We start from the raw sequence: 103113 nt of genomic DNA, 5'->3' as shown, positions 1-103113 counted from the left end.
ATGCTTACATACCTATAGATACACATACATACATAATATATATAAGTGTGTGTATCTATAGGTATGTAAGCATGTATACAAAGATTTCATTGAAAGATGTGAGATGAGATCTTCTTAGATTCAAATTCAAAATTGCATTGGAAGATGTGAGATTTGGCTCATCCTCAGGCTTGCAGGAGGAGTGGTTATTTTGAAATAGCCCCATCTCCTTTGCCCACGTGGAGGGAGGTGGGGTTGTCCTTAATCCTGTATAGATACACACACACACACACACACACACACACACACACACACCCACACACATCTCTCTCTTTATATATATATATATATATATATGTATATATATATATATATATATATATTCACACACACACACACACACACACATCTCTCTCTTTATATATATATATATATATATATATATATATATATATATATATATATAGTAATGAAAAAATCACCTTGCTCACAAGGCTTTTGACACAAATGCTAGTTCTCTTATTGCTAAGCTTGGGTGCGTGGGCACTTTGATACTAGCCTTGGGCGCCCGGGCACCTTGATACTGTTGTGTGAGCAAGCTATGAAAATTTATGAGCATGAGAGGGCCAACACAACAAGAACTGGCAGTTGGAAAAAGAGATGGAAGTTGTTGTGGCAGAGTCAGATACCTAGTAAATTTCATGTTTTTTGTGGAGAGTATGTATGTGGGCTTTACCCATTGGATCTAAACTGCTACACAAGAACTTCACTAGTGGATGTTGCCCTAGGTGTAAATCTGCATTGGAAGATGGCAAACATGCCTTTTGGGATTGCCCAACCATCAGAGATGCATGGGGGAAGATTGGAAAGTGGGTTAAGCAATGCTTAGGAATCTAGGACTACTAGGGTGATTGGATCCTTGGGAAATGGGCTTTCAATGATAAAGCTGCAGAAATATTGTTTAATATTATCAGAGCATGCTGCTTGTGGGAAATCTGGATCACTAGGAATGCTGTTATCTTTTAGAATGCATCTCTTGTTGGTGTTGATGTGACAAATGTAATGCATAACTGTGTGTGTATGTGCTGGTCTGTAATTAATGTGAATAAGATGAGAAAAGAGGGGATGGATTAGTTGATGCAGAAACTGCAGATGAGCATCACTTGATTTATGCATCCACTTGGAGAATTTGCAAGCATACTACGGTAACCTAATCCATGGCTCATATCTTTGTAGGTAAGCTTTGCTGAGGATTGGAAGACCAGGCTGCGCAAATTTGGACCCAAAACCAAAAAATGGTACCTTAAAGAGAAACAAGTGGATTATACCTTTGTTGCTTTCATAAAAAACCCAGTGGTGACCAGACCTATGGTAAAAATCTGGTCTAAAAAGGGGGACATATTGGAAAAACAAACCCCTAGGGAGTGTACCACTAAGGCTATGACGGAGGCTTGCATCATCTTGGGTTATCAAATCTCTTGGGAACAATCTAGCTTGTTCTCGGATGGACTCTCTTGTGTAACTTATTAAATAAGGTGAAATGTGAAAAGTAGTGGGTAAGTCTCATGCATAGTTGTGTACTCAGCTTTCAGTTAATATATATACTTATTATTGATTTAAAGAAAAAGAAAGGGGGCCAACACAACACCCTCTCGTTCGAGGTGCTCTATAACCAAGCAGGTTATTGGAAATGCTAGCCACGGCTCAGCAGCCCGTTTACCAATCCTCATCCAGGTTCGCCCTAGGTTTCTTCCTGTTGCAATGCTGTGTGTGTGTGTGTGTGTGTGTGTCCATCCTGACTCTGAAGCACGGGCCGACGCGAACTCTGACGCGCGGGCTGATGCTCTCTGACGCAAATTGAATTGCCCTGTTGCTATTTTTTAGGGCTTTTATCCTGCTGTTTTTCTGTTTTTTAAAGTTTTTTTCGCTGCTGTACAGCCTGTTTTCTTTCTTTGTGTGTGTGTGTGTGTGTGTGTGTGTCCCCTTCTGTACAGCTGAAAGCATTATGGAAACCTCTTCGAATCTTCAAGTTTAAACTCGTAAGGATGAGGAACACAGGAACAAGAGCAATGTGTTGAGAATTGCAAGTCTCCTCAGGATCTGACTCCTGAAGAGCGTTCTGTACATGATCTTCTAGCAGAGGACTTTGCAGCAGATAGTCAAAAGGAATGGCACCTGCCGCCTCCTCAGTTTAGCTTTGACATTCCTCTCCCATCGGTCATTTCCCCCTTGAAGAAATTTTCAGAAAATGCTGCTGTGGTTTTTTTCCCTGGTGGCAAGATGCCTCTTGCACAGTGGATTAGAGCAGAACTTCAGGTGATGTAGTTGAAGGGGTATATTGGCTTGCTGGCGGATTCTATGAGGATCTTTTTAAGGATCATACTCATCGTATGGACTTACTAGAAAAATCACCCTTGATGTTTGGCATGCAATTAGTACATGTATTGCCATGGTCAGCCAATAAAGATTATGAAAGTTTGCTTAAACGAAATTGTCATGTTTGGGTTACAGTAAAGCACTTCCGTGAACAACATTTGCCAGGGTTAACTGCCACTTTGGGGAAAGTAATTTGTCCTCCACGACCCATGGAAGATGGCAACCATTTTATGATTTTGTGGGATACCACCAAGCTGGGGGTTCCGTCTGGCAATTGGGATCAAATGTGCTGACAATAGGCAGCTTGGTATTGGCCACAGAAATTACGAGTTGGTATGGGGCACATTTGTTGGTGCTTGCTTTCAATGTAAACAATTTGGCCACATCTCTGCCAAATGTCCTACTATTATTCATAGGCCTCCAGCGGTGGCAGTGTCTCCTCCTCTTCTCCTTTGAAACCCAACTCTAATGTTGCTACTTCTACCTCTGTACCTTCTCCCTTGAATAAAGCCTCCACTAGTAAGCCTCCTTCCCCTTCTAATCAGCAAGTTTCTACTAGTAAAGCCTCTTCTAACAAAGAGGTTGCTAATAATAAACAGAAAGGGAACTAATGCAGTTTCTGAAAATTGGGTGCAAGTCTGTTTTCCAGGCACTCAGATTTATGATAAAAATGATAATATATGGAATGCTTTGTGGGATCAGATGGATCCCAGCGAATGGATGTGATCTAAACTCCTCCTCTTCCTCTTTGTACATATGATGCTACCAATACAGTGTGTCTCGTATAATGTACAGGGTATTTGTGCTCCACAGCAATGGAGACAGTTATGGGATTATGTATATACAATGAAACCAGACATCTTGTGTTTACAGGAACATAATCAACATGAGTTTGGTGGGGTTAGTCAGGGCACTTTGCTGGGTATGATATTTTTTATGCTGGAAGCACACAGTGTTCAGGAGTTTCTTTTCTCTGTCGACATGACTTGCAACCTTCTTTGGAACATAATGATGTATTGGGTAGATAGATGGTCATTCGATGTATTTTGCAAGGTGAGATATATCAATTCGCTGGACTGTATGCCCCTCAATCCTCTTGTGACGGGAAAAACATATGGAATGACTTGAGCTCTTACCCTTGGTTGTTGCTTTTATATGCGGAGAGTTCAATAACTCTCCCCGTCTTGAGATTCCTTTATTACGCAATCATATGCTTGTGATCTATGGTTGTCTATTATGCCTAATACACCTGGTTTTACGTATAAGCATAATGCTTTGGCCAATTATCGGGCGAGATTGGATAGATGGTATATGTTGCATACCAGGCAATTTGACTCGTTTCATTCTAAGCTCTGGATTGAATTTGCAGAGTCACTCTCTGATCACTCACCAATTTGGTTACTTTTGTATTTCCATGAGCCCGCATGGGAATCTCCTCTGCCTGATCAGAGGTTACTACATATTAATCATAGTTATCTCTCTCATGAGATCTTCAAGAATCTGGTGCGTGATGATATTGTTCCTCTTACCATGTAGTTATTTGCTAAAGTTTGATATTGCATGGTATAGATTTGTACAGCGTATGCAACATATAATTGCTGATTATGGTTGTTGGTATATTGGTAGTCTCGTCTTCGAGTTGAAAGGGCTAAAAAAGACATTCTATTCCTTACAACTCTTAGTCATACTCACCCTTTATCAATTGAGTAGTAACATATACTGCATGAAGCTCATTCTTGTGTTAATTTAAACCAATAGAGGAAGCTTCAGAAATGGCAAATTCGATCTCGATGCAAGCAGATTAGTGATAAAGGTTACTTGTCTAAACAGTTCTTCAAAAGCCTTCACTGTGATAGACAAAGACATAAGATAATGCGTACTAAAAGAAGTGATGGTTCTTGGACAACTTCAAGAGCAGAATTGGCACTTGAATGTGAAAATCATTTCACTAATCTATTTAGATGTGGCCATTGATGACCTTGATGCCCGTCATGCATTTTTGAGTTGTGTGCAGCCCATTGTTGATTGTCACTCTGTCGAGAGATTCGACTCCCCTCACTTTGGAAGAGCTGACATATGCACTACATCGCATGGGTCGTTGGAAATCCCCAAGACGGGATGGACTCACTATTGAGTTCCTTATCGCATTTTGGGATGATTTACAATGCTCTATTTTGGCCATGATTAATAAGGCATGGGACTTGGGATGTATGCCAACTTCTTGGAAAGAAGGGGTGCCTAAAAAGGAATTGGGTGAGACTCTCAATGATTAGCGTCCCATCACTTTGATGCCTGTTATTTATAAACTCACAACAACGAAGATGATTGTTAATCGAATTGGACATTTGTTATTTGATGGCTTACATCCTCATCAATATGGTTTTGTGCCACGAAGACAGATAATGGATAATATAGCTAATGTCTATGTGGCAATGGAATAAGCTCAGTATACCCAACAAGATGTTCTACTACTGCAAGTTGATGTGGCTAAGGCCTTTGACACAGTTAGATGGGATTACATTGTAGATGTCATGGTTGCTTTGGGATTTGGACCAAAATGCAACGAATCATCTACTGGCTATATCACGATAGCACTGCTCAATGCATTCTTGGTAGTGATCTTTCTTCTAAATGGCATTTGCAAAAATCGGTACGTCAAGGGTGTCCTCTTAGCGCACTCCTTTATGCTATAGCTACACATCCACTACTTATGTACTTGGATGTATTGACGAATCAAGGTCAGCTGCATGGTTTAGATTTGGCGATGGACGACATTTGGTGCACAAGCTTATGCCGATGATTCCATGTTTGTTCCCAAAAATGATCCAAATGATCTTAAATGTGTTATGAAAGTGTTGGAACTATTTGTTGGTAAAGCGACTGGACTTTTCATTGATTTTGCTAAGTCCAAATTGATATCTTTGAATTCTTGTGATTGGCATGCATATCTTGGGTTTTAAACAAGCTTCATGCTAAACTTGCATAGTGGAAGCTCTCCACTTGGCCTCTGCATGTAAGACTGCAAATTGTGCAATCCATCATTATGGCTTATGCACAATTCTATCTGCCTCTTATCTTATGGAGAAAGGTTGATATTGATGCTTTTATGTCTCGAGCATTGGAGCTTTTGTGGAAAACCAAGCATCATAACAAGGGCCTTCGCTGCCTCGAGCGTTCTGCTATTTGTACGCCCAAAATGCATGGTGGGCTTAATATTCTTGATTTGAAATATCATGTTCTTGCAAGGAAAACCACCATGCTTTTGGTCTTTTTGGATCAAAAACAGCCATGGGCTGTTATGTTGGTAGACCTGTGTCATAGTATTATCACTTGTGCTTATGGCAATTGGCATGTCTCTCATTGGGAGATTGTTATGGGCAGATTCACAGGTAAAATTCCAGGTTGCCCATATGCCATCTCCTTATTGCGAGATTAGAAAGAAGCTCTTTCTTCTCTTCAACGGAAAGGCCGTAACATGCCAGAAAACTACATGATGGGATCATGAGAACTGAATACATGTTGGATCGGGGCATGGCAAACACACTTGTCGATGTCTATGCCAAGTGTCAGAGTTTACATGATGCACAGAGGTTCTTTGATAGGTTGAATATACGAGATGTGGTTTCCTGGAGTGCGTTGATTGCGGGATATGCTACTCATGGACATGACCTCCTTGTCCTGGAGCTTTTTGAGAAAATGCAAGAAGAGGGGGTGAAGCCAAGTGAAATCATAGTGTCTTTGGTGTTGAAAGCCTGTGGGAGGATGAGAGCCCTTGAACATGGCAAGTCAATACACTGTAAGATAACTCAAAATGAGGTTGTGTCCGATAGAGTTGTACAGAATACCCTCATTGACATGTATGTGAAATGTGGGAATCTAAAGGAGGCACACAAAGCATTTAATGAAGTGCTTGCTAGAGATGTAGTATCATGGGGTGCTATTATATCAGGGAATGCTCAGCATGGGCATAGCTTTCATGCTCTTGAACTTTTTGAGAGAATGCAACAAGAAGGCATAAAGCCAAATAAGGTGTTGTTCTCTTCTATCTTGAAAGCTTGTGGGGACCTTGGGGCGACAAGGGCGGGCATGTTGATACACAATCAGGTTATTCAATATGGATGCGATTCTAATATGGTGGTCGGGAACACGTTGGTTGACATGTATGGCAAGTGTGCGAGCTTAGATGAAGCATGCAGAGTGTTTGATGACTTGCAGCTTAAAGATGTGGTCTCATGGGCAGCAATGATAGCGGGACATGTCCAGCATGGATATGGTTTTCATGCTCTGGGTGTGTATGCTAGAATGCAACAGCAGGGCATGGAGGCAAGCCGAGTCATCTTTATGCATGTATTGAAAGCATGTGGGATGGTAGGAGCTATAGAGCATAGCAGGTTTGTACACAGTCAGATAGTTGAAAGTGAATTTGAATTGGATGTTGCCATTGGGAACACCCTTATAGACATGTATGCCAAATGTGGGAGCATAGAGGAAGCTCAACAAGTGTTCAATAGAGTGTCTGGTCGAGATGCGGTGACATGGGCAGCCATGATCACAGGTTATGCAGCTTGTGGTAACTTTCTACTCGCTTGGCAATGCCTTGAGGACATGCGGAGACATGGCCTGGAGCCAGATGGGGTTATTTTTAGTAGTATTCTCTCTGCTTGCAGCTATTCTGGCCTACTAGACGAGGGTCGGGATTACTTCAAATCCATGAGAGAAGACTTTGGCATAACACCAAGTATTGAACATTACAGCTGCATTGTAGATCTTCTTTCCCATGCAGGAGACTTGGCTGAGGCGGGAGACTTGGTTAGTACATTGCCAGTGTCACCTGATCCTGTCATGTGGAGATCTTTGCTTGCCAACTGCAAAACGTATAGCAATCTAGAGCTAGCAAGGCATTCCTTTCACGGAGTTGTCGAACAAGGTCCCACAGATGCATCAGGATTTGTTCTCATGTCGAACCTCTACGCTGACGCTCAGTTGTGGGAAGATCTTGGTAGAACCCAAGAGCTCAAGCTTAATGCAGGTGTACAAAAAAAGGCTGGTAAAGCTTGGATTGAGGTTAACAATGGGGTTCATGAGTTCATGGTGGGAGGGAAAAGCCATCTAAACCATGGTTTTATCTTTTCCAAGTTTAAGAGATTAAGTTGGCACTTCAAGAATAGAGGGTATATGCCACAACTGGACATTATGGTGGAATCCATGTTAGACGAATGCAAAGGAGGTTTGTGTTGTGAACAAAAGCATGGAACATTTGACTCACAAAATACACAAAAAAGAGGTATGGGTCAACCCATTGAGGGCCTTCAAAGGCACAATGGATGCCATACTTCCACACAAGTTGTATTCTATACCAAAAGTCAAGATATCCTAATAAAGGATGCTTTTGAGGTAGCAGAAGTTGAAAGATGGTGTTTGTTCTTGTGATGGTCTGTTTTTGCAGGTACATGAATGGTGTCTTGGTCTTTTTTTCCAAAGGTCTTTTGTGTGTTATGACTTGATTGAGTAGCCATGTCATAGAAGTGCCCCTGCCATGTGTACAGATCCCAAGGCTACCTTATAGGGTTTCCACATGGACCCACAATGCCACTGGTAGGCAGAGGGCTACCTTGCACATGGGCCTATGGACTTGTCCTGTGCCATCCATGCATATGTTGAGGGCCGTAGGCTTGCACATGGGCCTATGGACTCGTCCTGTGCCATCCATGCATATGTTGAGGGCCGTAGGCTTGCACATGGGCCTATGGACTCGTCCTGTGCCATGCATATGTTAAGGGCCGTAGGCTACCTTTATACTGGGTTAGCACTTTGTTTTCTTGGATCAACTCAACTTAACTAGTCTCATTGCTAATATCTTAGCACACAAGTGGACTGCCCACTGGTGGAAGAGGAAAGGTTCTCTCCAGACTATGCTATGGTTGAAGCCAAAGGAAGTGCACCTAAGGTATCAATTTACAAGGTTGTCAATGGAGGAGCTCCAAATAAGAAACGAGGATGCACAAGGTAACCAAGAGGAGCACTCTCACGTTAAGAATGCACTCCAACATCTCCTTGGAGGATGTGAGGTAGATTTGCCTAAACAAGGAGAATGGGACACATAAGAGTTATGGGGAATACATCCGTGGAAAACTAGTTGGGCATCCCAAGTATCGGTATGTCTATTGGCATCTCTGCTTTTTTTTTAATTTTTTGGTAACATTTAAACCAAAAAGGGAGCCCAACAAATCCGGGCTTTACATTGCTCAAGACATTCATGTTCCATGAGGGACCAAGGCCACTTGTGTGAGCTATTGTGATTAAGAGTATTCTTGGGAGAATGACATTAGCTTGGAAGGTATGTGATCAGCATCAAACTCAAATGCAAGGTATGTGATCAGCATCAAGCTCAAATGCAGCATCACTTATGGAGAGACGGGAGGCAGGTGATACTATCAGCCAAAGTGACCAAACTCACATAGATGGCCAGCAGCATGACCGCATATGGCATAAACTCAAATGCAGCATCCATAGAAAGATAAGAAAGACAAATCCGCTTTATAAAACCAGTGTTAACAGTTATCACCATGTGCAATACTTGGTGGGATGGAGAAAAGTACGTTGTCAAGCAGTCAAATTCCATCCAGAGGAGATGGAATGACAACTTATCCCCCCGGACATCCACATCAAGATATTTCTACAAGAACCTGAATGTCTTAGACTGGGTCGCAGCAAGATCATACATAGGTTCAACATCATCTTGAGGAGGGTTGATCACATGTTTGAGAATAATACAACTCTAGAAAACACCATAGACACTTGGCTTTGTTCCAAAAAAAAATGCAGAACGTCATAGACCAGAGGATGAGTCAATGCACACAATGCCATTTCTGAAGTGTTTTGGGAGATTCAACAAGGGGATCAAAGGCATGGAGCTGCAATGCTATCATGGGGACTAGCTTTCTGTATTGCATTTGCAAGTTCTTAAATCACAATAGCACAATAGTGAGGACTAGAGAGAAGTTGTGCTGTTGCATATCCTTATATGCATACCTATCAATAACTCAAATGTGAAGGGTTGGAAGAACCACATCCTTACCCATAGAGATACTTCCAATTTTATAAGGTGGCTACCAGAAGTTCTTCTTGTGAACAAGCATCTGAACCTCGTTGAATGCTAGCAAACCTCATGCGTGCTTCAAAATTGCATTGTCCCATGCTTGCACATAATAAGGTTAATGATTAGAGAGCGGTCGGACACAACTCTTTTAGCAGTGTGAGCTAGTGATTGGGCTATATAGTTGGATTTGTGGCTCATTTGTGGGGAGTTAGTGTGTGGAACTCTACCTTGGGAGAGGGGCCTCCCAAGGGACCCAACTTGTGGCTAGCCCACTGGTCAGTCGTGTCAGTGACCTTGGGGGTCCTTGAGGGTGCGGGCTTGCCAAGGTTGTGTTGGTCTCTAGCTTGGGGGTGTCTTAACCCACTATGTGTGGTTTACGTGGTTGCAGTGGCTTGGACGTGCTTCTCGAGCATACAAGTGTGAGTAATCAATCGGTCTTGGGCGGACACACAGGACCCTTTTTTTTTTTCGAGAAAAGATCCTTTCATTAGTTATGTAAAAAACGCCCGAAGGGCTACAAAAGAGATCTCTCCTGCTCCTAACAGAGAGAAGAGCAGTGAATACATCATGGCAGCCCGGGAGACTCTCCCTAGGTGCTGCAAAATACAAGCATCAGTCTAAAGGACTGAGCGGCTAAATCATACAATGGGGGGGGGAAAGAGCCAAACAGGTGGCCTGTAGTGCCAACGGGGGGATCCCGTGTGTAGGGTGTAGAACGGGCCGCAGCGCCAAGTGGTATGGAAGGCCTGGCGCCGTAAAATCGCCTCATCCGAGTCTCCCCGGATGCGGTCGTACTGTCCTCGCAGGGTGTGGATCAACTCCTGCCAAATCCCCCGAACAGTCTCTGCTGGTGGCTCTAATCTCCCCTCAAAGGCCGTGAAGCACCGGGCCCTCCAGGTGAACCGGATGGTGAGGCTGCTGAGGAGCTCCCATCGTAAATCCCTCTCCTGCGTCCAGCTGGCGGACGAGAAATCCGGTGCCGGAACCAGGCGAGGCTGGCCCCTAATAAATCTGATGGCCTGACTGCCCTGCTCCATCTCATAGCCCATAGCAGGCCCTGACGAAGTCGACCAAGCAGCGGCACCCCACGTAAACATACCCTCTGGAGAGAGGGGGGCTAGAATATGCAGCATCCACAGCCAAATCTGCTGTGCCTGAGGGCAGTCCCAAAGGCAATGTCTCTGTGTCTCCATAGGGTGGCCGCATCGGACGCAGGCCGCCGGAAGACCGCTGTAAACAAGCCAAGTGCCAACTGCTGAGCCCCTGTGGGCGACCAGCCACTGAAAAGCCGAGATCCTGCGGGCCTGTCGACTAGCCCAGAGCCGAGCCCAGAAATCCTCCAGGAACTCCTGTGATAGTCCCTGCAATCGCCAATGCCCCGCTGCCGCTGGAGAAACCGTCCTCCTCGCCGTCAAAATATGCCGTCCCAACCGAACAGTATACTGGAAAAATGTGATCTCTGTGGCCTCAAGGGATGCATAAGGATCATGCCACTCGTACTCTCCGGGGTCCCACTGTAGCCGGGCCAAGGGGCGCGCTGCATATGCCCATATACGCCAATCCGGGAGCACGTCAGCAGGGTCGGGGTCAATATGCCACTTCCGAGAAGCGGCAGCCACTACCCGAATCCTCTGAAAGGTGCACTCTGCAACCAAAGGCGACTCCACCTCCACTCTCTGGAGTCGGCCCTCATCTTGAATCTCATAATAGAGGCATCTGCCATCCTCAGTGCTAGCTCTGACAGCAATCAGGATCTCCAACTGTGTAAAGGCTCCCATCCATCGTGGGGCCACTGGCTCGAGAGGTGTGAACCACTCCTCTGTAAGTGCCTCCTGAATATCATCCCTCATAATCAACCCCCCTCTGAAGTGACTCAGCCTCTCCACCTGGGTCTCCTCTGGTAGACTGCAGAAAGCCTGCCAGTCTCCAAAACTACGAGCTGGGCCTGCCGCTAAAGGTCCCCAGGCTAGACGAGGCCGAGAACCCAACATATGACCCTGCTCTGTACGAACCGCTGGGCTCCAGATGAGCGGCTGCCTGGCCCGCTCCTCAACACAAGACGGAGGCCGCTGAGAGAGCCCCGGTCTCAGCAGCTCCCAAGCTCTCAGGATACTCAAAGCAAATCTGTCCTCCCATCCTCTACTGAGGCCTGTCCTCCTCATCTCTATGAATATCCAGCGAATCTCTGGTGCCCAAGTACCCCCTGCAGGAGGCGCCCGGGCCTGCAGTCGCTGCAAGAGGAGCTCTTTCCAAGGCTCAGCGCCTGGAAGCAACCCCCGAACAATAAGCTTCCCCAATAAGGCTCTACTCTGATCGACTGGATCTATAATGCCCAAACCGCCCTGAGCCAGCGGAAGTGTAATAACTGCCCATGCAACCTTTGCCCGAGCTGGCTGACCGTCCCGCCCAGACCACAGAAAGTTCCTGATCAGCCTCTGTACCTGGCTGATGCAAGAGCTCGAGAAAATCCAGCAAGACGTAATGTACCACATAGTCGCTAACAGCACCTGATTTGCCACCACCACCCTCCCAGCCAAGGATAGTCGAGCTGTACTCCAATACAATAGCTTCTTCCGGATGCTCAGAAGAAGCGGGGCAATCTGCTGCTCAGGTGACAAATCGAGGCCAATCTGGCATCCCAAATACCGCACTGCTGTGCCGGGAGGAATCCATCTAAAACCGGGGTCCGGACTCCATGCCGGAGTGGGAGCACTACTGATCCAAAAGGCCACTGTCTTGCGCCAATTGATCAATGCTCCCGAAGCTGCACTAAAAACCTGGAGCGACTGCTCTGCCCGAATAAGATTGGCCTCTTGGCCATGCAAAAATAAGCCCGTGTCGTCTGCAAACTCAGCATCAAGCAAATCCTCCCCCCGGACTGGGAGCTGAAGTCCTCTCAAACCAACCTCCTCTGCCGTCAAATACATACTCATAGCCTCCGCAAAGAAGAGAAAAAGGAAAGGGGCGAGAGGACACCCCTGACGGACTGATCTGGTCAGCTCAAAACTCACACAGGACCCTTACAATGGGGTGTTTCATTTGGTAGCATAGCGTAAATCATATTTGATTAGTGTTTTGAATTATGCCGAAGAGTTGGTTTTGGTGATTAGAGAGCACTTTTGTGTACGATTTTGAGGGTATAATTTTTGTATTATGAGCTATGAAAAACCGTTTTAAATAACCATTTAATGTGACATTTGAATGGTTGAGAAGAAAGAATTTGTATGATAGTTTAATGTGGTTGCCAACCTTATTGTAAAATGAGGTTTAATGTACGTATGTGGTTCTCTTTGCAAAGTCTTCATAAGAAAGTCTGAAAATTCTAGGTAATCTACTCACATTGATAGCATTGATGTTCCTTCAATAAATATGGTGTGCACATGGAAGTTGCATGGAAAATGATGGACACTCATCCGAATTGATGTGTTACCGATGCAGGCCAAGACAAAATAGAAATGGTGATGAGCTGCAACATGCAAATCAGTGTTGGAGAGAAGACATGGAAAATGATGGACACTCATCCGAATTGATGTGTTACCGATGCAGGCCAAGACAAAAAAGAAATGGTGATGAGCTGCAACATGCAAATCAGTGTTGGAGAGAAGACAAGATAACCAAGAATTTCAAGAAGGACAAGGCAACGATAGAGAATAGCCAAAGCAGAATTATAGTGGGCAGGAAGACCAAAGGGAAGCCAGACAACTTCAACCAATAGCAAGACCAAAGGGAAGCCATCAATAAGACATAGCGGGCAGGAACAAGTAGTAAGACAGTGGGCTAGAAGACCAAAGGGAAGCCAAACAGTTTCAACCAATAGCAATGGGACTAAAATATCCATAATTCAAGGGAAAGAGTGATGAAGATCCAAATGCTCATGTCTTCTCACTCAAAACCACATTTTTAGCCACGAGCTCCAATAGCCTAAAAAATAGAGTTCACTGGTAAAGCGACCAATTGGTATGTGCAATATGGTCTAGATTGATGAGCTCAAGAGTGCTTTTTTGAAGAGCATGAGCATGCTTTAGATGTGGTAGATCATTATTCCAAGAAGTGTTTAGTATAGGAAGGGCAAGGGCTAAAGAAAAATAATGAATGAGAAGAGGAGGGGGGCTCTAGACAGGGATCTGACAAAGGAAAGATGGGGGCTGAGTTAACTAAGACAAAAGAGGAGGGTGAGTCGGCTAGAAAAGAAGGGGGAAAGGCTCCTAAGGGTTTTTCTTATCCCAAGAATGATGATGATTATGACCTCTCTTGAGCAGGTCCTTCTATTGAGAAAACCCCTACTAGGCAAGCCCTTTGAAAGACATGGGGTCATTGATGGCTTGCATACAAAGGGAAAAGAAGCTATCCTTGAGAATGATAGATGGAAGCAGGTGATAAACAAAACTCCTTGTAAAAGGGAGAAGAAGTGAGTCCCCTCTCTCCTATTGTATACTCTAAAAAAATCATCCAAGTTGTTGGGAGAAAAAGAAGAAAGTGAAACCTCTTCCCTATAATACTTTAACCAGCAAGTTAATTTGACTAATGCTATGACCAAGTTTCAATGAGCTCCTCAAGAATTGGCACAGGTTACATATTACCTAAGAGGCAGGTTGGATTCCTCATAGCCTAAAGCTATGGCCTACTAACCATGGTTCTTCCATATCTGACCATTTAACTATGATGGCAGTGAGAAGATCCCAAAACATGGGGTAACAAAGGAGAAGGATTCCAAGGAGAAAGCTTTGTCAACAAACAGCCTTCTCAAGGATCCTTTAAATGTGGAAGGCTCTAGAAAAGTAATAGACTTTTTGTCAACAACCACCTTCTCAAGGAGCCGTTGTTTGTGGAAGGCACTAGAAAAGTAATAGACTTTTTGAAAAAGAGAATGATACATGACCCTAATGTGTCGGGAAAATTTGTAGAAAGGATGCAAAGTGAAATCAAGAAGGTGGGAAAACTGAGAACCAATGGAGGGAGCTTATAGAGATCTCGTTAAAAGAAAGTGGGGGAAGTTGATGAAGAAAAGGCAACAAGAAGGGACCTTGGTTCAGGAGGGGAAGAACAGAATAGGATGATGCGAATCCCAATTGGATACCCTGGAAAACAAAAGAGCATAAACTGGGAGAATCATTTCTATGAAAGTCTTCTCAGAGGCTTCCCAAGTTCCTTCAAGAAAGTTCTTCATATCTCTTGCAAAACAATAGATGATAAGATACAAGATGAAGAAGGCAGAGTAATTGAGGACACTAAAGGAGATGGATTCCAAATGGGTTTGGTTTCTTAGGAGGAACACAGTGGGTCTTTCTGAAGACATCTCAAGGGATAGCCTTTATGTTAAGCCGCTATTGGTGGAGACATCATACCTAGATAGGAGACCCAAGTCTTCTTTTGTTTGTGGTAAGGTTATTATCATCATGTATGCTCCTTACTATTTATGTTATGTGTTTTTATTAATACTTATGTATAGGTCCACAAAATAATTTTTTAAGAAAGAGAAAGAATATTGAATGTAATGGAGATGCATCACCATCTTATGTTGTTGGGCATGATGATGCATTGCCCTTAGTTGACTACTCTCAAAAGTGCAAACTAGATTATGCTTCTCATAGTTAGATTAATACTTTTATGACTTAGAACATTGATTATTTACCGCTTTCATTTTTTGGACTATTGATTTTATTTATTTTTGGGCTTCGAAGTATGTATTGCCCACAGTGGAGTGCCCTCAAAAGTGCAAACTACATTAATAGTGAGGAAGATTGAATCAAATGAGTGTTGGTAGGATTTAATGCAAATAGGGAAGGAAAAAAATCTAGGATGGGATGGACTATCTGTGAAATTCTTCATTGAGTTTAGATAGGAGCTAAAATCCCAGGTGGCTTAATAAAGATTTTCAAAATGGTTCAAGGAGAAGAAGCTCATTCATCTCCAACAAAGAGGTTTCTTGTGATAGGTTCTCTCCCTCTAGAGGCCCATCATAATGTCACCTACTTTGATAGGTTCTCATTAGAGGCCCATCATAAGTTTCTTGTGATAGGTTCTCTCCCTCTAGAGGCCCATCATAATGTCACCTACTTTGATAGGTTCTCATTAGAGGCCCATCATAAGTTTCTTGTGATACGTTCTCTCACTAGTGGCCCATCCTAATGTCATCTACTTCGTATAAGACCCTCACCAAGGTGATAACTATTAGAATGACTCCTTCATTAACAAAAGCATACATCTAAAATCCAACATGAGTTCATAAAAGGGAGGTCAATTGTTGAGACAACATATACACAATTATGGTGGACAAAGATTGGGCTGTCCAGAATCCAAACTAAAGATGCATAATGGATCTAGAAAAAGGATGTGATAGCGTTTGTTGAAAAATGTGATAGCGTTAGTAGTTCATTAAACAAGGAGTTGTATGCAAAGCAGATTGATGTAGCTTCCCTATGTAGCTCACAATAGAGAGAAGCCTAATAGAACAATAGGCATACTGTTCGTTGCCCTCTGCGCCTCTGTTGTGGAACTTCTCGATCTCTGGAGATGGTGATATGCTACTCTTTGCTCTATTTTTTATGTGCCCAAATCTTACGTGCTGAGACTTGCATGAAGCCACTAGTTTTTGAAACTACTAGTACTAGTACACTCGTGAAGTCTCAGAAAAAGAAAGTATTAAAGCCCTTCACACCACTTCTTACACGAGCTTGTTCACATGATGAGTGAAGGATTCGTGTCACAAGAATTTTCTTCTCTACTAAGAATAACATAAAATGGGCTCCATCAATCATCACTTTGAGTTTACTCCCTAGCTTCTCCTAGCATACATCCTTCATCTTACCAATTCTTGATCAATTATCAAAGGTTCACTTGAACGTCATCAAGTTCCTCATTGTCATAAGAAAATTATTGATAAAAATATACCTTTTTCAAATTTGTATAACCTTTGTAAATGCCACCAATATGAGCAGGCAAAGTTTCAACCATGAGTCTAAAGCGAAGAAAAAGCTAATAAACCCAACAATTGAAAGATGCTAAAGGTGGCAAAGAGCATATATTCTTCGCTCCTCTTACCTCTATAAAAAGTGTTGTAATCAACCTCTGAGGCCATATGATGTACTCAAGCTAAAAGCTATAGCCAATTGAAGCGCCAAAGTAGCATATTGTATCTAGCACATAAGGGGAGATAGGAATAGTAAAAACAAACCATATCCAACCACCTGAGAGTAGCCAAAGTAGCACACCCAGGGGGGTGTAGGCAATCACATCTTACCACCTTAAGTAGCTATAATGGCACTAAGGAGGGGTGATGTCATTTTGTAATGCCTCACATGATTATGGCACCATTGGGGGGTGTTGAGAAATGTGGTGCCATAGTGCAACAAGTGTACAACAAGGGGGAGAGCATACACATTAAAAAGGGAAAAAGAAAGACTAAGGGTCCTAGATCAAAGGTTGATTTGTATGGTTACATGTAAAAGGTGAAGTCAATGGTTAAAAAGGTAGCACATGGAAAGCACAAGGTGGTACATGTAGTGTGAGCATTTATGGACTCATGGATGGCATAACGGTGCATGTATCTTGTGGATGAGGGATCTGTGAGACCTATAAAAACATGTAATCCTTGGCTCATTTTAGGAGCTTGATGAATGCAGTCATCTTGTGATTAGTCGCTTAATTATGCTTTAATTAAGACACTAAGTGGTTTACTTAGAATTTAAATGAAAATTAATTAATCCATATTTAAGTGATTTACTTAGTATTTAATCATGAAGAGTATTTCTTGCTATGAGCCTCCCTCTGGCAATGGTGAATTTCTTCTGGGTTCATTGGACCTTCTTGAGTAGGGTCTTGCATATAAGATGGGGTTTGGGAGGATGATATTAATCTTATTTTATGTTGGGCGCATGTGAGCTAATTCTACTCTCCTCTTGAATGGATTCATAGTGGGTAAGTTTCCTAGTAGGAGAGATCTATGAGCCAAGGATGCTCCTTGCGCCTTTATCCAAGGCTTAAGGTTAGAAGAGGAAAGACAACTGGTAATGTAATTATGTTTGATTCACTCCTTTTCTTATATGTAAGCACTGAAAATGAGGAAACTTAGGTATTATTCAATTCTTTGCTCATGCATCTAGCTCTAGGTGTAATCTATACAAGTCCGACAGAAGAAGCATACTTTAATATATCCAGGTGGGGTTGTCAAGTTATCACTAAAGGTACAATGTTTATACTTCTAGGAAGCCCCCCAATGGGGGATGTGAGTGACTAATAAGCAAGTGCTGGTTTGGGTGTACTATAAGGTGGATGTCAAATTGGTCTAATGTTTTTCTCCTTATTAGTGCAAGAGTAGCGATTAATGATGTCTTGTTGAATTATGTACTTTTTTTTTGTCCAATGGTAGATTTCAAGAAATCTCAGTGGCTCAAGCTCTTATAAGAGCCTTTTTATGAGAGAACGACCCCCACATTGGCTAGCCCCATCTAAGCTTTGCAAACCTAAGTTGAATGAAGGATTGTAAATCATTGATTTTCACATACATGTAAAGCCACGATGGCTAAGCATTTGGGTACCTTTCTTTTATAGGAGACACAAGGACTTGCATACTTAAGGAGATAGTGGATATCTCTCGTGTGCATTTGTATGGTTGTTGGATAGGATTATCTTCGATTGGTAAGGCTTTCTCCTTGGACCTGTTAAAGTTTAGAAGCTCCTTTTGTGATTGATAAGGCTTTCTCCTTGGCCCCATCAAATTTTAGAGGCTCCTCTTGGTCCCATTAAAGAGTCTCCTTTTGTGGTTTTCTACTTAAGTCTTAGAAGATGGTGCTCCCAAGGCTTGGAAGCTGGTGCTCCCCCTTAGGTCTGAGTGTGGTGTGGTTCTCTCAAAGTAACTAGGAGTTCTCTATTAGTATCTCCGTTTAGTCTATAAACAATCTTGTGGATTGAATGGGTAATTACAAATCCTTCTTCTTAAAGATTCTTTTTCAAATACCCAAGAATGACCTTGTGAAAGATTCCATGAAACGTCAACTTCTTGGCATGAAAAATAAGAAGAGGTCATTACTATTAATGTGAAAGGGCCTTTGTTACTTAAATTGCTTCTTACACTTGATCAATATTCTATATTCATGTATACATTCATAGATGCTAATAAGACTTTCTCTCTACTTGGATGGAAGTCTTGGATGAAAGTTGTGCATCCAAATCCTCTACTCCGATTGTAGTTATGGAGGGAAGTTGTACTAGCAAATCCTCTACTTGAATGGCTACTTTCACCCTCCTACTTTCACACCTTTATCATCCTACTGAAAAGTAGATGCCATCTCTTAAGAATTGTAATAGTTTTTTTTTAATGGCATTTTATATTTTGGAGCATGCGCATGCCTTCACAATTTGTCATTAGACATGAGCTTCATGTGAGATAATGGTAACACCTTATGGGGTAATCTCTCCTCCAAGGGCAGGCATTCTCCACCTTTCTAATGGTAACACCTTATGGTAATCTATCCAAGGGTACTCATACTCCACCTTTCTAATAAGATTGTGTATGAGATAGTATTCTTGATTCACATATGCTGAAAGTATCTTCTATATTTTGTCAATATCATTTTCTAAGTTTTTTCTCGAAGTCCTACTCGGGCTACTTAGCTTTGCCCAGTCTCCTTATTAGTGAAAGAGAAGATATGACCTTTAGAAAGCACTTTGATAATAAAAATATTGCTTTAAAATTTCATGGAATTTACAATCAATAGATCTTGCAAGGCATGTTAAAAATCAAGAATTTTTTGTGCTATTTTCAAGTCGATTAATATAAGATATTATTATTTTTGTAGATTGAAGCTATTCACATTTGGTCATATCTCCCCCCAATACTTGTGTAGCTAATGCTATATAAAGAGTCATTTATCTACAAATTATATAGACTAATCACACTAAGTTCTTATGCCCTCACGATTTTATGCCTAAGTTGTTGAATTTAAAATTGTGATCTTCATTGAAGCACAACACTTGATTTTGTTCGAATTTGGTTTGTAGGAGATTTGAGATTTTGTAAATTGTGGATTCTAAAGGTAAGCACTAAAGATAAACTTTGAAAAGTAAGCACTAGATATGAACTTACAAACATTTTGACACTATATGTTGAAAATGCAAATAATGCATTAGAATGAGCACTATTAAGGGGGATGCACTATATATAAATAGCGTGCTTCATTTGAAAAGTCACCCTTTATATATTTAAAATATAAACTATTTGTCCTTATAATTATACATCAACGTCATTAAAATAAAAGTTATAAATGGAACTCACCTTTTCAAAAGGCAGTCTAACACAAAGTCCCATTTAACAAAAGCACTAAGTTCTATTCAACTATTTGAAGAGGCTATTTGACACCAAAATGACTTTAAAAGGCTCACTTTCTCAAAAAGCACACTAGCACCAAGTCCTATTTAACATGTGCCACGAGGCAAGACACTACAAAAGCTTTATGGGGAGGAAGCTAAGTAGCATAGACAACACCAATTGCGAATAATGCTAAAAATTTCTTATATCATATGCCATTTTAGCTCCTTACTTTTTGCATTTACTTGGTTTTATATATGATATCATGGATGGTTTTGCAATGTAGCTCTTAGGTTGACGACACTAGGGCCGATAAGGACTTTGGTAGTAGAAAATATATCATGCATGGAAAAACAAGTCCCGAGTACATGTAGGGGCACCTTATCAGGACATAAAGGGCCTTGTGTCACACCTTATCAGTACATGTAGGGGCACCTTATCAGGACATAAAGGGCCTTGTGTCGCACCACACGCTCACCTCCATACCATGGTTCTTAATGGAGTTTACATAGGGCAATTAGCATATTTGTTTAAAGAACAACCCCTCACCCACCCCCACGCCCACCCCACCAACCACCAACCACCACCCTCCCTCCCCCTCCCCCTCCCCCTCCCCTTGGTCTTGGATTTTGGTCTTTAAAGAAACACTCTAAGGTTTTCATTTATTGTAGAACACACTTTAAATTTTAATATATGAATGAGTTTACATACAGTGTTGCTCAACAAGCTTTTGTTGGATCCACTTACAATGATTAAGGATCCATATAGGGTTCACAACAGACAAGAAGTCCACTTTAATTTGTGAAATGCTGCAAAGTGCGAAAGAAGGATGGGCAAAAACTTCCAATGCAATTATTCACAAGTTACTCTATTTGATTGTTCGAACTCTTTAATATGATCAGTAATCAGTATGAGTGTTTCACATGAAAACCCATATGACAAACCTTGAAGGGGAGGGCCCCTTCAAGGTTATGTAATTATTCTAGAATGTGGTTTTCTTTTGACATACTGATAAACGACAAATGACCTATGGCATAGTTCTTTGAGAAAAAATGCACCCATGACGTTTTTTCTCCTTTTCACAATAGAAACCCAGACGTATATGACACTTGGCACATGACTTATAGCAATTGGTAATTCTAAAGACAGTCAACGGTGTGTTTAGGCATTTTAGAAGTCAATTACTACAAAGCCCCTCAAAACACACACATGAAATGGTGAGGTTGAAGGACAGGGGTGAACATAAAAAGTTACTCTTGGCTCTTGCTTGTATCAAAAGGGGTGGGGTTATAGCCGGGTGGTCCACACTAGACTAGGTCCCAAGTGTGTTCCACACCATAAAAGTGTGTGTTCCTTCCTGGGAAAAAGCAAAACAAAACAAAAGGGAAAGCATAAATCCAATCTTCTCAAGGTTTGAAAGAAAGAAAAGCAAGAATAAATCATCTTTAGAAAGCCATAAAAAGAACGAGGCTAGGCTACAGCGTTTGAGATGGCTGCCCTAACGTCGGAGCACGAATCAGAAGGTTGGTCTTACTTCCTGCTTAAGCAATACAATTTTTGCTTGTTTTCAAAGAAAAAAATTGCCCTTATTTTCTGTTAATTTACAAGAATTAGTAACGGGATGCTTAATTTTAAATTTTCGGTAACAGATTTTTTGTTTTATTGATTGGGGGGCCGCGTTAAGAATTTACCTCCAAAAGCATTTTCCAAGAATCCATATAACCTTGACTAATTATCGTACAAAGAATTTCTCTTTTATGCCTCCAGTAATTTTGATTTTCGGTGATTGCAACTGCAATTTCATTTTTTTGGGGCAAAAAAGTTATTGCGAAATTTTAGCTGCGGATGATTTTGTGCAAAATTTTAGTGTGTCTGCAATTTATATCAAATATTTGCAAAACTCTTTAGATGGTTAGGAGCAGCTTCAAGGGTGGTTAAGATGGGGAGGTGCGCATAGGTAAACAGTGATGTACACGCTCCCATAGAACGCACAGGCCTAAGGGATTCCCTGGGTCAGAACGATATGTCTTCCCAGATTATTCAGACATGTATACATCGACATTGAGGTCAACAAACCGACCTCCATAAGTGGCATATAGGTGGCCAAACATGGATGCCATTTGGTGGCCAGCAGGGTGCCCAATTGGCCAGCCAATAGGGCGGTCTAAAAGTGTCCAAAACAAGGCCTATTCACACCTAATTAATGCCCGTGAGCCATGCTCACTGGCCTCTGAGCCATGCGTACTAGCCTCTGAGTTTGATTGTCTTGTTTCTTTGCTTGTGTTAGGAGTATGGGACTATTGAAGGTTATGCATGCAACTCCACCATCACTCCAAAGGGGGGTTTGTTGGGTATTTCGGAGTTAATCTAGAGTCGGTCAAGTGTCCTTAGTGGTGTGAACACCCTCTTATTTAGGGTCAAAAGATAAGGCCTTGGTGCCTATAAAAGCATTGTACATGGTGGAAGTCTTATGCTCATAATTCATTCATCATTGTGTTGTGCAATCTTGCTTTTTTGTGTGCCGTCCCATCTCTCTCTCTCCCATCCGTGTCTATGCTCCCACACACCATGGCTTGATCTCTCCATCTCTTCCTTCCACTCTCACTCCCTCCTAGACCTAGCACCATGGTTTCTTACACACCCTTTCCTTTCTTCTTGGAAAGGTTGTGACATGCATGGTGACCAAGATGATTGCACGTAAAGCATGGGTTATTCACCGCGAGCTTCCGTGGTTTGTCTTTCAAAGGTTTTTGCCTTTCACCTATTTGGCAAGGACATGGATAGGTCCTCTTTGATCCCAAGGCCCATGCTCTTGCTATTCTTGTTCCACGTATTCGTCATTTAGACATGGCCTCTATGGAGTTTAGACATGCTGACTCCAAGGTATCTCTCCTTATTTCCTTGGTGGAGGTCCAATGTGCAGCAATGTACTAATCTTGTATATGGTAGCTCTTATGTCTTTAGTGAGGCATCCCTTTATTGCAATTGGAAGCACAAATTATAGAAGTTTGTGCCAATCATGGGACTTAAAGCCAGCAATCTTGTCATCCTTTGTAAATGCACCCTTCAGGCAATGCATACATGTCATTGGGGTGCAAAACTCTGCAATGGTCCTATTTACCTATTTTTCCTCCAATTTACTTCATACCCATGGTGCTTTAGGTCCACCACCTTCCCATCCACCGTGGGGCCACTGGCTCGAGAGGCGTGAACCACTCCTCTGTGAGTGCCTCCTGAATGTCATCCCTCATAATCAGCCCCCCTCTGAAGTGACTCAGCCTCTTCACCTAGATCTCCTCTGCGAGATTGCAGAAGGCCTGCCAGTCTCCAAAACTACGTGCTGGGCCTGCCGCCAATGGTCCCCAGGCTAGACGAGGCCGAGAACCCAGCATATGACCCTGCTCTGTGCGAACTGCTGGGCTCCAGATGAGCGGCTGTCTGGCCCGCTCCTCATCACAAGAAGGAGGTCTCTGAGAGAGTCCCGGTCTCAGCAACTCCCAAGCTCTCAAGATGCTCAAGGCAAATCTGTCCTCTCATCCTCTACTGAGGCCTGTCCTCCTCATCTCTATGAAGATCCATCGTATCTCTGGTGCCCAAGTGCCCCCTGTTGTTCCAAGGCTCAGCGCCTGGAAGCAGCCCTCCAACAATAAGCTTCCCCAATAGGGCTCTACTCTAATCAACTGGATCTATAATGCCCAAGCCTCCCTGGGCCAACGGAAGTGTAATAACTGCCCAAGCAACCTTACCCCGGGCTGGCTGACCATCCCGCCCAAACCAAAGAAAGTTCCTGATCAGCCTGTGTACCTGGCTGATGCAAGAGCTCGAGAAGATCCAGCAAGATGTGATGTACCACATGGTCGCTAAAAGCACCTGATTTGCCACCACCACCCTCCCAGCCAAGGATAGCCGAGTTGTACTCCAATACAAAAGCTTCTTCCGAATGCTCAGAAGAAGCGGGGCAATCTGTTGCTCAGGTGACAAATCTAGTCCAATCTGGCATCCCAAATACCGCACTGCTGTGCCAGGAGGAATCCATCTAAAACCCGAGTCTGGGCTCCATGCCGGAGTGGGAGCGCTACTGATCCAAAAGGCCACTGTCTTGCGCCAATTGATCAATGCTCCCGAAGCTGCACTAAAAACCTGGAGCGACTGCTTTGCCCGCTGAAGATTGGCCTCCTGGCCATGCAAAAATAAACCCGTGTCATCATCAAACTCAGCATCGAGCACGTCCTCCCTCCGGACTGGGAGCTGGAGTCCTCTCAAACCAACCTCCTCTGCCGTCAGATACATGCTCATAGCCTCAGCAAAGAAGAGAAAAAGAAACGGGGTGAGAGGACACCCCCGACGGACTGATCAGGTCAACTCAAAACTCGGCCCCCGTCCTCTTGTAATCAGCACCTAGCTACGAGCTGTGGAATATAGAGCCGCCACTCCTCGAATCCAAACTGGCTCAAAGCCTAGGCGAAGCATAATGCCCTCTAAGAAACCCCAATCGACTCTATCGTATGCCTTCTCAAAATCGAGAAGCATCACGACCAAGTCCTCACCGAGAAATCTAGCTCGGGCAGAAGATGAAAATGTTGTCAAGGATACTACGCTCCTTGACGAATCCTGTCTGGGTAGCATGAATCAACTCCCCCAAAAAGGGCTGGATCCTCAAACTCAAGGCCTTTGTTAAGACCTTGTAGACAGTATTGAGGATCGTAATAGGTCTCCAATGCCGAATATCATCTGATACTCCCTCCCCCTTGGGGATAAGAAAGATCAAGCCCTCTGAAAAGCTCTGTGGCATCACCCCAGTGTCCAAAACATACTGAAAGCCCCTGCGAAGGCTTGGCCCCAAAAGGTCCCAATAGCGCATAAAAAAGGCAGGCGTCAATCCGTCCTCCCCAGGGCAACTATGGCGCGGAAGGGCCCTCAAGGCCTCAGCAAGCTCAACCTCTGAAAGAGGCTCACCCTGAACTGAACGCATACGATCTGTGACCCTCCTCTGCACATAGGCCCACACAGTCTGTCTGCAAGCATCCCGAGCCTCGGTGTCTGGCTCCGCTGAAAGCAGGTCTCTATAGAACTCAATGGCAATGGCTCTGATCTCCCCGGGCTCAGTGGCTACCGATCCGTCGGGCCTCCCAAGCTAGCGGACTCCTGCGCGAGCATGGCGGGGTCCAGTAATCTCAAAAAACTCCCCAGTCACTCTATCACCAAGCTGCGTCCAGTGAGAGGCGACGATAGTAAAACTCATGTCTCTGCTTCTCTGCCTCTCTAACCTTCTGGCGTGACTGGCTCAGCTGGGACGCCACCCACTCACATGTAGGCTGCTGCTCCTGAAGGCGCTGAAGCGAAGCAAGGCTACGTCTCAACCGACGCTCCCGCTCGCGAGTCTCTCCCAGCCGTGTCAAGGCTGCAGCGTGCAAAAAAGAGCTGAGCTCGATGAGTCCCTGGGCACACTGGCCTGCTGCATCCTGGTCAGAGCTCTGACTATCATGCCATATCCTCTCAATGTCCTCAGCAAGACTAGGATCTGTAAGTACCCTCTCTGGGATCCTCAACTGCAAGCTGGTCTCCCGTGTCCTCTCCTCAAGTGTCAAAATAACTGGCGCATGGTCTGAAAAAGACGTGCCAGCGAGAATGCCAACGGAGCCCCCTCGCTCCCCTAACCAGTCGCCCACATAGAAGCGATCAATCCGTGATAGATTAGTCCCTCCCTGCCGGCGATCCGACCGAGAGAAACTAAGACTGTCCTGAGAGTGGGAGAAGGCCTCATGCTGCCATGCATCAGTGATCCTCAATGTCATGCAAAATCGCTCCCAAGCTGCAAGCTCCGTGCCGTGCACTGTAGCATGACTGCCTCCCACCCTATCCGCTGGGTCCTCAAGCATGTTGAAGTCTCCCCCGACACACCAATGTGCGGCCTCTGGCAATGCATCCGTAACCTGGGTCCAGAACTCTGCTCTGGCACTAGCATGGTTGGGCGCATAGACATTGAGCACGCCAAAGAGCTCATCATGCGTCCTCAGAATGACATTCTGTGCTCTACCAGGCACAATGATCCCGCGATCCACAATGGCCTGCCGCCATACATCCGCAATGACCATACATACTCCTCCCTGCCCACCCAAGGGGCCAAACCCTGCAGACCAAAAGGTGTCCCATCTACCAGGTATCACCGAACCGTATCTCCGGATCCTGCTCTCACCCAAATGGTGCTCCTGCATCATCAAAATATCAATACTGCCCCCAACCAAGCATCTCTGAAGCTCCTGCCTCAAGCAACCATGATAACGTATATAATGTGCACCGCCAAGGCCCTGTACATTCCATGAGATGATCCTCATGGATGACCTGCTGAGGTGGATGCTGTCTCAGCCGTACGGCGGGCCTTCGCAAGCGGCTTGGATGGAGAATAGTCCCCATCCGAGCGGCTACGAATCTGCCCACCCGGTGTGCTGCAAGAATCACGGATCAGGCGCCAGTGGCTGTGTCCCATGGCGACTGCCTCCCGCTCAGACAGAGCAACCTCATGAATGCATACATATCCAGGGTCGCGTGCTAAGTCTGCCACTATGCGAACGACCAAATGTCGAATCCCTGAGGCATCCACACTCCCGGGATCAAAGAAAAAATGAGCCAACTCCCATAGTCGGCCTATCACATCTGTCACCTCCAGATCGCTCACATGGTGAGAAAACTCAACTGCCTGAGTCTTCAAAGTGCTAAGAGCGAGATCCAAGCTCCACTCCCGGTCACGAGGGCCACAGAGAGGGAATGAGAAGGCCACCGCTGAATCAAGGGCCGGAGGTATCACTACATGAACTCTGATGGGTGCTGGCTCATGGGGGCCCTCTGCTCCAAAAAGCCGTGTGAAGGAGTAATCAAAAGCCTCCGAGCGCTGTCGAGTGTCGAGACGACTCAGTCGACTGCGGATAGAGGATATCCGTGAAGCCCGAATCGGCATGGTAAGTCTCCTCTGCGGTGCTCGAGCAAGGTCGGTGCTCAGTGTCCGCCGGACTGCAGGTGAGCGCCAGGGGACTGCCAGGGCCTCCTGGGGAGCTGAGGCGGGCGCGGGGGGGGGGGGGGGGGGGAGGGGGGGGAGAAGGAGCCGCTGCCGAAACCGGAGCGGGGATGGGAGGAGGCGAAGGTGGAAGTGAGGCGGGAGGGGGGGAGGGGGGGTGGGGGCGAAGGAGGGGGTGCTGGCATCTCCTGGTCCTCAGTCGGCGCTGGGGTCTCCTCCTGGAGGGGAGCAAAGCTGTTCCTCACGGGAACCTAGTGATGCTGAGACTGTGGCTGCTGCTGCATCGGTCTCTGGGCGTGCTGCTGTGGCTGTCTCCTCGACGGCGCCCCTGTCCAGGCTGCCACTCCGAGGTCTCTGTGGGCTGAGCAGGGGTCCCAGAGGCTGCTTGCCGAGCCGCATCTGTGGGCGGGCCATCAGGGACCTGCTGCTGCGGTGAAGGTCGGGGTCTCCTGCGAGGGCAGGCCTTGGCCAGGTGGCCGACCTGCCTGCAGATAAAGCACTGGTTCGGGAGCCCCAAGAACACTCTCTGATCAATCCATCCCCCCCCCTATCCTAGGTAGCTGAATGACCTTCGGAAGGGAGGAGATGTCAGGAACCAAAACCCTGACCGAAGGTAGCCCAGCTGCTCTAGCCACCACTGAATCTACTGTGGGGCCAGTGAAGCCGCTAGTCTCAAGCACCGAGCCACCAATGCTCCTAGCCTCGAAAGGAGCGGAAGGTACTCGCGGCGGAGCCCAAGGAAGCAAGATGTAACATGGAAAAGGCGCTCTCCCTGCTCGGCCGCTGCTGGGTCAAAGCCATGCTGCCAGGGTCTAAAGAATGCCTGAGCGTCCCTGCTGTCAAGGGGACTCATGGCTAGGACCTGGGCCACGCTCTGGGTTGTCTCGAACTCGATCTGGTAGTGACCACGGCCCAGTTGCTGAACGTCCAGGATCTTGCCCACATCTGCAAGAAGGCGGCGGGCCTGGAGAAGATCTCGGATCTCCCCTCTGCTGGGGCGAGTGCTGACTATACGGCAGATGGTGGAATGTGCCTGGAGGCGTTCCACCTCTGCGGCGAGGCTCGCTTCCTCTTCTGGCGAAAGAGAAAGCCTGATGGGGGTGTCCTCAGGGGGCGGGCGAGGGGGCTGCGGAAGAGTCCCTCTGAGGTGGGGCGGGAGGAGCCTCCATCAGAGTTTGAAGCTATGTCGAAGGCGGAGCGAATGTGGAGAGACCTGCAAGAACCGAGCTGCACACAAAGGGCGGAGGGGGAAGGCGGAAGGTAAAAAAAGAAAACCCCAGGGGGCGGAAAAAAACCAGAAAGAGGGGGGGGGGGTAAAGGCGGCAAAGAAAGAACCCGGGGGGGGGGGGCGGGGGCAGCGCGAAAAGGGGGGATGGGGGGAAAGAGAGGGCTGGCGGAGGGGGGGCCGGGGCGCTGAAGAGGGGAGGGGGGCGTGAAGGCGATGAGCAGGGGGCGGCGGGCGCTTCAGCGCAAGGAAGCCAGGCGGAGGGGGGGCGCGTGGGCGGGAAGGGGGAAGGGCGTGCAGGCAGTAGCGCGAGCAGGGGGGGAGGGCAGGCGGGGGGGGGGGGGGCGTGGGCGTGGGCGGGAAGGGCGTGCAGGCAGTAGCGCGAGCAGGGGGGAGAGCGGGAGCTTCAGCGAGCCATCTTGATACGGAGTTCTACGAGTGTCCCTACTCTTTGCCGCCAAAGTTTTTAGGTCGTGCACACGTTTGTTATGATGTTTTTGTTTGGGGCTGATGGGGTCTCTTATATATAGGAATAAAGACCAAATTCGTTAGTCCACCGATTCAAGACTAAATTTTAAATGTCGGCCTTAAATGTCGGCCACGGCAAACCAAAAGGCAAAATTCAAATTATAAATTTGAGTTCTCAAGCAAACTGATGGGCACCAATATAGGTGCCAGTACATGCATTAGTACAAACACCAATAATATTTACCAACGCCCATGCCGACACCTATACCGACGTTCATACTGGACCCTATACCAATGCCTATACTGGTGCCCATAAAAATTACAAAATTTAGTTTCCCAACTTGTGGAAACAAATTTATGTGTTTGTGTTTGTGTTTGTTTGCATAGGTATATCGTTCTTTCTACAAACCCTTTTCCCTTATTTCTCTTACCTTCTCTTACCCTTTGCCCTTCTTTCTCTTGCCTTTACCATGGATTTTCTAATGTGTGTTTTTTTTTTTTTTTTTTTTGCAGTCTCATATCTTCTTGCCTTTCTCTCTCAAGTCAAGGTAATGTTACCCAGGGCTGTTTGCTCATGTTTTCTTTACCCTAATTTCTCTTTTATCTATCAATTTTTCCTTATTGGTTTGCTCATGTTGTGTGTATTTGCAGAAGGCCAAGTTCTCTACACCGGTGTCTTTACTTTGAGCCCAGATCTTCTCAACGACTTGAGGTAAGCTCTTTTGCTATTTATGATTTTCTTGTTTGCACCCTTGGGTGCTAGGGTTTAGGACTAGAGAGAGAGAGCATGCTTAAAGCATGCTTTATGTATACATAAAGCATACTCTTTATGCATGCTTAGAGCATTCTCTATACATGCTTAAAGTGTGCTCTATCCATGCTTTATGCATTCTCTATGCACATGCTCTAAGCATGCTTGCTTTATGCATGCTCTATGCATGCATAAAACATGCTCTTTATGCATGCTTAGAGCTTGCATACTCTATGAATGCTTTGGCCTATGGCCATGCCTATGCATAGGCTTTACTATGCATAATGAACAACATACATCTTTTTGTAGCCACTTGCTTGTATGCATAAAATATGCATAGTTTCATAGCATAGTTTATGCATGCATAAAGAGAGCATGGTTTATGCCTACATAGAGTATGCATGCTCCATGCTCTATGCTCTATGCACACCTAGAGTATGCATAGAGTAATGGTTTTTATGCATAATTTTTCAGCCTAATACTTTTATGCTTACCTCATTTTCTTATTTTGTATAGTAGGTCTCTCTGTTTTTGAGCCCAACTCTTCTTAACATTTTGAGGTAAGCTCTTTTTCTATTTGAGCTTTTCTTGTTTGCACCCTTAGGTGCTAGGGTTTAGGATTAGAGAGAGAGAGAGAGAGAGAGAGAGAGAGAGAGAGAGAGAGCATGCTCTATGCATGCATAAAGTATACTCTTTATGCATGCTTAGAGCTTGCATACTCTATGCATGCTTTAGCCTAGGATTGGCTATGCATAGCCAAGCCTGAGCTTAGAACTTGCATACTCTATGCTCTATGCTCTATGCATGCATAGAGTATGCATAGTCTATGTGTACATAAAGAGAGCGTGCTTTATGATTCCATAGAGTATGCATGATCCATGCTTGCTCCATGCTCTATGCACACCTAGAGTATGCATAGAGTAATGATTTTTATGCATAATGTTTAAGCCTAATGCTTTACCAAGTTTAACTTTAGTGTATGTATAATCATGAGCTGAAACCCTGAAAGGTTGCAGCCCCTTAAACGCCTCCACCCAGCCTTCTCTAGAGTTTGCTTTCATGCCTAGACCATAAGCCATAGGCCCTAAGCAATTCTGTTAGTTCATATCACAAGCAACCCGTGAGTAGAGAGCCATAGTATTGAATCACTTTGGGGGGCTGGGCCCTCCCATCCCTCTACCACTGCAGTCATAATGATCCCCACTCCCTTGCATACACCAGTGTGCATCCCACCTACTCGTGTCACTTGTCTACGTGTAGATATGGTGGTAGTGGAGGTGGTGGCACAAATGGATCGACTCCTACACATAAGCACCCAACCATCCCCTCCACCACCACGTGAGCACCCAACCATCTCCTCCTACATGTCAGCACCCAACCATATCCTCCACCATGCGCACCTAGGAGTCCTTACACTCCTCGCACAGCATCCACAAAGAAAGTTTTGCAATGGACCAGTCATGCAAGATGAGACAGGGAAGGAGATGAAGGCATGTACCCGCCAACTACTTAAGATTTAGTTTGTGCATGAGGTGATGAAGAAGTGGGAAGCCTTAAAGCATGACAAAAAGAACATCATCTTGCAAATTAAGAGGGAGTAAACTCCCGAAGGTAAAGTAGTGCCTAATCAATAGATCAACCATGTCATGATTAAAACCATGGCATCATGTGCAGATCCAACGTAAGGGATGCTTTGAGGAGGGGGAAGCCAAAACCTATTTGGCTAGATGAAGAGGAGTGGCGGATGATCCAAGCGGACACACGTGATAGATACAATCAACATAAGGAGGCTACATGATCCCAGATGGAGAGTGTAGACTCATGGCATCTTGGTAATAGAGGCTACGAGTCCTTTCATGAGTACTTTGTAAGTTTTTTTGCATCTCTCTATAATTTTTCACTTATGATATGCATTAGTTTCATGCATTTAACCTTGTGGAATTTGTTGATATAGGAGAGCATGGTAGGTCATCCCCCATTTTCAAAAGAGGAGAAATATGGCTACAAGTTTGGCACACAGGTGCTCCTCTCAAGCAATTAGAGTTTGAGGGCACACCCATCAATGGGGGAGCAGTTACGAATGCGGTAAGTATGATGCTACTATTTGTATCCATCTACTCATTTGCATTTGTATGTTTGCATTGCATAATAATTTCTTCTTTTGTATACATTGATGTAGAATGATATACCCTAGTCTAGCAATGACTAGTAGTGTGTTGCTATCTCTACACACCTCTCTTGGCATGCTATTTTGACTTGTACACACATGATGTTTTGGCATATATATAGTGCTGCTAACCATACCTTGGATCAACACCTCAATGTAATCTTGCAAATATGTAATTATCTTTTTACATAATATAAAACTCATGGTTTTCGCTCAACCATGAGTACTATTTGACAAGTACTCTTACTAACGTGCAAAATGGTGTATCCAACTACAATCTACAGCTGGATACACCATTCTACCAAAACAATATGCACAGAGCACCGGTATATGCACCAGTACAAGCATCAGTACACTGCCAGCTACATGTGCCTATAGTTGCGCTTATACCCATGTCTATACCAATGCCTATACCCACACCTATACTGATACCTAGCCATGCCTATATCGACATCTGTATCGGTGCCTATACCCACACCTACATTGGTGCCTATTGCCACATACACCAACACCCATATTAATGGCTATACCAATGAATATGAATTGGTGCTATAGTGACGCGTATACTGGTGCTTGGGAATTTACAATGCTATGTTCTGGCACCAGTATATGTGTCGGTAACCCATCATTCCCTTATAGTGTATGGACCTTTGTTAACTTTAAGTTCATTCTAATTTGGTGGAGTGAAAAATAGTTTAAAGTCATATGTTGTCTTCAGAATATTTGAGGACATGGGACATACACAGAAATTCATAGGCTTACAACTATGGACATCCTCCCAACTAGGATAGACACAAGATATGCCATGTCAGAGAGCTTATAAATTAATAGCTTTCTTACAACTATGGACATCCTTCCAACTAGGATAGACACAAGATATGCCGTGTCAGACGGCAAGGAAATCGCTTTCGTATATATGTTAAGCGCTACAGTAATGTAACATGCTCCAGATATTGAAGGCAATCTATGTGACCAAGATGTGGTAGCTTGTGTCCCAAAAAGATAAAAAAGGGATGACTTATATCTTTTCTAGGGAGGGAAAGAAGACCATTAGCTTTGAGAAGAGCTCAATCTTTTTGAAAATTTAGTCAAGTTATTGGTCATAGAGAGAGATGACCCCACAAGATCGAGTGATTCTATAAAACTCTCTTACTCTGCAAGAAGGGCAAAGAACAAATCCTTAGCCAATGCTAAAAAAGAAGCTAACCCTACAAGAGATCGCTGCCACCTTAGACATGTACCTGAGCATTTCAAGACATACAATGTGGGTGACAACTTTGTACACTTTGAAAAGGCAAACAGAACCCCTAAAGGGAAGCTTGGGACATCTTATGATGGACCGGCTGAGGTTAAATAGGTCAGGATCAGACAAGAATCCCAAACCTATATACATTGGGAAGGACCTATCTCCTAAAGAAGAAAAAGACCTCATTAATCTACTCATAGAATTCCAAGCATGCTTTGCGTGGAATTATCAGGACATGAAGGGTGTACCCCCACAAGTGGTCAAGCACAGTTTACCATTCGGCCTATCCAATGCCCCAGGCACTTTCCAAAGGCTTATGTGCACAACATATAAGAAATACCTTAGGGAGTTCCTTGAAGTTTTCATGGATGACCTTTGTGTCAATTTCAAATGGAAAGCATATTTTTGGTGCCTTAGGAAGGTATTGAAAACATGCAAATTATATGGAATATCCCTCAACCCACTCAAATTTCAAATGGTGAGGCATGGAGTAACACTAGGCCACATTGTTTCCGAATATGGCATCTCCACTTATGAAAGCAAGGTGAAGCTAATTCTTAAGCTTCCACCACCCACTAACTTCAAGGGTGTCTAATGTTTCATGGGACATGTCGTCGGATGATTTATAACCCTATATGCTAACATAGTGAGACCCTTGTACAAGTTACTTATTATCTTTGAGTGGACATGAGATGAGTGTCAAAAGGCCTATGACACTCTCAAGAAAGCCCTAGCAAGTGCACCAATTCTACAATCTCCCAATTGGGATATCATTTTCCATGTGCACATAGATGCCTTGTCTTTCACCATTGGTTGTGTTTTGGCACAACCAGGAGAGCATAATATGGATTTCCCTATTAGCTTTGCGAGTCATCAACTAAATGATTCTAAACAAAACTAGGACAAAACTACACTACCATACAAGCAAGACTTTAGATGGTAGTATGCTATGAAGAAGTACCGCCATTATCTATTGGCCAACAAGTTTGTGTTGTAAACATGGTGCTAGGATCACAGGGAGGTGAAAGTGGTGAAGGAGATGAAAACTCAAGCCATGCTGAAGGTGATGGTGACCAGGCCTAGAGAGAGAGAGAGAGACAAAAACACTAAACCTCAAGTAGGAGAAAGCAAAGTTGCACAACACAAGGATGATAAATTATATAAATACTTCCATCATGTACGTTGATTTTATAGGAACGAAGGCCTCATCTTTTGACCCTAAATAAGAGGGTGTTCACACCTAGTGTGTTCACACCACGAAGGACATTTGACTAGACTCCAGAATAACTCTGAAATATCCAATAAAATCCCTTCAGGGTGATGGTGGAGCTGCATGCATTACCATCAATAGTCTCGTACACCAACACAAGTGAAGACACAAGACATGGTCCCTACTTCGAACTCAGAGACAGTAAGCATAGCTTAGAGGCCAGTGAGAGCATGGCTCAAAAGACTCAGAGGGTCAACAAGCATGGCTCAGAGGTTTAACAGGCATGGTCCTTATGAAAGGCTCAGAGGCTAGATCTCTTGCCCAGAGGACAAAGACAGCCTACATTGGCATACAAAAACAACCCCCCCCCTCCCCCCCGGTGCCTAAATTAGGGGTAGAAAATGGAATGAAGGAGACGAGACATTTATAGACATAAGGCATTACAAAATCCAAAAGGATCCAAAATATATAACTCTAATTTTGGGAGGCTTACCTGGGCAAAGAATCCTTGACTCAAACATAGTGGGAACTAGAAGACCCAATCATAATATTTCTCTTTAAGAGAGATTCTCCATTGTTGGTGGTGCGGTGATAACCACCTATGAATACCTTTTCTTCAGGTTTATAATCTTCTTCTTCAATCTCGTTAGCTTTGCATGCTCCTTTTTTTTCTCTTTTGTCATTTTTTTAAAGCAAATATCTTTGTACCTTTCTCCTTAAGACGACAGTAAGCATGTCATCAAAGGGTGTCTATTTCACCACTCTTAGAACGGTCAAGAGCTCTAAAAACTTGGAGATTCTCTCTATATTGGTAGAAGAATAACCTTTTTATCATCTTCTTCAACATTTACTCCTAGGCTAGACAATTGCTATAGTATTGAGCCAAGTTTGCTCAAATGCTCACCCACGGTCTCTTCTTTCACTCATCTTTAAACCAAATAATTTTTGCTTTAAATTAACTTAGAGTTATTAACCTCGTTAACAAATTCAGTTTCCAACTTGTCCCATACCTCATTAGCAGTCTTGTTAAAGTCCTCATCATGATGACTAAGATGGTTGGACAATGCAAGCCTAATGAGAGCGATGGCCTTGTCATTATTTTCTTACCAAATTTAAATTTTCTCTGCCCCCTCACTATTGCTAGTTCTTGTTAGTTCTGTTGAATGACCAAGAACCACAAGTTGTCCCTCATCAGATAGAGATGAAGCTTCATCTACCTGTGGTAGAGAAATTGTTGCCACTAAACCTCTCTATGAAGAAATTCTTGATGTTCAAGAAAAGATTCTCAGGAACAGAATTCTCAGAGAATTACTGGTAAAATAGAAGTTCTATCCTTTGAGGATCTGTAATCCTAGCTAATGGAAAATGAGCAGTAAATTGATAAATAAACTGATTAACTACTAAATGATCACACTTACCATCATACTTACTAAAATTCGTTGGACTTCGAATGACGGTAGTCGATATCGCGGGCTGGTGGCTGGTGGAATCTAAGGCTGGGGAAACTGAAGAGAGGTGCTGATATCTTAGATCCTTGGCCTCCTTTTCCCTTTGGTACTCGAGTAACATACGTTCTCGATCGAGCTCTTGTTGGTGCTCCCGAGCAGCGAGTTCAGCCTAACGCTGGTCTTCTTCGATCCTGCATTGGGCTTCCTCATAGTCCCATCTATCTGCTTTTTCTTGTTGCTTTCGTGCTTCAGCTTTTGCTTTTTCTTCTCTCCGTCGAACCTCGTCTTCTCTTCTTTGTTGTTCCATCTGAAAGAAGAGGGAGATGTAGTCAGGGGTTGCTGGAGGTGGAGGTGGTCGTGCTGCTGTTGCCTCCAAGAGTTGGAGACGCTCCATGAGAAGCTGGTTTTGAGCTCTGAGTAGAGCTATGGTGTTTGCAGTAGTTGGAAAAGCAAGGTCTCTTTCGGGGGAGACTTCTTCCGGTTGATGGGTACTCTCCTTTGTAGACATGATGCTGAAGTCGGTGGTTGTGCCGGAACGCAATCTGACCATCCAAGGATGTCCTCACGCTAGGATGCGGTGTGTGTGGACAAGCTGAATCTGATACCAATGTAAAATGCAGCGGAAGTATTCGTATTTGAGGATCTTGTCACACAAATGCTCACACCATCTTCTGTATCCTAAGTTTCGCGAGTTTAGCAATCCACTTTATGACTTCAAACATCCGACTAAATGAGCTAGCACTATAACTATGCCAGTCTCTAGTAATCCATAATGGCTGTCACATAGCCTGTCATCCCAATGGCCGCATATGTGTGGATGCGGAAGCTATCACCCAGGCGGGTCATCAATGTCCGCCGTAGCACTAGTTGAGCTCGATATCTCAACACTCCCCCTCGAGCTCAACTCCACACATTGCACTCCAAGTAAGCTCCTAAACCTATGGAGCTTCTCTGTGCCCAATGCCTTCATGAAGATGTCAGCTACCTGATCCTCTGTGCTGACATATACCAGATCTACATCTCTTGCTAGAACCTTCTTCCTCACAAGGTGATAATGCACCTCAATGTGCTTCGTTCTAGCATGATATATTGGGTTACTGGCCAACTGTATGTTGCTCATGTTGTCACGATATATGACAACTGTCCTATCCACGGGCTCTCCCATGTCACCAAGTAGCTTCTAAAACCAAGCTGCCATAGCAGCACCCTTGTACTCTGCCTGTGTACTCGATAAGGCAACTGTTGGATGCTTCTTATTGCTCCAACTCATAGCAGCACTCCCAAATGAGAACATAAAACCACTGATAGATCTCCTATCCGCAATACTACCAGCCCAATCAGCATCTGTGTACCCATGCAATTGTATCTCTGTACCAACCTCATAGACAAGTCCATAATCAACTGTGGACTTCATGTACCTGAGGATTTGTGTAGCCGCATCCAAGTGTGGCTTCCTAGGGGCGTGCATAAACTGACTCACAAGTCCGACACCATAGCTCAAGTCTGGCCTTGTAATGGTCATGTAGATCAAACTACCTACTATGCACGTGTATGTAGTGGGGTCCTCCAAAAGCTCACCTGTATTTGCGGAAAGCTGTGTTCTGCTCCATTGGCACTGAAATAGGCTTACAGCCTGTCATACCATACTTGGACAACATGTCCAAGCCATACTGTCTCTGCAATAGCAAAATGCCATGAGGTGATCTCACCACCTCTATGCCTAAGAAATACCATAGCTCACCCAAATCCTTCATCTCAAACTTTTGCTTCAAAAGCATCCTGACATCATGTATGTTTGCATCACTATCACCAGTAATAATCAAGTCATCCACATAGATGACTAATAGCATGATCCCTCTATCTGTCTTTTTCAGGTATAGTGAAAAATCTGCATTGGATATCTGAAATCCAATGGTAACAAGATACTCCCCGATCTTGTTTGACCATGCTCTGGGTGCCTGCTTCAAGCCATACAAGGCTTTGCGTAACCTGCACACAAAATTTGGATGTGCGTCACTCTCATAACCTAGTGGCTACATCATGTATACTTCTTCTTGCAAATCACCATGCAAGAAAGCAATTTTTACATTCATTTGATGTAAAGACCAACCCTTCGCCTGCAGCCATAGCAATGATAGCTTTCACGGTTGCCATTCTTGCAACCGGGCTAAATGTCTCCTCATAGTCTATGCCATAAGTCTGCGCATAGCCCTTGGCAACCAATCTTGCCTTGTAACAAACCTGCTTACTGAACCATCACCATTGTGCTTGACTTTATATATACCCACTTATATCCAATTGTCTTCTCTTCCTTAGGTAAAGGCACTAACTCCCATATTGCATTTGCATCCAATGCTGCCATCTCCTCATCCATGGTATCTTCCCATTTCTTATTTCCAATTGCTTGCCCAAAGTAAGTGGGCTCAACCTCCTGTATTGCTTTTACCATGTAAGCATAATGATGGGCTGTATATCCATCATATCTCAACCTGTCAACAGGGTATCTAACCCTCATAGACCTGCATACACCTGGATCACTGCCAGGTGTCCTCAAAATAACCCTAGTTCTCCTTACACTAGGAGTAACCACAAACGGAATGCCAAGCTCCTCATCAAGGCTCTGCTCAGAGCCACTAGAGTCACCATCCACATATGAGTGACCTGCTGACAGATCAGGCACAAAAGGTTTATCTACCTTTTCCTTCCCTTTCCATGATACATGTGTACCTGCATCATTCCTCAACCGGCCTGACCATGGGCTAACATTGGATCCATTGCTCGAGGACTCCCTAGGTCCACTCAGTACTACCTGTGATTGCTGCTCTACATGTGGTACAACATCAACACTTCTTACATCAGCATCTTCTGTTGCCTTCACTACTGGTGCATACCAGCTACTCATCTCATCGAAGACAACATCTCTGCTTTCTCTGCCTTTGGATCCAACTTTGTTCTCACTTCATTAGGAACATGTACATATGCAATACACCCAAACACTTTCAAGTGAGACATCCAGTCTTATGTATGTAAACTTCTGTTCAGGAGTCATACCATGAACAACTGCATTGGGTGTCCTGATCATAATGTACACAGTAGTTGCTACTGCTTCTGCCCAAAAGTAATGTGGCATATTCTTTTCAGCCATCAAGGTACGTGCTACTTCTGCAATGTGCCTGTTTTTCCTTTCTGCAACACCATTTTGTTTTAGAGTGTACCTGCACGTAAACTGCCTCTTGATTCCCTGCTTTCTCAGGAAATCGTTGAAGTCATTGGAGAAATATTCTTCCCCACCATCTGATCTTAGGCATTTTATTTGCATGCCTTTTTCCTTCTCGACCAAGGCTTTAAATCTCTGAAAGTGAGCAAACACCTCACTTTTCTCCTTCATGAAATAAACCCACAAGGTGGTCATCAATGAATGTAACATAGTACCTGGAACCTGCAATTGTTACAGTCTTGGTCGGTCCCCATACATCTGAATGTATGACATCCAATGGCCTTGCACTGACATGCTTTTCATGTGGGAAAGCATGTTTAGCCTGCTTACCAAGTTGGCATGCTTCACATACCTTAGGCATACCGTCAACCTTAAACTTTGGCAAACCTGCAACAATATTTTGGGCTTGCATAGACTTCAGTCATTGTACATTCACATGACCAATGCGCTTGTGCCATATGTCAATATCTGCAATGACACATGTTCCATACGCAAATATGGTTGCCTTTATCTTAGGCATGTTCACATCCAAAGTAAACATCCTGCCATTTCTGTTACCCTTTGCAACCAAGCAACACTTATTTTTGAAGTCTTCCACAAAACATCCTTGAGGATTACACCTCACTTGTAGACCCTACTCAACCATTTGTCCAACAGAAACTAGGTTCTTTGTAATATTCAGAACATGAAGTACATCAGCCAAGTACTTCATTTTGCCATCCTGCATAGACAATGGCACTTTACCAACATGCGCAATGGGATGCGCAGTATCATCACCTGTTTCTATATAACCTAGTTTTTCCATTTTCTGCATATCTGTAAACCACTCAGCATGACTGGTCATGTGCTTAGAGGCACCAGAATCCACATACCATATATCTTGAGATCCTAACACATCCCCTGTTATGAAACTAAGCATGTGCTGCATCACAAACAGCTGCTCACTTTTGTCATCACCTCCATGTTTGCTAGATGAATAGTTGCCTTGCTACAACTTTCCACTTTTAATGTCATTCTGCTTTTTGTAGCAGTCCTTTGCCATGTGTCTTGGTTTACACAATAATAGCACTCTATGCTATTTGTATTTTGATTTCTTTGCCAATCACCTCTACCTTTTTGGCTTCCCTTGCCTCTAGACTGGCCTCTTCCACCTGTGTATGATTGCTGCTATGAATCATTGGACTGTTGTTGTCCAGAATTCTGATTTCCTTGTCGGCCACCACCTTGGTCTCAACCATGGCCTCTACCTGAATTAAAGTAGAAGACATGTTCCGATGTGTTCTTGCTTTGTGAAGAAGAATCCTCACCTAAAGCCTTTTCTTCTATGATCAGCATATATATCGAGTCCCGAAAGTTAAGAAATTTCTCCCTAACTGTAATGGAGGTCTTGAATGGCTTGTACTCTTTGCCAAGCCTATTCAGACAGACACTCACCAAATCATCATCCTCCACTGATACATTGATAAACCCAAGGGATTCAACAATGCCCTATTCATTGATAGACAAGCTTTTCTTTTCCATAGTATGCAACTCTTGCTTTAACTGCAACTTCATTGCCTTTGTGTTAGTTTGGAACATCTGAACCAGATTCTGCCATGCAACTGTTGGAGTGTTTGCATCCTGTATGTGTTCTATCATAGTGTTTGTGACACTAATTGAAAGCCAGTACATGACTTTTCTTGCACCTTGATTCCAATCCTTGAATGTCTTTATATCTGCAGGAGTGGCATTCTCCTCAGATAACTTTGGAGGCTCCTCATTGTCTCCTTCTACATAATCCCAAAATCCTTTACCCATTGGAAAACTAGTCATTCCGAACTGCCAAGCATGGAAGTTATTCTTATCCAGCTTGTCACTAATTAATTCCGTCAGATATGTTTTCTTGCAGAAATCAAATAACTTGCAAACAAACTTCTTCTATATGCAACCTGTAATACAGCAGTATCTCCTATAACTGTTGTAACAACGGTACTTCAGCACAGCCTGTGTGTCACCAAATGTGACCAAAGTACATGTACATACACCCAGTATCAACTATACATGTGTAAACCCTGTCTATACTTCCAAAATGCACTGCTGCATTGCAATAACCAGATTTCGAGCAGAATCAATTATCTACCATACCTTGCAGTGATGAAACAGGGCCCAGAACGCGCTCGAAACGCGAATCTAGCGGAAAAAATTCTATCCAACAGGACATAATACTTATCCTATAGTTCCGCTTTCGCGAAGACAGCTCCTCAATCGGAAATGTGTAGCTCCCAGAGGGGGTGTTGTACCTAAATGAAGAAGGGGAAAGAGATGATGGTGCTCTTACCTGTGTAGTACCGCTTCCTTCCTTGCTTGTTCTTGCCTCTTGCTTGCCTCCTTAGCTCTCACACGAACCAGGCTCTTATACCATAAAGAGAATGTGGGAGGGAGGGAGAGCTTCAAACCCTAGCAAGCAAACACACACACACAAGAGAGAGCAAGACACCAGAGAGATGGATAGCTGAATTTTCTTCTATCTTCTTCTTCTCTACTCAACCAACATAACATAAAGATGAGAGTACACACTATGGGTTAGTACTCAACTACTACAACATACAAGGGTTGGTCCATAATGTGAATCCGACTAAATGAGCTGGCGTTATAACTATGCCAATCTCTAGTAATCCAAAATGGCTGTCATACAGCCTGTCATCCCATTGGCCGCATATCACCCATAATCTCACCAGCCATGCCAGTGAAGGTACCCCATTGGGTGACGAAAGCGGTCTTGGGCCGATTATCCGGGTGGATGGCGACTTGGTTATAGGCACTAAACCCATCCATAAAGCTGTAGAGGGCATGCCCGGCCACATCCTCTAAGACCTGATCCATGAATGGAAGGGGAAATCCATCCTTGATAGTGGCTTTGTTGAGGGACCGGACGTCCACACAGACACAGTTCTTATTGGTCTTCTTTGGCGATATCACCATGGGAGAAAGCCATTCAGAGTGTTCCATTGGAGAAATGATCTGGGTGTTCTCCATCTTTTCCAACTCTACTTTTTCAGCCTCGGCATACTTTGGGTTGAGCTTGTAAGCGCGCCCACAAATGGGTTGAGTGCCCTCCCGGAGAGGAATAGTGTGGACACCAATGGCGGCTGGAACCCCTTCCAAGTCCTTGTATGTCCATGCAAAGACATCCTCATAGGATTGGAAGAAGGCAGCAGCTTGGTTGAGGAGGGCGGGATGGTCCCACAGCCAAGAAGGTAAGAGAATGGGATGGAGCTCCTTAGAAGTACCAAGATTGAATTCCTGGACATGGTCCTGGCAAGATGGAAGGTTGAGCAGTTCCCCTGTCTCAGCTGCATTAGAGATTAGATCGGTGTTGTGGGCAGGCTGGTGGTAAATTGGGAAAGTGCCATAGTGTTCTTCCGTCCAAGACTTAGGACACTCCCCCACTGGGAAAGTTTGTGTCCTCCTGTGGTTGGGCTCGTTGTTGAGTACGTGGGACAGTGACTGGAGTCGATGTGGGAAGTTGTTTTGCCTTGGGGAGAGATTTGGCCATCTTACGCCTTTGTGGTGACTCGTGACAGGTTCTCCTAGGCCTAAAGCCTCATAGTGCTCAGAGGAGAGTGTGGTACCTCCATGATGTCCACCATGTAGGATGTTAGGCCTTCTGTGGCCTGGAGCCAGTCAAGTAGTTCCGACTCATCACCATGGGAAACAAGGCCTTCTTCTGTCGCTGGCCAAGAAGTGGTTGTTGGAGAGTAGGAAGAAGAAATGGGAGCTACTGTGGCACCACGGATCCCTCGGTCCAGACCTTCCTCCAATTTGAATTCCTGTGGGCCATGCTCTTGAGGAATCCATAATCGGTCGGAATTGCAATCGTGTAGAACACATGTACTCCTTAGCCATGGACAACCAATGTGTAAAGAGTAGGTCCCTTTGACTTCAGGAAGCCGGATCACCACGAAGTTGAGTAAGAATGGAATCCCTTGGATGACTACAGTGACTCCTTCCACTAATCCTATAGGGCTCACCTCCCGTTGGTCGGCCATCCAAACACAGAAGTTGGCTGGCCGTGTCACCTTGAGGCCTACTGCATGGAATGTGAATTCCGGCATGAGGTTCACCCTAGAGCCATCGTCGACAATTGCCCCAGAAAGTGGGGTACCATGAATCTCCACAGAGAGGCGGGGGACTCCGGTAGTCTGTACGAGAGGGATTGACACAGTTAATACCCATGCAACCGGCAACATCGGAGGGAAGGGAAAACCCACCATATTGCCCACCACTAGAATTGGTGGATGTACCATTGAGTTGCTCCAATAATGTACTGCTGAATTGGAGCAGATCAAAGAGGTTCACTGACATGGTATTTCCCTTGAGTAAATCCTCCACAGTGAAAGGTGTGAGCTCTGGTTTGGAATGTGGAAGGGAAGGGGTAGGAGGGTTGTCCGACACGGAAGATTGGTGGTGGTGCGGTTGGAGGATGTGGATGCCCTTTGCTTGGAAAATTCCGAGTATAATGATCCCTTGGATTCCGAACAATGCCGGCAGGGCGGAGCACCTTCAGGAAGGAGACAACGGCTTTGGTAATGACCTTATTCTTCACATCTATAGCAAAGGACAAGACAATTCCGAGGTTGGGGAGGGTGAATAGGATGGGTCACGGGGGCTGCTGCCATGGTTGTTGGGGCAGGAGGATTTGGGATGAGTGGTGGAAGATAGGTCACCTGGGGAGTGGGCGGGCAAGGAGGAGGTGTAGCAGCATGGAAGGGTTGTGGAACGGCAACGCGAGCTGTAGCATAATGGTTGAGATAGTAGCACTCTTTATCTTCATATCCTTCTTTTTCACAAAAGGAGCAGTACTTCCTTTTTGGGCATTCTTGGACGATGTGTCCAAGTGACTGGTATATAGCACACCACATCCCCTTCTTGGCTTCGTGTTGGGTCTTCAAGTCTTTAATCTCCCTTTTGAGTTGGAGCAAGGCACTTTCCTCGTTAGGAGGTTTCCGGCTCACTTTGAGTGCCTTTAGCTCCTGCTTCAGTTGAGCCACCAGGTCATCCAAATGTGTCATAGTTGATGTGCAAAGCCGACTTCACACTCAAACATGAGTCGTGCATTTTCAAGTTAGGAGGCTAGCTCTTGGAATTCCAACAATGTTGTTGGTGTGGGCTGACTCTTCCGAATCTTTTGCTAGGTGGACTTGGGTAAGGCTTGTGTCACCCATTGACGCACCATGAAGTCGCAAGGGTAAGTCGGTAAGTGGGCCACTAGCACTGTGGTCCGTGTCATGAGTTCCGACACTCTCTCCCCTGGCAACAGTTGGAGCTTTCCTAGCTCTTGGAGAATGCGGTCCTCATAGTTACCAGGACGGAAGGTCCAAAGGATGTGTCCTTCAGAGTGGTCCAGTCTATAAAGTGGTCGATCGGAAACTAATTGAACCACTTGTCTGCAGAACCTTGGAGAGTGGACGGACAGAGTATTCAAGAAGGCATCCTCCCACTCAAGACCTTGGCTCTTACAAATGGAGATGAACCGTTAGATGTGGTCATCCACATTCTCAGTGGATGATCCTTTGAAGGTGGGAAGCTTGACGTTGACTCAACCGAGCACCGTGGAAAGGGGTTTTGCGCCAGGAGGGTTGGCTTGGCCTCTCGCGTTGCCAAGGGTGGGGTCACCAAGGTTAGCCGCCATAGGGAGGGGTGGATGTTGTTCCCTAGGTGACATGTAGCTGAACCTCTTCCGGCTGTAGCAGCGTATTGAGAGAGGACTTTTGGATGGGCTCACCGGACTACCACAAGACCGTGTATTGGGCATGCAGAGAGAACGCAACATGGAAAGAGGACGCAACACAGAGGAAGGGGTGAGCTATGAGGACTCCCAGTTTCGAGAGTCCCATCGGGCGTGCCAAATTTTAGTGTACTTGTAGCAAGGCTGGCTGCCCGGCACACTGCGTGGTGGCTCTTCTCTGGATAGTATGTCCGGAGCCCTCGATGCTCATGGTGCAACACAGAAGACACTATGGAGCGGAACACAACACAAGGAGAGACGAGACCGCGGAAGAAACAAGAACACTTGCACTACTCAAAGAACATTGATACATGCCCTTCACTGTACCGTGCACACTCAGCAAAGGTCATAGTGAAGAGGACGACACAGCTGAAGCTGATGATAGAACAAGAGGCACAAAGTGGTATGAAGGATGAGCATAAGGATGTTCTCCAAGTGTGATAAGGCTACAGAATAAGAATCTTCTCCAAGATGGAACAAGGAGCCATATATGCCTAAGGTCGAGTTGGTGGCATCTCCTATCTTTGGTGGATTCAGTGGGTGGTAGCATAGCGTTTGGTGGAATCTCCTATCTCTGGAGATGTGGTGGAGTGTTAGTTGGTGCCGTTGGAGCCTTCAATGCGTCTCCACTTGATGATCCCAATGCTTGGCGCCTCCGTTGACTCATTGCCACACGGTCACGTTGCGGTGGATGGTCCATGTGGACACCTTTGGTGGCTACAGATCTACATGACCATTACTAGACCAGACTTGAGCTATGTTGTTGGACTTGTGAGTCAGTTTATGCAAGCTCCTAGGAAGCCACACTTGGATGTGGCTAGACGGATTCTCAAGTACATAAAAGTCCAGAGTTGATTATGAACTTTTCTATGAGGCTGGTACAAAGATACAGCTACATGGGTACAGAGATGATTATTGGGCTAGTAGTGTCACAGACAGGAAGTCTACGAGTGGCTTTATGTTTTCGTTTGGGAGTGGTGTTGTGAGTTGGAGCGATAAGAAACAGCCAACAATTGCTTTGTCGAGTACAGAGGCAGAGTACAGGGGTGTTGCTATGGCAGCTTCTGACGTAGGTTGGTTTCAGAAGCTACTTGGTGATATGGGTGAGCCCATTAGATAGGGCAGTTGTCATTTATTGTGACAATATGAGTAGCATGCAGTTGACCAGTAACCTAGTATACCATGCTAGAACGAAGCACATTGAGGTGCATTATCACTTTGTAAGGAAGAAGGTTCTAGCAGGTGATATAGATCTGGTATATGTCAGCACAGAGGATCAGGTGGCTGATATCTTCATGAAGGCAAATGGCATAGTTATAGCGCCAGCTCATATAGTCGAGTTCACACTATGGACCGACTATTGTATATTATTGTAGGAGAGTACTTTCCTTTATAGTATGTACTCTTATCTTTTTAGTTATATAGTTGTAGAGAAGAGAAGAAGATAGAAGAAAATTCAGCCATCCATCTCTCTTGTGTCTTGCTCTCTCTTGTGTGTGTGTTTGGCTTGCAAGGAACTCAAGCTCTTTCTCTCTTTCTCCCCCCCACATTCTCTTTAAGAAGGGCCTCGACATTACAAGAAGGCTGTCGGCTTGTAGCTACTATAGTTGACCGACAGAGATTATGGACAGTAGGTTCAAGAATGTCAAGCTGCCTCTTGAGATAGGCAACCCGTGCCTCATTCCTTGTTTGATACATGTTATCCAGTGTGTCCCATGCTTTTGTTGCTAATCTATATGACTGTATATGAGGTATGATAGATCTTTTCAATGATCAGGCAATCAATGACATAGCTTGTGAAACCAATCCAATCCAATGAAACCAAACCCCAGAACACTCGGAACACTAACAGACAACAGAGTATTGAAACAAACTTTAGGATGCAGTGGAAAAACCATAAACAATCACCAAAAGAACACAGCACTAAGCCGGAACGGCCGGCCCCTTGTAGGAACTTCTTTATTCCAATGAATGAACGTTACAACAGACGAAGGTCTGGGTGCAATCCTGCACTGGATTTTCCACAAAGCCCAACAAACACTTGCTCAAAGATCTGGGTACCAACCAGCACCATAAACCAGTACAAATCAGCCTCGAAACAGCATTCTGGTATGGTGCCAAATACAGCCCCGAACTCCGTGCCAAACCAGCCCCCAAAACAGAGCCTCAAATCAGCCCGAGAAGAGTGATGAAGAGAGAGAAAAGTGGTCCTGTTGTACGGCCAGTAGGGCTCAGAGGAAAGAAAAATTGCTGTACGGCCAGCACTGTACGGCCAGCTGAGAGAGAAGGACCTGCTGCTGTACGGTCGGCAAATCAGGAGAGGAGAGGTTGCTGCCCACCTGTACGGCCAGAGAATCAGAGAGAGAAGAAGCACTTGAAGATACTGCTGTAAGGCCAGCTCTCGGGGGAAGCGAGCATGCTGATGCTGTACGGCCAGCACACAAGAGAACACTACTGCTGTGAGAGTGAGAGGAAAGCGCCTGAAGAACCCCTGCTATACGGCCAGTGTGAGAGAGAGAGAGAATATGCTACTGCAACCCAGGAGAGATGATCAAAAGTAGATGTGCTTTTTCTCCTTTCTGCCAAAAGCGACAACCAGCCCCAAAAATATCAACTTATGTGCTTTTCCCAGGCTTATAGCCCAAGAATGCTCTAGGCGCCTCTTTTTGTCCACGTGTCCACGCCCAAAATAATAATATGTCCAACTTGTCTCTAATGATGTGCGAACACACCAACTTATAAACGTTATAAGTCACTTTATTGATAAAAATGCCATATTGCTCATGTTCTGTAGCCATCTTTCAGGCCAAACTTTGCCGAGGAATGCTTCAGCTTTCTTTTGTGGGAAATCCCTGTTCACACCTTGGCTCCAATCAATGTGTGAAACACTAGTCAAGATTGGTGAAGGGACCAAATTGGTGACAGCTTGTGCATCACGAGAATCCACCTCCTTTGTTCTTGCGTAGGGGGACTACAACCTATACATCTGCAACCCTTTGTGCAGCTGTTCTCTGAGGTGGAACAAGCTGAAGTGTTGGTGGGTGTGTGTCACCACCTAGCATGATATCCCAAAGCCCTTTGGCTACCAACAGATTACGAATCCTAAAACTCCAAAAGGAGTAGTTGGTTCTGTCCAACTTACCTTTTTGGGTTAACACCTCAAATACATCCGGTGCCTATGCCATTACTGCTCAACAATGGAAATAGCCCACTGCTCTACTGCAAACACAAATGCTAGAACAAGAATCTCCAACACGGCTTTGTGTGCCTGCAAGAGTACTGAATTGTAGTACAAAAGCTGTATCAAAAATATACCTGAGGACTTGCAAGAGCACCCTAGTTGTTGATGCACTGTCGTTTGAGCAGTGTTTTTAGAGTATCAATTTGGTGAATCCCCTTCCATGCCCCTCTAAAGTCCTAGGGTATTGTTCTTGGTCCTTTCTCACTTCCATTTCTCTAGCATATAATAAGGCAGCATGCCTCGGAACTTAATACTATGGTTTATGTAGTATTATGTGATTACCCTATGCACATACTTTAAGCTTGCAATTACACAAAGTAGGGATGTTGTGGTAAATAGTATGGAGGTCTGGATATCAAGGAATGTACATTTTGCTTACTTTCTTATTTGACTATTATGTTGCTGTTATGAATGTCTGATAGTTCTCTCTTTTGTCTCCAAGGGTCCTGAGTAATCATCAAAGCTTTGGATCAGTTGGAGATATCATTAGATTATGCAAGGAAGGGAGACTAGACAAGGCATTGGATCTCACGGATGAACCGAATGTCTGTGTGTCCAATGATCTGATTTTTGGTCTTCTGCAAGCATGTTCCAAACAGGAAAACTGGGCAGATGCCAGGCAAGTGCACTATTTAATGGTTGACAATGGACTGGATTCAGTCTCTTTTTTAAGAGATCACCTTATTCGTCTGTTCGCCTCATGTGGTAGCTTGGTGGAGGCAAACAAAATCTTCGGAAAGGTTCGGAAACCAAGTGTGTATACATGGAATGCAATAATATCAGCACATGCGAATGCAGGAGAGGGTCAACTGGCTCTCAAGTTGTTCTATAGAATGAAAGAAGAGGGGGTAACTCCAAATCGAATTACCTACTTGAGCATTTTGAAAGTTTGTGTCACCATGAATGCACTTGAGCAGGGAAGACTAATGCATGATGAGATTAATGCAAGCGAATGCAAATCGGATGTGGTGGTTGGAAACACTCTCATTGATATGTATGCGAAATTGGGAAGGCTAGATGAAGCACATGAAGTTTTTGACAGTATGCCCATGCGGGATGTGGTGTCTTGGGGGGCCATAATTGCAGGGTATACCCAGCATGGCCATAGCGTGTTTGCTTTGAAGCTTTTTAAAGAAATGCAATTAGAGAATGTGAAGCCTGACCAGGTCATATTTGCAAGTGTTCTTAAAGCGTGTGGCCACATTGGAGATCTAGAGGAGGGAAGACTGATACATGAGCAGATACTTAGAAACGGACACAAGTCTGAGTTGTACTTGGTAGTTGGGAATACCCTGGTGGATATGTATGGAAAGTGTGGAAGTCTAGAGGATGCGAAGGTCGTGTTTGACAGTTTGTCAACCCAGGATGTGATATCATGGGATGCACTGATTGCAGGGTATACAAATAATGGATGTGAACTTGCTGCTTTTGGACTTTTTGAAGAGATGCACTTGAAGAGAGTAAAGCCTGTCAAAGCAACATATTTATGTGTTTTGAAAGCATGTGGTAGTGCAGGAACCCTACATCATGCCAGAAAACTACATGATGGGATCATGAGAACTGAATACATGTTGGATCGGGGCATGGGCAACACACTTGTCGATGTCTATGCCAAGTGTCAGAGTTTATATGATGCACAGAGGGTCTTTGATAGGTTGCATATACGAGATGTGGTTTCCTGGAGTGCGTTGATTGCGGGATATGCTACTCATGGACATGACCTCCTTGTCCTGGAGCTTTTTGAGAAAATGCAAGAAGAGGGGGTGAAGCCAAGTGAAATCATAGTGTCTTTGGTGTTGAAAGCCTGTGGGAGGATGAGAGCCCTTGAACATGGCAAGTCAATACACTGTAAGATAACTCAAAATGAGGTTGTGTCTGATAGAGTTGTACAGAATACCCTCATTGACCTGTATGTGAAATGTGGGAATCTAAAGGAGGCACACAAAGCATTTAATGAAGTGCTTGCTAGAGATGTAGTATCATGGGGTGCTATTATATCAGGGAATGCTCAGCATGGGCATAGCTTTCATGCTCTTGAACTTTTTGAGAGAATGCAACAAGAAGGCATAAAGCCAAATAAGGTGTTGTTCTCTTCTATCTTGAAAGCTTGTGGGGACCTTGGGGCTACAAGGGCGGGCATGTTGATACACAATCAGGTTATTCAATATGGATGCGATTCTAATATGGTGGTCGGGAACACGTTGGTTGACATGTATGGCAAGTGTGCGAGCTTAGATGAAGCATGCAGAGTGTTTGATGACTTGCAGCTTAAAGATGTGGTCTCATGGGCAGCAATGATAGCGGGACATGTCCAGCATGGATATGGTTTTCATGCTCTGGGTGTGTATGCTAGAATGCAACAGCAGGGCATGGAGGCAAGCAGAGTCATCTTTTTGCATGTATTGAAAGCATGTGGGATGGTAGGAGCTATAGAGCATAGCAGGTTTGTACACAGTCAGATAGTTGAAAGTGAATTTGAATTGGATGTTGCCATTGGGAACACCCTTATAGACATGTATGCCAAATGTGGGAGCATAGAGGAAGCTCAACAAGTGTTCAATAGAGTGTCTGGTCGAGATGCGGTGACATGGGCAGCCATGATCACAGGTTATGCAGCTTGTGGTAACTGTCTACTCGCTTGGCAATGCCTTGAGGACATGCGGAGACATGGCCTGGAGCCAGATGGGGTTATTTTTAGTAGTATTCTCTCTGCTTGCAGCTATTCTGGCCTACTAGACGAGGGTCGGGATTACTTCAAATCCATGAGAGAAGACTTTGGCATAACACCAAGTATTGAACATTACAGCTGCATTGTAGATCTTCTTTCCCGTGCAGGAGACTTGGCTGAGGCGGGCGACTTGGTAAGTACATTGCCAGTGTCACCTGATCCTGTCGTGTGGAGATCTTTGCTTGCCAACTGCAAAACGTATAGCAATCTAGAGCTAGCAAGGCATTCCTTTCACGGAGTTGTCGAACAAGGTCCCACAGATGCATCAGGATTTGTTCTCATGTCGAACCTTTACGCTGACGCTCAGTTGTGGGAAGATCTTGGTAGAACCCAAGAGCTCAAACTTAATGCAGGTGTACAAAAGAAGGCTGGTAAAGCTTGGATTGAGGTTAACAATGGGGTTCATGAGTTCATGGTGGGAGGGAAAAGCCATCTAAACCATGGTTTTATCTTTTCCAAGTTTAAGAGATTAAGTCGGCACTTCAAGGATAGAGGGTATATGCCACAACTGGACATTATGGTGGAACCCATGTCAGACGAATGCAAAGGAGGTTTGTGTCGTGAACAAAAGCATGGAACATTTGACTCACAAAATACACAAAAAAGAGGTATGGTTCAACCCATTGAGGGCCTTCAAAGGCACAATGGATGCCATACTTCCACACAAGTTGTATTCTATACCAAAAGTCGAGATATCCTAATAAAGGATGCTTTTGAGGTAGCAGAAGTTGAAAGATGGTGTTTGTTCTTGTGATGGTCTGTTTTTGCAGGTACATGAATGGTGTCTTGGTCTTTTTTTCCAAAGGTCTTTTGTGTGTTATGACTTGATAGAGACCCAGTGTTGAGTAGCCATGTCATAGAAGTGCCCCTGCCATGTGTACAGATCCCAAGGCTACCTTATAGGGTTTCCACATGGACCCACAATGCCACTGGTAGGCAGAGGGCTACCTTGCACATGGGCCTATGGACTTGTCCTGTGCCATCCATGCATATGTTGAGGGCCGTAGGCTTGCACATGGGCCTATGGACTCGTCCTGTGCCATGCATATGTTAAGGGCCGTAGGCTACCTTTATACTGGGTTAGCACTTTGTTTTCTTGGATCAACTCAACTTAACTAGTCTCATTGCTAATATCTTAGCACACAAGTGGACTGCCCACTGGTGGAAGAGGAAAGGTTCTCTCCAGACTATGCTATGGTTGAAGCCAAAGGAAGTGCACCTAAGGTATCAATTTACAAGGTTGTCAATGGAGGAGCTCCAAATAAGAAACGAGGATGCACAAGGTAACCAAGAGGAGCACTCTCACGTTAAGAATGCACTCCAACATCTCCTTGGAGGATGTGAGGTAGATTTGCCTAAACAAGGAGAATGGGACACATAAGAGTTATGGGGAATACATCCGTGGAAAACTAGTTGGGCATCCCAAGTATCGGTATGTCTATTGGCATCTCTGCTTTTTTTTAATTTTTTGGTGACATTTAAACCAAAAAGGGAGCCCAACAAATCCGGGCTTTACATTGCCCAAGACATTCATGTTCCATGAGGGACCAAGGCCACTTGTGTGAGCTATTGTGATTAAGAGTATTCTTGGGAGAATGACATTAGCTTGCAAGGTATGTGATCAGCATCAAACTCAAATGCAGCATCACTTACGGAGAGATGGGAGGTAGGTGATACTATCAGCCAAAGTGACCAAACTCACATAGATGGCCAGCAGCATGACCACATATGGCATAAACTCAAATGCAGCATCCATAGAAAGATAAGAAAGACAAATCCGCTTTATAAAACCAATATCCTTATATGCATACCTATCAATAACTCAAATGTGAAGGGTTGGAAGAACCACATCCTTACCCATAGAGATACTTCCAATTTTATAAGGTGGCTACCAGAAGTTCTTCTTGTGAACAAGCATCTGAACCTCATTGAATGCTAGCAAACCTCATGCGTGCTTCAAAATTGCATTGTCCCATGCTTGGACATAATAAGGTTAATGATTAGAGAGCGGTCGAACACCTCTTTTAGCACTGTGAGCTAGTGATTGGGCTATATAGTTGGATTTGTGGCTCATTTGTGGGGAGTTCGTGTGTGGAACTCTACCTTGGGAGAGGGGCCTCCCAAGGGACCCAACTTGTGGCTAGCCCACTGGTCAATCGTGTCAGTGACCTGGGGTTCCTTGAGGGTGCGGGCTTGCCAAGGTTGTGTTGGTCTTTAGCTTGGGGGTGTCTTAACCCACTATGTGTGGTTTACGTGGTTGCAGTGGCTTGGACGTGCTTCTCGAGCATACAAGTGTGAGTAATCAATCGGTCTTGGGCGGACACACATGTAAGTGGACCCCTACAATGGGGTGTTTCATTTGGTAGCATAGCGTAAATCATATTTGATTAGTGTTTTGAATTATGCCGAAGAGTTGGTTTTATTGATTGGTGATTAGAGAGCACTTTTGTGTACGATTTTGAGGGTATAATTTTTGTATTATGAGCTATCAAAAACCGTTTTACATAACCATTTAATGTGACATTTGAATGGTTGAGAAGAAAGAATTTGTATGATGGTTTAATGTGGTTGCCAACCTTATTGTAAAATGAGGTTTAATGTACGTATGTGGTTCTCTTTGCAAAGTCTTCATAAGAAAGTCTGAAAATTCTAGGTAATCTACTCACATTGATAGCATTGATGTTCCTTCAATAAATATGGTGTGCACATGGAAGTTGCATGGAAAATGATGGACACTCATCCGTATTGATGTGTTACCGATGCAGGCCAAGACAAAAAAGAAATGGTGATGAGCTGCAACATGCAAATCAGTGTTGGAGAGAAGACAAGATAACAAGAATTTTAAGAAGGACAATGCAACGATAGAGAATAGCCAAAGCAGAATTATAGTGGGCAGGAAGACCAAAGGGAAGCCAGACAACTTCAACCAATAGCAAGACCAAAGGGAAGCCATCAATAAGACATAGTGGGCAAGAACGAGTAGTAAGACAGTGGGCTAGAAGACCAAAGGGAAGCCAAACAACTTCAACCAATAGCAATGGGACTAAAATATCCAAAATTCAAGGGAAAGAGTGATGAAGATCCAAATGCTCATGTCTTCTCACTCAAAACCACATTTTTAGCCACGAGCTCCAATAGCCTAAAAAATAGAGTTCACTAGTAAAGCGACCAATTGGTATGTGCAATATGGTCTAGATTGATGAGCTCAAGAGTGCTTTTTTGAAGAGCATGAGCATGCTTTAGATGTGGTAGATCATTATTCCAAGAAGTGTTTAGTATCGGAAGGGGAAGGGCTAAACAAAAATAATGAATGAGAAGAGGAGGGGGGCTCTAGAAAGGGATCTAACAAAGGAAAGATAGGGGCTGAGTTAACTAAGAAAGAGGAGGGTGAGTCGGCTAGAAAAGAAGGGGGAAAGGCTCCTAAGGGTCATTGAGGGCTTGCATACAAAGGGAAAAGAAGCTATCCTTGAGAATGATAGATGGAAGCAGGTGATAAACAAAACTCCTTGTAAAAGGGAGAAGAAGTGAGTCCCCTCTCTCCTTGTAAAAGGGAGAAGAAGTGAGTCCCCTCTCCCCTATTGTATACTCTAAAAAAATCATCCAAGTTGTTGGGAGAAAAAGAAGAAAGTGAAACCTCTTCCCTATAATACTTTAACCAGCAAGTTAATTTGACTAATGCTATGACCAAGTTTCAATGAGCTCAAAGGAATTGGCACAGGTTACATATTACCTAAGAGACAGGTTGGATTCCTCATAGTCTAAAGCTATGGCCTACTAACCATGGTTCTTCCATATCTGACCATTTTACTATGATGGCAGTGAGAAGATCCCAAAACATGGGGTAACAAAGGAGAAGGATTCCAAGGAGAAAGCTTTGTCAACAAACTGCCTTCTCAAGGATCCTTTAAATGTGGAAGGCTCTAGAAAAGTAATAGACTTTTTGTCAACAACCACCTTCTCAAGGAGCCGTTGTTTGTGGAAGGCACTAGAAAAGTAATAGACTTTTTGAAAAAGAGAATGATACATGACCCTAATGTGTCAGGAAAATTTATAGAAAGGATGCAAAGTGAAATCAAGAAGGTGGGAAAACTGAGAACCAATGGAGGGAGCTTATAGAGATATCGTTAAAAGAAAGTGGGGGAAGTTGATGAAGAAAAGGCAAGAAGGGACCTTGGTTCAGGAGGGGAAGAACAGAGTAGGATGATGCGAATCCCAATTGGATACCCTGGAAAACAAAAGAGCATAAACTGGGAGAATCATTTCTATGAAAGTCTTCTCAAAGGCTTCCCAAGTTCCTTCAAGAAAGTTCTTCATATCTCTTGCAAAACAATAGATGATAAGATACAAGATGAAGAAGGCAGAGTAATTGAGGACACTAAGGAGATGGATTCCAAATGGGTTTGGTTTCTTAGGAGGAACACACTGGGTCTTTTTGAAGACATCTCAAGGGATAGCCTCTATGTTAAGCCGCTATTGGTGGAGACATCATACCTAGATAGGAGATCCAAGTCTTCTTTTGTTTGTGGTAAGGCTATTATCATCATGTATGCTCCTTACTATTTATGTTATGTGCTTTTATTAATACTTATGTATAGGTCCACAAAATAATTTTTTAAGAAAGAAAAAGAATATTGAATGTAATGGAGATGCATCACCATCTTATGTTGTTGGGCATGATGATGCATTGCCCTTAGTTGACTACTCTCAAAAGTGCAAACTAGATTATGCTTCTCATAGTTAGATTAATACTTTTATGACTTAGAACATTGATTATTTATCGCTTTCATTTTTTGGACTATTGATTTTATTTATTTTTGGGCTTCGAAGTATGTATTGCCCACAGTGGAGTGCCCTCAAAAGTGCAAACTACATTAATAGTGAGGAAGATTGAATCAAATGAGTGTTGGTAGGATTTAATGCAAATAGGGAAGGAAAAAAATCTAGGATGGGATGGACTATCTGTGAAATTCTTCATTGAGTTTAGATAGGAGCTAAAATCCCAGGTGGCTTAATAAAGATTTTCAAAATGGTTCAAGGAGAAGAAGCTTATTCATCCCCAACAAAGAGGTTTCTTGTGATAGGTTCTCTCCCTCTAGAGGCCCATCATAATGTCACCTACTTTGATAGGTTCTCATTAGAGGCCCATCATAAGTTTCTTGTGATACGTTCTCTCACTAGTGGCCCATCCTAATGTCATCTACTTCGTATAAGACCCTCACCAAGGTGATAACTATTAGAATGACTCCATTAACAAAAGCATACATCTAAAATCCAACATGAGTTCATAGAAGGGAGGTCAATTGTTGAGACAACATATACACAATTATGGTGGACAAAGATTGGGCTGTCCAGAATCCAAACTAAAGATGCATAATGGATCTAGAAAAAGCATGTGATAGCGTTTGTTGAAAAATGTGGTGCCATAGTGCAACAAGTGTAGAGCAAGGGGGAGAGCATACACATTAAAAAGGGAAGAAGAAAGACTAAGGGTCCTTCCTAGATCAAAGGTTGATTTGTATGGTTACATGTAAAAGGTAAAGTCAATGGTTAAAAAGGTAGCACATGGAAAACACGAGTGGCACATGTGGTGTGAGCATTTATGGACACATGGATGGCATTAAGGGTGCATGTATCTTGTGGATGAGGGATCTGTAAGAGCTATAAAAACATGTTATTTAAGGAGCTTGATGAATGCAATCATCTTGTGATTAGTGTCTTAATTATGCTTTAAGTAATCCTTATTTAGGTGGTTTACTTATTAGTATTTAATCATGAAGATTATTTCTTGCTATAAGCCTCCCTAGCAATGCTAAATTTCTACTTGGTATCAGTGCCCCCTAAGGCTTATTCTTAGCAAGAGGTTGAGATTAGGGTTTATTATTTTTAGGTTTATAATATGCCTTTAAGGTGTGATTAGTTAGTCTTATTTTCTCTTTCTCATTAGAGTTTTCTTAAGGTTAGAGTAGGGAGATTCTCTTCTTAGCAACTTCAAGGAAATTTTAAAGCATAATAAAGAAGCTTTATTGTGTAGTGAAGGAGTGGCAAGAAGTGCTAGATTTTCAACATCAACATGTACAAAGGGTGCATCATAAACTAGGTGATAACTGTGTGCAGGCATCACGAAGCTTAGGTCCTTATAGTAGTTCATTAAACAAGGAGTTGTACGCAAAGCAGATTGATGTAGCTTCCCTATGTAGCTCACAATAGAGAGAAGCCTAAGAGAACAACAGGCATACTGTTCGTTGCCCTCTGTGCCTCTGTTGTAGAACTTCTCGATCTCTGAAGATGGTGATATGCTACTCTTTGCTCTATTTTTTATGTGCCCAAATCTTACGTGCTGAGACTTGCATGAAGCCACTAGTTTTTGAAACTACTAGTACTGGTACACTCGTGAAGTCTCAGAAGAAGATAGTCTTTCTTCCTTTTTTCTTTCAAAAAACCCTTCACACCACTTCTTACACAAGAGCTTGTTCACATGATGAGTGAAGGATTCGTGTCACAAGAATTTTCTTCTCTACTAAGAATAACATAAAATGGGCTCCATCAATCATCACTTTGAGTTTACTCCCTAGTTCTACTAGCATACATCCTTCATCTTACCAATTCTTGATCAATTATCAAAGGTTCACTTGAACGTCATCAAGTTCTTCATTGTCATAAGAAAATTATTGATAAAAATATACCTTTTTCAAATTTGTATAACCTTTGTAAATGCCACCAATATGAGCAGGCAAAGTTTCAACCATGAGTCTAAAGCGAAGAAAAAGCTAATAAACCCAACAATTGAAAGATGCTAAAGGTGGCAAAGAGCATATATTCTTCGCTCCTCTTACCTCTATAAAAAGTGTTGTAATCAACCTCTGAGGCCATATGATGTACTCAAGCTAAAAGCTATAGCCAATTGAAGCGCCAAAGTAGCATATTGTATCTAGCACATAAGGGGAGATAGGAATAGTAAAAACAAACCATATCCAACCACCTGAGAGTAGCCAAAGTAGCACACCCAGGGGGGTGTAGGCAATCACACCTATGTCATTTTGTAATGCCTCACATCCAACCACCTTGCATTACCCTAAGAATATAGCACCATTGGGGGGTGTTGAGAAATGTGGTGCCATAGTGCAACAAGTGTACAGCAAGGGGGACAACATACACATTAAAAAGGGAAAAAGAAAGACTAAGGGTCCTAGATCAAAGGTTGATTTGTATGGTTACATGTAAAAGGTGAAGTCAATGGTTAAAAAGGTTGCACATGGAAAGCACAAGGTGGCACATGTAGTGTGAGCATTTATGGACTCATGGATGGCATAAGGGTGCATGTATCTTGTGGATGAGGGATCTGTGAGAGTTATAAAAACATGTAATCCTTGGCTCATTTTAGGAGCTTGATGAATGCAGTCATCTTGTGATTAGTCTCTTAATTATGCTTTAATTTTAGACACTAAGTGGTTTACTTAGTATTTAAATGAAAATTAATTAATCCATATTTAAGTGGTTTACTTAGTATTTAATCATGAAGAGTATTTCTTGCTATGAGCCTCCCTCTGGCAATGGCGAATTTCTTATGGGTTCATTGGACCTTCTTGAGTAGGGTCTTGCATATAAGATGGGGTTTGGGAGGATGATATTAATCTTATTTTATGTTGGGCGCATGCGAGCTAATTCTACTCTCCTCTTGAATGGATTCATAGTGGGTAAGTTTCCTAGTAGGAGAGATCTATGAGCCAAGGATGCCCCTTGCGCCTTTATCCAAGGCTTAAGGTTAGAAGAGGAAAGACAACTGGTAATGTAATTATGTTTGATTCACTCCTTTTCTTATATGTAAGCACTGAAAATGAGGAAACTTAGGTATTATTCAATTCTTTGCTCATGCATCTAGCTCTAGGTGTAATCTATACAAGTCCAGGACATAAGCTTGACAGAAGAAGCAGACTTTAATATATCCAGGTGGGGTTGTCAAGTTATCACTAAAGGTACAATGTTTATACTTCTAGGAAGCCCCCCAATGGGGGATGTGAGTGACTAATAAGCAAGTGCTGGTTTGGGTGTACTATAAGGTGGATGTCAAATTGGTCTAATGTTTTTCTCCTTATTAGTGCAAGAGTAGCGATTAATGATGTCTTGTTGAATTATGTACTTTTTTTTGTCCAATGGTAGATTTCAAGAAATCTCAATGGCTCAAGCTCTTATAAGAGCCTTTTTATGAGAGAACGACCCCCACATTGGCTAGCCCCATCTAAGCTTTGCAAACCTAAGTTGAATGAAGGATTGTAAATCATTGATTTTCACATACATGTAAAGCCACGATGGCTAAGCATTTGGGTACCTTTCTTTTATAGGAGACACAAGGAGATAGTGGATATCTCTCGTGTGCATTTGTATGGTTGTTGGATAGGATTATCTTCGATTGGTAAGGCTTTCTCCTTGGACCTGTTAAAGTTTAGAAGCTCCTTTTGTGATTGATAAGGCTTTCTCCTTGGCCCCATCAAATTTTAGAGGCTCCTCTTGGTCCCATTAAAGAGTCTCCTTTTGTGGTTTTCTACTTAAGTCTTAGAAGATGGTGCTCCCAAGACTTGGAAGCTGGTGCTCCCCCTTAGGTCTAAGTGTGGTGTGGTTCTCTCAAAGTAACTAGGAATTCTCTACTTAGTATCTCCGCTTAGTCTACAAACAATGTTGTGGATTGAATGGGTAATTACAAATCCTTCTTCTTAAAGATTCTTTTTCAAATACCCAAGAATGAACTTGTTAAAGATTCCATGAAACGTCAACTTCTTGGCATGAAAAATAAGAAGAGGTCATTACTATTAATGTGAAAGGGCCTTTGTTACTTAAATTGCTTCTTACACTTGATCAATATTCTATATTCATGTATACATTCATAGATGCTAATAAGACTTTCTCTCTACTTGGATGGAAGTCTTGGATGGAAGTTGTGCATCCAAATCCTCTACTCCGATTGTAGTTATGGAGGGAAGTTGTACTAGCGAATCCTCTACTTGAATGTCTACTTTCACCCTCCTTCTTTCACACCTTTATCATCCTACTCAAAAGTAGATGCCATCTCTTAAGAATTGTAATAGTTTTTTTTTATGGCATTTTATATTTTGGAGCATGCGCATGCCTTCACAATTTGTCATTAGACATGAGCTTCATGTGACATAATGGTAACACCTTATGGGGTAATCTCTCCTCCAAGGGAAGGCATTCTCCACCTTTCTAATGGTAACACCTTATGGTAATCTATCCAAGGGTACTCATACTCCACCTTTCTAATAAGATTGTGTATGAGATAGTATTCTTGATTCACACATGCTAAAAGTATCTTCTATATTTTGTCAATATCATTTTCTAAGTTTTTTCTCGAATTCCTACTCGAGCTACTTAGCTTTGCCCAGTCTCCTTATTAGTGAAAGAGAAGATATGACCTTTAGAAAGCACTTTGATAATAAAAATATTTCTTTAAAATTTCATGGAATTTACAATCAATAGATCTTGCAAGGCATGTTAAAAATCAAGAATTTTTTGTGCTATTTTCAAGTCGATTAATATAAAATATTATTATTTTTGTAGATTGAAGCTATTCACATTTGGTCATATCTCCCCCCAATACTTGTGTAGCTAATGCTATATAAAGAGTGGCTAGACCAATCTGTCTTCGACAGAAATAGCATTGGCAGCTTGCCCATAGACATGAAGTTGTAGGCAGCTAGTAACCACCCTTTGGGTGTGAGCCCACTTGTAATCATGCTAGGCAAGCTAGCTAAGACTCATTCACTTCATGCTGTTCATCAATAAGACTCATTCACTTCATGCTGTTCATCAATAGGACACCTATCGCAAATGGAGTTGGTGATTTCACATTCAGCAGAGATAAAAGGTCAGAAATAATGTGTGTTGCTGTCAGCAGACATTTCCCTCCATGATGCACTGGCAGGACGATTGGGACTTGGTGAAAGGGATCTACTTTGGATGTCTTGATGTCTACCAAACTGACTGGATGTGGGGTTGCATGGTCGTTAGTTACGATGGGTGGACTTGAGAGTCTAGGATTTTTTTAGACATCGTCATGGTACTTGAAACCAGCCTTGCACGTGCTTGAGAGCAGTGTATCTGTAGCATAGCGAGAGACATGTTCCTGCTTGAGCTGCAGATCTCAAGGTGAAGTGTGGACTTGTAAACTGGCCTAATAGAGGCATGGTATCCTGTCTTTGCTACAAAAAATCAGGTGGAGGTGCTTGTTATCAGAGATGAGATCTGGCAAAGGATTGTGTATAACTTTGACTTACCACTGATAGAAGTATCTTATGCTGGTTGTGAACTTTAGGCTACTTGGTGATAGAAGGATTTGCAAGCCATGACGAATGCAAGCAAATGATGCAGCGCATGGAGGAGCTTGTTCGTGGGTTTGACCCCTCTCATACCACAGTATTCTCTACCAAAACTCCGGTATTTCTATTCTACATCGGACACTTCCCAAAGAAGTACTTTTTTGTTCGTTGTGAGCTATTTATTCTGCAACATCCACCCGGCAATGCGCTTGTCAAAGATGCTGCAACATCTCAGGGCTGCAAATGCCTCTGGGGGTAGGTGGCTGCCCAACAAATTGGCAGTCTCAGACATACTACCATGTTGTGAAGCCACCCTTTTATTATAGATGTTGGGGTTTGAACTCATGCTCCCTTCTGGGCAGCACGGGGTACAATAATGGCTTGGGCAAACTTTTTAACATGTCTGTTTGCGTATAGAATCAAAACTTGGATGATTACTTTAACGAAAGTGCCAACAACATTTCATTCTTCTTTGAAGGTAAACTTCAGTTTCCTTTTGTTCACCCATTTGAATGTGCTAGTATATCTCTTTGTACAATCCTGACGGGCATGAAAATATTTTCCATGCATACCACATATCTGTGTGCATATATGCGTGTGTGTATGGGGCAGGGGGAAAGGAGGGATGGTGGGGGGTCTCTTATCAGGTGGCCTCAGGAAGAGAGTCTCGCTTGTCTTTTGCAGCCAGGGTGGAGCCAGTAGGGCCCCCATTTCCGAAGGCGATCCTCAATGACTTTAAACTTTAAAGTGGAAGGAAATGTTTTTTTTTTAATGAAAGAGAAAGCATTCGATGCTGAAGGAAACCTAAAGCAGCCCAAGGAGCTCTCCATCAACAAGGTTGGTCATGGTAAGTCCCATGATTGGTTGGCTGCCACCATCTTTTTTGTATTTGTTTTTGGTCCTTTTGAAATACTTATATCAAAACGTTGGTCTCCAGCTTTACATGAGCAAGACCCAGAATTCAAGAAATTCTCACAGTCCTCAAAGATCTCGGATGTGCTCATGTCACTGAACTACAAGAAACCTGTGCTTATTCAGTCCATGTACATATTCAAGGTAATCTACAATTGCTTGCTATTCTGCGGGAATCTTGGTTCACTTATTGTCATTTTTGCATCTTCTTGGATCAGTACCCACAAGTCTTGCTCTGATGGCCAATCGTTTTGTGGACCCAGCAACCGGGAATAGGTGGGGAGGTGGTTCCACACCAAGATAGCTGTTTCTTATACACTGATCCTCCATCTACAATTGGTCTCTGGCTCGCTTTAGAGGATGCGACTAAGGAAAATGGATGTTTATGGGCGCTGCCAAAGTCTCATAAAGGTTTGGATGACCAACTTGACTGTTGATTAAGGGTCTTTACAGACATCTCCCCCACCCAATGAATAGGTGGGAGTTGGGATGGGGGAGATCCCCTGCCCATGTGGTACAGGTGGGTGAGATCTCTCTTTTTATCGAGCGACTCTAGTATATGGGAATTTCTTAACTGAAGGGTTGTTTCAAATTTTTTGTAAACCATTTTATAGGTGGACTAAAGCGACGATATCTCAAAGACGCAGATGGTGCAAGATTTGTTGGAGAGTCCCCAATCTATGATTATTCTGAGTTTGTACCCCTTGATGTGGAAGCTGGGTCATTGGTCCTCCTCCATGGAAGCCTTGTACATCAAAGGTATTGTTTCAGCGCCATTGAAATGTGATCATGTATGTATATGACCTACCTTTAGGTAAGGTGCACAACAGCAGGCAGCAGGCCGGGCAACCGTGCGGGCAGTAATAGGGCAGCCAGGACAACCAGGCAGGGCGTTCCAAATGTGGTCAGGTAGGGTAGGTCAGTGGGTATAGCAGGTTGGGCGGCCAGCCCCCATGGGGTCCTTTAAATAGTCACCCCATCAATGTTTTCTGCAAGTTCCATCTCTAGCAAGTGGCGATCAAGTGATTGGGGGAGCTGGGAAGCGCGTTTGCAACCAGTGTTTGCACATGAGATTAGCAAAGTCTTATTGACCATTGTACTTCAGAACAATTAGTTTGTATATAATACGCAGATTAGGTTAGGTTACTTGGGTGTGATTGTGTTTGCAAGTCTGCCTCTACGTTGAATGAGAGGACCCCTGAATACGAGCCCAAGTAGCCATGAGAGTATGGACGATATCAATGCATTGAGACTCAAAAATTTGGACACCCTCAATAGCCTCCGTGCATCTAGCTCTCCAGATCTGCGATGTTGTAGTACTGGCAACAATCTCCCAACTAGTGTCAATCCTTTGTCTGGGGGGTGTATAATGTGAGTGAGGGACATCCTACAACAAACCATGTTGGGCAATACCTCTACGAATGAAAATAGCAGTGTTTGTATCATTGCCTCATAGAAAAGCTGCGGACCAGATTGGGAAGCCAAGCAACTGTCCCCAAGTAACATACATGGTGCGGCCACTCAATTTGCCCATAAGTTGGGCTATAAAACCCCAAATATGTTGTGCAGTGTTGCATCCCCATAGACAATGCTGTACAGTCTCAGAATTTACTGCACATCTCAGGCAGGTAGGTGCTACACTGAAAACCAATCTCCACTGATCGGTGGGGAGACCACCAATCTCCACTGATCGGTGGGGAGACCACCATGTAAAAATAACCAAAAGAAATGAGAGATCTGGCTCCTTCTGTATGAATGCCAAAGCCTATGCCAATATCTGCGTTGTATCACTGGAGTGATGTCATAACTCTCCCAATAAGGCTTGAGACTAGGGATCCTATGCATCTCGAGTGATGAAGCTTGGCATTCGAGACGAGTGGAGAATGGTATATACAAACTCTCAGCACTCTCCTCTTTGACAGGTTCTCAGATTGGTGATTTGTGGCACCCTAGGTTTGGCCATGTGGCTGCGTTGCGGCGAGCTTTCTAGGACCAGATGGTGGTTGGCTTGCTAGATGTTGGCAGCAGGCAGGGACGTTGTAGTTCTTGCATTCGTGGTAAGCAGCAGATAGAATCTTTTCCAAAGCAGGCTTCCAACAGACTTCGAAACCTTTGGAGTTGGTACACACTGGCCACACCTATGCATGGGAGGTTCTCTGTACTTCATGCTGCTTGTTGATGGCTATAGCAGATTCTCCTGGGTTTATTTTCTTTCATAGAAGGACCAAGCTTTTGCTCGGTTCAAGGAGTGGCATGTGATGGAGAAAGAGTCTGGCTTGCAGACAAAGACTCTTAGGGCTGACAAAGGAGGAGAATTTTCTTCCAATGCATTCATGCGGTTTTGTGTGAAACATGGCATCAAGCGGGAGCTGGCCAATACAGGTTCACCGTCAAAGAATGGGGTAGTTGAGTGTAAGAACAGGACTGTGGTGGAGATAGCGAGGACGATGCTGGAGCATCGTGATCTTTCTCGTCCACTTTGGGGAGAGGCTGTGGCTACAACTGTCCACATCCTCAACCGTTCTCCGATGACTTCAGTTCCGAACACGACTCCCTTTGAGGCATATTTTGGCAGGAACCCAGATGTCTCCCATTTCCGTGTGTTTGGGAGTGATGCATATGTTCACATTCCAAAGAAGTAGAGGGGGAAGCTTGACTCAAAGTCCCAAAAGCTTGTCTTTGTGGGATATAACTCTCTTTCCAAGGGATACAGGTTGTATGATCCAGAAAGGAACGAGGTTGTCGTCAGCAGGGATGTGGTTTTTGATGAGCATGTTCCAGTTTCCACTATTGATGAGCTGCCACTTCTTGGAGACCCAGAGGATTCTGATGATGATTCCCAGTCGATTGTTCTAGCTAGACAGCCTCAGTCAGTTGAGGAGGTTGAGCCCGCAGCTGGAGACGAGCCCCCACAGCAGCAGGAGGCTCCGCGTTTTGTTCGAGTAGTAGACACCCTTCGGGAGTCGGGTGTTACGAAGCTTCCCTCCGAATGGACCACAGAGGATGGACCTTGAAGATCGCATAGAGTTGAGGAGGTTGAGCCCGCAGTTGGACATCTCCTAGTAGCGGTATGTCGATGAGTTGCTTGAGGCCTTTGGGATGGAGAACTGCAAGCCTATCACGTCATCGATGGACCGGAACACAAAACTTACAGTTAATGATCCTTGTGAGCTAGTTGATGCCTCTCTGTACTGGAAGCTGGTTGGTTCATTGATCTGGTTGCTGAACACCAGATTAGACTTGAGCTTTCTTGGGGGTTGTTGAGGTCGTTTATGCAGATGCCGTTGAAGTCTCATTGGGACGCAGGATTGTGGATCTTGCGGTATGTGCAGGGTACAAAGGATCTTGGACTCTTCTACACCACTAGAGGTGAAATGAAGGAACGAGTTTGACTCCAAGGTTGGAGTGACTCAGATTGGGGAGGAGATCCAGACACGAGGAGATCTATATCAGGCTACAGTTTTACCCTCGGCTCAAGGGCTGTTTCATGGAGCAACAAGAGGCAGCCAACTATTGCCTTGTTGCGTCGACACAGAGGCAGAGTACTAGGTTGCTTGTGGTGCTGCTTGTGAGGTTGTGTGGCTGCGGAGGTTGCTTGGTGAGATTGGGTTTCCACAGAACGAGCCCACGGTCATCCAGTGTGATAACCGGAGTTGTATTGGTATTGCTCGGAACCCGGTCTTCCATGCCCAGACCAAGCACATAGAGATACAATATCACTTGTTTGTGAGAAGATCTTGGCTGGTGACATCTTGCTTCTTTATTGTTCAACGGAGAAAAATGTGGCAGACCTCTTCACGAAGTCTCTACCTCAGGCTATGCTCCGGCAACACTCTAGCTCACTGGGATTGGTTCCACATCCAGGAGCTGAGAGGGGGTGTTAGCAGTCATCTCCTATATGTACACTATGTTAGGGCCTTTGTTGTGGGTGTGCCTGCCCGTATATGGTGTCTTCCCATTTTTCCTCACTCTCCGTATTTTTTTCCCTATTTTTCTGGAGCTATGTATGGGCTGTGGACTGCCCCCAGATGACTGGGAAACTGTGTCTATGCTACCCGACTGATCTGGTGCTGCCAAACTGTACTTCAGTGCTGGCCGACTGCCCTTCTACTGGCCGACTGGTTATTTTACTGGTCATGGGCTACCAAGGCAGCTGTCGGCTGACTTTGGGCTGGCCGACCAGCAGCCAGGGGCCATATAAAATGGCCCCTTGCCCACACACTCCATATTGTATTATTCCGGGATTTATTGGTGTATATAGCAGAGTTACACAAGCTTCTCTCTCTTTCATCTGTGTATGGCTCTCTACAGCAGTTGTCTTCATTTCCACTGTGCATTGTGACATACATTGCTTATACATATGCATGTCCAAACTGCCAGTCCTCTGGTCCTCTTAGCATAGAGGTTACATCCACAAGGCCCTGAATACGCATCCAATTGGCCCACGCACATAGCCAAAAAACACAGCCATACATCAGCCCGTAGACTTCCAAAAACATGCTAGATTTGCTCTTGTTTTTGCCCTCTTAGGCTGCAAATCCCTCCTCTCACAAGGGACTAGGAGAAACACTCCCGAAAAGCCCACGAGCCAGAGAAAGAGGAGGTCTTAGCTTGTGTGCGTCTGACACCGCCCACTAGCCTGTGAAAAGAAAGAGAGAGAATAATAGTCGGCTCTGTTCAGCAACACCCTCCCCCCCTGTTTCTCATGCAACCTGCCACCCTCCACGAGAGAGAGAGAGAAAGAGTGTTAGGAACCTGTTGGCTGGGCACTTTCTGCAGCCAGCCCTGCTCGCGAAGAGAGAGAGAGAATAGCCTGCAGTCCTGCACCATTCCCCCCCAGAGAGAGAGAGAGAGAGAGAGAGAGAGAGAGAGAGAGTGCAGTCCTGCGCCTCCCCTCTTTAAACCGTCTACAGTCCAGCAGCTGAGCACCTGTGTGTGTTTTCTGCAACCAGCCTGCCTGTAGCTTCAGCCGGCGCTACCCAGATAGAGAAAACACCACCCGTCCAGTTGCAGCTGACCTGTTGTAAAGAGGTGAAGGAATCCTGCTGTTCAGCCCCTGTGCACCCCTTCAACAGTCTGCGAGCCTTTCAAAAACGTAAGTGTCCCCAGCTTGCAGCTGACTTTTCCAAAAGAAGCCCCCCCCCCCCCCCCCCCCCCCCCCCCCCCCCCCTCCAAAAATAACGTGACCCCTCCCAAAAGGGCCACAATCCACAAAAAGGAGGTTCTTTTTTAAAGGTTTTAAATCCTTTGTCTCCTCCAAACATTTGTCTGTTAGAAGTCATCTCCTGTCTTTATCAAACACCAGGGCCTCTATTGTTGGTGTGCCCGCCCTTTGTAGGTGTTTTCTCATTTTTCCTCACTCCCCGTATTTTTTCCCCATTTTTCCCTATTTTTACCAGGTGTGGGAGGCAGTTTTCTGCACCCTGGCTGATCCAGATACTGGCCGACTGCTGGTCAGAGGTTGTGGATGCTGGCCAACTGCCCCTTCTGGTCCCCGACCTCTCCTGCATGCTGACTGACTGTGCGCAACTGGCCGACTGGTGGATGGGGCTGGTCGTGGACATGTAGGCCTAGTCGGCTACCTTTTCAACAGGCCGACTGCATGTATGGTGCCATATAAAATGGCCCCATGGCCCCCACACCATTGTATCTTGTTTTCATCTTCGGGATCTTGTGTATAGAGAAGAGTTACACGTCTATCTCTCTCCTTCTCTTGTGCTGTCTATTTTCTGCACTCTACTTGCTCTTGTGGTCTCAGATTTGGTTATCATCTCTGCTGCGTATTTTGACATGGTATCAGAGCCCTAGGCTCTTGAAAGATCTTGGGAGTTTTCTGAGCAAGAGGGGGATTGTTGCGTTGTTGATTGGTGGACTGTTAGGGATTGTTCGGGAAGAGAAGAAGCAAAAGGAAGGAGGGCTGAGTTGCTGGACAGCCACTTGGAGGTTTAAAGTTTTTTTTCCCCACCCACCCACCCTTTTTCAGTTACATCCCGGCGATGGCAGATTTGTTAGAGCTGGCTGAGAAGCATGTGAAGATCCCAACACTCCCCACGTTCCCAGTGGACCATCAGTTGGACGGGAACAATTACGGCATCTGGAAGGTTATGATGGAGTCTGTGCTGGAGTCATATGACCTTGCTGATTTCATCGTTATCGGGGTTCCACGGCCGGAAACAGAGGAAGGGGAGTTACTGTCAACGAGGAAGGACCGCGAGGCAGAGGCACAGATGTGGGATCGTGTCAACACCAGGGTCCGTTCATTTATCTTCTTCAACTACACACCGCAAGTAATCAATCATGCAAGGCATATGACGCTGGCCAGAGGCATATGGCAGCACTTGGCTTCTCTTTATAATAGGGTATCGCCCATGAAGAGGATTTCCTTGGAAGTACAGATGCCTTATGTACCCTGCGAAGTTGTCGACGATGCGGGAGCACATTAACAAGCTGCAGGCCCTTCAGCAGGAAGTCCTCTAGGCTGGGAAGGAGATATCATCAAAAGATATGGCCATTACTTTGTTGTCCCACTTGCCTGCTGAGTATTCCGCTTTCTACTCTTTGATTACTAGTGGCAGGCTCAGCACCATTACCTGTGGGAGCTTGTGCCCATGGTCTTGGACCAGGAGGAACGATTCACGAACCCTCCTCACAGCGGAGGTTCGGAGGCCTTAACTGGCCAACGGCCGAAAGGCCGGAATAACAACAAGGGCAAAGGGAAGGCTTCACCGGAGAAGTCTTCTGAGAAGAAGCCGGACACAGAACGAGAGAAACTAAAGGCCGAGAGGTCCTGCAATGATTGTGGCGAGAAAGGCCACTATTGGAGGAAGTGTCCTAAGCGGACTGGGAAGAGTGCTGATTCTTCAGCCTCAGCTGCAAAGACTCCTGCATTTGTGCACTTAGAGATGATGGACTCAGATGTTTCATCGTCTTCAAGCAAGGAGGTAGTTGGCTTCACCGCAAAGGATACTCGGGAATGGATTCTTGACAGTGGTGCTTCCAGGCACATGACTCCGTCCCGTGACTTCTTTTTGGATTTGAAACGGTAGTCAGGTCGCATTTTCGTTGGCGACAACTCCACCATTCCGATACACAGTGAGGGCCGGATGGAGATTATTCCTGACGGCAAAGGGGGGGCAAGCATGGCTCCCGTGTTCTTTACGTCCGTGCTCTTGGTTTTCATCTTCTGTCAGTGCATGAAGTATGCAAGATTGGCTTTCGGGTGAAATTTGAGGAGCATTCCGTTGCTCTACGGGACCGTGAGACTGGCCAGGTTGTTTGGGAAGGCGGTGTGGAGAATGGTATCTACAAGCTCTCTGCACTCTTCTCATTGACAGGTTCTCAGGTCAGAGATCTGTGGCACTTTCGTTTTGGCCACTTAAATGTGGATGCACTGCGGCGAGCTTTCCGGGACCAGATGGTGGTTGGCTTGCCAGATGTTGGCAGCAGGCAAGGACATTGCAATTCTTGCATACGTAGGGAATCCTTTCCGAAGCAGGCTTCCAGGCGGGCTTCAAAACCATTGGAGTTGATTCACACTGACTTGTGTGGACCTCAGCAAACACCATCATTGGGAGGATCTCTCTATTTCATGCTGCTTGTTGATGACTGTACCAGATTCACGTGGGTCTACTTTCTTTCACAGAAGGACCAAGCTTTTGCACGGTTCAAGGATTGGCACGTGATGGTGGAAAAAGAGTCTGGATTGCAGGTAAAGACTCTCAAGGCTGACAAAGGGGGTGAATTCTCCTCGAATGTTTTTTTCAGATTTTGTGCAGATAATGGCATCAAGAGGGAACTGGCCAATACAGGATCGCCTTCAGAGAATGGAGTTGTAAAACGCAAAAACAGGACTGTGGTGGAGATGGCGAGGACCATGCTGGAGCATCGTGATCTTCCTTGTCCACTTTGGGGAGAGGCTGTGGCAACGGCTGTCCATACCCTCAACCGGTCTCCAACGACTTCAGTACCTAATATAACTCCGTTTGAGGCATACTTTGGCAGGAAACCTGATGTCTCCCACTTCCGTGTTTTTGGGAGTGATGCGTATGTACATATTCCGAAGAAGCAGAGGGGGAAGCTTGACTCCAAATCCCACAAGCTTATATTTGTGGGGTATAATTCTCTTTCCAAGGGATACAGATTGTATGATCCAGAGAGGAATGAGATTGTTGTCAGCCGGGATGTGGTCTTTGATGAGCATGTTCCAGTATCCACTGTCGAGGAGCTGACACTTCTTGGAGATCCAGAGGAGTCTGGTGATGATTCCCAGACCATTGTTCTAGTTGATCAACCTCAGTCAGTACAGGAGGTTGTGTGATATGCAGCGGAAGTCTTTGTATTGGAAGATCCTGTCACACAGATGCTCACACCGTCTTCTGTATCCTGAGTTTCGTGAGTTTAGCAATCCATTTCAATACTTCAAACTTTAAAGAGTTGAGAGAGAGATAGATGAGAACTGTACACCAGATTGGGTCCCGAATTACCCACTGAAGGGCCCCCTATCCCGATAACGAGATAGTATTTGCTTTATTTCTTTAGAGAGAATGACTGCAGACTGTAGATAGGCCAAACGCAAGATCTCGGAGGATCGGAGAGTGGCTGATCTGTACACTGCTGTAGAAACACCTCGATGACTTGATCTCGAGCCTATGCACTCTTCCCAAGGGCATGAGGAAGGGCTGCACACCTGAGGCTGAGAGAAGAAGAAGGTGGATTGTTCTACACTATGTTAGAATGCTGAAAACACTTATGAATGCTGTGTTACCTTCACCAGATGACTGCTGCATGTATGGATGATGCACAGAAGGCTGGATACTGATGCAAACTGCAGATTCAGGGCTGGAAACTACTGTAGACTGTTGATTCAGGGCTGGAAACTGCTGTGGACAAAAACGCAGGCCTGTAGGGGTGCTGAGGGACTGAAACGCAGCAGTTTTGGGGCTGCTGGACAGAAACTGCAGGGTACTGAGGCTGCTGGATAGAAACGCAGAGGTCTTCTGCTGCTGGACAGAAAAACGCAGGGTACTGCAGGCTGATTTCTGGCGTTGATCTGAGGTAGAGCTGTAGGCTGAATCTAGGACTGTAAGGGACTGAATCAGGGCTGCTTTGATGCTGAAAACAGCCTGATTGGAGGCTGATAGCAGGTGCCTAGGGCTGTATGAAGCAAGGGGTTCTCAAGGGCTGGAGAAGCAAGCTTATGAGCTCCAAGGGCTGGATTAGTCTAGGGCTGAAGGCAAGAATGCTCCTAGGGCTGAGGAGAAGAGCTCTTAGCACAATGAAGACTGAATGAGAAAATAGGCTCTAGGCAAGCCTATTTATACTAACTGGAGGTTGGTCATTTAATAAAGTTTATATTTATAAATGCCCAATAATGCAAATAATGCTAAATAAATACTAATAAATATGGAAAAAATACTAGATAAATCCCAGTAAATTCCCTAAGGCTTCGGGGATGTTCTAAATGATGCACAGGCATATGTATGCATATTATGCAAGATGCAGAGTGCTTTCTGATGCAAACCCTAAGGCTTCTACTGACTCTACATGCATGAATGATTCTCTCCAAGTGGGTTAAGGGACTTGACTGACTAACTGACCTGGACTGAGGATGTACAATGGGGTCACGGCGTACGACAATTATCATCCTATTGGGTTCTAAAACTGTACAACTGCTGCACTTCTGATGATGAGCCATCTTGTCACCATGCACTGAGTGCAGAGTGCATGTGACATTCCCTCCTGATTACCGTGGCGGCAGGTTCATGGCTTCCAAGTAGTCCGCCAATAACTGGGGGTACTCCTGGAAGAACTCCTCGTCGAGCCATACGGCTTCGTGGGTGCCTCGATCTCGGAATTTCGTATAGAACTGACGAATCCGTCGATCGGAACCATGCTTCCATCGATGAAGAAGGATCTGTTCAGGCTCAATAACTTCTGTCTCGTCTACCACGTCTAGCTACTGTTCATCTGAAACATCAAACACTTCTGGACCAACATATGGTTTTAGCCAAGAAACATGGAAAACATCATGCATTGTCCAACTGGCAGGCAACTTTATCTTCATTGAGACATCACTTATCTTCTTAACTATAGGAAAAGGGCCAAAACTACGGAATGAAAGCTTGGGACAATGTTTGCCCACTTGTTTTAATCTTTGTTTCATGATGCACTGAGAGACCCAATCCCCTTCCTCGAAGTGGATATCTCGTCTAAACTTACATGCCTGTCTATGAACTGAATGATGGCCAGGCTCAAAATTGAGGGCCAAACTGGGTTGAGTACCAAACTCTGCGGAATCGACATACTGATCTTCTAAGTCTTTTCCAGAGATGTTGAGAATGGTAGACTCCTGACTGGTCGGGATGCTGGTCTTTCTACTAAGAACATCTGCTGGGTTATGTTGACTAGGGATGTACTTGATCATTCCTCCAACCTGGTGGAAGAGCTGACCCTGTCTAGTGTGCTGAGCACTCCACTGGGCACTTGGCATCGTCAAGAGCCACTTAAGTGCTTGGTGGTCTGTGGTGACTGTGAAAATGTGTCCATAAGGAACATGTTTCAAATGTTTGAAAACTGACTGCTGTTCTAGCTTGCCCTTGAAAGTCTTGGAAAGACAAGAGGGAAACTTGCTAGGAGGTTCTGCTAACTGAGGGACTGAAGATGATGAGACAGCGGTTATTGATGAGATAGAAGCTGTCTGAGCATAAATTAATGCTCCTTCTGCTCCCTTGCACATAGCTCGCCGGCCTGGAGATGAGAAATCATAAGAACGCCAAGAATGCTCCTATCCCCCCGAATCATGACAGGCTCAGGAAAACCTTTAGAGATAATAAAGGTGTCCTGCCCCCAATTGGGAATAGGTTCATACTGACGAAACCACTGGATTCCTAAGATCATGTCACATCCCAAAAGAGGAGAGACAATGAAATCTGGCTGGAATGAGGCCTTTTGAACTTGAAAAGAAAACTGTTGTGCCTTCTGAGAGATGTGGGTGCGGAGACCAGGTGCAAACCCGTCTACATCCAGATGATATGGGACTAATGTGCAGTTCAATTTATTAGCCAACTGGGGAGAGATGGCATCTTCAGAACTACCCATATCGAAGAAGACTACAAACTGTCGGCCCTGGGCAGAGCCATAAGCTCGGATGAGGCTCTTCTGAGCAGCATCGCTCTCACCCTCCTGCTTAGCATCAAATACCACGGATGGCATAGGATGCATGGAAGGTAAAAGTTGAACTGCATTTGAGGTAGTAGGCGGGGCTGGAGGAGCTGGGGAGGCTGTGGCAACTGTGGCAGAAGGAGCTTTGGAGGCTTGCCCCGCTTGTCTTTTTGGACAATCCTTCTTACCATGCCCAATGGTATGAGAGAAAAAACATCTGTTTTCTGACTGGTACTTCCTTTGCTCCTCTCGAGGAAGATAACCTCCAGTAATGCCTCCTTTAGCCTTTTCATCAGGGGTTTTCTTAGGTTCTTTATCCTTCTTACCTCCTGAACTGGAGCTATTACTGCTGTCCTTCTTAGCATCTTTAGAAGATGCGTTACCTTTCCCTGTCTGTGCAGCTGATTGCTGCTGCTGGGGTTTGGTACTGGACTGAGATGCCTGCTTGGGCTTGCCCCCGTTGAGCTTCATTTCTTCATTCCGAGCAAGAGTCAGAGCCCGGTCATATGTACTTGGTTCAAAGTTACGAACTGTGAACCGAATGCTGGAGTCCAATCCACGAATGAATTGCTCCATCTTGGCCTGCTCAGATAACCCTAACTGCTGTGCTAAAGTAATAACCTACCCGGAAAACTGAAGCACTGGGGATCCGTTCTGTCTGAGTCCATAGAACTCGTCTTTCAGACCGGTCATGTACTGGGGCGGGAGAAATCTGGTCTTCAGGTCATGGACAAAGATGTCCCAGTCAAAGGCTGTGACACCTATGGCTTGGTCTGTATGAATACTAGACCAATGCTGCCACCAAGTGACTGCCTCACCAATGAGATGGGGAGCCACTAAGTGGACTTTGTCTTGTGGGTCTGTGATCTTAGCTAAAGGAAAATGAGCATTAAACTGATGAATAAATTGATTAACTGAAGAATGATCACACTTACCATCATACTTATTGAAATTTGGTTGACTGCGAATGATGGTGGTTGATGCTGCTGCGGGCTGCTGGCTGGTGACACCTATGACTGGGGAGATTGAGGAGAGCTGCTGATACCTCAAGTGTATGGCCTCCTTTTCCCGTTGGTGTTCGAGTAACATACGTTCTCGATCAAGCTCACGTTGGTGTTCCGGAGCGGCAAGTTCAGCCTGACGCCGGTCTTCGTCGATCCTGCGTTGGGCTTCCTCATAGTCCCGTCTTTCTTCTTTTTCTCTTCTCCTTCGGGCCTCGTCCTCTCTCCTTTGTTGTTCCATCTGAAAGAAGAGGGAGATGTAGTCGGGTGCTGCTGGAGGTGTAGAAGGACGTGTTGCTGTTGCCTCAAAGAGTTGGAGACGCTCCATGAGCAGCTGGTTCTGAGCTCTAAGAAGAGCTATGGTGTCTGCTGTAGGCGGAAGAACGAGGTCTCCTTCGGGGGAGACGTCTTCCGGCTGATGAGTACTCTCTCCTGTAGACATGATGCTGAAGTCAGTGGTCGTGCCGGAACGCAATCTAACCATCCAAGGATGCCCCCACGCTAGGATACGGTGTGTGTGGACAATCTAAATCTGATACCAATGTGATATGCAGCGGAAGTCTTTGTATTGGAAGATCCTGTCACACAGATGCTCACACCGTCTTCTGTATCCTGAGTTTCGTGAGTTTAGCAATCCATTTCAATACTTCAAACTTTAAAGAGTTGAGAGAGAGATAGATGAGAACTGTACACCAGATTGGGTCCCGAATTACCCACTGAAGGGCCCCCTATCCCGATAACGAGATAGTATTTGCTTTATTTCTTTAGAGAGAATGACTGTGGACTGTAGATAAGCCAAACGCAAGATCTCGGAGGATCGGAGAGTGGCTGATCTGTACACTGCTGTAGAAACACCTCGATGACTTGATCTCGAGCCTATGCACTCTTCCCAAGGGCATGAGGAAGGGCTGCACACCTGAGGCTGAGAGAAGAAGAAGGTGAACTGTTCTACACTACGTTAGAATGCTGAAAACACTTATGAATGCTGTGTTACCTTCACCAGATGACTGCTGCATGTATGGATGATGCACAGAAGGCTGGATACTGATGCAAACTGCAGATTCAGGGCTGGAAACTGCTGTAGACTGTTGATTCAGGGCTGGAAACTGCTGTGGACAGAAACGCAGGCCTGTAGGGGTGCTGAGGGACTGAAACGCAGCAGTTTTGGGGCTGCTGGACAGAAACTGCAGGGTACTGAGGCTACTGGATAGAAACGCAGAGGTCTTCTGCTGCTGGACAGAAAAACGCAGGGTACTGCAGGCTGATTTCTGGCGTTGATCTGAGGTAGAGCTGTAGGCTGAATTTGGGACTGTAAGGGACTGAATCAGGGCTGCTTTGATGCTGAAAACAGGCTGATTGGAGGTTGATAGCAGGCGCCTAGGGTTGTATGAAGCAAGGGGTTCTCAAGGGCTGGAGAAGCAAGCTTATGAGCTCCAAGGGCTGGATTAGTCTAGGGCTGAAGGCAAGAATGCTCCTAGGGCTGAGGAGAAGAGCTCTTAGCACAATGAAGACTGAATGAGAAAATAGGCTCTAGGCAAGCCTATTTATACTAACTGGAGGTTGGTCATTTAATAAAGTTTATATTTATAAATGCCCAATAATGCAAATAATGCTAAATAAATACTAATAAATATGGGAAAAATACCAGATAAATCCCAGTAAATTCCCTAAGGCTTCGGGGATGTTCTAAATGATGCACAGGCATATGTATGCATATTATGCAAGATGCAGAGTGCTTTCTGATGCAAACCCTAAGGCTTCTACTGACTCTACATGCATGAATGATTCTCTCCAAGTGGGTTAAGGGACTTGACTGACTGACTGACCCGCTAAGGCTGAGGAATGGCCTACGTAGCTCGTGCCTGACTTATCCTGGACTGAGGATGTACAATGGGGTCACGGCGTACGACAATTATCATCCTATTGGGTTCTAAAACTGTACAACTGCTGCACTTCTGATGATGAGCCATCTTGTCACCATGCACTGAGTGCAGAGTGCATGTGACAGGTTGAGCCCACTGCTGGAGTAGACCCCCCGCAATGGTAGGAGGCTCCACGATCTGTTTGAGTACCCAGGTGGTTGATAGACACCCTTCGGGAGTCGGGTGTCACGGAGCTACCCTCCGAGTGGACCATAGAGGACGGCCCTCGAAGGTCGCACAGAGTCCGCAACAAAAGCAATACAGCGGAGCTTCTTTAGGTAAACTATGCTTTAATGTCTCGTATTATGCAGGACAAGGAGCCCACTTCCGTTAAGGGAGCCCTTTCACAGGATACTTGGAGGAAAGCCATGCAGGTGGAACTTGATGCCATCGAGAAGAACAACACATGGGAGTTGGTACCGAGGCCGTCGAAACGGTCAGTCATTGGTATCAAATGGGTCTTTAAGACCAAATATGCGTCAGATGGGTCGGTGGACAAACACAAAGCCAGACTCGTGGCTAAAGGTTATGCCCAGCGGCCAGGCATCGACTACGAGGATACCTTTGCACCGACAGCACGGATGACCATGATTCGGACTGTAAGAGGAGGTGTATGTTGAGCAGCCTCCAGGCTTTGTTGTTCCACGATCAGAAGGGATGGTTTACAGGTTACGTAAGGCCTTGTATGGTCTTAAGCAGGCTTCCAAGGCTTGGAATCAGAAGATTGATTCCTTGTTTGTTCGGATTCGGTTGCAGATCCCAACCCGTATCTCTTTCGGGAACGCGGCATGGTTACGATTATCATCCTTTATGTGGATGATCTCATTCTCACCGGCGGTCATGTGGAGCACATTGGCGTGATGAAGGCTGCCTTGTCAAAGGAGTTTGAGATGACCGACCTAGGCCTACTCCACTTCTTTTTGGGATTGGAGATCTGGCAGACCCAGAGGGGGTTTTTTGTCTCTTAGCAGCGGTATGTTCATGAGTTGCTTGAGGCCTTTGGGATGGAGAACTGCAAGCCTATTACTTTGCCGATGGACCCAAATACAAAGTTAATTGTTAATGATCCTTGTGAGCCAGTTGATGCCTCGCAGTATCGGAAGTTGGTTGGTTCATTGATCTGGTTGCTGAACACCAGATTGGACTTGAGCTCCTCCATGGGACTGTTGAGCTCTTTTATGCAGACGCCATTGCAGTCTCATTGGGACATAGGATTGCGGATCTTGCGGTATATGTAGAGTACGACGGATCTAGGACTCTTTTACACAGGAGGGGATGGAGTCCGACTCCAAGGTTGGAGTGACTCAGATTGGGGAGGAGATCTAGAAACGAGGAGATCTACTTCAGGTTACAATTTTACCCTGGGCTCAGAAGCAGTTTCTTGGAGCAATAAGAGGCAGCCAACTATTGTCCTATCTTTGACAGAGACAGAGTACCAGGCTGCTTGTGGTGCTACTTGCGAGGTTGGGTGGCTGCGGAGGCTGCTAGGCCAGATTGGGTTTCCACAGAAGGAGCCCACAGTCATCCAGTGTGATAACTAGAGTTGTATAGCTATTGCTCGGAACCCGGTCTTCCATGCCCGGACCAAGCACATAGAGATACAGTATCACTTTGTACGTGAGAAGATCTTGGCTGGTGACATCTTGCTACTTTATTGTTCGACGGAGGACAATGCGGCGGACCTCTTCACAAAGTCTCTACCTCAGGCTACGCTCAGGCGGCACTCGAGCTCCCTAGGGTTGATTTCACAGCCAGGAGCTGAGAGGGGGTGTTAGAAGTCATCTCCTGTCTTTATCAGACACCGGGGCCTCTGTTGTGGGTGTGCCCGCCCTTTGTAGGTGTTTTCATTTTTCCTCACTCCCCGTATTTTTTCCCCATTTTTCTCTATTTTTACCAAGTGTGGGAGGGAGTTTTCTGCACCCTAGCTGATCGAGATACTGGCCGACTGCCCCTTCTAGTCCCCAACCTCTCTTGCATGCTGGCCGACTGGTGGATGGGGCTGGTCGTGGACATGTAGACCCAGTCGGCTGCCTTTTCAACAGGCCGACTGCATGTATGGGGCCATATAAAATGGCCCCATGGCCCCCACACCATTGTATCTTGTTTTCATCTTCGGGATCTTGTGTATAGAGAAGAGTTACACGTCCATCTCTCTCCTTCTCTTGTGCTGTCTATTTTCTGCACTCTACTTGCTCTTGTGGTCTCAGATTTGGTTATCGTCTCCGCTGCGTATTTTGACATTGTCCCCATGGGTTATGAAAAGAGACTTATTCATTTGGCCCAACTTTAAGTATTTGGTCCCAAGTGTGAACATTCAATAAATGTCATGCACACTTGTGTCCTACATTCTGACCACCATGCCCACATGTTCGAATACGCTTGTACAAATACACAGGGTCATGACAGCTGTTGAGAAGGCCTCGCCAGGAAATGAGTGGGGTTGGTTGGCCTCACTAGAATCTAAGAAACGGAGGAGGAATCTTGGCGGGGAAGTGGCCGCCAAAATGGGGGGGGTTGGAAGGACCCTCTCCGTGACTGGAGGGGGCCCATCACCGACGGGTGGGTGCTGAGATAAATGTTCATAATGGTTCTCTGACAAAACCAAATCCTACTGTACTTTGTCAACCTGGTGCGCACGGCAATGACGCTCAGCTCTGGTAGTCGGTTGATGGCCCGCCGGCCCAACTGTCCGCCACTCTCCAGCCGCAGGGTGGTCCACGGCCGGATCTTGGTGCTCTGCTGCTTGAGAGCTTGCCTCTCTCTCTACCCCCTGGTGAGGACTGGCGGGGGGGGGGGGCGCTATTCGAGGCGGTCTCTTGGCCTGGCACTGAGGGCAAACTCTAGCAAGGTGGCCCATTTGCTGGCAAATGAAACATTGGCCTAGGAGGCTTCAGTACTCCACTCTCTGAATGATGGGGTCGCCCCGGAGGCATGGTATAGATATGACATGAGGCACTATCTCCAGTGAGGCAATACAATTGCGAAAAGATGGAATCTCGGCCGCCCGTGCAAGAGACGAGGCAGGGTTCCATCACTCTCCCGATGGCTCCACCAATCACTGGGAGAAGAGGAAGGTGTTCTCTCGTAAGGGTTGGTGTTACGACCCTGTGTTTTTCTCTGGACAAGATGCAGGAGTGCACGGGGACATGGTGGACAGTGTGAATGGCATCAGGTGGGAGTGAAGATGGGAGCCCATGTGTGGACAAGCCCATGTGAGAAAGGGGGCAAAGAAATTTTAACTTAAAAGGTTTTAAAAACCTTTAAAGTCATTTTTAATGCCTTTTATGAAGAAAACGTGGCCCATAAGCTATTTTGGGGCCACGTGTGCTTTTTGGGGAAAAGGAGGGGCTGCCAGGCAAAGGAGGCGCATATATCTGGTTGACGTGTGTGCTTTTCGCTGAGGAGGGCTGGTCGCCTGAAGATACATGTTGGCTGCACACAGGAGAGTTCATGCTGGTCTGTACGACTGTACCTGTACGGACAGGACAGAATGTGGTGCTGGACAGTTCTGCTGCAGGCGTGTACAGGCAGCGCTGGACAGAGCAGCACATGTTCTTTTCTATGCGCCTAGTCGGTTGCATGGTGGATGCACGTGGGCTGAACTGCAGGTACAAGGCGGCAACGTGGAAGAGAGGACAGTTGGGCAGTGGCTGATCTGAGCGTGGGACTTTCCCCCTTCCTAGTGAAAAGCTGCGCAGATAAGCAGGGCATGAGAGGCTCTTTTGGAAAGAGGGAACTGCAGCAGAAACAAAGGCGTGCATGTGGGCTGCGTGGAGGAGAAGTGGACTGTTTTATGATGGCTACGCACAGGAGAACTCATGCATATCTGTACGGCTGCTGCAGGTTGGCTGGCGGCTGGTACAAGTGGTAGCTGCAGGCCTGTACGGACAGCAGGAAGATACTGCTGGCGGGCTGCGCTACAGGGAATATAGGTGCATCTGAGTGTCTACTTGTGTATGCTTTTTGGAGAGTGAAGGCTGGCTGCTGTGCTGCGCTACAGGACAGAGTCACAGGCCTCCTTTCTCTCTCTCTCTCTTGGCAAACAGGTGGTTGCAGGCAGTGCTGGACAGAGCAGCACATGTTTTTTTCTCCACGCATAAGGGGCTGGACTGCAAGCGCAGAGGGCTGAAGTTCATGCTCTTTTGCACAAGAGACGCTTACGGGTTGGTTTCTCTAGACACACAGGCTGCCAGGTGTGTGCTTTTTGGAGGACGCCGTGTTTCTACAGAAAGGAGGGGCTGGTTTATTCATGAACATAGACATCATGTCGATGGCATTCATCTGATGGAACTTTCAGCTTCTCTTTGATTTGGGTTCGGGACTGTTTTGGGACAGTTTATGGGCTGTTTTTGCTTGGCTGCAAATTCAGCTATGTGCTTGGGTTTCTGGCTACAAGTACAGATCTTTTGGTTATGTTTCTTGGCATGGGAGTGATGCAAGCTCACATGGCTGCGTGCTCATGGAGCAGATTGTTTTCTTCCTACTAGAAAGGAACAGTGCGACCTATAGTTATGGGCATCTCTATGTTGCCAGATGTTTCATGAGGGAACAGGTAACTAGATGTATGGAAACAGGACAGAAGTTTCAAAGGGAAACAGGCCTAAGGGTTTCATGTGGAAACAGGTCGTAGGTTTCTCGAGGAAACATGTTTTTGGGTTTCTCCAAGAGATAGGTCACATGCAGGCAGAAGGTACAGGAATGGACACATGTATGGTACAGCCTTGCTACTGACATGACAGGGGACAGGGAATCCATGACAGAGATGGATAGTACCCTTGGAAGGTAGAGAGGGTTTGTACAGGTGTGTCGACTGTATGGTATGCTATGCTGTGATACTCTTTTGAGAGACAGTTTGGGAGTCTGTGTTGTGATGCAGGAGCACTGGATGTGTCAGGGTGTGATGCTGTTCATAGTGTGAGAGGCTATGGATGGTTGTGGCAGCCTTGATCATGGGAGAAAGCTTCTGTATGCAGACTCAATGTGAGAAGAGTCTTTTGATGTGAACAATGGCTGGACTTGTTTGTGGAGGCCGTGTGGACAAGAAGCCAGATGCAGGTTCTTTGCAGGCTTCAAAAGTTCTACTGGGACAGCTGAGTTCCCAGCCTTATATTGTAATCAAAGCTCTTATAATCAATTAAAGAAATACCGTAAGGGACGCCACTGCGATTTGGGGCCAATCGGTGTCCGTGTACTATTTGCAGGAGCACTCTAGCTCCCCCTGTTTGTTTTCCTTTTCTAGGTTCTGAATGCCGTTGAAGTGTTTTATGTGCGAGTGTTTGTTTCACCGCCCTTTGGTTTCTGAAGGCCGGTTTACAAGGTTCCGTTGCCGGGACTTGAACCCGGGTCGCTCGGGTGAATCCATGACAGAGATGGATAGTACCCTTGGAAGGTAGAGAGGGTTTGTACAGGTGTGTCGACTGTATGGTATGCTATGCTGTGATACTCTTTTGAGAGACAGTTTGGGAGTCTGTGTTGTGATGCAGGAGCACTGGATGTGTCAGGGTGTGATGCTGTTCATAGTGTGAGAGGCTATGGATGGTTGTGGCAGCCTTGATCATGGGAGAAAGCTTCTGTATGCAGACTCAATGTGAGAAGAGTCTTTTGATGTGAACAATGGCTGGACTTGTTTGTGGAGGCCGTGTGGACAAGAAGCCAGATGCAGGTTCTTTGCAGGCTTCAAAAGTTCTACTGGGACGGCTGAGTTCCCAGCCTTATATTGTAATCAAAGCTCTTATAATCAATTAAAGAAATACCGTAAGGGGCGCCACTGCGATTTGGGGCCAATCGGTGTCCGTGTACTATTTGCAGGAGCACTCTAGCTCCCCCTGTTTGTTTTCCTTTTCTAGGTTCTGAATGCCGTTGAAGTGTTTTATGTGCGAGTGTTTGTTTCACCGCCCTTTGGTTTCTGAAGGCCGGTTTACAACGTTCCGTTGGCCGGGTGCCTATATGAGGTGAAGAGCAAGAGGATGAAGCTCAGGAGACAGGACACCAAGGACAAGAAGTAGTCGGCCAGGAACAAGAAGCAATTGAAGTGTTATGGTGCTGGAGATGCGTTGAAGGCTATGGCTTTCGACAGTTTGTCACCGGTGGTATCTTCATAGAGGCTTCATGGGTTCGGAAGACAGTTTCTTTGTGGTGATCTACTATGCTTCATCGGGGACTTGTGCTTACCACTTGGGTGGAGTGCAAGCAGGTTTTGGGTGCCTGAGGATGTATCAGATGAGGCTCAGATGGAAGTGGAGGAACTTGACGAGGTTCTTATTCCTGAGCATATACTGGCACATAAGGAAAGAAAGGTACAGGGTAAGGTTTCCTGTTGCTATCCTGTGAAGTTCAAGAGCTGTTCACTGATGGATACGAAGTGGATGGAGGAGGTTCACTGATGGATACGAAGTGGATGGAGGAGGGTGACTTAGCAGATTCACCTCAGGAGTTGCAGCTTTATCTTGATGCCTATGAGTTGGAGTCGACTCTTGTTACGGCTCATTCAGGTTCAGCAGAGCATGGGTCTGGAGTATTGCCTGATGCTCAAGAGGGGGGTAGCACCTCCGCTCCCTTGTTACAGACAGGCTCATTTGTTATCTAGGAGTCGCTTGGTGACATCTTTGTATTCACCCGAAGGTACTGAGGCTGACAGTACATCTGCTTATGGGACTTCTATGATATTGTGTTCTAGACACATGAGATGATGGTTGAGTATGGTTCACAGTCGCGCGCACCTGGAACTCTAATTGCAACTATGGCTAACTCTATGGAGGACATAAGTCTTGCGAGCAGTCCTAGAGTTGGTTTGGTTCATGGAAATATGGATCGAACTCTGTTTGTGCATGTTTGCATACACTTTTTGAGGTGGAGGTATTTTTGTATTCTGGTGCCATTGGATCCTGGTATCATTGAGAATACATTGGGAAATACTCTGCATTGTGTCATGTGCTGCATGTATGTTGGTATGATACATCAAGTGCTTTATTATGTTCATGGATGCACCACTGGGTGTAACTCCTGCGGGATGGCCATGAGAACATATGTGGGAAAGTACTTGGTAGATGTAGTGTTTGGATGCATTGAATGCTTGCATATGCTCATGTTTTACCTTCAGTCGTGGGTCCTGCGGGATGCCCATGGACGTAAGGCTTGCGAGCAGCCCTTAGACTGTTACTTTGGAGTAGGTAGAGCATTTTGAGGAGCATATTGTTTGCGAATGCATGTGTGTCATGCATATGTGTGTCATATGTAGAATGATGCATGATTTTGTTTTTGGCTAACACAGTTAACGTGTTTCCATTTGATTTTAGACTTTTGCTACAGGTTCTGCAGGAACAAGCAAGAGGTGTTTGTCACTTTGGTGTGACAGTGTGGCCTATTGTGCAGGATGATTGTTTTATCACCCAGATGCATTGGAAGGCCATTGTTTTTGTCATATGGGGTGTTTTTGCTCATGAGATGCTTTACTGTGCCATTGAGTGCAATCGAGGACGCTTGCCATTTTTCAAGAGGGGGGTATGTTACGACCCTGTGTTTTTCTCTGGACAAGATGCAGGAGTGCACGGGGACATGGTGGACAGTGTGAATGGCATCAGGTGGGAGTGAAGATGGGAGCCCATGTGTGGACAAGCCCATGTGAGAAAGGGGGCAAAGAAATTTTAACTTAAAAGGTTTTAAAAACCTTTAAAGTCATTTTTAATGCCTTTTATGAAGAAAACGTGGCCCATAAGCTATTTTGGGGCCACGTGTGCTTTTTGGGGAAAAGGAGGGGCTGCCAGGCAAAGGAGGCGCATATATCTGGTTGACGTGTGTGCTTTTCGCTGAGGAGGGCTGGTCGCCTGAAGATACATGTTGGCTGCACACAGGAGAGTTCATGCTGGTCTATACGACTGTACCTGTACGGACAGGACAGAATGTGGTGCTGGACAGTTCTGCTGCAGGCGTGTACAGGCAGCGCTGGACAGAGCAGCACATGTTCTTTTCTATGCGCCTAGTCGGTTGCATGGTGGATGCACGTGGGCTGAACTGCAGGTACAAGGCGGCAACGTGGAAGAGAGGACAGTTGGGCAGTGGCTGATCTGAGCGTGGGACTTTCCCCCTTCCTAGTGAAAAGCTGCGCAGATAAGCAGGGCATGAGAGGCTCTTTTGGAAAGAGGGAACTGCAGCAGAAACAAAGGCGTGCATGTGGGCTGCGTGGAGGAGAAGTGGACTGTTTTATGATGGCTGCGCACAGGAGAACTCATTCATATCTGTACGGCTGCTGCAGGTTGGCTGGCGGCTGGTACAAGTGGTAGCTGCAGGCCTGTACGGACAGCAGGAAGATACTGCTGGCGGGCTGCGCTACAGGGAATATAGGTGCATCTGAGTGTCTACTTGTGTATGCTTTTTGGAGAGTGAAGGCTGGCTGCTGTGCTGCGCTACAGGACAGAGTCACAGGCCTCCTTTCTCTCTCTCTCTCTTGGCAAACAGGTGGTTGCAGGCAGTGCTGGACAGAGCAGCACATGTTTTTTTCTCCACGCATAAGGGGCTGGACTGCAGGCGCAGAGGGCTGAAGTTCATGCTCTTTTGCACAAGAGACGCTTACGGGTTGGTTTCTCTAGACACGCAGGCTGCCAGGTGTGTGCTTTTTGGAGGACGCCGTGTTTCTACAGAAAGGAGGGGCTGGTTTATTCATGAACATAGACATCATGTCGATGGCGTTCATCTGATGGAACTTTCAGCTTCTCTTTGATTTGGGTTCGGGACTGTTTTGGGACAGTTTATGGGCTGTTTTTGCTTGGCTGCAAATTCAGCTATGTGCTTGGGTTTCTGGCTACAAGTACAGATCTTTTGGTTATGTTTCTTGGCATGGGAGTGATGCAAGCTCACATGGCTGCGTGCTCATGGAGCAGATTGTTTTCTTCCTACTAGAAAGGAACAGTGCGACCTATAGTTATGGGCATCTCTATGTTGCCAGATGTTTCATGAGGGAACAGGTAACTAGATGTATGGAAACAGGACAGAAGTTTCAAAGGGAAACAGGCCTAAGGGTTTCATGTGGAAACAGGTCGTAGGTTTCTCGAGGAAACATGTTTTTGGGTTTCTCCAAGAGATAGGTCACATGCAGGCAGAAGGTACAGGAATGGACACATGTATGGTACAGCCTTGCTACTGACATGACAGGGGACAGGGAATCCATGACAGAGATGGATAGTACCCTTGGAAGGTAGAGAGGGTTTGTACAGGTGTGTCGACTGTATGGTATGCTATGCTGTGATACTCTTTTGAGAGACAGTCTGGGAGTCTGTGTTGTGATGCAGGAGCACTGGATGTGTCAGGGTGTGATGCTGTTCATAGTGTGAGAGGCTATGGATGGTTGTGGCAGCCTTGATCATGGGAGAAAGCTTCTGTATGCAGACTCAATGTGAGAAGAGTCTTTTGATGTGAACAATGGCTGGACTTGTTTGTGGAGGCCGTGTGGACAAGAAGCCAGATGCAGGTTCTTTGCAGGCTTCAAAAGTTCTACTGGGACGGCTGAGTTCCCAGCCTTATATTGTAATCAAAGCTCTTATAATCAATTAAAGAAATACCGTAAGGGGCGCCACTGCGATTTGGGGCCAATCGGTGTCCGTGTACTATTTGCAGGAGCACTCTAGCTCCCCCTGTTTGTTTTCCTTTTCTAGGTTCTGAATGCCGTTGAAGTGTTTTATGTGCGAGTGTTTGTTTCACCGCCCTTTGGTTTCTGAAGGCCGGTTTACAGTTGGGAAGCAGACTGTCACTAGGAAGCCTGACATGCCAGCTAGTGGGTTGGACATGGGGTCGAAGGCATACTACCATCATGCCAAGAAGGCCTATGATGTACGCGATGCAACAGGGCCCAGCTGCATGACTCGATCTGACGCCGCTGGCAAGTTGTACTCAACCTAATAGTAGCCACGTCCCAGAGGATGAATGTATGTGATCTTTGCAGGCCCACTGATGGGGCCCTCCTACAAAAGATCTCTGAGTTGTCCGTGCGCTGGGTGGCTACCGACGATTTTGCATACCAGAGTGGAGGCCTCTAATGATGCAATAGCTGTAGCGAGAAGCTGAAGATCTGCTTCCGAAAAGGATAAGCCAGTAATGGTGGCCTCGGTTGGGGATGACAGAGCAGCTGCCATGGAGTCCTACCAAGGGTAAAGACCAGAAAAAAGCTGAGACTTCCCAAGAGAAAAATCCCCCAAGAACTGAGAAAGACTGCCTGAAGACGACGGGAGGGACGAGGGAAAACGGAGGAGAGGGTACGGGGGGGGAGAGGGGGCAGGCGAAGAAGGAGAGGGGAAGCGAAGAGGGAGAGGGGAGGGGGGGCAGCGCAGGCAGAGATGGAGAGGGGGTGGCGGGGGGCACGCACATGCAAAGGAGGAGATGCGAAGGCAGGGGGGAGTGGGAGGAGGAAGAGAGCGAAGCGCAGGAGGGGCTGAGGGCGCAGGTGGAAGAACACAGGAGGGGGGGAGCTAGAGCTCACACTGAAAGACTTCTTTTCCTTGAACACACATTTCAGGCAGGGTAGGCTGGGGAAGTCGGGCAGGGCTGCAGGTGGGGGGCATCAAGTCAAGTGTAGCAGGTCTGACCAGCCTCCATGGGTTCCTATAAATAGCCCCCCAGCTCCCCTCACTGCAAGTCTCCATCAAGTGGTAATCAAGCACTTGGGACAGCACATCACATTTGCACAGGACCAGCTAGGTTATTGCAACTTGGGTTGTGATTAGCAGTCTGATCAACCATTGTTTTTCAAAACAATTAGTTTTTAACATTCATTTGTTGTATATAATACAAGGATTACCAGTGTGATTGTGTTTGCAAGTCTTCCATTGACCTCTTTCTCTTTGCACTTTCACAGCACTAGTAGTCTTACAATGTTTGTATGTATATACGTATGTGTATGTATGCTTGCATGCACATCTGTATTCATGAGCAGGCACACATGCACACACCAACCCACTCACCTTCCCCCCTACATGCACCCACACCTGCACACCCACCCATGCCCCCAGACAGACCTGCAACTATATTTAAGCTAACAATAAGTTTTGGTGGATGCAGTTTTGAGAACACATCACCCAAGTCAAGGCATGCATACAGCATACATGCCTTCGAGTCTGATGGCTGTTTGTGGGCTCCTGAAAACTGGTAAGCATTTTGTTTAGCTTTAACTCACGCTTGAGAGATTATTACTCCACACGATCGTTCATGTTAGTGTCATCCCTGGTTTAAATGTGCGGTCTTAAGGCTGTTGAAAAAGTCCAACAGTTTGTTCAGGCCCATTGAATGCTGACATGAGTCTTGGGGTACTGTTTAGAAACCCTTTACATCATGTGTGTTCAAAGGTTATTTATAAAACCCCTCACTGACTAATGTTGGCACGGTAACATGTCCCCTTTTTCTTTAACAAAGTGCAATTTGTCCAACCAGCTACTATGTAAGTGTGTGTGCGCGCGCGCGCGTGGGCTCTTCAGTGCTATTCTTTATCATGGCGGAGGCTGTCAAAATAACTGAGAGAAACTCAGTTCGATTCAAGGATGTCTGGGCTTTGCACAAAGCTTCCTCATTTTACCATTCATTAGGTTGCACATAAATAGCTAAACAGCACATAAATTGTAGCCCTTACAAAAATGTTTCTTTTTCGAATTAACTTTGATTTCTTTTTTTCCCCCTCAAATTGCCTTGTTTTGATAAACAGGTTACAAAGAAGCGAGTTTCCACAACCCTTGTATGTTTGTTGATGGGACAAAATAAAAATAATGCAGGACACAAGGTATGGCAAACGATTGTATATTTGTTCATGCTTTTTGTCCATAGGATGGGGACTTGCAACACTGAGTCCTGCTGGGTCGGTATGATCTGCTAAAATTTGCTAGTAGTTTGTATCAGCATTGCTTGAACATGAGAGGCTGTTTCATTGTTCTGCAAAGAGGACTAAATGTAGCATTGTAGAAGGTTTGCTCAAAATTAATTATTGAAAAACTTATTATAACTGGGATAGTGATGGTTGTAGGGGTAGTATCAGTTGTCCAGAGTGGAGGCCGCCACTTTTCTGCGACGTCGATCAAGCCACCGGCATTGTGTTGTTGTGCTGTGGATGATTTGGAAGCTTGAGCCTGTCACCTAGGGCGTATAATGCTTGTGCTAGCACCACTATGTCCGGTTTGAGCTCATTAATAGAGAAAGGGCAAGGAATGATCTACATGATGTGGGCAACAGAAATTGCAGATTTCCACCATTTTTTTCCCTGCCCTGTACCATGCTTCCTCCCAGTCCTTATTGACGGTACATTAAACATGACAATTAAATTCCTTAATGTTTCTACACTACTTCTCATCACCTCTTTGAATAGTAATATGCTTGCACGTTTCTAGTTAGCCTTATTGTCAATGCTATTTATCAAATAGGTGTAGTTATAATGATGGCTACTATCACATATATAAAGGGTCACCACTAGCGGGCTGGTTCATGTAAAAATAAACCGAAGGATTAGTTAGCTAATACATATATCTTGAACCCTGAACCCCCAAAATGTATCATAAGACTTGATCAATGCTTTTGTAAATCCCTTCACTCTCTTGCACCCACCACTCTCTCTCTCTCTCTCTCTCTCTCTCTCTCTCTCACACACACACACACACATGCAAATAGCCTTACTATAGTGTAGTGCTTCTCTTCTCAATTGAATGCAATGGTTGTTCATCATAATAGTACCAATAATGAGAAAAATGGTACAAAGCTTCATGTGGTAATGGTACCATGCCCTTTGAAAGGGTACATATGATTGTGATATAATTTACAAGGATCTAATCGCCCACCATAACTTCATTGTCACCTTCTTGAACAATGAGCGCGCAGCCATAAGCACATCTAAGAGGCCTAATTTTTTAGGAGTCATGACAACATTAGCTTCAAATGGAATTAAAATGAGTTAATTTGAGGCCAAGGTGGGCAGAGTTCTTTGCAATCCTCACAAGGTGGGTAGAGTTTCTCACAATCCTCATACTAGGAAACCTAGAGTGTTTATTACTATTTATAGAGCTTGAGCAATGTTGAGATATCTATGCACATATATTCCTCTTGGTCTATATGAAGTCACAAACCCTAGGTGCTCAATGGGCCAAATGTTGTTATAATCCAAAATCGAACAAAAACAATTCAAACTAATGCTCTCGTGAAATGCATGTGAAAACCTTATAGCATGCTTGAAATGCATCCCAGATATATCAAAACTCTATTAACATAATTAACTGTACACTATATGGTATACCTTTTTCACCTAAGAGGATAGCTCAATCTGAGATAATTAAAAGAGCAACTTAAGGTCACAAGGGGTTGAGAGCTAAGGGAACCTACTCTACCAATTGTTGAAGTGGAGATTTATGTAGCAACAACATAGATGCAGCAAGCAAAGAGAGATAGATGGAAGCACAAAACTCAAACTAGATTGATGAGAATAAGTGAAGTATAAGAGAAGTGACATGATAGGGTCACTTATATGCACTCTTATGAGTGCGTACAGAAAAAGCCTCCTAAAGAGAGAAAAAGTGGCCAGGTCCATTATTAGCCTATATCCACACATCACTATCATATAAATGGCTATAACTTATTCATGTAAAAAATTCTCAATTATTTTAAAATAATTCATAGTGAATGTTTTATGCATGTTATAGAAAGTGGAATTCCAAGAGTAGAAAAAGTGTATCTTCTTGGAGTACAGTATGGAGTCAAAGGGTTATCAACTATATAACCCTAAGGTAAAGAAGATAGTTATCATCTGTGACATGGTGTCCAAGAGAGGAACAATCTCATTGGGTGGAGAAGAAGGCTCCGTCCACACTATCTTTCAATGAAGAAGTAGCCCAGCAAACACACCACCAGTGAGACAGTACCGACTCCACAAGAGGTGGATTCATCAAATGATGAAGAGAAGCCTATAATACCACATAAGAGGCCATATTCTAAATGGGTGAAGCAACTCATAGATAGGTAAGCTTCGCTCCCCTTGGCAATCATAGAAGAGGCAGTAGCAGTTATTCGTAGGATCAAAGAGATTCATGGAGGTTAATGGGAAGATTTTTGTGAAAAATGCTTCTCCACTTATGAATATGGAGGAGTACATCAAGTTGGTGGGAAGTTTGATCTTTCTGTGCAATACATAACTTGACATCCAATTGGTGTCCTTAACAGGTTCTTAAATCAGCCTCGAGAGAGACAAGGATATGGGTGCTAAAGTACTTCAAGAATACCATTAGATATGGCATCACTTACAAATTGGGCAATTCCTTAACTAGATTTTGTGACTCGGATAGGGCAGGAGATTGTAATATGTTTCTAGTTATTATTTTCTTGTTGGGTCTAGAATTATATCCTCGATCATCAAGAAGCAGCTTGTAGTGGTACTTTCTTCCATAACTGTGTATAATGCAACATGCTTTGCTTTATGTGAAGCAATCATGCTTCTATAACTGTGTATCAGACAGCATGCTTTGGTATGGTTGTTGAGAAGGATTTTAGGAGACATGGGTGTTGCTCAAAAGGGAGTGACAGTGTTGTGTGACAACAATTAGAGTTGAATGGTTGCCAAGAATCCACACACTGAGATAAAATATCATTATGTGTGTGAGCTTGTCTACTACCTGACAACGGAGAATTATGTAGACATTTTCACAAAGACTCTAGGGAGAGATTTGTTGGAGTGCCACCTTCATCGACTCAACGTTGGACGAAAGAGGTAGTTCACCTATGGTAGGTGGACATTGAGAGCGGGTGTTGGAAAAGCATTTGCTCAATGCTCCACTCTCATGTTATTTTTGCAGGTGACAAATATGCTCCAGTTTTCAGTTAAGTGTGGTTAGATGGTTAGGAGACTCTTATGAAGACTTAGCACTCTACCAAGTAGGATGCATGCTTGTGTGGGCTAAGTGTGGTTAGATGGTTAGGAGACTCTTATGAAGACTTAGCACTCTACCAAGTAGGATGCATGCTTGTGTGAGCTAAGTGTGGTTAGATGGTTAGGAGACTCTTATGAAGACTTAGCACTCTACCAAGTAGGATGCATGCTTGTGTGGGCTAAGTGATTGAGTAGTGCTAGTGGATAGCAAACCAAGGACCACTAGCACTACTCAATCACTTAGCCCACACAAGCATGTGTGGGCTAAGTGTGGTTAGATGGTTAGGAGACTCTTATGAAGACTTAGCACTCTACCAAGTAGGATGCATGCTTGTGTGGGCTAAGTGTGGTTAGATGGTTAGGAGACTCTTATGAAGACTTAGCACTCTACCAAGTAGGATGCATGCTTGTGTGGGCTAAGTGATTGAGTAGTGCTAGTGGATAGCAAACCAAGGACTACTGGCACTACTCAATCACTTAGCCCACACAAGCATGCATCCTACTTGGTAGAGTGCTAAGTCTTCATAAGAGTCTCCTAACCATCTAACCACACTTAGCCCACACAAGCATGCATCCTACTTGGTAGAGTGCTAAGTCTTCATAAGAGTCTCCTAACCATCTAACCACACTTAGCCCACACAAGCATGCATCCTACTTGGTAGAGTGCATGCTTGTGTGGGCTAAGTGTGGTTAGATGGTTAGGAGACTCTTATGAAGACTTAGCACTCTACCAAGTAGGATGCATGCTTGTGTGGGCTAAGTGATTGAGTAGTGCTAGTGGATAGCAAACCAAGGACATAGTCTATGTAGATCGCCCCATCAAAGCTTCTTACTCGGAGCACACATGCCATCAATTTGTAATCAAGTTTACAAAGCAGTAATATTATTTACTCTTCACTTCTTTATGCAATTCAGTGCTTTGTACTATGTTGATCCTACTGATGCTATTATGTAATTCTTATATATCCATGCAAATCATTACATGGTGGTCTTGGTGCTCATTCCACTAATCAAAGGTGTGAACCAATTCTTCTATGCCACTTCCACAACCACTGGAGGCATGGCATCAAGAATATCTACATCGCCTATCACTTTCCATGTTTTGTCAATAAGCTGCCTACCACCATCAAGGACTACCCAAAGCTTCCCATCACTTTGCCCTGCATCTAGTTGCAGAGATCACTCTTGAAATATACCACTTAACCTCAACCACCAACTCCATAGCATATCCTAGACCATCCACACCATCCACTTTTTGATAGTAGCTTCACCACTAACTTGGGTGATGTGAGGACGTGGTCACCATTAGGAAGGAAGGTATGTTAAATCACTCCATTGGTTAACATAGTTTCACCCGCCCAACCTATTGTAAGGTGCTTCATCATCTTACCCATGTGAACGAATGCTTAACTTTTGTAAGGTGACACTGGAACATATAAAGCAACCTTACCATAAGAAAGTCTATGAAGTTAACGTACATAGTTGCTTAAGACTAGTAATGGAGGCCGGACCATTTTTTGCCGACCTAGTTTGAAAACTAGTCATTTGTATATGTTTTTTTTTTTACAAAAAGAAGCAATGAATAGCCCTCCTTCTTCCCTCTTCTTGCTTGCTTGCTATTGGATTCTTACTTACTAGATGGATGCTTATTTGTATAGGTGTGTTGTAGGTTTCCCTATCCCATTAGCTTCTTCTTTCCCTAACTTTTGTCAGAGAGAACCATCGTGAAGAACCATCTCTTCTTGCCTCCATCTAGGCATTAAGAGCTCTCCCTTCACCCCTTTGGTAAGGAGCAGTAGTTTCTAGTTAGAAAAAAAGATTTTTAGGAAGTAAAGGGAAAAAAGAAACCTTAACGAAGCAAACATGATAAGTACAAACTTAATTATGTGAGGCTATCAATCAACAACACAAAGCATACTAAACTCAAGGAGAAAAGAAAGAGAAACAATTAGTGGAAAAAGACAACACATCATCACCAGATGATGGGTAGTGACCATTGGGAGATGAAGGGCAACCAGTTAAGAACATAACCCAAGCTAAGGAGAAAGAATAACGATACATCGCAAAGTGACTAAAGGTAAATACATTGAAAGTTGTGTATACAATTTCAAATTAAGTGGGTATTATGCATACAATTTCGTATTAAGGAAGTTATATTGTGTACACAATTTCAAATTAAGTGGTATTATGATTTCATTTCAAAGGAAGTGAAAAACATGGTTTTATAATTTTAATAGGAAGTAAATTTGCGACGTGCCCATCTAAGAATGGATGAAGTAATCAAATTTCTCAACAAAAGTATAACATTCTCATAAATCATATGCAAATTACCTTTAGAACCTTTGTATATGTTAACCACTTTTGGTTAACATGGTTCTTGACAATGTACACACACTTTGTAATAATGAGAGTCTTCACTTATATTGTACTTCCCATTATTTGACATTGTAAATGCTCTTTAGGTGCTGCCAAGTCTTGTACTTCAAGGTCATAACATGAGGAACTCAGCTAGAAAGGCCAACTTATAGTCGATCATGGGCACCTCGGGTCACTAAATCCGTAAGCGACGTAGTGGGCAAAGGCTTATAAAGTATAAAAACCAACTTCACATATTTGTAACACATTATTCCCATTCGTTTTAATAGATTTTAGTGTTCCCTCTTAATTCTCTTGCAACTCTAATCTAGCATGTGTGAATGTGATTAGGATTAGAGTTTGGGGTTACGATCGGCTTGTTTTCTCCTACTTCTTCTTCTTGGGGATTAGTAGGGGAGAAGACCATAGATACAATACCATGGTCTCCCCAACTCCCCTTTTTTTCCTAATAAGTCATAAAATTTATAAGCATACCTCCTTTAATTTCTTAATAAGTCACAAAATATGGAAATAAGAATATATTTTGATTTGTAGATCAAAATGATGAGAGCCAGCTTCATTATGTCAACACATACTGTGAGGCAATATACTTATGCCATGGGCACTTTTGTCCCATTGTGTTTTTCTTGGCCATCTAGTTGTGAATAAGGTTAGTTAGGTATATAAGCAACCTCATTCATAGTTTAGGATTGTTTGATTATTTACACTTTCTCTTTATACTTGTAGAGAGATTCATCTCTCTCCTTTGAGCTTACCAAGCTCTCTCACACACTACACCCTTATAGTCTTGTCTTTGAGCATATGAGCCCAGCTCCATGTTCTATGTGAGCCAAAACAATGGTATTAGAGAAAGCTTTCCGTAGCCTACTCTCTGGTTTTCTCTACATTGCATTCAAGTTTTCCATAGCTTGTTCAATAGGTGGTTGCTGCTCTTTATCATTCACGGGTGGTGCAGCTTAAAGCTTTCCATTGAAGCTTCATTGAATAGTGAAGGAGATTTCTTCTTCTTGAATCAATTCTTGTTGAAATCAGCTTGGGATAAAGCCAGATCAGGATCGACACCAAATGTTTGAAATATTATAGCGTCATTAAACATGGTTTGACTACTTCCTATGGGAGCGAGCCTTGAGGTTCCTCATCCTGCTCCTGCTCCTTCACTGGAGCTACACCAAAAAATAGGATGGTTGAATACCTTATTCATAAAATTTAAGATGGTGATAGAGCCAATTATGAAATCCAAAGTTTGGAGGGACGACGACTTCTGTTCCAGGTGTTTCCACTCACGTCTATGTTTCTAAAGCTCATTTTCTAGCCTTCTTAACAAGGGAGCAGTTTGTTGAGATGAAAGGCTTGGTGGGTTTGAGGGAGTGTGTTTCAATGCACTATAATTGATTATATTACCATTTTTAATAATTTACCTAGATTAGGTTCACATCAAAGATCCCTAGTGTCTCTGGTGCAGGTTTGAAAATGGTTTTAGACAAGTTTTTTTTCTGATGTTGCTAGTCTCACATGTCTAAGTTCACACCTTTAGACTCATGTCTACAGGCTCACATCTATAGGTTCACATGTCTAGGTTCATACCACTAGACTCACATCTACATGCTCATGTATCCAAGTTCATGCCTCTAGACTCATGTCTCCAAGCTCACGTATGTAAGCTCGTATGTCCAAGTTCATGTATATAGGTAAAGCTTTTAGACTCACGTCTGTAGCTACGCTCACACCTTTTTTTGTATGAAGTCCGCCACGTGCTTCCCTATGTAGGGCTAGGGGAAAGCTTTTAAGCTTTACAAAATAAATGTTTACAAGTCTAAGCTTGTAGAAATAAATAAATGGATGTGCACAAGCTAGCACATAAATACAAAGCTTGTTTAAAAATATATATGCCTTCCAAAAATAATAACTTATATGCTTTCACCTCAATCTTCCGAATCCACTTCACCTATAAAATATCCAACAATAAATTGGTAAATAATTATTCTATAGGCATACAAACAATAACCACACACATATTCTTTTCAAGGGTAAGTACTCCAAGAATCACCCTACCCCAACTGCAACAAACATAGGAAGCTGTAAGCATACGTCAATGTGCACTAAATGTATTAATATTTAAAATGAATCCACAATATTAACATAATTTGGTAAGACACAAAGATAATCCAAGCATCCCTGAATTAGAGTTCTCATAACATTAATAAGAGGGCTTAAATAAATTCTTATAACATTAATATTTTTTAAAATAAAATTAATAAGAGGGCTTAAAATACATTCTCATAACACTAATAATAGGACTTAAACTATATTCTCATAATATTAATAAGAGTGCTTATTTTAAGCCCTCTTATAATATTAATGTTATGAGAATTCATTTGAAGCTCTCTTAAAAATATTATTTAACCCACTTAGAGCTAATTTGGGGATGCCTAGATTGTCTTTACATCGTGCCAAATTATATTAATATCGTGGGGCTAGGAAAAAGATGTTGCAAGTCTATGCTTGTCAGTTAACCTCTATGGAGATGTCCATTATTTTATTTGGATATTCCTTTTATTTACCAGGATTAATGTGTTTAAGCATATGTGTCCGTTGGTATGATATGGTCAGGATTAATGTGTTTAATCAGCTATATGCACTAACTAATATTATTTTGGATATAGGCGATGAATGAGTGGTAGATTATATGCTAATCTCACAAGTGGAACATGTGTTGGACCACTGTGGGATATTTTGAAAGACATGTGAATACCTTTTATGGCTTTATATTTAGGCGATGAATGAGTGGTAGATTATATGCTAATCTCGCAAGTGGAACATGTGTTGGAACATGTGTTGGACCACTATGGGATATTTTGAAAGACATGTGAATACCTTTTATGGCTTTATATTTAGGCATCAATATTTTTTTAAGGCTAAGGCCTCATATCTTTGTACATACCAAATAGTATCTTATACTTTTGGTAAGGCTAAGACCTCCTATCTTTGTACATACCAAATGGTATCTTATACTTTTGGTAGGCCCAAGACTTTATATTATTGCTTGCTATCTTTTTGTAGAGCTTTCACGCTCATAAACTCAAAAAGCACTTTTGCTTTGTTTTTGAAAGTTGTCTAATACGTATAAAAATGGGTGAGTGGTATAAGGGCCTCACTCATCCCATGGGAAATTCAACCCAACCTTGATTCGACGATAACCTCTACTCTATTCTCCATCTGACTTTGTTTATTTAATTTTATTTATTAAGGTTTATGCTCTTAATTTGTGCAAGTACATGTTATACTCTAATTTTGTGATTGAGAATTAGAGTTCTTTCTTCAAGTGCCGTAAAGGTCAAAGTAGTGGTATCAAAGCTTTGGGGACCACTCAAGGAGAAGGATTTTTGAAGAAAAAATTCAAAAGCAAGATTTAGGAAATTATTTAGTGCAAAAAAAGGTCAAAGGTTTGCTTTTTTAGAATTACTAAAGCTTTAAAAAATCAAATAAGAATTTTCATGAGAAAAAGAAAGGCCTTCAAAAGCCAGCAACCAGCAGCCATGATACAAGTACTTAGAGAAAGAGATACAAGTACTTACAGAAAGAGAGGAGCTTACAAAAATCCAAAGTGTAAAGAAAGCTAAGCTTTCGAAACCTTTGAGCAAAAGGGTTGAATGGTTTATGGGAATTTTCTAAACCATTAGATGGATATCTAGATCAAGGGCTACAAATCCTTGTCACCTTTCTCCCAAAAACCACTTACCACTTGCCACATACTACCCCGGGGAGAAAAACCATCTTTTGCTTCTCCATCTCCAAAATCTAGCCTCATGGATGGAAAGAGCATGGACTTAAGATTACTTCCCTAATTTCAGTTTTTTATGAGCTCCCAAAACCACAGAATCCACAATAGATGGTGTTGAGAAAGCCTCTATTTTTTCTCTATAATTTTTGCAAGAAATAGAACTTTTGTGCCGGCCGCCAATTTCTCTCTCTCTCTCTCTCTCTCTCTCTCTCTCTCTCTCTCTCTCTCTCTCTCTCTCTCTCTCTCTCTCTCTCTCTCTCTCTCTCTCTCCCCCCTTGTAATTATTCATTTTTCTCTCTTCCTCTCTTCACAACTGGACTAGCTCAACCAGGCGGTTCTCTCTCCCCTCCTTTTTGTGCCATAGCCACCGACGCCTCACATCCTTTTTGCATCACCGTCAGCGCCATCACTTTTTCCATTTCAAAAGTTGTGTTAAAGCTTTAAGGTATAAAGCTTCTTGTTATAAAGCCTAAAAGCCACACTATAAAGCTTATGCTTTAACATTTAAAAAGCTTCGACCATCTACCCTTCTCACACCTTGTTACAAAAAGCTCCAAAAAGCTGGTAAAAATCTTAAAGACTTCCTTTTGAAAAGCTTTAAATTTTAAAAAATAAATCTTACCCACACAAACCTAATAAAATTAGGAGGGCTACAAAAGAGGCAAGATACAAAAAAAGAAAAAATGATTCATAAACATCACATGCATTCTTTCAAGGTAATTTTGGACTACTTCAACATTTTTTCCCGAAGGCTACAAATACCTTAGTGACACTTGAATTTTGGACTCTTTCTCTTTCTCTACAAAATTGGGACAACATACGACTTCAACAAATTCAAAGCAAGGACCATAAGTACTACTCTTCATCTCACAAATTGTTTACTTTCTTATCTTAATTACTATCAAGTTTTTATAATTTTATTTTTCTTTATTAATTCCTCATCATGTTAAACCCACAAACTCCTCCTATTTTTGAGAAAGAGCTAAGAGGATAGATTTGGAAGAACTACTTTCTAACAAAAAAAGATCAATCCGACTTTGACATTAGATGTACCATCAAAGAAACTTTCCACGAACAAGAGAAACAAAAAGGAAACAAAATCAATTGTAAAGCTCTCACATTTCAAAATTCTCTCTCTCTCTCTCTCTCTCTCTCTCTCTCTCTCTCTCTCTCTCTCTCTCTCTCTCTCTCTCTCTCCTTGTAATTATTCATTTTTCTCTCTCCCTCTTCTCTCTCTCCTCCTTTTTGTGCCATAGCCACCGACGCCTCGCATCCTTTTTGCATCACCGTCAGTGCCATCACTTTTTCCATTTCAAAAGTTGTGTTAAAGCTTTAAGGTATAAAGTTTCTTGTTATAAAGCCTAAAAGCCACACTATAAAGCTTATGCTTTAACATTTAAAAAGCTTCGACCATCTACCCTTCTCACACCTTGTTACAAAAAGCTCCAAAAAGCTGGTAAAAAACTTAAAGACTTCCTTTTGAAAAGCTTTAAATTTTAAAAAATAAATCTTACCCACACAAACCTAATAAAATTAGGAGGGCTACAAAAGAGGCAAGATACAAAAAAAGAAAAAATGATTCATAAACATCACATGCATTCTTTCAAGGTAATTTTGGACTACTTCAACATTTTTTCCCCGAAGGCTACAAATACCTTAGTGACACGAATTTTGGACTCTTTCTCTACAAAATTGGGACAACATACGACTTCAACAAATTCAAAGCAAGGACCATAAGTACTACTCTTCATCATCACAAATTGTTTATTTTCTTATCTAATTACTATCAAGTTTTTATAATTTTATTTTTCTTATCTAATTACTATCAAGTTTTTATAATTTTATTTTTCTTTATTAATTCCTCATCATGTTAAACCCACAAACTCCTCCTATTTTAAAGAAGCTTCTATCTCTTCAAGCTTGATTAAATGAAGAAAGAGCTAAGAGGATAGATTTGGAAGAACTACTTTCTAACAAAAAAAAGATCAAGAAGTGTTGAATCCGACTTTGACATTAGATGTACCATCAAAGAAACTTTCCACGAACAAGAGAAACAAAAAAGAAACAAAATCAATTGTAAAGCTTTCACATTTTAAAATTTTAATGATGATAAAAAAGATGCAAAATCAGTGTTGTCATGGATTAGTCAACGTGATGATTATTTTTTTGGATAAGAATTTTTCAAGAAAGATAAGGTCGTGTGCTACAAATCACTTGGTTAAAACTGCATTATTATGGTGAAATATAATCAAGCAAGGACGTGAAAGACCAAGGACTTGGAAAGAATTTCAAAATATTATCAAAAAGAATTTCTTGCCACCTCAATACAAAGCAAGGGCATGTCAACAATGGGATATGCTTCGTCAACTAACAAAGAGACTGTACAACTATATGTGGATAAATTTTGGCAAGTTCTCATTTAACTCCAAGCCATTGAAAGAGTGAGAATAAAGGATCAAAAACGTAAATTCATTGCTAGATTAAAGCCTACTCTTTGAGAGCGGAGATCAATATGTTCCAACCTCATTCTCTTTCCACAACAATCTCTTCAGCTTATAATTGTGAGCAACAGAATGGAGTACCAAAAGAGAACAAACCATTTCAGGATTCTCATGCTAATAAAAACAAATACACCAATGATACCAAGGGTATTGCTTCAAACAACAATAACAATCACGCTGCTAATAATAAGAAGAAGAAGAAGAACGATGACGCAAAGAAGAAACAAGATTTTATACCTCAAGTTGTGACATGCTATAATTATCGACAAAAAGGACATATTGCACCCAATTGCGAGACCAAAAAGAACCGCACACGTCAACATGATTAATGGTGAAGAAGATAGAAAGGATGACAACTTCTCTCCCGAGCAAGAGGGTAATTCCAAAAACAAAGATCTTTCATATGATCAAGGTATGCCTAAACCTATTAAAGGGCAAGTTTCACTTCATATGCTATTAAAAACGAAAGAACAAATTAGGGGCAAGGAACTAAATATATTGCATGATGCTGGTAGTACGCATGACTTTATTTCTAAAAATCTTATCCATGCTCTTAAATTGAGTGCTACTTCTTCAAAGTATAAAATCAAAAATGCTTTTCAAGGAACAAAGTATAATTGCACAAAGGAAGTGAAAGATGTTGTTTATCCATTACACCATATAGTCAATCTTGCACATTTCTAGTTACACCTTTGCATTCATATGATATTATTCTTGGAATGCCTTGGAGACATGCGTATAACCCTCACATTGATTATGATTCTTATGTCTTATCTTTTGAATTCAGTGGGTGAGATTGTATGTTTAAAAGGATTACGAGAATCTAGTTAATGTACACTCCTTAGCCATACCCAGGCTAAGCGAGCCATGAGAAAAAAGGAAAAGACTTATGTAGTCATGGTTAATGAGGTTTCTGCCTCTAAACCAATTTCCAAGGACACCTTGCACCAACCATTAATTTCACAATTTTTGGATTGTTTTATGAATGAGTTACCTTCTAGATTACCTAATTCTAGACCTGAAGACCATAGGATAGACATTATCCCTGGTATTATTCCACCTTATAGGGCTTCTTATAGAGTAAATTTTCTAGAGCAAAAAGAAATCCAATCTCACATTGAGGACCTATTGGATAGGAAACTTATTAGGCCTAGTAGTTCACCATATGAAGCACCTGTTCTTCTCGTCAAAAAGAAGAATGGAACGTTTCGTATGTGTATTGACTACTGAGCTTTAAATAAGAATACTGTAAAGGATAGATATCCTATCCTAGATGTGGATGATCTCTTAGATAAATTGAGAGGAGCCAAAGTATTTTCCAAGATTGATCTTAAGTGAATCTATCATCAAGTTAGAATGGCTGAAGAAGATGTCTGTAAGACCACTTTTAGTACGCAAATGGATCATTATAATTTTTTAGTAATGACTTTTGGACTTACTAATGCACCGGCTACATTTAGTCGCATGATGAACCAAATATTTATGAAGCACTAAAATTTTATCGTTGTCTTCTTTGATAACATCTTGATTTTGAGCAAAGATAAAGATGAGCACAAGAAACATCTAGATATAGTATTTAATCTTTTGAAAGAAAATCAACTCTACGCCAATCTAAATAAGAGTGAATTCTTTCAAAAAGAAATTGAATACCTCAGACATATTGTGTATGCTGAAGAAATTGTGTCGATTCTAAAAAGATAGAGACCATTAGATCATGGCCTAAACCAAAGGACAGTCATGAGTTGAGATCTTTTCTTAGTTTATATTCTTATTATAGAGATTTGTGAAAAAAATTTCTTACAAAGCAGATGACTTGAGTGAATTGTTGAAAAAGACTAAAGTTTTTTTAGCCTAACATGCATGAAAAATCTTTTAATGCGCTTAAGTACACACTTACCCATGCACGTGTATTAACACTACCTGATTTTCCCTTAGACCATTCTTTGTGGTAGTAATTAATGCTAGTGGACATGGTATTGGTGATGTGCTTATGCAAGATAATCATCCAATTGCTTTTGCAAGTAGAAACCATCTGAACTTGAGTATAGTACTTATGATAAAGAATTGATTGTTGTTGTTCATGCATTGAAAATATGGAAACAATATCTTATGGGTTATGAGTTTATCATTAAAACTGATCAAAAATATTAAACACTTGCTTTCACAACCTTTAATATTAGATAGACGACATGAGTTAGCATACCCACAATGGAAAGTCACATTTGTGACTCTAAAGCAAGATCCAATGGCACATACTTCAAGCAAGGCTAAGGTAAGTGCTTAACTTAAACATATGCTTAGCTTTGCTTTTCTATCCATTCCAAGATATTAGGATTACCCAATACTACTCGGTGTTGATCACATTCCAAAAAACATACAGTTCTAGAGAATTTTTTACGTTTGTTTGTGTGTTTGATTTTGATTTAAAATTTATTTTTCATTAATAAGGCATTCTATTTCCATATATTGGTAGGGTAAACCCCTAGTTCTTTGGGGATTTGCATGAAATTAGAGCCCAAGAGGCTTAGATTTCATTGCTTTGATCCAAGGATTAGCTTAGCAATTGTGATAGGAGTGGAATCCACTTTGAAAACATAAGCATTGAGCTCTATTAGGTTGGATTAGATTGGGATTGTCAATTTTAATTCATGTATTTCATAAATTTTCATGCATTATTGGAATTGGTAGATTAGAAGCATTATAAACCATCAAAAAATAATAAAAAATCATTCAATTACTTGCAACATGATCCTTAATTAGAATTAAGATCATTAATTACACCTCAACAAGACTAGAATCTCTCAAAAAACACTAAAAGAAACTAGGCCAAATAGTTCTCTAGTAGGAAATGTGAGTCCACGGTCCCATGCGAAAAGACATGAGTCTAGACACGTGAGCCTACAAACATAAGCATGGGCACATGAGCCGTGAGCCTGGACATGCAAACTTGTAAATGTGAGTCTAAAGATAGGTATACCTAATATAGTACCAAGTAATTATTACTGCCTTAAAGACTCTTAAAGACACCTACCCATGTCCTTGGAAGATTTTCTTGCATACAATCTCTACTAGCTACAAATTACAAGGAAAATTATTATCCTAATTATTATGAAATTTAGTAGACTTATTACCCAATAATTGCACACCAATCTTGTCATAAGCACAGTTTCTAGATTTACACATCCCATGTAAGCTCATCTCGTAGGGCACTCAGTCCCTTGGCCTATTCTATGCTAAGGGGGCTGGCCACTTCGAGTTGTGAAGTTCAGTACAAGGTAACTATTACAGTGAGTGTGAAGTGTATATGGCTTAGATGCCTTTTGGTGGCAAATCTTGGTATTAGACAACAATCCCCCACCTTCATCTTCATTGTTGATAGCGCCAAAGTGCATTAACCGTTATGTGAGGAAGTGTTTCATGTTCGCACAAAGCACATTGAGGTGCATTATTATGTTAGGGGGGAGAGGCTCATTGGAGGGTAGCTTATGTATCTACACATGATGTGGTAGATACGTTCATAAAGACTCTCTCACAAGAGAAGTTTGAAGATTTTCGCAAAGCTTTGGGCTTATTTCCATTTGGAGATTGATCAACCACATAATCCTTGCACATGTTCACGTCATCACTACAGGGGGGATTTGTAGCCATTTATATGGTAGTGATGTGCAGACGTAATCTAATAATGGATTGGGGTACTTTTTTCCTCTTTAAGAGGTTTTTTTCCATGAGCGTATGTATACACTCTTATAAGTGTGTGTAAACGACCTTATTATGTCCCTTTACTTGTACTTCACTTATTCTTATTAATCTACTTTGAGTGTGGTGCTTCTATTTATCTCTCCTTGCTTGTTATATCGATATGTGTGTAGCAACTTTGATCTCCACTCTAACATTTATCACTTTTGCACATAATACCTCTTTAGCCATGATTCTTTATACATGCCATTTGTCTATAATTACTTATGTTGTGCACCCACGTGCTAACATGCTTCAAATGAGAGAACCCCTCCAGTA

The 103113-nt window shown here is 43.9% G+C and overlaps 3 protein-coding genes, 1 long non-coding RNA gene and 1 pseudogene across 4 annotated transcripts; 4 read left to right on the top strand and 1 right to left on the bottom strand.

The window, feature by feature from the left end:
- Positions 1 to 1664: 1664 nt before the first annotated feature.
- Positions 1665 to 3214, top strand: LOC147619453 (uncharacterized). The gene is made up of 2 exons (XR_015261912.1): positions 1665 to 1713; positions 1974 to 3214. It is a non-coding gene; the product is annotated as an uncharacterized LOC147619453 (long non-coding RNA).
- Positions 3215 to 5886: 2672 nt separating this feature from the next.
- On the top strand, positions 5887 to 7809 carry LOC147619452 (pentatricopeptide repeat-containing protein At1g11290, chloroplastic pseudogene; annotated as a pseudogene).
- Positions 7810 to 21268: 13459 nt separating this feature from the next.
- LOC147619450 (pentatricopeptide repeat-containing protein At5g27110-like) lies at positions 21269 to 51044 on the top strand. Its single transcript, XM_086773121.1, has 5 exons — positions 21269 to 21283; positions 28979 to 29013; positions 29117 to 29177; positions 29736 to 29776; positions 47955 to 51044. Exon 5 carries the CDS (start codon positions 48148 to 48150, stop codon positions 50992 to 50994), a length of 2847 nt encoding a protein of 948 aa, XP_086629247.1. The 5' UTR covers positions 21269 to 21283; positions 28979 to 29013; positions 29117 to 29177; positions 29736 to 29776; positions 47955 to 48147; the 3' UTR covers positions 50995 to 51044.
- LOC147619451 (uncharacterized) lies at positions 41184 to 42757 on the bottom strand. The gene is made up of 2 exons (XM_086773396.1): positions 42116 to 42757; positions 41184 to 41798 (listed from the first exon to the last, which is right to left on the bottom strand). Exons 1-2 carry the CDS (start codon positions 42755 to 42757, stop codon positions 41184 to 41186), a joined length of 1257 nt encoding a protein of 418 aa, XP_086629522.1.
- A 9309-nt stretch (positions 51045 to 60353) lies between the features above and the next one.
- On the top strand, positions 60354 to 87887 carry LOC147619449 (phytanoyl-CoA dioxygenase-like). Its single transcript, XM_086773122.1, has 10 exons — positions 60354 to 60465; positions 60565 to 60686; positions 60986 to 61046; positions 61347 to 61415; positions 61506 to 61624; positions 61744 to 61891; positions 62095 to 62239; positions 86610 to 86696; positions 87247 to 87321; positions 87562 to 87887. The coding sequence occupies exons 1-9, from the start codon at positions 60435 to 60437 to the stop codon at positions 87287 to 87289; spliced, it is 825 nt and encodes a 274-aa protein (XP_086629248.1). The 5' UTR covers positions 60354 to 60434; the 3' UTR covers positions 87290 to 87321; positions 87562 to 87887.
- Positions 87888 to 103113: the final 15226 nt, after the last annotated feature.

Source organism: Cibotium barometz, chromosome 33 (genome assembly GCF_041138505.1).
Source record: "Cibotium barometz isolate CiBa-2024 chromosome 33, ASM4113850v1, whole genome shotgun sequence".
NCBI lineage: Eukaryota > Viridiplantae > Streptophyta > Polypodiopsida > Cyatheales > Cibotiaceae > Cibotium > Cibotium barometz.
Note: the sequence above shows the minus strand (reverse complement) of the source record. Positions and strands in the feature narration are given on the sequence as shown.

Excerpts from the sequence above, each read along its gene's own strand:
- LOC147619451 (XM_086773396.1), bottom strand. The coding sequence starts at position 42,757 with ATGGTGGGTTTTCCCTTCCCTCCGATGTTGCCGGTTGCATGGGTATTA. Across the intron at positions 41,799-42,115 it reads ACATGGTGGACATCATGGAG|GACCATGTCCAGGAATTCAA; the intron begins GTACCACACTCT and ends CCATCTTGCCAG.
- LOC147619450 (XM_086773121.1), top strand. The coding sequence starts at position 48,148 with ATGGTTGACAATGGACTGGATTCAGTCTCTTTTTTAAGAGATCACCTT.
- LOC147619449 (XM_086773122.1), top strand. The coding sequence starts at position 60,435 with ATGGTATCCTGTCTTTGCTACAAAAAATCAG. Across the intron at positions 61,892-62,094 it reads GCTGCCAAAGTCTCATAAAG|GTGGACTAAAGCGACGATAT; the intron begins GTTTGGATGACC and ends ACCATTTTATAG. Across the intron at positions 62,240-86,609 it reads GGAAGCCTTGTACATCAAAG|TTTTGAGAACACATCACCCA; the intron begins GTATTGTTTCAG and ends TGGTGGATGCAG.